General features: G+C 37.2%; 1 protein-coding gene across 1 annotated transcript; it reads right to left on the bottom strand.

Moving 5' to 3' along the window:
• Positions 1-18,921: 18,921 nt before the first annotated feature.
• On the bottom strand, positions 18,922-84,813 carry LOC131067519 (probable pectin methyltransferase QUA3). The gene is made up of 6 exons (XM_058002551.2): positions 83,952-84,813; positions 83,639-83,849; positions 83,283-83,544; positions 82,634-83,011; positions 19,668-19,763; positions 18,922-19,507 (listed from the first exon to the last, which is right to left on the bottom strand). The coding sequence occupies exons 1-6, from the start codon at positions 84,546-84,548 to the stop codon at positions 19,282-19,284; spliced, it is 1,770 nt and encodes a 589-aa protein (XP_057858534.2). The 5' UTR covers positions 84,549-84,813; the 3' UTR covers positions 18,922-19,281.
• Between the last annotated feature and the right edge of the window lie 59,366 nt (positions 84,814-144,179).

Genomic DNA, 144,179 nt, shown 5'->3' on the forward strand with positions numbered 1-144,179 from the left:
GATCTTCCATCTGCACCTAAGCTCACATCCGAAGTGCTTGAAGAATATGACATCATTTAATAACTTTAAAATGCACAAGCAATTTCTTTGGAATTCAGTGTGTAATCATCTTTGCATAAAGATATCATGCAAAAAGCCTTATAAAATATTCAAATAGATTCTAGTACCACTCTATAGTTAATGACTTCTTGGTAGAATTTATTAGTCACAAGAAACATCATCTAATTTCATTCAATGACCTAATTCCAACACAAGTTAGTTAGTAATGAAGTTCACCTTTACACATTGTCATGAGGTATGTTAGTTTGGACAATAAATAGTTTTTGGTTGATAATGGATTTGGTTTGAACCTTTGTAATACGATTGCTTGAAAAATTGAATGTAGATTTGTTGAAATTGTAACAATTTGATCTTGTTAGTAGAAGATTTGACCATGTTATAAGACATTCATTGGGTACTATTGATGATTTCAGTTGTAGGCCCCAAATCCTTAAGGCCCGGTAATCTCCTAAGTGCCAGGGATGTTGAACTTCAAAAGATCACCACAAATCTATTGAAAGATTGAACATTTCTTGAAGACCATGGGGTTTTGTTGAGGTGTTACATTGATGATTGAAAGTGGGACCATTTCTTGAAGACTATGGGATTTTGTTGAAATGTTGGATTGATGATTGAACATTTCTTCACAACAAACTATAACCACTACACAATGTATCCCAATATTGATGTCACAATATACATATGTGCTAGTTTAGATTGATAAGGCTTAACACCTTATTAATAGATAACTTATGATGTAGGTTCTTGGCAACATGTTTACGACAACCCCTTACATTTTACGAACATTTAAACATGGTAGTAGGAACACAAACTAAAGAAACTAAAATGATGTATAAATTGATTGATTTTGAGTGTGTTGACGATGGTGGGGAGAGAAAATCAATAACAAATGGTGTTTTCACTTGGGTGGGCAATATAGTCTTTGAATCTACTCAAATATGCAATAACTAAAGCTAAGGTGATGCTTAATCAACACACCACAAAAGACTAGGCTTTCTAGAATGCACAAACAAGCTATGCTCTATGCACACACTCAAGAAAACCATAGGTAGTTATAGATTATATAATGTGTCTACTTAGTAATCCACACATACACATATGTGTCCTTCAATATTGTAAAAAGATCTCTTATAATAGCTTTGCAAGAATTTTATAGTCATCTAGTTGCCTAACTATTAGAAACGTATCCAAAAACATAGACCATTCATAGGGAGACACTCGATCTACAATAGTTACATTTATCATTCTTATTTGAGATATGCCAACATCATAACAACAGAAAATATTCTACATCCAAAATTAGAATAGTAAACTCTTTGGTTTTGTTGTGTATATTCGACCCAAAAATATTATCCTTTCTCAAACACTAAAAACATAGATTGATATGCTCTCAGTACAAAAGCACTAGGATGTCTAATGACAATACTATGCAAGCCAACCTCGACTGCCATCTTCCTTCCCCCAATGCCCAACAAACACTTATCATTAGTAAATTTGATCTAATGAATAGGTGTAAAAACACATACTTTGAGCATCAATGAGCTATTCACTTAGTGCAAGTGACCCAAAAAAAAAAAAAAAATCGCCTACAAAATAAGATGGAAACTATGTGTGGTAGAGTTGCTTGTGGATAAAGGGGCTTGCAAAACATTAATGCAAGATGGGCGGCACAAATCTTCCCATAAATCGCACCAAATAGCAGTTACTTCCTCTACTATAGTGCCTGAGAGGCACAATAATGGTGTAGTGGGGCGAGTAGGTGGGGATGCTTATTAACAACCTCCTATAGTCCATCATCGACAGCCTTTTGGGCCACAAAAACGACCGCATCATGAAGTTTGGCATTAGGTACATGGTGCGAAAACAAGACAACACTCCTATTATTCATCATCCTCATCGCCTTTATTGCGGGATTGTGGAGCCACATCGCTCCCACCAAAAGAAAAGCAGCAAAGCGTCGGATCAAGTCCAGGCTTGACGCAGAGAAATATCAAAGAAGGAAATCAAAATGCCAAAAACCCTTAACCAATTTTTATTACCTCTTCATCGATGTTTGGGGGTCAAAGTATGTCAACAGTTCATCGACGCCTCATAACTTGCACCAATTTGCCTAAGTTAAATGGATATACCCATTAAGCTTGTGTTATATATGGTCCTTAAGAAATTTTGTACTTGAACGTTCTACTTTGCACGACATTGGTCGTTGGAGGTTCACTAGGAACTACCAACCCGGAGCTCATCAATGGGGACCTGTCTATGCACGCATTAGAAGGGTCTTGACAAATCAGTTTTTTAACATTTAATAATTAAATTTAAAATCAGAATATAACTCTATATTTTGGTTTTTAATTTAATTATTAAATGTTAAAAATTGGCTTGTCAAGATTCTTTTGGTGCCTGCATAGCCAATTCCCATCAATGGTTTGATGGTTTTTGGAACCACCAAAGTTCCCGCTTTGCATAACTTTCTCATTTTTTCCAAATGCTGGCCAAAATTAAACTAGGATTATCCAAAATTTACTCATGCCTATCTCATTCATACAAGTAAATTTGAGTTGTATTAAAATATATGCAAAAATAATATCATGCAAAAAAAAATCATTAAATCTTGCTCAACTAAACTGGAGATCTAAATTAAGGTAAGTTTTCATTTATTTTATTAAACAATAATAATGTCAGCCACAGCGCATGGGAACTTCCCCTTTTGCTCCTTGTCGAGCTCTCTCCCTTCTTCCACGCCAGAATTTTTCCCTACTCATCGACATTGGCGGGGGAATTTTTGGCGATCTTCTAGAGGAAACAATCAAAATAATAGGAGCTTCTCTAGGAATCTTCTTTCCAAGGTTGATAAAAGTTTGAAGTTATCCTCTTCAAGGGATCATTGGGGTATGAGTGGACAAAGCTCTTGGTCAAACAAGGTAGCCACTAGTGCAAATACGATTCCTCTACAGAAAGACAATAGTCATTGGACTAAAAAGGTAGCTTTGGGAGCCAAGAGGGTCTTTTCTCGGGTTAAGAAGCGTCCTCAAAGCATTCAACACGTAAGTGGTTCTCTTGTAAAGTTCAATAATAGTTTTAAGCGAATGCAAGGCCATAGATTCTCCGGACTGTTGTATAAGGGTTTGGGTTCTGTTGAAGGCAGTGATATCCTGGCCAAAGCAAATCCTTCTTCTGATGGCATGGAAGGAATCAGAGAAAAGGATCTGAGTTTGGGTTGGAAGAGATATGGTAATTTTTTGGGGACTTCTCAATCTAAGCAAAAGCTAAATGACACTAAAACTCATCATGTCGCTTTCAGACCACTTCAAGGTGTTAAAAGCAGTGCTCCTCTCTCTCGCTCAAAAGAGTTCAGGGCAAATCTGCCAGCTGCATAATGGAAGAAGAAAGGACTTCGTAGTAAACTTTTTGTTTTGCCTTCAGATGCTATAAACCCTGTTATTGGGTGTCTCAAGGAAAATGCTCTCTTTGCCAAATGGTGCGGCAGCATTGGAGGTGATAAACAAGAAATAATGGAATGGTGGCTACGATCCTTTTCTGGTATGGTTTATGTTCACTCTCTGCAAAATGACTTTTTCTTCATAGAGTGCATAGACTCTAGCTTGAAAAATAGCATTATTCACGGAAGCCCTATTTTTTACCTTGGTTCAACTTTTCATTTCATTAATTGGAAGCCTAGTTTTGATCTGGTTAACCATCGAATCAAAAAATCCCCGATCTGGCTTAGTCTTGTTGGGCTCCCTTCAGAATTTTGGTGTGCAGAGGCCCTTCTGAAGATAGGAGATGCCCTAGGCCATCTGCTTGGCATAGAAGAGGACTTCTTGAATGGTAAACAAGCATATGTTGCCAACATTTATGTAGAAATAGACCTGGATTTGGGTTTTTATGGTGAAGTGGAAATAGTCTCGGAGGTTGGTAGATGGAAACAAAAAGTTAAGAGGTTGACTGAAAGAACCCCGGGAAAATGTATTCTAAGAAATTGGATAATCTTTGGAAATTCAATGAAAGGCTCTATTGGTTCGTTATTCCAGCCAAAGGAGTATCTCCCTCATATAGCGACAGAAGGCATTTTTCCAAAGGATTCTGTCAAGGAAAATTTGAATCAAAATTGGCAAGCTCCCTTGGTCTCTCCCCCTCGGGAAACACAAGATGCTCCTCTGCATGAGAATTCAGTCGATTCTCAAATCATTCTTTCTCTCATTGTCAAGCCGTCCGCTCTTGATACTACTAGGAGGATTCATGGTCTTAGAAAGAAAACTATCTTAAATCGGGGTGCGTTTAACGTTTTCCTACCGAAATCCAGAAAGGCTTCCAAAAAAAGAAAACATGTCAGAAGGTTGAAGGTGGAAGGTAATGATGGTCAAGTGGTTTCAATCAAGGAAAAGGACATAGCTTTATCTAATCTTCTTTTTGAGACAAAGACTCTCAAAGAAGACATCATTCAAGAACTGAATGCTTCCAAATATTTTCCCCTTCATGGTTTGGAGGCTTTGAAAGCAGTCAACTCGCATGATTCCCCTCTGGCCCTAGGTAAGTCTCACATTGATTTGGAAGTCAAAGAATCCCCTGAGAGGGTTTATTATGCGAACTCCCAAGCTAATATTGCTTCTTCTCTTAGAGAGATTCCCATGAAGGCAAAACAAGTTGATCTCTCTTCGGAATCTCCAATCCCCTTTGTTGATTCCCCTAATCTCCAAGCTTCTTTCTTTGACATGAATCTAGACCCTAATACTCATAATCTTCTCAAAGACTGTTTGGAAGATGAGGATGACCCAGACCAAGTTATGGAAACACCCCTTGCAGCTCTGTATTCCAAATTCAAAGGAAAGCCTGATTTTGGCTTTCTTTCTCCAAAGAGAGGCAGCAAATCACTCACTGAGTACTTAGTCCGAGATGGAGAAAATGATGGACAAATCAAGATATCTAATATTCAGAAAGTAAGGAAGGGATCCTCCCTTCCTGAACAAAAATGAAAATTCTAACCTGGAATGTTAGGGGCCTAAATGCCCCTAACAAGAAATGCTTGATCAAAAGAAGAATTATTTTGATCAATGCAGAGATTATAATGCTTCAAGAAACAAAACTTGACTATCAGCAAGTAGAATCATTTGGAGCAGGGCTTGGAAATCAGTACCTTGGTAGTAAGCAGGTGGTTGTGGCAGCTGGAGGTGCATCGGGGGGTTTACTCATAGTTTGGAAACCTTCTATGGTTCAAATAGAGGGGGTAGCTTCCAATAGAAATTGGTTGCTTGCTAAAGTCAAGCATTTGCCTACAAATGTTTCCTTCTTGTTGGTAAATGTCTATGGTCCAGTAAGAATAAGCATCTCTTCATTGGAGGGGATTTCAATGCCATAAGGTGCAAAAGATAAAAGAGGAGGTATTTCCAGGATTGGAAGATCTCAGCAATATTTTAATGATTGGATTGAAAGAAATGGTCTCCTTGAGATTGAATCAGCTGACTGCTCCTTCACTTGGAATAACCAGAGGTAAGGGTTCAGCAATATAGTAGAGAAAATAGATAGATTTTTCTGGTTGGGGGATCTATCATCCTTTCCTCTTTCCTTGGAGTGAAATGTTCTACCCTGCTAAGGCTCTGATCATTACCCGCTTCTCCTTAGCTTCCTGGGTGATTCTAGCTCTCTAAAATTGCCCTTTAAATTTGAGAACATGTGGATGGACCCGAATTTTCTAAACCTTATTTATCAATGGTGGAAGGAAGCTAGCTTTGAAGGCTCCAGACTTTTTTGTTTCATGTCCAAATTGAAATATGTTAAAAGGAAGTTGTTGGAATGGAATATTGTTCACTTAAAAAAAAATTTGCAGTCAAAAAGGAACTGGAATCCCAGCTAGAAAAATTGAATGAAAAAGTTTTCAAGGATGGAATGTCACAAGCACAATTTGTCAAGGAAAAGCAATTGTTGGCGGAGTATGAGGACATCCTCTACAAAGAGGAAATCTTTTAAAAACAAAAATCTAGAGAGAGTTGGCTCCAAGCTGGCGATAAGAATACAAAGTTTTTCCACAATGTCACAAGGCTAAGGAGAAACATAAATAAAATAACCAAATTGGAGGATCAAGGAAATCGTACCATAGAGGACCCACAAGCTATAAGAAATGAAATTGTCCAATTCTTCTCTAAGTTGCTTAATAATGAAGAAGGCTCTGACTTAAGAGAGCAAAGGAAGTTTTTTGCAATGATCCCAAAAGTGATCTCAGATGAACAAAACAGGAAACTTAATGAAGGCACTTCAATGGAGGAGGTGTCGATAGCCCTAAATCAACTTCCCTCTCATAAGGCCCCTCGGCCAGACGGTTTTCCTACTGGCTTTTTCAAGATATGTTGGGAAATCTTAGGGGCAGATCTAGTGGCCGCGCTAGCATCCTCAAGGAAATCAGGGTACATCCTCAAGCAAATTAATAATACTTTTATAGCCCTCATTCTGAAGAAAGAGAAAACAGTAAGATTGGGGGACTTTAGACCAATCTTTCTTTGCAAGACAATTTACAAAATTCTCTCCAAGGTTATGATGAACAAATTGAAATCCCTTGTGGACAGCATTATATCAGAAGAACAAATTGGGTTTGTTCCAGAGCGGTCAATCCTAGATGGGGTAATTGTTTCCCAAGAGGCAATTCACACTCTTCAAAGCACTAACACATTAGGGATGATACTGAAACTAGACATATTTAACACCTATGATAATGTGGACCCGCAATTTTTATGCAAGATCTTGCAAGCCTTTGGTTTCAGCAAGCAATGGATTAATTGGGTCTTTGAATGCATCTCTACTCCAAGATTCTCAATTCTCATAAATGGTAAACCGGAAGGTTTTTTTATCATCCTCTAAGGGTATCTGTCAAGGAGATCCTATTTCTCCTTTATTTTTTATTATTATGGCAAAAACATTGAGAAGAGCCATTAAAGATGAGCATTCCAAAAAGGAATTGGAAGGCATCAAGATCACCACAAACTTTGTAGCCACTCATCAACAATTTGCTAATGATAATCTTCTTTTAAGAGCAACTAAATCTAGGGAAGCAGTTCAATTTTTTGAACTCTTGTATTCTTATGGCAAAGCTTTGGGGCAGGTCATCAATAAGGAAAAATCAGAGATCTATTTCTTCTCCACCCCACTATCCACAAAAAATAGTATTCTGAAAATGTTAAACTGCAAGAAGGGTACTCTGTCTTGCACATATCTAGGTATTCCAATTGATAGAGGTTTGAGGAACTCGAATCTATGGGACCCTTTGAAGATAAAGATGGAACAGAACGTTAACTCATGGAAAGGTAAGTGGCTCTCATGGGTTGGCAGATTGATAATGCTCTAGGCAGTGATTTCAGCTCTTCCAATATATCTCATGTCATTTTTAGCTCTCACTGCAGGGATGAACTCTTTTATCATTCAAAAAATGAGGAATTTCTTCTAGCAGAACTCAGAGGAACGGCATAGAATTGCATGAACTGCTTGGGATAGAATTCGCAATCAGCAGATCCAAAATCAGGCTTTGGGGGCCAAACTAGTATGGAAAATGTCAATGGACCCCAAAGCAAGATGAGTTAGAATGATGCAAACCAAATATATAGCAACTAGGGGAACCTCTAAATTTTGTGAGAGTCAACAATCCTCCAAAAGGATCTAGAACTTGGAACTTTATTCTGAGGTGCAGGAATTTAATCGCGGACTATGTCTCTTGGGATGTTCATGATGGTTCGTCATGCTTATTCTTGGAAGACTCCTGGGGAGGTTATCCAAGTATAGATAGTCTAATTTCTATCAAGACCACAAGGGACTGGCTTCGACAACATTGGAGGATTTATGTGAATGACTATGTAGATATCTCAAAGGAGAACTCCCTTCTTGGATGGAGCTGGAAGAAATTGGAAGGCCTCCCCCTCCCCTTTAATGAACTAGATCCGATTTTTGAGAAAATAAAAGATAGGTAGCTGGTTATCGGAGAGGGAGTAGATTCTCTTATATGGACTCCTTCAAAATTAGGTCAATAAAAAGCCAAGGAAGGTTATAACCTTCTTGCCAATCAAGATTCTTTTGAGGATCTAGGAATTCCCCATAAACTCTTTTGGAGCAGTATGGTTATTCCCAAAGCTGACATCTTTGAATGGCTAGAAACCAAAAAGAAAATCCTCACAGCAGAGAAATTCAGAAAGATGGCATTTGAGGGCTCATCTAGATGTGTACTATGTAAAGCCCGTGAGGAATCAATTGACCACCTTCTTCTTAATTGCCCCTTTTATGCAAAGTGTTGGAGGTGGTTGTACGCTAAACTTGGTTGGATTACGGCTCTTCACAATGACATAGTCTCACTTTTTCAAGGGTGGCCAATAAGACCCAAAAATGGTATTCTGAGTCTCTATGGGAAATCACTCCCTCTTGTCTCGTTTGGGAAATTTGGAAAGAGCAAAATAGGAGACTCTTTGAAAACAGAGCAAGGAAATTAGAATTAGTCCTCTCCTCACTTGAAGCTTTGATTGTTGAGAATATTAATTGCAAAGTAGCTCTCAATGCAAATTTGAAAAAAGACTTCACTGATTGGGATGGTAGAGCTAGGTTTAGATGGAATGGTATAAAAATTCCTCCATTTATACGGAAGAAGAACAATGATAGAGAAAGCACAGTTTGGATTCCTCCCAAAGTTGGCTAGCTAAAACTAAATTTTGAATGTGTTGTTAGAGACCATAAAGGAGTAGTTAAAGGTAAACTGGTTGCACCTATCCCTCCAGATACTAACAACATTGCAGAATTAAAAGATCTCCTGCTAGGTCTCATGGAATGTTCAAAAAGAAGAATTAAGAACCTAGAAATTAAAGGGGATTCTGCAATCACAATCAATGCAATAAGATCAGCAAATTCCCCAAATCGGAGGTTGCAAGCTTTGCTTGAAAAAATCTAAACAACTTTGTCCAGGTTTGAAAAATTCTCTTGTAAGCATATCTACAGGGAAGCTAATACAGATGCAGATGCTCTTTCTAAGGTAGCCTCAAATGGGATTGCTCTCAGTTGGTGGGTTGAAGATTTACACCTTTAATGGTCCCAATGATTCAAATGGAGAGAAATTTTAGCGGTAGTTGTTTCCTTCTCTCCTCAACACCCTTTTGCAGCATGAGTCTCTTGGAACGAATATTTGCTTGATCTTAAAATTCATGTCTAGATATATGATTAAACAAGCATTTATGTCGGCTATCAGTCCTCCTTTTCATTTTAGGTACCTTTCTCATGAAAGGATTCTCAAATTTCAAATTTGAATGAAGAGACCCGTTAAAGCCTCATAACGGTAACCAGAACTCGTAAAAATGCCACCTACAAGGGATTAGCTCGAGTTGTTGAGCTGGATTCTTATGTCACTTCTCTGCCAACTCATAGCTAATTTTGATAAGACACCCACTAAAATAGTCAGAGGAAATTAACCAAGATGATGGATGGTATTTCAAATGGGCAGTTATTGTCAGAAATCATTAAATGGTCTCGAAGTGGCGTATATCAAAGAGGATTGATGAGGTCATTGCAATCTAGCAAATATTTTCAAAGGATGGAAAGGACACCGTATTTGAAGTTTGGAGAACTTGAGTTGGCTTCGTGGCACGGTACTAATGATTTTTGAAAGAAAACCAAACTTTGGAAAATGTATTACCACTACCCTTTCTCCCAGGCTTTGTTATTCAAGGCAATTCTCATAAAGAAGGCAAGTAGGAGAGAGAATGTCGGGCGCAGTTATTTATGAAAGGCATCCTGGAAATGGCATAATTTAGAGTCGGGAATTTATCTTGCAATCTTTCCTCACTTAAGTTGAGCCTTTTCTCATTCCTGGTTGTTGTTAGTTGGCGAGAGAGCTTATTTTTCATTCCTCATTAAAATAATGGTTGATCCCTTTGGTTTTATAGTAAGGGCATTTCCAAACCCTATATCTTACTTTGGAGCGAACACTCCTATCTCTCTTTCCTGCTAGAATCGCCAAGTTTCTTTCAAAGAAATTTTTGACCAAAGGCTTAAAAGACTTCTCCATAATTTGGAATTGATGGTTATCATGACGGTCAAATTAATTTTGGGCCATGGACATTTGAGCAGGAAGGAATACCCTAGGGATAATTCTCACATTTCATCAAGATTTGTGGCTTCGTTGCTTGATAATAAATTCCCAAGGCAGAGGTGATGGCTCTGGCTTCTCATTTGTTCGATGAAGATGTGTTGGTGGGTTTGGATTCAGTCCTTAATTATGCCCTTCATGGAATTGGACTTCCACGGCTATGGGATATGATACTTCTCTCAGTACTGTTGACGTGTCTGAAATCGCATTGCTGCAAACTCCATACGGCCAACACAGAATAGAATAGCCAACTGATTATCCTACTCTCTCTTGAGATAAGGGAGTCTCTAATGTTGTTTTCTAAGTTTGATCAAAGGGGACAACCTCAAGGTTTCTTTTGTCAGGTCTTGACTGCGGAATCTCTCAGTGGCTTGATGTGTTTTTGCTGGAAACACAAGGGGACTTACGATTTGCAACAAGCTAGTCTGCTATGATTCTCGAATTACGAAATAAAATCAAAAGGGAAGGGTTCAGGAAGCCTAAGGACAAGGATGATAACAGCTGATGCAGTGGGTAGACAAATTTCGATAAACCAGTTCTTGTTTCGCCAGAGATACCCTCACAACTGGACAAAAATGGTGCAAGCTCCAAGGGATGAAGGATTTTCAGACCGAAGACACCCGTTTTAGGCACCCAATTCTGGCGCAGCCTAAGACGAACACCCGCAGTTGAACTAAGCACGGTTTGGGTTCAGACTAACCATGCACGGTGACCTACAATCAGCAGACCCCCAATGGTATGAACCAGAAATGCATCAAATACCCCTCCACACTTCATCATTAAAATCTCTGCACTCTAAAATTAACAAGCTGAAAGAAACCATGCAAACAGACCAAAACAAAGACAATAAACACCATATGTCAATGTTCATATATTTGCTTCAGCTACCATTACAATAATTTTTGCAGCATCTCTATGCTATGCCTAAAATCTAACCTATTCTAACTCTAAAATCTAACTATCTAACTGAAATCTCTAACCCTCTAACAATCTCCAATTATCTAACCCTTTACAAAAGAAAAGCCTCTGCCTTTTATAGCTATTACAATTTTGAATCGAAGGCTAGGATGGATTGCATCCAAGGGTCCTGATTTGCCTTCCAAAAGCTGGCAGCTTTAACCCATGCCAAATTAATTCTCAGTTATCCAACCAACAACTATCTCAACTACCTGCCACTATTTGGCTTTAATTCAGGTCTATCCAATCTTCTTGGTGGTTGGGAATAGTTATCCACAAAAATATCTTGTGCGGGACCCATAGGCAATTTACAATAAAGCAGTTTCAGTTTTAAAACTGAATTTCTAGACTTAAATCTAGTTGTGCACTTTCTTGAGAATGCATAAACTTGCGGCATTCAGAGTGTTCTTTGGTCTTTGGTCCCGGTGGTGGACTTCATCTTTGTTCAGCGGCACGGTTCCCAATGTTTGGTTGCTCTCGCGCTCCTGCAACGCGTTCCCACATCTTTTCTTTTTTCAGTCTTCAGCGCCTGGCCTTGAATTGCGATCCTTCCTTGATTTGCGTTTGAGGCCTTCTCCTGGTTCTTCGATGACGCCCTGCGATCAATCAACCAATTTCACTTCATTAAATTAATTTGAAAAATTAATTAATTAATTTAACAAATATTAAATTTAATTATGACGTCGGGCTTGAGAAGCTCTTTGTGAGATGTATCTTGAAAATGCTTCTCCTTTCTGTTTGAATGTGAAATCTGATCCTTGGTCGATTTACTTCTGCGTGATTTTACCTTTGAGTCTTGGGCATTTTGAATGGGTTTACGATGTTTTGAAAACTTCTTAAGCGCGATTCTGGAGGTTTGAAGAGCTCCTGCAAATTCTAAAATCATAACACTCATGCCTTTCTGGTTTTCGGAGCCTGGGAAGGGTTTATCAACTTCGAATTCCCTATATTGCCTCTTTGCGTTGCAGTTTTTGAAGTTTATGGCAAATTTCGGACCTTGGGGAGGTTTTGGCGATTTTGCAAATTTTAAACTCTTTATCTTAACTCTCCCGCAATACTCCCTTTTTAGCAATTTTCGGCACTCACAAGGAAATTGCGAACTTCGGATGTTTCCTGTTTTTTGCCAATTTCAACAAGTTTTTTTGTTTTGCCCTTAGGGTCCGAAATTTGGCCCTCTGGGCAATTTCGCGATTTTAAAGATAAATTCGGACCTTTCCACGCTTTTGGTAAATCAAGGCATTTTCGGACTTTTCAACGTTTTTGTGAACTTAAAGTGTTTTCGGAGTTTTTAACACCTTTGGATTTTCGAAGCTTTAAACATGTTTGCAAATTCATTTAAAAACTTCGTACCCTAGGCCCATGTTTGGAACTTCGCGACTTTAACCTTCTGGCGAATTTCGGAGCGCTTGGGGTTTTTGTTCCAGCTGAAGGGTAATTTTCGGACCCTTGAACACTTCTTGCAACTTAAAGAAAACTTCGGACCATTGGCTATTCTTGCAAATTCGACGAATTTCGGACCCTTAGCCCTTTTTCGCGAATTTCGGAGTTTTCAAGCGTTTTTACAAATTTCTGAGTTTTCGCAATTTCAACCTTCTATCCGAAATTTCGGACTTTGAAACACTTTTGCCAATTTAAGAAGACTTCGGACCATTTGGACGTTTTTGTAATTTATGAAAAACTTCGGACCTTTCAACCCTCTTTGCAAGTTTGTCAAACTTTGAATTTCGGCCCCAGGGTCCAAATTTGGAAGTCTAAGGCGAATTTTGGAGCATTTAAACATTTTTGCGAACTCTATCATTTTCGGACCTAAAGCACCTTTTGGCAACTTAAGCAATTTTCGGACCTTAAGGCACTTTTGGCAACTTAAGTGAATTTTCGGACCTCAAGGCACTTTTGGCAACTTTTTCACTTTTTCACATTTTAGCCCCAGGGTCCGAAATTGGAGGACTTAAGTGATTTTCGGACCTTTGGGGGCTTTTTGCAACTTTTTCACTTTTTCACATTTTAGCCCTAGGGTCTGAATTTGGGCATTTTAACGATTTTAAACGTTTTCCTCAAGAAGTGCGAGCTTGGGCACTTGGGCAAGTTTGTCAAGATCTCGTTGAAGGATCATTTTATGGAATATAACATTTAAGTATAAGTGACATTTCTTATACTTTAAGTTATATTCCATATATACTTTTAGGATGTTTGAGAGTGGTTTCAGACCTCCAGAAGTTATATTGCAAATTCTAGTTTTTGGAGGATTCCTCAGTTTTCAGACTTAGTCAAATTTCAAGATCAGGACATTCCAGACTTAGCCAAATTTTAGGGCCAGGAAATTCCAGACTTAGCCAAATTTTAGGGTCAAGAAATTCCAAACTTAACAAATTTCAGGGTCAGGAAATTCCAGACGACATTTCAGACTCCATCACTCACCAACTTGACCCTTCACATACCCTTCCTCTTCCGCAAAGACAGAAAGGCACAAACCGGGGGGTCCCTGTCCAAGACGGGGATGGGTGTGCGATTCGCACAACAAGTACCAAGAGAAACTATTAATTATTATCCATTCCTTCTCGACCTTAGAGGTCTCGCTCTCATGCAGCATAGGGTCTTTGTAGCAAAGGCATTCAGATATCTTAAATGGAAATTTTTGGGAGATGGATCTGAAAACCAAGACAAAGAGGAAGAATTTAGAGATTTTGCTAGAATAAATTGCTTCCTCAAACCAAAGTTAGAGCATGAAGGTTTGCTTGCAAGAGGAGATGAACGAAATGCACCGCAAGGAAGTCAGGGTTGAGGGCGGATGGGTGTTCGAGGCATAGGAAGGGGTCGGCCACGAGGAAGTGGACGTGCTCAGTCTAGAGGTTAGCTATGCTCCAATCAAGGCTCTTGCCTAGGGTTGGAGCTGGAGTAATGAAATTTTAAAATTTCAAGTTTCCAATGTTGTTTTGAAAAACTTGTTTAGCTTGTATGTTGTATGTAGAAGCTAATCGAAGGTTGTTGGGACATGAGAACTACTTTTTTTTGGTTCATCGTCTCTAAGGATTGTTTCGCGTGTGTTTTCTTTGTTGAACTATCTAATTTCGAGTAGGAGTGTTTAAAATTGTCAATGGCAGGATTGATTAATATCTGCATAATATGAAATCTTTGGTTGTGTCGTTTACCGACCAAAAAAAAATTAGGATTATCCATTAGGCCCTTCTACAAGATGGCTTTATAAAATTGCACATAGCTTGTCCATAAATGGTCCTATCAGCTATTCGAACCATCAAAAACAAAATTAGCATGCCATACAAGATTACCAAGAGGATCAAGAAATGATAAAATGGTTGACTTCCATCGCTTAAAAAATTGCTAGGGCGTGAAAGAAATTGGAAAAAGTCAACGATTGACAAGGAACTAGGAACTTGTCAATGGTTCTCAAAATAGCTGGCAATACTGACAAAGGTTCTTGCAGCTAGGGAAACCTTCAATTGGCTATAACTTGGTCCTTTAAATCCCAATGTTCTCCAAATTTGAATTGCAAATACCCGTTTGGTTGATTAACAAGGTATAAGGCTCCATATATATATATATCATGGTGCTCAAAACAGTTGTTCACAATCTTAGAGACTACTCTTAAAGACTCAAGCTTCAAGACACATGTCAACTCAAGTAGAGAGCTAACAGTCACAATTAGATAGTGGATGGTTATTCACCAACCCAAATAATTGAGCAACTGTCCTTCACTTTTAAGATTTTGTTGAACCTAGAAGGATGTTCTAGGAGGCCGAAGGTGCTCTGTGAGGCCTTTAAAAACAGCAATTTAAGAGAAATATAAACACAAAATTGGGCCATCTATAACCATATCCAATGTATCATAAACTACTAAGGTTTTTTAAAGATTCAATGAGAATCCAAACATAAGCCTAGATGTATGTGACAACAAAATTATATAAGCCATGTGCAAATGTAAAAATGAGATAGAATGCAAATATTAGCTAATATTCAACAATGAGAATACAAAGACATTAAAATGAGACAATTTATTTGATTCATAAAATGAAGAAAATTACACACAATATATAGACTTTGAGAGAGCAAGTTGGAAATGCAAGTTTCTTGAAGGAGTTGAATTAGCCACAAGCGAACAAGTGGCAAATTTTCCAAAGGAATTGAGTTGGACATAAGTAGACAAGTGGTGGACTCAATGCGAAGAGTAGTTAATTCAAGCGAACTTGGCTTGAGAACCAAGTGAGCTCAACTTGATGTGGAGTCCTCATTATTGCAAAATCTACCTAAGTATACTCTATATAAACAACACAATTAAATGATTAAAATTATCACTAATGACAATTTAAAATTGATGTAAAAGACCATTGATTAAATAGATGAGCACTAACTTTCGCATGCAACAAACGACGAAGATACATTTATACCATTTTATATGGATCTTGTTATACATCATGCTTTGTGCAACTTGAAATCTACAAGTGATTCTTTAGATATTATTTGCTCTCAAGCTTGCATAATATATGACATAGTCAAAATATTGGATTACAAGAGTGAGCACTACCCAATCTACTTCTACACTAGGAAAAATAGATATTTTAAAAATTTGATTGAATGTTTGATCTTTCACTATCAAGTTTGTTGTCTATCTAATGGACAACAAAAGTATGATTAGTAAAGAAAATTGAGACTAAAGTATGATCTACATTATATAAAAGCTTGCATATGCATATAAATCACTAAATATTAAGAAACAAACATAATTTATTTTAAATACCTAATTTTAATCACACTATTATAATTATAAAAGTTGTGCAGACTATCATAATATTATTGAGCTAATTGATCCCTAAAAAATCAAATAGCAAATATCTTAAGAGAAACTCCATGATACTCATAAAATTTGATAAACATTAAAATCATGAAAACATATGTTATATAAACTCCTCTTACTAGACTATATACTAGTTAGACTCATGCTTGATACTCCAACACCTACAAATTATAACTTCCATTAATTGATCCCAAAAAAACAATCATGCATTTCTGAAAAGAGGCGATTTAATGACCAATCAGAATAAAACAATATTTACACATTGCATAGATTTGGTTATGTTTGTATTTGATCTCAACTATAAATGAATTTAATGACATCCACAAGACTGAACACCCTAAAAAACCAAGGAATAACAACCTTAAATTTTCATCTTTTGCTAGGTCAACTCCTTTGTAAGTCAGCTCTCTAGAGATAAGACATTAATAAATATTCCAAATTTAAAGAAGACTTGAAACTTTCTTCTAAGCATCATTTTATCTGGAAAAGCTCGCGGATTTCACATGCGATTCACTAGTGGTTTGACATAATGTGCCTCTTTAGTATTGTCTTTGCATTACTTGACCAATTGTATGATCTTGGATTTAAAATTATGCAACCACGTAATTATAAAGGTAAAATGACTTGGACCATACGAACATGGTATACTTAAGCCATTAATATCAAATAAATAACATCATGTGTATTGAGTATATGTCTAATGATATGAAGCATATGTCTAATGATATGAAGAAATGGTTCAAATAATATTTTTTTAAAAAGGACATTGTTTAGTATCTATGATTAATATTAATTGGAGTTCTAGTGATATATGTTCATTTATTTACATAAATATTACATTTAATTCAATTCATGATTATGCATCTAACAATTATCTTATTACAAGTTATAGAGTTCATCGAATATCTAATTTGTCTTGTTCATGAATACTATATCATTCACATACACACAAACATATAGAAAACCAAACCAAAATCATTATAATATAAATCATATAAATATTCACATCATAAACCAATAAATAAAAGTCAAACCATCTATCTCAAAGTGTTAACATTAAATGTAATGTGAGTAACATTATCAAATACACATCAACTATGAGGATCCCACTTGTCTTATTCCTCAACTAGCCATGGACCTAGATCTTGTGGGTGATCATGCCTGACTTCTCAATATTCTTGTAGACTTTGACTCTCATGATGGTGTTCATATCTCATAGTTTGCTATCTCCCTTAAAAAGTTGGCAATGTCTATTATTGTTTCTCTATTATGTAATTGTATTGTTTTCAACTATAAAAATAGTATGGTACCCATTTCATTTCCTAGAGATGGTGTCATGACCACCTTCCCTTGTGCTTTATTTAGCTTTTTCTAAATTCTATCCTCCTTTTGTGCCACATCCCTCTCAGCATATTTTATATGCCGGTTGACATAAGCTACATTCCTCTCTCCATATGATGTATTCGTCTTAATCTAAATGTTATAAACTCAATTGAGACACCCATGTAATCCTATGCAAAGCTGATAGGGTTAAAAAGTAGAGATTAATAATTGAGATGTACAATGATCTTACATCAATGCAATCAATCCTATCCACTCACTTATGCTACATCTATCACATGTGACATACATATGTTATAATATCTTTTCTCAGCCACTTTTAAAGAGAACAAACTTAATTTGCCTTCTTTGATATTGGATCATTTTCCTCACTGACTCCTATCTACTATAACAATACCCATCTTCCATTGATCTCCATTACCTCCTCAATACCTACAACTTATGTTGATTCATCTATTGCTTCTCCCACAATTACTACATCATCTTTCTTGACATCTAGTGGATATTTGGTAGGGGGCATGATACTTATCAATGATATCCATACATACTTGTAACCATTGCATCATCTTTGTAATATCAAAGGTTACCTACTTTGCAATATCCACTTCATGTTTCTAGACTACACTGACTTTTATGAAGATGTTTTCTAGGACTCATTTTCCACTTTTTTGAACTTGTACTTGGAAAGGGATTGACTTGCAAGCATCCTCAAGCTCTCTTAGAGATCCCAAAGCTACACTAGAAATTTCATATCCTAAATCCAAATAGATTGACACCAAGATGCCAATGTTTGACACCTAGATAGTTGGAGACTCCAACTTAGAAAATTGAAAGTTTTACTTCACATGAGGATTAACCACTAAACATAAGGTTGTCCTAATATATTTTCTAATAGTCATTTTGACTTGAGCACAAAATTAAGCTATCTTCATTTTCATTTGGAAGGGTTCAACACATTTTAAGTTTTTTTTAATCCATGCTATTGTTACATGGTTATTGAGGCTCCATGAAGATATATTTTGGAGATCATCCTTCCTTCACTACCATACCTCTACCATGTTTGATTTCTTTAAAATCCATTATTTCTATGATTGAATTCCATCATCCTTCCCTCATTCTTCTCTCACTATTTCCCTTCTTCCTCTTCTATTTCTCTCCCAAACCCCCCTCTTGTGGATTCTAGAAATCCCTAAATATATGAAACTTCTATCCTCAATAATTTGATCTAAATCCTTCATTTTTCATCCATGAAAAGTCAAAATATTAATGAAATGATTATGATTAAGCTCTAACTCTTTAACTTCAAGTATTACACATTAATTTCCACATAAACTAGAAGGATTATTTCATAGAAAAAATTAGTTAATCAAAGGGGGCATTCAATGCCCTGTTGTATGACTCATGGCCGTTTCAGTAAAATTTGAGCTACGTGTTTCAAGTGTCCTTCCTGCTAAATAATATACCAATACCTAGAAGAAAATGTCTTTAAATATACTTCATGGTTCTCTCCTTTAGCTTATAGTCTAAATCCTTCCGAAAACCACAAGACTGCTACTGAAATAATAAAAATATATGTATCTTGATGCACAAGCGCCATTATTAGTCCTAAACTGGTCATTTGCATCCCATCTAAAATAGTAGAGTACCAGTATTTGAAAAGAATGATCTTAGCTTCAAAACTATAGAATGTATGGATGAATGCCTGAAATTTAGGCTTGGATGACATGCTACAAAAGAAATCTGCACTACCTCAAAGTTTGCTATCTAATACTGAAAGATGGCACATCCTTAATATTAAAACGCAAATACACTTCAGTTTTTTCATTAGTTACAGCATATTGAAGCGACCAATTATATGGGCATGAATCCAACCAAGTGACTTGGCACCGCAACTACCATTCAAGATTATCCTTAAAAGGTAGTGCCTACAAAACCAGTGCATTTGCAATGGATCTGCCAAGAGGCCAAATGTTTTCATTAGAAATCATCAAAGCCAGGTCAAAACAAGTATTTACCTAGATGTACTTGATGGAAGTATCCAAAATTGCTTGCTGGCCACCAGCAGTTTTTCTTTGCCATTAGACTCTGGCTCAGTTTGATGTGTTTCTGTACTCCACCGTATTCTACTGGCAATCTTAGCAACCTCCTCCAACACAATTGGAGTATCTCGAATTACAACAGTTCCTTCAGGCCGAAGAATTCTATCCATTTCAATTAGTAAATCAACAAGACTACACCTGTACATGTAAATATAATACACATTAGTACCAGCTGATCTTTACCTCTGAGTTTAAATATCAGTTCAAATTTTCCTCCCATGGAGAAGACGAGAAGATATAATTCTTCCAAATAGGGTTGGTAACAAAACATCTGGGATTTGAAAAAACATAAGCACACCTGTTGCCACCTCTACTCGTATCTCTTATTAAAGACGCAATGCCAACCACATGAATGAAATCATATGTTCGAGGATAAGTAGAGAAAGCCTCACACCTACAAGAGGAAATTTGATTAATTAGCATTTCCACAATAATCTTGGGAGAATCGCATATTTTTACCCACTTGAAACTGCATATATACCAAAACATGCGATAAGATTGTGAAAATATGAAGATGCCCTCACTCCTTAAAACCACTTCCAAACTCTAGGATAACCACATTCTAATAAATTATTTAGAATTTCTTCCATACAAGAAGTCGTTTCAAGGATATGAAGTTTCAACAAATCAAGCATGAAATAAAGCGAAAAATACAATGTGTTGAACATTTGATCCAAAGTAAAATTAATTTTGCACTTATGGAGCATTTATCAAATGTGAGGCATGTATCTTATTTGAGATGCCCTACATCTATAAATTAAAAAATTAGATAAACTCCAAAAATAGGACTTTAGTTCATGATGGTTTGGCTTGCCACAGGTTGACATCCTCATGCAATGTCATATTTCAAATATGAGTAAACTAACTATGCACCCACAGTAACTTTTTCTTCTTCGGATCAACAAAAACAATAAGATTGTCCAAAGCTCGTGTAAGTAGAGTGATATTTGTGAGAGGGAAGAAAGAGCCTCAGTAATAGCAGATTGTTAATTGTTCTCTTTTGGTGTGCTATTGTTTGCTTTTGCAAATATATCAAAATTTGCACAATTAATCACAGTCAGATAGTCCCACACAGTTAAACTATACAGAATAGAACTATGTCATAAATGAGACTTTAAGCCTTAATGATCTATGGAGCAAAGTTGAAAACAAAATGGACCAAGCATCCCTACAAACAATTTAGAGATAGTTGCATTTAATCTCAAACTCAAACAGCTTTAGCAATCATACAATTCTCCGAACATCTAAAACATATGTCCATGATGACTTGTCCACAAATAGTTAGGAGATCTAGCATACATTAAGTGACTTGTATGACAAACAACCATGGTACAAAAACAAACCTAGTATTGCAATTGTATAATCAGAAGTTGTCTAAGAGTGTGGAAATCAGTCCGCGTTAATTTAAAATAAAAATACTAGATCACAGATAGAGAATGATGGGTTTGACAAAGTTGACAACTGGACCATGATAACAATCATCTTGAATGATCTTCCCTCTTTATATAGAAAATTTTTGGAAACAACGCAAGTAACAAAGAAATTTGGCAATTGAAAATATAACAGTGTGTAAGTGATTAATTCAACATACCAACAGCCTATATTCAACATTTGAAAATATGACAGTGTGTAAGTGATTAATTCAACATACCAACAGTCTATCTCCTCAAATAAATGAAACCAGGGCAAATGCCTTTACTACTAACACAAGCAAAAAGATGGTAAAGCCAGAGGCGTAAGAGCTACTGGTAGTTGAAATAATTTGGACAAAGGAAGACATCATGACTACACAGAAATAGGAGGTAATTCAAATTGTGATAATTCACATTCTAGACATATTGGAGAAACCACATATAGAGAACAGAAGTAATGGCCACGGTGTTATATAAGTATTGATGCACAAACCATTAAACTTATCTACATCATGCAGATTTATGTAAGCTGGGAATAATATAAAAAACAACTATCTGTGTAATAAACTACATATGATGAAAAACAACGATATGAAGATAGTTGGAACAACTCACATAGTTTAGCTTTTAATAAAACAGCCTAAGGTACTCTATAATGTATCTAATTATCATGCCAATCCCAACCCCTCCATTGACAAACTAGATACAATCCTAAATTTATCTTCAAGTACAACGAATTTTTCTTCCTAGGGGTTTAATCAGCATGTTAGCAAACAACTCCTCTATAAAACAATAATAATGATAAAAGTCTTCATTTAATGACCAAGAAGTAGATGTCATAGCGATGTACATCAATATGCTTGGTTCTGGCTTGATAGAATGGATTATTCACCATCATGAGCATATTCTGATTGTCACAAAAAAAAATGAGACCAGTGTTGTACGGTCACAATGAAGATCAACCAACATCCTCTGCAACCACATTGGATCAAAACCTATACTAACAGATGCCTTATATTCCGCTTTTGTGGAAGAGAAGGCAAGTCTTTTATAGCTTGCTCTGCTAAGAATTACTCATGAACCAAGAGTAAAGTATATCATGTGACAGATTTATGAGTGGCAATTGAATCATCCCATAGGGACCAATATACACAAACAACATCAAATTTGCGGAGTGCTGATACTGGATACCAAAGGTGAGGGTTCCTTTGACATAAAACTTATTGTACAGCTAGCCAATGTTCTCATAGTTTGGACAAGAAGCAAGAAAGAAAAATCACCACAAAACATAAGTCAGGTAAAGTGGTAGTGGGATAAATAAAAACTACCCACCAACTAATGCTACACTAAATCAGTGACCAGTAACTAATCAATGTAACCTGAGAGTTCTATCCCAACTTCTGTAAGTATACATTACACAAAGTCATCCTGAACTTTACTAGAAGTGCTTTGACATACTTAGTTTGTGATACAAAAATAGCAGTGTTCCACGAGGATGCGTCTCCCCCAAAAAACCAAGCGTTTCTGAGACGGGGACGTTTCTTGGACGGGGAGATGCGTCCAAAATGTCTCTCCACTGCCCCCGCACCGCCGCCACGTCTCTCAGCCACGAAAGAGACGTTTCTTCCATCTCAGTGCGCGGGAGAGACGTCTCTCGGGGGAGAGACGTCTCTCGGAGAAGAGACGCAACGAAGAGACGTCTGGACGTCTCTTGGATGCCTAGACGTCCCTCAATAGGGAAAGAGACGCCCAGGCGTCTCCCATGGCGGAAAGGCAAAAAACATGTTTTTAAAATTTTTTTAAAAAACAATTTTGCATTGGTAAACATAACCCTAAAACACTGATAAGATAATAAAAGAGACATTTAGTCTCATTTCAGTCATTTCCAACAACAAAAAAGGTTAAAACCTCTGATTTGCTCTAGCTTGGAAACCAAGGAGGTGGACTGCAAGTTGAATCAGAAAGCTTGGAAGAGGATTAGAGGAAGCTTCTTCATTCTTGCTTCAAGATTCAAGGTAGGAATTTGCCATTCTTAATTTCTTAAAAAGAATATTTGTTAATGGGTTAAATGTTTTAATTCAAGAACCAAATTGCAGCCATTAGAAAAAAAAAACTTACAAACCGAAATTTTTTTGTTTGTTTGAAGTTGAATATTAATAATCAGCATCATTATTAATGATGCTGATTATTAATATTCAACTTCAAGCAAACAAAAAATTTAAATCTAGTTTGACATACATTTCTAAGTTCTTTGGAAAAAAATTAAAAATAGTTTGCTTGAAAAATTTCTGAGTTTTTTTTTTAACATTGTTTGTTGCAACATCATTATCACTGTCAAAATGAGCTCTAACACCATGAGTGAAGATTCGGATGTTGAGATTCATAGTGAAAATGAATCATCTAATGAACCTAGCACAGAAGAAGTGGGGGCAAGTCAAACTGAAACAAGTTCTATTAGGAGTGGAAATTTCAACTGCCCTTCTAAAATCCTCAAAAATGGACCAAAGGTCCTTTTGATCCAAAATCACCTTTAAAACAATTTGCATCTAAGGTACCAGCACAACCTGGGACAGCTGGGGGCACTAGAAAGTGGAAGTGCAACTTGTGTAATCTTGAATGGTTTGGCAGCATTACTAGAACTAATGTTCACTTCCTTCTTGTTCAAGGCAAAGGTGTAGGAGTATGCCAGAAAGTGAATAAAAAAAACTTGAAGTACAAGGCTGAAATGTTAAAGTTATGGGGCTGCAATGAAGATGAAGTGCCTACGTCATGTACTTTGCCACACAGGAGTAGGGCTTATCAAGTTTCTGCAATTTCTTCTTCTAGTTTGCAATCTCAAAGGCCGCCAATTTCATCCAGTTCAAGGGCAGCAGAGGCTAGGGGTAAACATAAGACGGTTAGTCCATCTTCACAACCATTGGCTGATTTATTTAATATGCAAGCAAAAGATGAGGCAGATGATGCTATTGGCAAACTCTTCTTTGTTGTGGCATTCCATTCCACGTGACCCGCTCTCCTTATTATAAGGAAGTTGTCGCAAAGAAAATAAGGGCAGGACCATCATATGTGCCACCTGGTGAGACTAAATTGAGGACAACAATCTTGGATCAAAACTATTCCAGGATTAATATTTTGATGGAGAAGATGAAGAGAACTTGGGTCTCAAGTGGTTGCAGCATAGTCATGTATGGGTGGACAGACATTAGGCATCATCCACTCATCAATATCATGGTTACATCTACTGGGGGCCCTCATTTCCTTAGGGCTATTGATTGTTTAGGGCATACCAAGGATGCTCATTTTCAGTTCCAAATCCTCAAGGATGCTATAGAGGAGGTTGGGCCACAAAATGTGGTGCAGGTAGTGACAAATGCGGCCCATGTGTGTAAAGTTGCAGGGAAGATGATTGAGGCAGCCTATAGACATATTTGGTGGACTCCTTGTTGTGTGCATGCCATGAATAATGCACTCAAGGACATGGGTAAAATCCACTGGATCAAATCAATTGTTAGTGATGCTAGAGATGTGCAGATGTTTATCTGCAACCATCATACTTCACATGCACTCTTTAGGACCTTCTCCAAGAAGGAATTCCTAAAACCTGTAGAGACTCGGTATGCATCATACTTTATTCTCTTGCAGAGGATGCTTGAGTTGCAAGAGCCATTGCAACTAATGGTTATGACAGCAAAATGGAATAGGTGGCCTAAGTTGAAGACACAACAGGTGTTGAGGGTGAAGGAGGTGGTGAAGAATGATCTCTTTTGGACGGATGCCAAATATATTGTCTCCATCATTGCTCCAGTCTTCATAGTTATTAGATTTGGGGATTCTAATGCACCTTCCCTAGGAGAGGTGTGTGAGTGCATTGATTCTATGCTTGGTCAAATGAAGGTTGTTGTGCGAGAGGACCCTACATTGCAATTCTACAATGAGCATATTCAGCCTATTATTCATTGTAGATGGAAGAAGCTCAACACTCCCTTACACATGGCTGCCTATGTATTGAACCCGAAGTGGTACGTGCCAAGGCCAGGCAAAGTTACACCTATAGAGGATCCTGAGGTGAAAGATGTTTTCATTAATGCAGTTGACAAAATGTATGTTCCTACAGAGGCTAGCCAGATTCGTACTGAGTGGACAAAATTTGCCACTCTATGGGGATATATTCAGAGGCAGCGAAGATAGATCTCGAGATTATGTCACAAGAGGACCCCAAGTTGTGGTGGACTATGCATGTGCCTAAATCTTTGATAACTACTCTAGTCATTCGTTTGCTGTCCCAGGTTTCTAGTTCTTCTGCTGCTAAGAGAAATTGGTCTACTTACAGCTTCATCCACTACGTTAAGAGGAACAGGCTTACTTCTAGGAGGGCAAAGAAGCTTGTAGCGGTACATAGTGCGTTGCATCTCATTGACCGCAACACATCTACGTACAAGGAGAGTCCAGCAGCCAGATGGGATGTAGAACCTGAAGAGCCAACACAAATTGATGATGATGCTACAGAGACATTGTTGGTTGGTATTGGTATAGATGAGCTTGAAAATTTGGGGTCCAGCAGTTTGATTGATGAGGACATTAACGAGTTTGGCAAGGAGCTTAGGGATAATTAGAGTTATTAGACTCTATTTCTAGTGCTATAATTCTATTTACTATTTAGTATTTTGTTTTTCAAGTTTGAAGTTTGAACATTGTTGAATCTTGATAACTTGATCAGTTGATTGTAATTTTGATGAACATTGGATCGTGATTAAGATGATTATGGAAAATTCTTGTTCCAATGCCTATATTTGATATTCTGACATTTGTCATTTCATTACTAGACTCTAGTTATTATGTTATACATTTTTATCTTTTTAAAACTAATTTTTCAAGTACTATATGTATTATGTCAGCACCGCTCCCCTGCCGCCCCCCGCCATCCCCCAGACGTTCCCAAAATTAGGCCCCAAGTACCCCCGTCCCCGAGACTCGTCCCCCAGAGGAAACGTCCCCAAACCCCGTGGAACTTTGAAAAATAGCATTCTCAAGTTGTCAAAATTATACAACTAAAAGTAAATAATAATGTAGGGGGTCGAGATCTATCATTTCAAAAACAAGAAGTTTAGAACTTAACCATTGAATAATATTGACCCACTACCAACAATGTTAACTGATTTTGATGTAGAGATTAGGATTGGAGTAACTTCTTAATCCTAAATCTCAAAGATGTTAATCGATTTTAAAATATTGAGTTCAACGAACCTGCTTAAGTCTATTAAAGGACCTAATTGACAAACAACTTTTTCTAAACAAGAACGTGGAATGCTCGTGTCTGCACCATTTAGACCTCCCAGGCTGACACTCCATTAAGGAAGGCACTTTAAAGTTTCAACGTCCGTTTGATATTCCCTCCATCCTAATTCAGCAACAACTGAGATAACCTACTAAAAGGATACCAAAATACTGTCATCCTGAACTTTTCTAGAAGTGCTTTGACATACTTAGTTTGTGATACAAAAATAGCACTCTCAAGATGTCAAAATTACACAACTAAAAATAATAATAATGTAAGGGGTCAAGATCTATCATTTCAAAAACAAAAAGTTTAGAACTTAAACATTGAATAATATTGACCCACTCCCCACAATGGCAAAATCATCAACACAGACAATTAGAATCACTCTGTCATCACTACTGACTTTGATGTAGCAATTAGGATCAGAGTAACTTCTTAATCCTGAATCTCAGAGATGTTAATCGATTTTAAAATATTGAGTTCAAGGAACCTGCTTAAAATACAAGGACCTAACTGACAAACAACCTTTTCTATGCAAGAACCTGGAATGCATGTGGCTGCACCATTCAGACCTCAACATTGAGGAAGGCACATGCCTGACCTCATCAAATCCCCAACCACATGCCTGACCTCCCAAAAAACCTGGTCATCATGAAGAAGACTTCCCTGTCAGGTCTGAGATCAGACCTAGAAACATATAAAGTTAGTCCTGAAAGACTTAAAAATCAGACTACAAATAAATGCAATCAGACTCAGAAGTTTACATTTTCTGATTTCCAGAATTGAATGGGATGAGATGTAAGGTTAATTCATTCATCCCAGGTCTGATATGAGGTGAAATTATTCAAAATCATTAATTGATGAAGAAGATATACATTCAGAATTAGGTAAATTTCACCAGTATATTGATCAGATTTCAGAACTGAGAACATCATTTTAAAAATAAAACTGAGTCATTTCCAGGTTCGAATGAATATTTGAAAGCATGATTTAAGATAAGTAAGCATTACTCTCATTCATTCTATGGAGTTTTGATTCAAAGTATGTTGTTTTCCAGGATTGATGCAAGAAAGATGAACATCCAGGGAGGAAAGAAGATGCAAATGCAAAGGGCAATTAAGGATGAAAATCAGACCAAACATCACCATTTCCAGACCTGAAACGTCAACTTTTCCAGATTTAAATGTTTGATGCAAGGAATACAAAGATGAGGAAGCAGCTGTGACGTCAAAGGTTACCAGGACTAATCTAGAAGAATACTACTTCATCAGCAATCACAAGAATGCATGGGAAGTTAGCATCAAAATCATCAACATCAAGGAGAGAACAAGAAAAATCCCCAAGCATGAAGGAGACTTTACAACACGTCCAAGAACCTCAACATCAAGACTCAACAATATGAAGACTTCAAGTTGACAAGGAAGAACAAGATTCACATTCCAAGAGTGGCAAGGTATATGATCGTGTTCAAGGTGTTCAAGCTCGAGGCATTAATCTACAACGGAGGAAGATATTTCACAATCTTGAATTTCCCCCGGAAATCCAAGAATCATTGCTCGTACAAGGGAGTAATCCAGGAAAGGGAATTTCAAGATCAAAGAAGGTCAAGGACAGTCAAGATAAAGGATTCCAAGCTTGGGAAGTGAAACACATCATAAGGAGAATCCCCAAAGTATGAAGAAGGATTAGCGGAGGTGATCAAATCAGACAAGATGATGCAATTTAAGAATATCTCCTACCTTCATCACATTCATCATTGAGCTTGGAAATGTTGAGTATCAAGAGATATGCCTCAATCACCTACAACTTGCGATGAGTTACAAGATGAGTAGGCTGAGATGATGCCTAGTCATCTTCAACCTAATCACGTCAATCCAAGTCAAGGCATCCAAATTCAATGCACCTGACTCATCCAACAAGGAGGATAACTACCACGTGAAGGCATAAAGTTTGATGTACCTAATCTCATCATTCATTGGTCGGAAATCAAGGAAGGGCATGTGTCCTATTCATTGTAATTTTATCATTGGTCAAGCATTAAATGTTAGGTAATGGGTGTAACAAACCCTAATTAGGGTTTTATCTTCAATCTTGGCCATCGATGTGGATTTGATCCTGGCCATTCAATTGTATTGAGAGCACTATATAAGGCTCCATTCTCTCATCTGTAAATGTCAATAGTTCAGTAGTAGATCAAGAGCAGTAGTTAATAGTTTGAAGTAGAAGTACAGTAGGAGGCGAAGGCATAAATTGTTGCCAAGCTTGTAAATAAACATCCTTTTCATTGCATTCATGGTGGAATGTGTTGTTTCTTCTACATATTGCAAGGTTTCTTGTTGTATCCTCATGTTAGATGAAGTTCATTGATTGCGATGGAGTAATGTGCAGATGTTGATAATTCCTTGTTCATACTATTTGTAGTTGGATGATTTTCAATTGCGGTGCATAGTAAGCCTGAACATTAAAATGTGCTAAGTTCAATTATGGATGAGTTTGTTGAAGTTGGGTCTTTGTATTGGGTATTTGAGTGAAGGAGTCATGATATGAAAACCTTTCATTTCCTTGGAAGATCGCATCGGTTTTGTGTACTTGTTGGTAGCATGGTGAAGCAAAGCTCGGTTGAAGGAATGTGTCCATCCAAACATGATCCATTATTGTCATTAATCTTAGGAGTAGATTAGATCTTTCTAAACCCTTCGTCTCTTTTATCCTTTTTTTTCGAAGTCAAGTAAATTTCCACGTTCCAGCAACATTCAAGCATTCAAGTTCAACATAAGTCCCTGTAATGGACAGCCCTGTCCTCTAATTTCTGACAAATCTGCTGTAAGTAAAGTTCCTGAAAAGCGTGCCAATTTCAATAGGGTCTGTTTGAATTTTTGGGGTAATTTCTGTTGTTTAGTTGTTCCTGTTGCGTTTGGTGTTCATTTTGTTTGCCATTTAACTTTCAACACAATAATACCAATGACTAGTACAATATTCTCTACGAAATTTGCACAACATCTACCAATTGAACAATAACCAAATCTGTTCTTCTATCAATGGATTCAATGACACACATACTCCAAACATTCTTATATCAGTTTGACATTAATGTGTTCTTCCCAATACATACAACGTCATCATATAAATTTACTACGACTCAAGAAAGAGTTCCATACAATGAACCTGTGTGTTCAGAGTGTTGTAGACGCCGCATTCCTTGTCACAAGTCGAACCCAGCATGTATTAAAACAATCTGCCACCCCTATTGACTTCCACATTCGGCTTCCAGTGTTGTCTCAGACTGACAGCAGCTTGCACTAAACTATCAACCCCATATATTCACTGCAGTCGCTACAATCTTGTATCAAGGAAGAATCCACTGTTGTACCTGTACGTGGCGGCCAGAATGTCTAACGTCGGCTAGAGAGAACAGCAGGCGGCTGCAAATTGTAGAGCTCGAAATGCTCACACCCTATCCACAGTGAAGTCCACGCCTCTGCCAAAGGAGAACTACACCATGGCTATGGTTTTTACTTTCGCCCAGCCCAGTTACCAATCACGCACCCAGTCACTTCTACTTCCTACGCCCAGCAGAGGGGTTAGCTATGCCCAGCTGTGTAATTGCTACGACCAGCAGAATAAGGGAAAAAGGCTGCTTAATCGTTATGAATCAATTTAAATTGTCAATCCAAGTTGGAGATTCTGTGCACGCTCTGTTCATCAACACTACTTCCAGGACCAGAAAAAACGACCAGAAATCCAATGGCAATAATACCCAGCGCTGTAAGTAAAGGAAGACTCCACGACTCCCTTTCCAGCCAATAGCTATGCCACTTAAACCATACACTAAATTCTTTCTTCCTGCTCTCTGTTTATTTATCAACTTAAATTTTAAACCTGAAGCCTGATGGGTTACCTAGCAATGTGTTGTGACTTCATTCATCCATATGCTAATCAAACTACCACCTTCACATTCTCAGTCCTTGCTTCTAATGTCATTCTTTATTTCAATCCAGATTTCTCAGATTTGATCTTTCACAAACGTGAGAAATGTTGCCAATGAGGATTAACGTCCCCAATAGCCAAAAGATTTCCAGATTTCTCCAAAAACTCAATTTCACAATTTTCAAGAAGACAATTCCCAAGATGTCTGAATCCTCATTAAATGCTCTTATTTATTACTTTCTTTGGCACACATCCCAAGGCACCAGCAATGTGGGATAAATGAAAGTTAGAATAAAATATTTTTATCCCTTATGTCTCCCAAATGAAAGGGACACTTTTAATTTTCATTTTTCTGACTATAGTCCCAGCATCAAATAATTCACTAAGTTAAATATTTACTTTTAACTTAGGAACTTTTAATAATTTAGCCAAATAAATCATTAACTCCATAAAATGGCAATCCAACTGAAAATAAATGAACCCAAAGAAGTCGGCATAATAAATACATCAAAATTACACCGCCACTGCGCTCCTGGTGACTTACTATAAATAGTAAGTGTCTGGAAAAATCCATCAAATCACCTCCAGTTGGCCAGAAACTGAAAACACCTAGGCCAATTTCCTCACTAGTCCCTAAAGTGTCCTAGTTATCCCTCAAGACCATGGAAAAATGGGCTAACGACATAACGCCAAATAACTGCTAAAAAGAGGACATAACAGTTTGCCCCCTTTGAAATTGCTTGTCCTTAAGCAATCTCATCTTTGGATGATGTAAGATCTGTTCACTCTCCAAGTAGCATCCTCTACTGGCAAATTCCTCCACTTCACCAGATATTCCCTGATGACCCGTCTCCGTAAGGTGCGCTCTCTAGTCTCCAAAATGGCCTCAGGAACCAAAATAAGTTTCCCTTCATCATCAAGAGGAGGCAACTCTGTTGAAGGTACAATATTATGGCCCAACGCCTTCTTGAGGCATGATACATGAAAAACATTGTGTACCTTACTGTTTGTCGGCAACTCAAGCTCATAAGCCACTTCTCCAACCCTTCTGATAACTCTGAATGGGCCGTAATAACATGGCTTCAACTTTTCTGCACCACTCCTCTTAAGAGTGGACTGACGGTAGGGCTGCAACATGAGGTAAACCATGTCACCCACCTCAAAAGATCTCTCTATTCTATGCTGATCTGCATATTGTTTTTGCTGATTTTGAGCCTTCCGAATATTTTCCTTTTGTTATCTCATGATATCCTAACTCTCCTGTAAGAGAACCTTAGCCTTCGGTACTCGGTTGTTCCCAAAAAGCAAATCCAAGAAGCTCAGAGCCTCATAACCATATAGGGCCATGAAAGGTGGCATCTGAATGGTCATATGATAAGTGGTGTTGTAACAATACTCGCCTAAATGCAACCACTTAACCCACGCCTTTTGCTGCCCTGCGATATAATTGCGGAGGTATCCTTCCACCCACTTATTCACAATCTCTGTTTGTTTGTCTGTCTACGGGTGATAAATGGTGCTCGAAGTGAGCTCTGTCCCACACAACCTGAAGAGAACCTGCCAAAAATTACTCATAAACCTGCTGTCCCGGTCACTCACAATACTCTATGGCAATCCCTGCAACCTAAATACCTCTCTCAAAAACAATTCGGTTGTCTACACTGTTGTATAGGTGGATGAAATAGCGAAAAAATGAGCAAACTTCGTCAACCGATCCACCACCACAAATATTCAATCCCTACCTTGGACCTTAGGTAGGCCTGTAATGAAATCCATCAACACACTGTCCCACTTCCTCTTAGGAATGGGTAGGGGCTCATGCTTATTCTGTTGACACATTGGGCACTCCCTCACATATTGTAAGATTTCTATCTTGAGCCCTTTCCAAGTAAAACGCTCTCACCTGCTTGTAAGTTTTAAAGAAACCTGGATGTCCTGCTAATGGTAAGTCATGGAAGGCTCTCAAAATCTTCTGCTTCATAGCAGAACTTGGCACTAAATAAATTCTCTACTTATATCTGATCAAATCATTTTCCACTGTATATTTGTCATCCTAGATAGTGCCATCAATGATACCAATAGCCCACTTGTCTTTCGCGTACTCTGTTGAAATCAATTCCCTCCAATCATCCTCCAACACTACCAAAGCACACAAATGTGGTCTCCTGGATAAGGCATCCGCAACTATGGTTTGCTTGCCTTTGACGAAGACTAAATCAAAGTCATAAGCCTTCAGTTTTCTGACCCATTTCTGCTACCTGTCATTCAAATCCTTTTGCCCAAGGAAATGCCTCAAACTGTTATGATCTGTCTTGATGGTAAACTTGCTGCCCACCAGATACTGTCTGAATTTCGCCAAGGCATGCATAATCGCTAACATTTCCTTGTCATAAATGATGTAACTCTTCTCAAGTCCCCTCAATTTTCTGCTCTCAAAAGCGATGGGGTGTCTATCCTGCATCAAAACCGCACCAAGGCCCTCACCCGAAGCATCACAATGCAACTCAAAAGGCCTGCTAAAATCTGGAATAGCCAGCACTGGACATGTGCTCATCTCTTCTCAAGTCCCCTCAATTTTATGCTCTCAAAAGCGATGGGGTGTCTATCCTGCATCAAAACCGCACCAAGGCCCTCACCCGAAGCATCACAATGCAACTCAAAAGGCCTGCTGAAATCTAGAATAGCCAGCACTGGACATGTGCTCATCAACTCCTTGAACCTATCAAAACATTGTTGAGCGTTGTTTGTCCAATCAAATCCATCTTTCCTAGTCAAATTTGTAAGGAATGCAGTAGTCTGAGAAAAACCCCTCACAAAGCGGCAGTAAAATCCACACAACCCAAGGAATCCCTTCAGCTGAGAAACATTCTTCGGCGGCGGCCAATTTATAATAGACTTGACCTTATTTGGATCCACACGAACTCCCTCAACACTAATGATGTGTCCCAAGTACAACAACTCTGTCATCCCAAAAGCACATTTAGACATCTTCGCATATAGGGATTCACGCTCAAGGATGCTCAAAACAATATCTATGTGTTTCAAATGCTCCTCCCAAGTCTTACTGTAAATCAATATGTCATCAAAGAACATCAACACGAACCTCCTCAACTGTTCCTTGAATGTCCTGTTCATACAAAACTGGAAGGTAGCTGGCACATTCGTCAATCCAAAGGGCATGACCAAGAACTCGAAGTGTCCATAGTGACACCTGAAAGCTGTCTTCTACACGTCATCCTCCCTCACCCGAATATGATGATAACCTGATCTCAAATCTATTTTGAAGAAGTAACAAGCACCGTGCAGCTCATCTATAAGTTCATCAATACATGGAATCGGATATCTACTTTTTATTGTTTTCTTGTTTAATTCCTTGAAAATCAATGCACATCCTGAAAGTTTTGTCATTCTTTTTAACCAACACCACTGAAGAGCAAACGGACTCTTACTAGGTCTGATGTGCCCCATCTCAAGAAACTCTTTGATAGCCTTCTCGATCTCATCCTTATACCTTTTTGGATGCTTGTAGGGTGTAGTGATGACTGGTTTGGCACCCTCCTCTAACTCTATAACATGCTCAATGCCCCATCAGGAGGTCTACCTGGAGGAATATCACCAAACACTTTGGAATGTTTGGTCAGCAATGACTGAACCTGATGTAGGACCATCCCCGATTCATAGCAATCTTGCATCAACCAAAAACATTTTCCTTTCTGTTTTGTTTTTTGTTTGCAGTTTCAGTTTTTCTTTCTGTGTGTCCCGATTTTGGCTCACCGGATCCTATGGAGTTGGATTCTTCTTGAAGACTTGATCATCTTTCTTGCTTCCATACCGCATCGCATTTGGTTCATTTTCCGGCAAGATATCGCTACCGGATTCCTTGATAGTTTCCTGTTACCAATTGAAAGTCCTTTGTTACCGGTTGCCTGGACCTATTTTGGTGATCTACCGAAACCCCTTCTGAAGCTTGCGGAGCCTTGGGCGTTGATTCTGATGTTCCTTGGCGTGTGGCTGACCTTTTCCCGCGATCTACTATTCATCCTTTGAATTTTCCAGAGGAATCTCTTGGCAGACGCTAACCTTGTTTATTTTGCACGTTAGGTCTTGTTCTTCGGGTTTTGATCCCTTTTGGGTCGACTAGACCCTTTGAATCGATATTTATAATTGTAATTGTGCATTAGAATGTAATTAATCAGAGAATCAAGTAGCTAGATTGTGCGTAGAAGATAGATTTCACGATTCAAGGTCTCGGTTGTGACCTATTATGTATGATCTACCAGGCCTGTGAGCCGGTGTGTTGTAACCCAGTTGTTACCGGTTGGATGTAATCAATTTTCATGCAATAAAACAATTTTTTATGCATTGCCTCCATCATATCCTTGTGTTTCCGTTGTGTTTACTCTTGCTGACCGGTCCAGATTGATCTCTTTGAGGTCCCTCCTCACCGGTGACTGCTTCAGAACCTGTGGAGGATAATCCTGCTTATGTTGTCTTGTTCCCTCTGGCATCACTAAAATCTCTGCTCCCCACTGCACCTGATCAAGACGAATCAACCTCTCCATTCGTCTAAGTGATATTGTTCTAAGACCACCATCTGACAACCCACGAAGTACCACTTTCTGGCCCTGCTACTCAAATCTCATTTCAACTTTCTCCAAATTAAAGGTAAACTCAACCAGTGAAGTCATCCAAGCCATGCCTAGAATGACATCATAGTCTCCCATATCCACAACATAGAAATCATCAACCAGCTCATAATCTCCAATCCTCATGTGCAAATTAGAAATTTTCTGCGTACATAGGATTTTATGCCCACTAGCCACTATCACTCCAAATCCATCATGCTCCTTTGTCTACAATCCCCTTTTCGCCACAACCTAAGCATCAATAAAATTATGCGTAGCACTGGTGTCAATCAATGAAATCACTCGTTGCCCCTGAATCACACCACGCATCTTAAAGGTGTTAGATTTTTGAGTACTTGACAAGCGTGCAATCACCCTGTCATCACTGCTATTCCCACCAGAAGTTGATTTATTATCGTTGTCCCTTGTAGATGATGAACTATTTGAACTCTCTGAAGTTGTCTCCTCAGCTGAAAAGTACTCAATCTGCTTAGCCTTAGCCTTAAGGGGACATTTGTGTGAAGGATCCCAAGGCTCCCTAAAATGGAAACATAATTTCTTCCTTCTGAGTTCATTCAGCTGATCATTATCAAGTTTCTTATTACCTTCATGTGGCTAATGTGAATCCTTATGATATGTTTTCTTATCTTTGTCCTTTTTGTAGTGAGAGTCCTTAGATTTAAATTTGCTCTTGTAAGAAGAAGGTGCTAAATCTTTTGCCTTTTTGATGGCCTCCTGCAATGTCAAAGGATTATGACCCTTGACCCAACCCTATAAAGCATCTGATAGACCATCCATTCTGAAATATCAGTCACTAGCACTGCTAACCGCTGAAATTTTGAAATATACACATCAACTGACCACCACTTTTAAGTTGTGCTAATTCCTTGAATGTAACTCAGGATCCTTTGTGTCGAACCTCTCAATCAACCATTCTGTGAACTCAACATAAGAAGTAATCTGCCCATGTCCCATAGTAACCATACCGTGGTGCCACCACTCATGAGCAACTCCATCAAGGTGTATAGCAGCATATTTAATAGCTTCCTCCTCAGTCATAGGATTCAGCTGTAGATAAGTATCCATCTTTTGGACCCAAGCTCGTGTTGTAGTCTTACCGGAAGCATCAAAATAAGGTAGAGACAACTTCCCCGCTTTCTTCCTTAACTCATAATTTTGGTTCCTGTCACCCGCACGAGGTATGTGTCTCATCCTCACATCAATATAGTCCCGAAGAGTTATAGCTGCTTGAAAATTTGGACCACCACTCTCCCCAATCTCTCTGAAACTGATCCTGTAAGCCTACAATCTGCGGTTCAATTGTTGGCTGAACTGGAACTCTAGGTGTAAAGGTGGGTATAAGAGGTCTAGAACTCGTTGTCCTAGTGGGCTGCGCTACATGTCCAAAATTATCTGCCATCTGTCCTCCTCTGTTTCTATTACCCCCACCATTATTAACTCCATTATTGTTCCCGGGTTTACCATTATTACCCCCTGGCTGATTATTAGCACCTCCTGGAGGATTATTTCCAGCCATGCCACCTCCTAGATTATTAACGTTTAAACCCATCTGACGTGCTATCATCTGCATCAATAAATCCAACTGTGATTCTGTTGTTGAGCCCTTTGTTCTGCTAGTTGCTGACCCTGTACTAGTGTGTCCAAAAGCTGTAAAAACCTCTCTTCACCTGGGTCTCTTCTCTCACCCATATTTTCAACTAGCTGTTCACCTGTATTACCGTGATCTAATGGATAAACCGGAATCTCTGGATCTCCTTGTTCTGTTGTACCTGTATTCAATAAAGCTCTTCTCCTAGTATTGTAATGATGTGTAAAAGGTTGCTGCCAAGGCCCTGACATATCACTAAACAATCATGTTTTCAAGAGAACCCCCTCAGGATGGCAGGATTTTAAGCTCTGATACCATTGTAATGGACAGCCCTTTCCTCTAATTTCTGACAAATCTGTTTGAATTTTGGGGGTGATTTATGTTGTTTAGTTGTTCCTGTTGCGTTTGGTGTTCATTTTGTTCGCCATTTAACTTTCAACACAATAATACCAATGACTGGTACAATATTCTCTACGAAATTTGCACAACATCTACCAATTGAACAATAACCAAATTTGTTCTTCTATCAATGGATTCAATGACACACATACTCCGAAGTCCAAACATTCTTATCTCAGTTTGACATTAATGGGTTCTTCCCAATACATGCAACATCATCATATAAATCTACCACGACTCAAGAAAGAGTTCAATAAAATGAACCTGTGTGTTCAGAGTGCTGTAGACGTTGCATTCCTTGTCACAAATCAAAACCAACATGTATTAACACAGTCCGCCACCCCTATTGACTTCCATGTTCAGCTTCCAGTGTTGTCTCAGACTGACAGCAGCTTGCTCTACACTATCGACCCCATATATTCATTGCAGTCGCTACAATCTCGTATCAAGGAAGAATCCACTGTTGTACCTGTATGTGGTGGCCAGAATGTCTAACGCCCGCTAGAGAGAACAGAAGGCGGCTGCAAATTGTAGAGCTCAAAATGCTCACGCCCTATCCACAGTGAAGTCCACATCTCTGCTAAAGGAGAACTACACCATGGCTATGGTTTTTACTTTCACCCAACCCAGTTACCAATCATGCACCCAGTCAGTTCTACTTCCTACGCCCAGCAGAGGGGTTAGCTACGCTCTGAAGAGGGGTTAGCTACGCCCAGCTGTGTAATTGCTACAACCAGCAGAATAAGGGAAAACGGTTGCTTAATTGTTATGCATCAATTTAAATTGTCAATCCAAGCTGGAGATTTTGTGCACGCCCTGTTCATCAACACTACTTCCAGGACCAGAAAAAACGACCAGAAATCCAATGGCAATAATACCCAGTGTTGTAAGTAAAGGAAGACTCCACGACTCCCTTTCCAGCCAATAGCTATGCCACTTAAACCATACACTAAATTCTTTCTTCCTGCTCTCTGTTTATTTATCAACTTAAATTTTAAAGTTGAAGCCTGACGACCTGGCAATGTGTTGTGACTTCATTCATCCATATGCTAATCAAACTACCAGCTTCACATTCTCAGTCCTTGCTTCTAATGTCATTCTTTATTTCAATCCAGATTTCTCAGATTTGATCTTTCACAAATGTGAGAAATGTTGCCAATGAGGGTTAATGTCCCCAATAGCCAAAAGATTTCCAGATTTCTCCAGAAACTCAATTTCACAATTTTCAAGAACACAATTCCCAAGATGTCTGAATACTCATTAAATGCTCTTATTTATTAATTTCTTTGGCACGCATCCCAAGGCACCAGCAATGTGGGATAAATGAAAGTTAGAATAAAATATTATTATCCCAGATGTCTCCCAAATGAAAGGGACACTTTTAATTTTCTTTTTTCTGACTAGTCCCAGCATTAAATAATTCACTAAGTTAAATATTTACTTTTAACTTAGGAACTTCTAATAATTTAGCCAAATAAGTCATTAACTCCATAAAATGGCAATCCAATTGGAAATAAATTAACCCAAAGAAGTCGGCATAATAAATACATCAATATTTCCACCGCCACTACTCTCCTGGTGACTTTCTATAAATAGTAAGTGCTTGGAAAAATCCATCAAATCACCTCCGATCGGTCGGAAACTGAAAACGCCTAGGCCAATTTCCTCACTAGTTCCTAAAATGTCCTGGTGAGCCCTCGGGACCATGGAAAAATGGGCTAACGACATAATGCCAGATAACTGCTAAAAAGGGAACATTACAATCCCCCTTGTGATTTTAGCAAATCACATCACAATCACTAAGTCTATCCATGTATAAGGTCAAGACCTAGCTATCGGAACCTTGGAGTCATCTTGGTTGATCACATAATTCAGCATCCGAAAGGTCTTTGTTCAAGAGAGGATAAGATACTTAGTATTTTATTTTGTGTGAAGGTGTCATAAAAACACATCAACAATAGGGGGTCGAGATCTCTCGTTTCAAAAACAAAACAAATTTAGAACTTCACCATTGAATAATATTGACCCACTCCCAACAATGGCAAGATCATCAATGCGGGCAATTAGAATCACTCTGCTAGCACCATCGATTTTGATGTAGATTAAGATCAGAGTAACTTATTAATCCTAAATATCCAAGATGTGAATCGATTTTTATAAATTGAGTTTAATGAACCTGCTTAAGTCCATACAAGGACCTAATTGACAAACAACTTTTTCTAGGCAAGAACCCGGAATCCTTGTGGCAACACCATTTAGACCTTTGAGGCCGATATTGCACATATGGAAGTCTTTGTTGTCATTGATGTCAAACATTTGTCAATCCTATATGAACTGGTTGTTGTTAGTGATCCGGATTTGTATATGTTCAACTAATGCATGATATATCTGGTTATTGGTCCAGATGTTTGTTTCTATGATACCATGTCACAGAATTGATTGAGGATTCACATTGTGCTAATGAGATGATATGAGATGATGTAAGGTGATGATTTACTGTGTTTCTGGAAGCCTGGTGTTTCCTATCTGGTCTGGAATTAATTCTATTCTCTTTTGTGTTTTCTCTGGTGATACTTATTGGGGTCCAAAATGAGTGTTTGTACCGGATATATCTCTAATGATCATGTTGTCTATTTGGATTGCTTTGCTCATCATGTCTATGTTGCAGAGCAACATGTTGTGGTTCTTTTGGGTGAACCGTTTTCTTTAAGTCCAAGATAAGACAGTATGCATTTAACAGATCAAATGTTGTACCGATTTGTGCATATTGGTCCGAGCGGTTGTGCGTAAAGGTTTTTTATGTTGATTGGAAGGTGTGTTGGCTTGGTGTGAACCCTCACACATTTCTTATACCTTTCGGATGATGTATTTTTGGATCAATGCTATGTATACATTTCATATTCTTTTGGCCGACCTAGCGAAGTTTACTTCGGATCCGATTGATATGTATTAAGTGAATTGATTGTGTTAGAGATATAGGATAGATGGTGTGAAAGTGGTGTGCAAGTGGTGGATGTGAAAGTAGTGTCATAAAGGAAGTGCGAAGATTCAGAGATGCATTGAGCAGAGAGAAGAATATGTGAAGCTATTTTGTGGACTCAAGGATGCCATGGAATTGCAGCTGTCCATTTTTCTCAGATTATTGACTGATGCAAAAAAGATTGAGCAGAGTGTAGTCAATAACTTTGATATGCAATGAATTTATGTGTTGACTGTGAATAACAGACTAGAATTCTATCTACTATTATTCATGCATTGAACTCTTCTTTTATTGGTTTAAAGAAACTGTACAAGGATATTTGGCCTGGCAATGTTTGACAGGTATTTCTATTTTCATTTGCTTTCTAGAAATTTTTGTTAAGGGGAGTTGCAATTTTTGCTCTATATGGTTTTTGGCTTAAGGAGTTACCCTTTGTCATTGTTGCCAAAGGGGGAGAAATATTGATAGGGGGAGAAACAAAGGAAATATGTTGTAGAAGTTTTTGTTTTGCCCTCAATGACAAAAAGGGGGATTGTTGCACATATGGATGTCTTTGTTGTCATTGATGTCAAACCTTTGTCAATCCTATATGAACCGGTTGTTGTTGGTGATCCAAATTTGTATATGTTTAGTTAAAGCATGGTGTATCTAGTTATTGGACCGGATGTCTATTTCTATGATACTATGTTACAGAACTAATTGACGATTCATGTTGTGCTAATGAGATGATATGAGATGATGTAAGGTGATGATTTAATGTGTTTCCAAAAGCCCGGTGTTTCCTATCTGGTCCGGAAGTAATTATGTTCTCTTTTGTGTCTGCTCTAGTGAAACTTATTGTGGTCTGGAATGAATGTTTGTCCCGGATATATCTCTGATGATCATCTTGTCTATTTGGATTGCTTTGCTCATCATGACTATGTTGCAAATAAGACAGTATGCATTTAACAAGTCAAGTGTTGTACCGATTTGTACATATTGGTCTGAACAATTGTGTGTAAAGGCTTTTTAAGTTGATTGGAAGGTGTGTTGACTTGGTGTGAACCCTCACGCGTTTCTTATACCTTCTGGATGATGTATTTTGTATACAATTCAATCTACTATTCCTATTGTTTTGTAAGAGTTGTTTTGTATCTTGCCCTAAAGAAGAGGTCTTTAGTTGAGCAAGTCCTCTTTTGTATCTTGCCTGAGGTTGTGCAACTCACTTAGCAAGTCTGGAGCAGTGAGCTCTTTTGGTAGGAAGCCTTGTTCATTGTAAAACAGTTATTATACAAATTGTGAATATGAATTTCACTGTGGTTTTTCCCAGTTTGGGTTTTCCAAGTAGAAATCTTGGTGATCATATGAAAGTGTTTTGATGATTAAGTTGTTTACTTTCATGCATATGTATTGGCATAATTGTTGTTGTTTAAATAACTTAATATGGTCAAGTTTTGTGAATGCTAATTCACCCCCCCCCCCCCTCTCAGCTTCCAGTGTTCAACAACTGGCACTCCATTGAGGAAGGCACTATTAAGTTTTAGCGTCTATTTGATATTCCCTCCACCCTAATTCAGCAACAATTGAGATAACCTACCAAAAGGATACCATCTTTGAAATGTGGGCTCAAGTTTCTTCAAAGTGTACCCCTTCCTACTATGCATATCCTTTAGCCACAAGTTTTATACTTGTCTAACAAACCATCTGATTTATATTTGACCTTGTAAACCCATTTACAATCAATGGGCTTCTTCCCTTGGGGTAATTGGGAGTCTAAATTGACACAACTACAAGTAATGGAAGGCTAGTCTAAACAATCAAGTAAATTCAAATAACTTATGCAAGGTGGCGTACAGGTAAAATTTGCTATTATTTATGTTGCTTTACATGTATTTGAACCTTAACACATATGATGAGGCCAAGGGATAAACTGTAAAAATAAGATTTACATATTCTTTGAATTAAACTCTAACTAATACCATTTTGGCCTCTGTTATTGGCTCCCCCTATGAATTTTAGGTATTGTAAAGTTGGAAACTGCATAGTTCACAATTTCTACTTTGTATTGTACTCATTTTAGTGACCAAAACTTATACCATGTTTAGGTGTCATTTTAGAATGTTTCCTCAGCCTTTTTCCCACTAATACAAATGCCAAGCAACCCCTTTTCCATTCCTCACAAAATTCCAATAACCTTGTGGTCCTTCTTCAATACGAAGTATTGGCATCTCCACATTTGCGGTAGCATCTTTAATTGTTAGATCATATAACCATTACAATATCTAGCTTCCCTAGGATTTCTACAGCTCTCTTTTGTGCCACTTCTAATTCTATTGAATCCTTTTTCCTATTCATCCTTCCTTTCTATCTATTGAAGGCATAAATCACCAATAAATATTCAACACTCTCTCTTCTAGCTTTAGCTTTTCTAATATTCATTTGCAGCTTCTTCTCCGCAATTTTGCTTCTAGTTGAATCTCTTCTTGAAGCTTGAAGCAACGCCTCTTTGCCACCTTAAGTTGTTGAGTCAGACTCATGAGTATTGCTTCTATAGCTCTTCCCCTCTATAGATTATGTCCCCATTGCTGCTTTAATTTTTCCAATATAGGTTTTCTCTATAGCTTCTTTATATTTTTTGTAGCTTAGAACTCTTTTACAATCAGCATAATAACTACTTCCTAGAAACTATGTTGTAGCCCCTTGGCAACTTTATTAATTCCATTCCCTTTCACTTTCATTCACCTATCATTGCACACATTGTAGCAATCCTTTAGGATTCTTACAGCTTATGTAATATTTATTTCTTAGCTAGCATAAAGTACACAAGGCTAGAAGCATACACCATTTTCTTTTCCATATTGGTTGCTACAGGATTGAAATATATCAAACAAGAGCCTGACTAACATAGGCTCACAAGCAGCCCCAACCTTTTCCTCTTTCCCAGCTATAGGCTCAAGCTACATTTCTCTCTATCCACTCATTGGACTTCCACTCACAAGCACCATGACATTCAATAGACTGGTGGTGAATTTGTTCTAAATTTGAGGTCCTTATGACATTAGGGCAAGGTCACAACTATCTAGCCTTTACCACAATCATTGAGGCATGTATTGTTTTTGATCTTTCCAATCTACATTTATGAGGAATCTGAACAATTTTGGATTTTGACCCAAGGATGCTACCACAAGTCTATCATTACCAATCTGTTTTGGACCAAAGAACTTTGATGTCTATTGTACCTGACTATGCAACTCCATTCTTAGTTTCTACTTTATCAAACAACAATTCAAAGACATTTCTTCTACCTTTTCTCTTTTTTCACACAGTTTCCTGTCTATAATTTAGCTTCTCTTCAGTCTCAAATTATTTCTTTTCTATAAAGCAAAAATCAAGTACTAGAGTAGGCTCTTCTCAGCTTACTTGCTTGTTCTTTTATTTTCAAAAGACTATAATCCAAAATCTTCACTTAACTAGTAAACTCTAAAGTGGGTAAATAGATTCATCCTTTCATTTTGGTGAACTACTCATTTTCCTGCCTCTTTATATGCTTTACCTAACTCTTAAACAACATTCAACCCCCCTCATCAAACACAAAAAAACATCCTTTCCACACTTGAACCTTTCTTTCCACTTCTCTCCCTTGTCCTCCCCTTGTTCATGAGCCTTGCTCACTTTAGTTCCTTTCTAGCCATAGTACTGTTGACGTGTATTTCATACACAATCATACACAGAATAAAATACCGACAGGCATCTTATCCTCTCTTGAGAAAATAGTCTCTAACTGCTGAAGATCTGCAAAAAGGATCAGTTAGATGGACTCCAAGGTTCTTTTAGTGGGGTCTCCACGTGTGGACAAGCTTTTTTAGTGGTATGATGTGATTTGCTGTTTCCTTCAAGGCGTCTTACGGATTCAAAAGCTCGAAGATTTTACTAATCTAAAAGGAACTTTCAAAATATGGCAAAAGGACAGGGTTTAAGGAAGTCTAATCTAGTCTAACCCTATGAACGACTTAGCATGAATGAGATTTGGCAAGACTCAACCAATTTCAATTTTGCCATAAGATAACAACTCAACTGAAATTAGTGCGATCTTCTAAGGTAATAATGGTGTTCAATGCATCAAAGACCAAGGACACTACTACGAAGGTACATATCCTAGATGCGAAAATGCTTGAAGGTTAAGGACTCAAAGTGTTTTCCAGTCGACCACGCAAGGCGTTCCTACAATCAGCAAGAAGCTAGTGGTTTGGATTGCGAATCCTACCAAATATCAAATCTCACACTTAGTCTTTCAAATTAACAAACTACTTTGATTGAGCGTGATTCAAGTACATCCAACAACCATGAAGATAACTCAAGAAATTTGCAACAAAACACCATAACTTCAATATTTTATTGATTTCCAAGTCATCACATACAACAATTGCTTGAACTTCTCTCTTCAAGACTCAATCTTGCTACAAAAATAAAAATTGCTTCTAACTCTAATCTCTCTATTTCACTCTTATCTGACTATTCGACTATTAACTATTTATTACCAAATGAAATGAAAAATGGGGGTATAAATAGCATCCCCAGTTACAATGAAAGGTCCAGATTGAAAGTAAATCAATGGACAAGATCATGACACCTAAACCCTAATTAGGGTTTGTTACAAATGACCTCCTTTTTACTGAACAATATTAAATACATAGCCAAATATTAAATTTGGCACAAAAATCTAGGAGGTATCAACCAATGAGAAACAAGATGTCATGTCATCTGTAACAACCTTTCATCTAGAATCTTATTCCCTTTCCAATTCTCTTTCTTAGCATATGCAATGAATTTTGTCACGATTCCTTCGATTTCTGTGCTTGGAATCTCGGGAAGATTCTTGATACTCTCTTCTAAGTGGATAACCTGATCAAATGCATCTAGAAGAGCTGTGTCCCAAGTAGGTTCAAGTTCCTTTGTTCTATCAATCAGGAGCATGGTGGCATACATCTGATCATACTGCTCATCTGTAACATCTGCGTCCTTGCGAAAGATGATCTTGATTCTATCCTCAAATTCTTGTAAATCCACATCTGTCTCGACCTCAATCCCTCTGCCAAGGATGGTACGAAGTACCTCAAATACTCTGTCCTGGATCGGATTGATCACCTCCTCAACTTGACTACATCTAACACTGATGTCCTCAAAGAGAACACTCTTTATATGGAGTAAGGTTGACCACTGAAACAAACTGTGAGAATCACCTTCTAAGATCCTCTCTTGTGCTAAAATTCTTCTGGATGTGTGTCTTATAACTTTCAAGACAGGGATTACAACGTCCTTGGTATGGGCAAATGCAGCTACTGTTGCCATCAATCTGTGAATAATCTCAAGAACTTGGATAGCCTGATGGGTGATCTTCGACATCCTTGTAACAAACTCAATGGCCACCGTGTGAGATCTATCCATCCAACCACATGTACGCTGGACCAGGTTCCTGAATCTTTCTGCTTCATTGATTGATTGAAGGGGCAATGCCTGCAATGGTGATCTAACTGGATCCTGACGTCCCAAAGGTTCATTGATGTGACTGAAATATGTCCTCCATGCACCGACCTCTCTCTCAAGCTTTCTATTCTTTTCCACTTCTTCTCTAAGCTTGTCTTTCAATGCCTCAAACGTGTCGGTGGCATCATCTAAAGTCTGCTCTGCTGTGGATGGTCCTAACTCAATAGTCTGTATATGATAGTCTTCTGCTCGGATCTCACCCTCATATTTGTCTGCTGCCGGTGTAGCTATCTGCAGTTTTCTAGATCCAGTCTCATCTCGAATCACCTTGGACATCTTTGTAGCCTTCTTCTTTTCTGTTGTCATATGTGAACGTCCCACGAGGCTCTCTAAATCAATTGCACTGTCCTCGTCCTCAATTACGATCACCTTAGTCAATCTTTCCTTCAACCAATCTGGGATATTTGATCTTGTCTCTTGAACTTGAATCTCTTTATGTACTATTTCTTCTTGTCTGGGAGGAGATGTTACTTCATTATCATTATCTAAATCATAGTCTTGGAGAGATCCATCGGATGAAACATGCTGTGCCTGTCCTTCCTCCTGTCTGTCATTCTGTACCATCGATCCCATGGACTCTTCCACTCGAACTGTTCTATCCTCTGGCCTGGAAGAAGTACCAGGTGCTTGATCTTTGTTGGCACCTTGCTTTTTCTTGGAAGACTCTTTCTTTTCTGATCTTTCCTTTCTCTTCGAACCTCTCGAATGGAGATTGCCCTCACTGGCACATCGAAGGTTACCTTCACTTGAATTCCTAGGATTAGGATTGCCTTCACTAACACTGGCTCCACCTTCGGCTGGCTTTTCTTCCAAAGTAAAAGACATGGCTATGCCCTGTTCTCTCAACTTCTGATGCTGGACGTCTACCCATCTGCGAGTACAAGACAAGACTGGTGCCATCAAATCATCTAAATCCACGGCCTCGGGCTCATTCCAATTCAAACTTATTGTTTTGCTTTCTCTATCATATGAAGATTGGATGTGCCTGCCGTTGTCCTGAGCTTGGTCGGCTACTCTGTAAATCTTACATTTCCTGATGAAATCCAAAGGCAATCTAGAATGTATCTTTCGTTTCACTTCGAGATCATCTAGGAGATTCATCATAAAATCTTCAATTTGGTACTCATGTCTGAATCTTCTGCCGACCGTCTCCTCTAAATGTCCATGTGGATCAAAACTATTCCTCCAAGCAAAAGATGAAAAAGGATACAAGGCTAACTCCTTCTCTGCGTCATCCATGGCTAAGACATTAGGACATACCTCAACTGAATTACCCAAAATAATAGGTACCTGAACTCCATTCTGATGTCTGTGTCTGAATGCCTTCACATATGCTGCCAACTGCCTTGTTACTTCAAGTAACACAATTCTATCTGTCGGGTACCTCGGCAACATGTATGGAGGTAAAGGACATCCATGGACTCTAATGTAGGTGAACTTGGGAAACTGAATGAACCAAGCACCGTACCTCTTGATGAATTCCTGGGCATCCTGAGATAATCTGTTGTGAATCCCTCCTTGCAACGTCCTTGTGATGTTCATCGTGAAAGTATCATTGATTAACTTGTAGTTCTTCCCTGGTGGATGATGCAAGTAGGTATAGGATTCACAAACTCTGACCTCGCCGGGTCCTCTTCCAATCACTCCTCTGTGAGGTAGTCCTACGTACTCAACGCTCCTGATTAAGGCATAGATGACGTATGAACTCATGTGGAAGGACTTAGTAGCCCCGAGTCTTCTCAACTGTACGTCCAAGCAATGGCTAATTATCCTAGCCCAATGTATTGTACCCTTTCCTTGAACAATCACCTGGATGAAATAAAACATCCATTTCTCAAAATAGAAGGCATGAGGTGCTCCTGTAACTCTGTTGAGCATGGTAATCAAATCTCTGTACTCCTCTTGGAAATCAATCCTGTGTGGTGTGTTCGGTACTTTGCTCAGACGGGGACGACTCTTGAGTAGCCAGTTCTTGTTGATTATGCTTAGGCAAGCATCTGGATCATCATCGTACACTGATCTGGCTCCTTCAATGCTCTTGTATATCATGTCCCTGTGCTCTGGAAGATGGAAGGCTTCACTTATGGCTTCCTCTGAAAGGTACGCCAAAGTGTTTCCTTCGTTGGACACAATTGTCCTGGACTGTGGATTGTAATGACGGGCACACTCGATCATTAACTCGTGGCACTGAATGGCTGGAGGAAATCCGGCCGCCTTAATGATGCCACTCTCTATTATTCTCCGGGCGACAGGTGATGGCTTGCCGATGTAAGGGACCTCCCGGAACTTCTTCGTACTAAAGTTCCCCAAGTTGGTATCTCCAATGTTGCCCCACTTGGACACGATCTTGGTCTCCACTTCTTCGGTCTTCTGATCTTCTTTCATGAGAGCCGAGCGACTGGTGGATGCTCCCGCCTTTGGGGTCGCCATACCTACACAACATTTCATTATAAGAAATAGATTTTGCAATAAATAACATAAATAAGAGAGATAAATTTTAGGAAACCTCATGATAAGTCTCTAGAGTTATCATTTCCTAAAATACAACGATTGAGCTAAGAGATTTAAAATTCAAAATTCAAAATTTGAAATATGACGGTGAATGAATAAAACAATAACAATTAAATCGCCATACCTCGATAGAGAGCTAACTCTAGAATGCAAAAACAAAATTAGCCTAGGCAAAATTGAGGTATAAGATAATCTTCAATATGATCTCCTCCAAATTGACTTCACCACCTCTGGAGAGAATGTGATCTTCAATTATCGCCTTGGACGTGGTTTCAAATGGATCTTCAAATTCGCCTTGGTGTGGTCTTCAAATGTAATTCGCACTCTATATTAGCGCCACCTTTGGTTTGAAATCGCACCACCTTTTGATAACTAAGCGCGCCACCCTTGGATGAATGAAACTCGCACCACCTTTGAAGTGTCTACGCCACCTTGGATAATATTCGCACTATATTCGCCCCTTTCAATTCGCATGAAGGAAGGTAAAATAATGATGTAGAAAATGATAATTCCACTCCCCTTATATAGCGCTTGCAATCGATTTATCCCTTAGGCCGACTTGGAGATAAAAAAACACTTTTAAAAATAATTTTAAATGATTTGCAATAAAATAAGAAGGCCGACCTCCTTAAACGAGCGCTTGAAATCGATTTTTTATTAATTAAATAATTAACTATTAATGCCTTGCGTTTTTTAATTGAGAATTTCGATTTTAAATAAAGGCAAAAAATAATTAATAAGAGATAACGCCATATTAAATGCCAAATAAAAAAAATGGATTTTCAATTTTTAAATCGATTTAGCATTCAAGGAAATTTGAATTGTTTAATTTGGCGCCAAAAATATGAAAATAAAGGGACGTACCTCATCGCTCTGGTCCCTTGGAGAGGGACAGGAGCGATTCACCATCTTTGGCATGATTCTTGCGTTTTCAACGTTCAACTTCTTCATCTCCATGTTGATTTTGCGATGTTTGTTGGGTCCTTCAAATTTGAATTTCATTCCTGTGCGAGCAAGTGCATCTTATGACCATTATCGCCCTGGTCCCTTGGAGAGGGACAGGAGCGATCTCCATGTTTTCGCGTTCATCTTGCGTCTTTGACCTTCGAACTTCCATTGTAGGGCGAACAACACTTATGCTCATTCCTTTCGCGCTTATTCCATTTGTCTTCATTATGTGTTTGGACGTATTAAAGGGATCATCGCCCTTGTCCCTTGGAGAGGGACAGGAGCGATCCACGTTTTCTCCTTGATCTTGGCGACTTTAAACTTCGATCTCCTTTGCAATGTCCTTCATTCGTCGTCCTTCGCACCTCCTAACCTTGCTTCGCTTTGATCTTGAAGGAACGTGAGTGTTTTTGATAGTATCGCCTTGGTCCTTGTCCAAAGGACAGGAGCGATATGGGGCTTTTACACTATTTGGCGATGTTTAGACGTTCAAACCCTTGTAAATTATCTTCAAACGATGTCTTGGAGCATATGTTATCTTAGGACGTCTTGACTTAGCTTGATCTTGAAGCAAAACAAGGAATCCAAAGCAAATCGCCCTGGTCCCTTGGAGAGGGACAGGAGCGATATGGTCCCTAGGTCCATTTTGGTGATTATTTAACGTTCAAAACTCTTGTTTATCATCTTTTTATCATACCATTGACCCTCTAAAACCTTGTCCTTACGTAAATCTTGCTCAAAATGATCAATACATCTAACATCGCTCTGGTCCCTTCCTGAGGGACAGGAGCAAAGTTCAACATTGTGAGCTTGTTCTTGTTTTTACCAACTTGCAATTATCTTCATTGCGTGAAATGACGTCCTTTCGATCCTCTTGGTAACTTAACACTTGCTTGTCCTTTTGAATTTTATGCCATTATGGAGATATCGCTCTGGTCCCTTGGAGAGGGACAGGAGCGATATGGGTCTTAGAGTGCACATTCCTTCCATGTGATGACCTTTACAACCTTGCGCTTGATGGAAATGCCCTAAAATGTCTTCGCCACCCTTCGTCTTGACTTGGATCGGTTTAAACACGAACAAGAAGCAATACAACCATTGTATCGCCCTAGTCCCTTGGAGAGGGACAGGAGCGATATTCATCATGTGGCCTTCATTTCACTTTGTCACCTCCCAAATTTATATTCAACGGACTCGTCCTTCTTCACTCTATTCGTCCATGCCTTGACATCATTTGTAACTTTGCAAGAAAAGCAATTATATCAAAAATCGCTCTGGTCCCTTCCTGAGGGACAGGAGCGAACTAGGCATTTAACACTGTTATGGACGTCCCAAAAATCTTCAATTTATATTCAATGTGTTCATCTCATGTTCTCCTTTGTTTTTGAACGTAAACTTGCCTTGACCTTTGTCTGGATTTTGCATAATGAAGGAAATCGCTCTGGTCCCTGGGAGAGGGACGAGAGCTACAAGGTACCTCGCCCTGGTCCCTTGGAGAGGGACAGGAGCGATTTGGTCAATATAGGTCATTCTCCTTCGTTTTTGCATATCAAATTATATTCATTTGGCAAAGCATCTTCCCTTGGACGTCCTCAAATCATTAAGTTTTCGAAATCTTGCAAGGACAAGCCGAAATTTGAATTGTAGCTCCGGTCCTTCACTGAGGGACAGGAGCGATTTTCCTCCTGGAGGCATTTCTGTGCTCATAAAAATCTTCAATTTATATTCAATGGAAAGATATCGCCGTTCTCCATCACTTCAAACGTAAAATTTATCTGGACTCTGCAGGGATGATGAGATATTTGAAAATGAGCTCCCGTCCTTCACTGAGGGACAGGAGCGATTTTGCTCCTATAGGCCAAAATAACAAGATTTTTCACATTTTAACACTTCACGAGGCGAAAACAAATCAATTCCAATGCCCGGGATCAAGATTCAAAAAAGTCAAAATTTGGTCAAAATATTCAATCAGACAAAAATTCACATTGGCGATCAACACTTAGACAAATTTAAGCTCTGCATCAACATTCCAATTGAAAATTAGACCATTTTGGCAAAATCATTGCATTCAAAATTTGCATCCCAGAAAAGGAAGCTCAAAAGCTCTCAAAAACAACTGGATTTTGGCTTGAAAAGGCAAAATTTAAAACCCTCAGGCTTGGCCCTAAATCCAGACAACTAACTAACTAACAAAACCCTAAAAAACGAAAGCGAAAACGAGCGAAAACAAGCAAAAAGAGGGGGTCCCCATTTGCGATGGGGCGATGTGTGAAATGGTCACAACAAGTACCCATCTTAATATCTTGATGTGCTCTCCAACTTCTCTTCCCTTACTCCTCTACTCAGTAACTTGATGGATGTTCCTCCCTTGATCTCCACTTCATTTCATGAATTTGATCATGAGGCTTTCCTAGCCCAAATTGAGTTCACCAAATGTGAGATGCTTGCTAATCAATTGGAGGTCCTTCAACACATAAGTCACCAACTCACGGAATGCTCATGAGTTTTTTTCAAAAAAGTAGTTGCTCACAAGTAAACTTACTACTCACCTAGCAAAGTTCCCAATAAGTATTATGCTTGACTTGCCATGAGTACTCAAAAAGCCAGAGCATAAAACTCACCATACACAATTTAGACACATCAACAAAAGAAAAGCATTCATTCAACATGCAAAAAACATAGTTTTACAGCATTTTTCAACTCTAGCCCACGATTCAAGGTCGCACACCCATTGAGCATCTTCGAGTGATTTGGAATTAGTTTATTGCAAATTTGAAGCAATTCAAGTTGTTGAAATCAATAGCTAGAATTGGATTATTTAAATTAACATTTATTAACATATTGTAATAATTTAATGTAACCTGTGGCCATATGAGATTGGTCCTACTTGGGCACATGTAGCGTGTAATGGCATGATAGGTCAAGACATATTCATGTAACTTGCAATGTAATCTGAACTTATTGTATTGTTTGGTACCAAGGTTGCTATAGCCGACTAACACAAAATAAATTAGTTGTATCGCCTATATAATCAAGACAATGTAATTCATTTCATACAATAATTCTTTAGCGGATCATCTATCCTTTAATATGCGAGTTACCTCTGCACATTACCAGCAAGCTAGCGAATCATCCTCAGCAAAGTACATCTGCTAGTTAAGATAGCGATCCACCTCATGTCTCTAATCAGCAACATTAGCATGTAAACTAGTGTTTCCTTCAAGCGAATTCTGCCAATTCATCTTCCAGACTAACCGAACATTATACATGACTACTGTCACAACCCTCCTTCATCACTTTTGGATTTAAATTACAATTTTATTTTGTCTTTGAATAAGCTATTTAAATGATTGACTAAATGTTATAAAAAAAATGAAAAATAATAACACACACACACACACATGGAAAATATACATTATTTTTATTTATTTATTTTCCACATCCAATTATGGCACATGTTGTAGGAAGAATAAGAAGCTTCTAGAGGATTCTCCACCATCTTGCATGTAACTCCTCCACTAAGTCTAATCAATTTGCCTGAAGTCCAAAATTGGGAAAGAATCTCCTTTTTAATTAAATTTTCTAGATAGTGGAATGGAGGAAATTTTCTTATAAAATTATATGCAAGTTTCAAAGAAGGTAGTTGATTATGTTTTGAAGGAAATTTCCCAAGTTTTAGAAATAGATCTTTTTGGTAGTCTCATTTTCATTGCAGGAATTTTAAGTTGTTGTTTGAAGGATTTCTCTCAAGTTGCAAGGAAAGATCATAAGGGTAGCTAGTAGATTCAACATCAAGCTCGATAAACCAGGTTCTCTCCTTGTTGTTTATCTTTACATTTACTTATGAGGAATTCGTATTATCAATAGTTATAGGTCTTCCTTTATATAAAGAAATTCTTTTATTTGATTTTAAATCTTTTACTTCAGGATAAATAGTACTGATGATGCTTTCATATAGTGCATGTAAAATATAGTTATTTAAATTATTTTATTTCCCTCAAGAAAATATGCACATGATCTTGCTTTTGTTTTTCTTCCAAAAATTTTAGCAAAAGAAAATCATATTCCTTTATTTGTTTAAAATCTTTTTTTCTCAAATCAAAATTCTTCCTGTGTGATTTGAATCTTTATTCCTCCCTCTGATTCATTTCTTTGGTCCTTCGAATGGAAATCTGAATCTCATTCTTTAATCTCTCTGTGATTATTTTTAAAATCTCTCTGTGATTATTTAAAATCTCTCTGTGATTTTTAGTTAAATAAATTTCTCTGTGAATATTAGTTAAATGAGTTGAATAAAATTTCTACGTGAATATTAGTTAAATGAGTTGAATAAAAAATTTCTCTGTGAATATTAGCTGAATCTCTGTGAATATCAATCGACCAAACTCTCTCCCTGTGAAATCTGAAAATAAATAATCTTCCTATAAATAACTCTCTATCCCCCTCTCTGGACATTGGTTGAGAAATAAAATATAATTCCTCTGTGTTAGCTTGTATTTCTCAGTTTAAACACCTACCTACTTCTCGATAATCTGTGCATCGCCGGAGCAAATTACTTCTCTGGTTATTTTTATTTCTCTGTTATATTTCGTCCCTGGGATTAATATGATATTCTCTCTTACATTAATATTTTCTTAAGTTTACATACCTGTTTATGTATTCTCCTTTTATACAATTTATTGTTCTGGAATGAACTATAGAAAAAAAAAACATACATATATATATATATAAGGTATTAATAGTTTATGCGAAGTAATTAATAATTATATTGCACGATATAATGCCTGTGCGTACCGGCTCGCAGGTGGAGGACGGAGTTAATACTCCGCAGGGAGTGGTACCATAACAGTACCCCCCACTAGCCTGCAGTCACTGCTGCGGCAATGGCCACAAGGTAGTGGAGGGGACCCGTGGGGTCCCACTCCCATTAACCCTTATTAATGCCGATCAAACATAATTCGAAGGGCAATGTTAATTTTTTTTTAAAAAGAAATTCTTTTTTTTATATATGTTTAAAATTTTAGTTATTTAAATTCCTTCTTTTATGTATATATATAAATTTTAGTTAATAAATTTTTTAACTTAGGTAATTATTAGATTTATAACAAAGTTTTAACAAATTTATATTAAATGATACTTAGATCCTCTTAAGATCCACTTAACAATTAATCCATATTAAATGACTTGAAGCTAAATTCTATGTTGGGATTAGTGGTTTTATAAGCGATATTCTCGCATGTAACTTACCCTACCTTCGCTTCATGCAAATGTCTTTACATTGATTTCAATTATTGGTGTTCCCATCTTCATGCAAATTATACGTTTAATTGTTAGTATGCAAGTTACCTAGTTGTCATTATTATGCAAGTTATATTCAAGTTTTGAATGATAAATAATTCTAGTTATGGTTTTTATCCCATGTCATTCATCAAGTAGTTGTTTCAATTAATTGAGCTTTGCAATGTCTAAATATACGCGTTCAATTCATAATTATTTTCCAAACATGATGTTTATCATAAGTTAGAAAAATTTTAAAAAAGGAAGTTGGAAAACCAAAACCAAAATCAAGTAGCGTTCGGTATATACAGTGCCTCTGGGTCACGCTTACGAGTAATGTCGTCATGTTGAACTACTGCACTTAATGCCTAATAAAGCTACATCAACGACGTCTGTGGCATCGTCCCTATAAATCGTCGGGGAGTAATAAGGGACACTTGGAAGTTAAAATCCAAGGGGCGGGTAATCCCCCTTGGATCGACAATTTAATAAGATAACTCTAAACGATCTTTCATTCGCTGAGTTAAACTATAGTAAACCCCTACAGGGATGGTGACTGAAATGCTTTTATGAAATTGATTTAATCTCGAAAATTATTGTCAATTGACAATTGGTCATGGGTGACGCTTATGATAAGAATTTAGGATCTAGTGTTTTAGGCCACAAGCAATAGGCCATCTTGAGCCTTTGCTTAAGCGCTACCACTGTGGGTAGCAACCGCAGAGAAACTGTCTGGGACATTGACCCTAGAAAGGGTTGCGTACCCACTAAACAGTTTACATCAAACCATAGAGTAGAAAATAGAACTACATACTTTACACCTTGATCCCGTGCCGTAGCGGGTATGTAGGCAGTCTTGGGACGGAGTTGTCCCTCGTACTCAGGCGTTCGTGGGTGGGGTCTAGGCTTGGTAAAAGAAAGATTGAGTAAGAATCCTAATTTGAAAGATAAGATAATTAAATTTGAAAAAGTAATTCAATGCATACTCGGAAGGAATCCCGTATGGATTCGTTTGATTTCCCGAGGCTTTAAGCCAAATTCCGAGGCGGAATTCAAGCTTGTATTATGTTATTTAATTACACCTAAGGACGGCGACCTCGGTGCACTTCTGTTAGAAGAGTGTAGTACTTAGTGAGTGGCTCAGGACCCCAATGGTCCCGATGAGTCTAAGTCTCTGGCCCGAGCACCTCCTATCCCGATTGGATAGATGCCTACCCCGTATGAGTAGATGTCTATGCTGTATTGGATAGATGAAATCTTATGCCTACCCCGTATGGGTAGATGCCTATCCCGTATTGGATAGATGAAATCTTATGTCCCGTATGGACAAATGCCTAACCCGTATGGTTAGATGCTCATCCCGGATGGATGAATTCCTAATCCAAATGGATGGATGCCCAGAGTATGCGATTGAATCAAACACAATGAATAAATTAAACAAAACAAAAAAAAATAATGGTCAATTTTGTTGAGTTAATTATGGTGGGTTACTACATGTGGTATCAGAGCAAAGGTTCAAATCTAGGCCTTGTGCTCACTTCAATTTATACAACTAAGGGAATGTTTTGCAATGGTAGAAATTAAATTTTAAAATCCTAAACCAAGAACTAACTACATAATTTAACTTTCAGGTAAAAACCTAGAATGGCTAGAGGAAGAGGAAGAGGAAGAGGAAGGGGTAATGGAAGACGTACTAGGAGTCAAAGGGAAGAAAACCATGAGAAAAACCATGAAGAAAACCATGAGGAAGACCATGAAGAGGATCGACACAACCCAGGAAATAACGAAGATGGGATCAAAGCTATAATCGACCTTCTAACCGAACAAAGAGATAAAATCAACTTCTTGGAACAATCAATGCAGGACCTTAGAGAAAGGCAGAATGACTTTGAAAATAGAAGTGGTACCGAAAATGGAAATCTTGGTAGCAATCAAGGGAATATGATGGGTAATAGAAAGGAAAATAACATATTGGAACTCTCCAAGGACTTAAAGAAAATCACCCCTCCTAAGTTCGATGGGAGGCAAATTGGTGAAGGAGCTGAGAATTGGTTAAATGAAATGGAAAAGTATTTTGAACTAAGAGATTTTAGCGAAACAACCAAGGCTTTATGAGGTTCCTATCAACTCACAGGGGAGGCAGCTAATTGGTGGACCAACACCAAGGAGCAAAATGGGTATAGCAAGGATACGGTCACATGGGATCAATTTATTCACCACTTCCGAGAGAGGTGGCTCCCTCAATTGTTCTTTGATGAGAAGGTGACAGAATTCCATAATCTACGTCAAGGGCCCCTATCCGTTCAACAATATTGGGATAAGTTCGCCAAGTTGCTTAAATATGTACCTATGTACCAGAAAGATGAAGAAGGCCAAGCAAGGAAGTTCATTTTGGGGCTAAATACCAACATAGGGGCAGAGGTTGACATGCATGGACCCAAAAACATGAACGAAGTACTTGAAAAGTCCCTAAGGCAAGAGAGGAAGATTCAAACACTAGCAGGGCCGAACTATAATGGGAACCACTCATTTAAAAGGAAGCAGGAATTCAATGGGAACACTAATTTCAACAAAGGTCAAAGGAATAATTCTTCCGAAAGAAGGCCACCTCCTAATCAATATCAGAGGAATGGAAATAATAATAATAATAACAGGGGCAATAATAACAGAGGCGACTATAACAGGAATGACCAGCAGAACAGGGTAACTACTCCAACCAGGGCCAATGAAACAAGGAATGATCCCCCTAGGAATCAAGGTAGGAGGGGTCCTCCAGGTGGATGCTTCATGTGTGGGGGAAACCATTTTGCTAGAGAGTGTCCCAGGATGCAAGGACAGATTAGGACCAATCAACCCCAACGAGGGCCCCAACAAAGAATTCATGCAGCAATTGGGAACCGAAGAGGAAGATACCAGAATGTTCCCGTGGAAACTACAGGTACACTATTTGAACAACCAATTTCAATTCTAATTGACACTGGATCATCTGAATGTTTCATCTCACCTGAATTAGTAAGCAAATATGCATTAAAAGTTAATCAAATGGAGTCATCATGGACGGTTCAATATGGGGATAAGGCAACTAGGGAAGTAACTAAGTGTTTGCCGAGGGCAAGGGTACAATTTCCTGAGTTTGAAACAAGGGTAGATCTCTATGTGGCACCCCTAGGATTATATGATGTAATTATTGGAATGAGTTGGTTAACGGACCATCAAGCTAATGTAGATTGCTATAACAAAGTTGTTGAATGTTTGGATGATGGGGGGAAAAGGTCATCCAAAGAAAGTTTAAACCCATTAATATAGAAACCATATCAGCCATGCAATTAAAGAAGGAAAGAAGAAGAGGAGGCCAAATCTATGGTTGAAATTGATGAAGGGAAAGAGGAAAATACACCAACCTTTGAAAATACCCCTTTCTTAAAAGAATTCAAGGATGTTTTTCCAGAAGAATTACCCGGCTTACCCCCTAAGAGGAAGTTTGACTTTTCTATCGAAGTGCTACTGGGAGTTGAACCAGTATCAAGGGCACCTTACCGAATGAACACAATTGAATTGTAAGAGCTCAAAATGCAATTAGAGGAACTCTTAGCTAAGGGATTAATAAGGCCAAGTGTATCACCATGGGGAGCGCCAGTCTTATTTGTTAAGAAGAAGGATGGAACCTTAAGACTATGCATCGACTATAGGATGTTGAACAAGGTCACAATAAAGAATAGGTATCCCTTACCTCGCATAGAGGATCTTTTTGACCAAATGAAAGGAGCAGCAGTTTTCTCAAAGATAGACCTCCGGTCAGGGTACCATCAACTCAAAATTAAGGAGGAAGACATTCCGAAAACAGCTTTCAAGACTAGATATGGGCATTATGAATTCACAATAGTTCCTTTTGGTGTAACCAACGCCCCAGCTGCATTTATGAACCTAATGAATGGTGTACTCCATGACTACTTGGATAAATTTGTTTTGGTATTTCTGGATGACATATTGATTTACTCTAAGAATGAGGAGGAACATTTAGTGCACCTACAAATTGTTTTGCAAAGGTTGAGAGAACATAAGTTATATGGGAAATTGTCTAAATGTGCCTTCTTCGAGGAAAAGATTCACTACCTTGGGCATATAATATCAAAGGAAGGAATAGCAGTTGATCCAGATAAAATAAAGGCAATAGTAGAATGGCCAATCCCTAAAAACATTTCAGAGGTAAGAAGCTTTATGGGGCTAGCAGGTAACTATAGGAGGTTTGTAGAAGGATTCTCTAAGATAGCAAACCCCATCACCTCATTACAAAGGAAGGGTAAAAGGTTTATGTGGACAGAACAAAGTGATAAGGCATTCCAAATTTTGAAGGGGAAAGTAACTTCAGCACCCATTCTAAAGGTACCAGATCCGAATGGACACTTCACAGTCATAACAGATGCTTTGAGTAGGAGGAGACACTTGATGACTATAGCAACATTCCAAACTTCTTTCAAAAGGCAAGTGATGGATGAGCAAGGTCACGACCCATGGTATGAGCAAGTCAAATCGACATTAGATCACGATCCAACCAATCCTAAGATTGGAGGGTATACATTAGACAAAGATGGGTTGCTCAGATTCAATAATAGAATCTATATTCCTAATTCAAGAGACTTAAGGGAAGTAACCTTGTCAGAGGCTCACAATGCCCCTTATTCAGGGCATCCAGGAGTTAACAAGCTTTATGCAGATTTAAAGAAGTTATACTTTTGGCAAGGGATGAAGAATGACATTGTCAAGTATGTGGCTAAATGTTTGGAGTGTCAAAGAGTAAAGGCAGAACATAGACATCCAGCTGGATTGTTACAATTGCACGATGTACCTCAACACAAGTGGCAAGTTATTAGCATGGATTTTGTGCAAGGGTTACCCATGTCACCTTCTAGGCATGATGCAATAATGGTGGTAATTGACAAACTCATTAAGGTGGCACACTTTATACCAGGGAATCTGACGGATGATGCACCTACCTTGGCCAGGTGCTTTGTTAAGGAAATATTTAGGTTGCATGGAATACCGAAGAAAATCATATCAGATAGAGATGCTAGATTATCTTCAAGGTTTTGGACCACTCTTCAATCAGCTCTAGGAACTCAACTAAATTTTAGCACTGCATACCATCCTGAAACTGACGGTCAGACAGAAAGGACAAATCAGATTATGGAAGACCTACTTCGCATGTATTGCATGGACCAACAGAAGAAATGGGAAGAGTACCTACCTCTGGTAGAGTTTGCTTACAATAATGCATATCAAACATCTTTGGGAATTGCATTGTATGGTAGACCGTGTCGAACACCTTTGAGTTGGGATAGTCTTGAAGATAGAGTAATTATTGGACCAGATATGTTGAAAGAGATGCAGAGGAAAACTAAGGAAATTAGGCAAAGATTGAAGGAAGCCTCAGATAGGCAAAAAAGTTATGCAGACAAAAACAGGACACCAAGGGAGTTTGAGGTGGGAGAGAAAGTCTTCCTAAGGGTTAGGCCACACAAGAGTTCCATAAGATTTGGGAAAAAGACTAAGCTTGCACCTCGTTATGTTGGACCCTTTGAAATATTGGGAAGGATTAATCCAGTTGCATACCGGTTGGCCTTACCTCCCCAGTTGAGCCGAATCCATGATGTCTTCCATGTATCTCTTCTTAAAAAGTATGTACCTGATGAGAAACACATTTTCAATTGGGATGCTTTACAGGTCCAGGAAATGAGAGGAAAAATGATAGAGCCATTCAAAATCTTGGAGAGGCGCCAGTGCCAGTTGCGCAAGAGAGAGGTTGATCAATGCAAGGTACAATGCGACCAGTATGATGAAAAGAATGCCACGTGGGGAGATACTAAGGAAATGCAGCAATTGTTTCTTTTTTTGTTTTAATCATGAGCTATAGACTCTTTTGGATGCGTTCAATAAGTGCATCGGGACAATGCACAAATTAAGGGGGGCGGGATGTCACAACCCTCTTTTATCACTTTTGGATTTAAATTACAATTTTATTTTATCTATGGATAAGCTATTTAAATGATTGAATAAATGTTATAAAAAGAATGAAAAATAATAACACACACACACACACATGGAAAATATACATTATTTTTATTTATTTATTTTCCACATCCAATTATGGCACATGTTGTAGGAAGAATAAGAAGCTTCTAGAGGATTCTCCACCATCTTGCATGTAACTCCTCCATTAAGTCTAATCAATTTGCATGAAGTCCAAAATTGGGAAAGAATCTCCTTTTTAATTAAATTTTCTAGATAGTGGAATGGAGGGAATTTTCTTATAAAATTATATGCAAGTTTCAAAGAAGGGAGTTGATTATGTTTTGAAGAAAATTTCCCAAGTTTTAGAAATAGATCTTTTTGGTAGTCTCATTTTCATTCCAGGAATTTTAAGTTGTTGTTTGAAGGATTTCTCTCAAGTTGAAAGGAAAGATCATAAGGGTAGCTAGTGGATTCAACATCAAGCTCGATAAACCAGGTTCTCTCCTCGTTTATCTTTACATTTACTTATGAGGAATTCGTATTATCAATAGTTATAGATCTTCCTTTATATAAAGAAATTCTTTTATTTGATTTTAAATCTTTTATTTGAGGATAAATAGTAATGATGATGCTTTCATATAGTGCATGTAAAATATAGCTATTTAAATTATTTTATTTCCCTCAAGAAAATATGCACATGATCTTGCTTTTGTTTTTCTTCCAAAAATTTTAACAAAAGAAAATCATATTCCTTTATTTGTTTAAAATCTCTTTTTCTGAAATCAAAATTCTTCCTGTGTGATTTGAATCTTTATTCCTCCCTCTAATTCATTTCTCTGGTCCTTCGAATGGAAATCTGAATCTCATTCTTTAATCTCTCTGTGATTATTTTAAATCTCTCTGTGATTTTTAGTTAAATAAATTTCTTTGTGAATATTAGTTAAATGAGTTGAATAAAATTTCTACGTGAATATTAGTTAAATGAGTTGAATAAAAAATTTCTCTGTGAATATTAGCTGAATCTCTATGAATATCAGTCGAACAAACTCTCTCCCTGTGAAATCTGAAAATAAATAATCTTCCTGTAAATAACTCTCTATCCCCCTCTCTGGACATTGGTTGAGAAATAAAATATAATTCCTCTGTGTTAGCTTGTATTTCTCAGTTTAAACACCTACCTACTTCTCGATAATCTGTGCATCGCTGGAGCAAATTACTTCTCTGGTTATTTTTATTTCTCTGTTATATTTCGTCCCTGGGATTAATATGATATTCTCTCTTACATTAATATTTTCTTAAGTTTACATACATGTTTATGTATTCTCCTTTTATACAATTTATTATTCTGGAAAATTAATAAAAAAAAATATATATATATATTAATAGTCTATGCGAAGTAATTAATAATTATATTGCACGATATAATGCTTGTGCGTACCGGCTCGCAGGTGGACGACGGAGTTAATACTCCGCAGGGAGTGGTACCGTAACGGTACCCCCCACTAGCCTGCGGTCACTGCTGCGGTCACTACTGCAGTAGTGGCCGCAGGGTAGTGGAGGGGACCCGTGGGGTCCCACTCCCATTAACCCTTATTAATGCCGATCAAACATAATTCGAAGGGCAATGTTAATTTTTTTTTAAAAAGAAATTCTTTTTTTTATATATGTTTAAAATTTTAGTTATTTAAATTCCTTCTTTTATGTATATATATAAATTTTAGTTAATAAATTTTTTAACTTAGGTAATTATTAGATTTATAACAAAGTTTTAACAAATTTATATTAAATGATACTTAGATCCTCTTAAGATCCACTTAACAATTAATCCATATTAAATGACTTGAAGCTAAATTCTATGTTGGGATTAGTGGTTTTATAAGCGATATTCTCGCATGTAACTTACCCTACCTTCGCTTCATGCAAATGTCTTTACATTGATTTCAATTATTGGTGTTCCCATCTTCATGCAAATTATACGTTTAATTGTTAGTATGCAAGTTACCTAGCTGTCATTATTATGCAAGTTATATTCAAGTTTTGAATGATAAATAATTCTAGTTATGGTTTTTATCCCATGTCATTCATCAAGTAGTTGTTTCAATTAATTGAGCTTTGCAATGTCTAAATATACGCGTTCAATTCATAATTATTTTCCAAACATGATGTTTATCATAAGTTAGAAAAATTTTAAAAAAGGAAGTTGGAAAACCAAAACCAAAATCAAGTAGTGTTCGGTATATACAGTGCCTCTGGGTCACGCTTACGAGTAATGTCGTCATGTTGAACTACTGCACTTAATGCCTAATAAAGCTACATCAACGACGTCTGTGGCATCGTCCCTATAAATCGTCGGGGAGTAATAAGGGACACTTGGAAGTTAAAATCCAAGGGGCAGGTAATCCCCCTGGGATCGATAATTTAATAAGATAACTCTAAAACGATCTTTCATCCGCTGAGTTAAAGTATAGTAAACCCCTATAGGGATGGTGAGTGAAATGCTTTTATGAAATTGATTTAATCTCGAAAATTATTGTCAATTGACAATTGGTCATGGGTGACGCTTATGATAAGAATTTAGGATCTAGTGTTTTAGGCCACAAGCAATAGGCCATCTTAAGCCTTTGCTTAAGCCCTACCACTGTGGGTAGCAACCGCAGAGAAACTGTCTGAGACATTGACCCTAGAAAGGGTTGCGTACCCACTAAACAGTTTACATCAAACCATAGAGTAGAAAATAGAACTACATACTTTACGCCTTGATCCCGTGCCGAAGCGGGTATGTAGGGAGTCTTGGGACGGAGTTGTCCCTCGTACTCAGGCGTTCGTGGGTGGGATCTAGGCTTGGTAAAAGAAAGATTGAGTAAGAATCCTAATTTGAAAGATAAGATAATTAAATTTGAAAAAGTAATTCAATGCATACTCGGAAGAAATCTCGTATGGATTCGCTTGACTTCCCGAGGCTTTAAGCCAAATTCCAAGGCGGAATTCAAGCTTGTATTATGTTATTTAATTACTCCTAAGGACGGCGACCTCGGTGCACTTCTGTTAGAAGAGTGTAGTACTTAGTGAGTGGCTCAGGACCCGAATGGTCCCGATGAGTCTAAGTCTCTGGCCAGAGCACCTCCTATCCCGATTGGATAGATGCCTACCCCGTATGGGTAGATGCCTATCCCGTATTGGATAGATGAAATCTTATGCCTACCCCGTATGGGTAGATGCCTATCCCGTATTGGATAGATGAAATCTTATGTTCCGTATGGACAAATGCCTAACCCATATGGTTAGATGCTCATCCCGGATGGATTAATGCCTAATCCAAATGGATGGATGCCCAGAGTATGCGATTGAATCAAACACAATGAATAAATTAAACCAAAAAAAAAAAGAATGGTCAATTTTGTTGAGTTAATTATGGTGGGTTACTACAACTGCATAAACATCATTCAAGGACAGCGAATACATTTCAGTGTTGTTGAATGAAGTTACAGTGACAGTGACCTGCATTTGAAGGATTATCAAGTTGTAACACTTCAAATAAGTCTGCTCTAGCATAAGAATACTGTAATTGGGCTACTGTGATTGACCTAATTGAGATAATTATTGTTGGGTTTTTCACCTCCAGTAGGGAGGTTTTCCGAAGGTATTTGTGTGTCATGTGTTGATTTTGTGGTTGTTTATCTTGCATCTTGATTTTTTGTTCCTTAATGCTTATCTGATTACTAAAAACTAACATGGTATCAGAGCTTTAGGTTCATTCTAAGTAATCAAATTATTAGTTGTCCTTCACTTTCAGTTTGCTGCTTTAGTTTTGCAAGATGGTTACAGGTCTGAAAGTAGAGGACAGACTTGAAGGTGCCCTAAATTTTACATCATGGAAGGTCTGTGTCCTTGCTCTCGAAGAATTAGAGCTGTTACAGTTTGTGGAAGATAAGGATCTGACTGAGCCTTTGGATCTGGATGAGCTAAAGCAATTCAAGAAGTCTACCGTGAATCAGAAAGTTCAACAGCAATGTTTATTTGACAAATTGAAGGCATTGATGGGACGATAGCAAGAATAAGATTTCAGATGTGTTGCATAACTTTCTTCCTTAGGATTGTAACAATCACCCTAGTTCGAGCCTTGTTCTTGTGTTAAGAATTTGTTCTAATCCAGTTTGAATTATTGAAGTTAGTTATGCCCTACTCTCTATTTTGAGTATGTTTATCTCTCAACCTATTTGATGTGGTTTGCTATGAATGTGTAATGATCCGAATTGATGCATTGATCTAAATACATCCTTGGCACTTAAGACTTCAGCATCTGTATTCAAATATAAATCTAGGAGTATTGTGATGGATATAACAGCAAGCACAAATAGGAGGATGAATAAATTTATAGGAGAGTCGGAACATGGAACCTTAGTCATTGGTGTGGTAGGCATGTAAAGGTAAGATGTCTTAGTCATCCTATTTAGTATCTATGCCCAGAGTTGACCTTACTATCTTCATATTATGATCTGATCCTTTATGATACTTGTTGCATAGTTCTGATGCACCATATTCTATCTAAGTCTTGAAATGCTCAATAGTCTTGTTGCTCTGGAATTATATACTCTTATGATGTGTCTCTTGATTTGCATCAAATCTTTTAACATCGTATGGACTGTATTTTCTGTTCTATGAGTGTTTTATGTTTGGATAAGGTTGTCATGTAGGGTTGTGACTGTGTAACACTTGGTTCTCTTCAGCTCTTCATAAAAGGCTCTCATGTTCTTTGTTATACTTTTATTATAACCTTGCTCTGCTCCTCTTGTGTAGAGGATTGTCTTTAGCTCTAATACATTTTCTGTCATGGCTTTCACCATCCTCACATAATACTCATTGTGACATTATCTCTTCAATTTGAGCATACTACCTATTACATCCTTTGAAGTAAGTATTCTCTTGATGATGAAACGTAAGATGAATGAGGTATCTAACTTATTGAAGTTGGCTTTTGATCATACGCTTGTGCTCAACTACAATGTGTATCCTTTTGAGTGGTTGATACTCATATCTGATTTTACGCATTGGCTAGAAAGACAATTTGGCTTATATACCTTGCTTATGGATTTTGTAAAATGTTTTTTGAAGTCATACACTTGCCTTGGCTTTCTGATATAGCTAACTCTCTGTTATTCAACTATGGAAAACAATTTTACATTTAAAGAATGTTGTGTAGCTTTACACTATGGTTGAAGTTGATCATAGACTGGCAATATCCTTTTTGAGCAATCTTGGCATATGTTGTCAATGGTGGAAGTCTAGAGATAAGTTACTTTACATGTTAATTCATTCTATTGGGATATTTAATCATGTTGATGATTCTCTTCAAGAGATTCTTGAATTACCATGCCTTCAAGCTTAAGAGGGAGCTTGGTTTCTTCACTTGAAGGTATGCCTTGATCATAATGATTTGTGCTATGCGTCCATTTCGTAAAAGTGAAGTAAGGAAAAGATTGACATTTCTCATCCTTGATTTATGGTTGCCTTCCTTGATTGATTCTTATATTATGCAATCTTCATGAAACCTGATTACCACAATTTTATATTAAGAATCAAGAGGGAGTTCCATATGGAAGTTTTTGAAAATATGAAGCTAGATGTGTAGCTCATAGTTAGAAGGAAACATTTGCTCTTGCTGCTAGATATGCTAATATTAGAACCATTATAGCTAATGTTGTAGGCTGGAAGTTAGATATAAAGACTGTTTTCTTAATGTTGTCTATATTGAATAGCTAGAAGGTTATGAGAATCAAGATAGAGAATCTCATGTGTGCAGATTAAAGAAAAGCTCTTTACGGCCTCAAGCAAGCTTCTTGAGCTTGGTATGAGAAGATTGACAAGTATTTGATTAGTTTAGGATCTTGCAAGAATAATGTTGATTCTAATCTTCACTTTAAAAGTATTCAATAGTGAACTGCTAATTTTGTTTCTTATATATATGATTTATTTCTATCTGGTGAAGATAGTCTCATCATTGGGTATAAGAAAGAATTAGCTACTGAATTTGAAATAAGGATCTAGGTCTAATGCATTACTTTCTAGGATTAGAAGTGTGGCAAAGACCTAATGAAATTATTTTAAGTCAAGGAAAATATACTATTGATATATTGAAAAGATTTGGTATGATGGATTGTAAACCTATGTCTACTCCTATGGAAACTAACTTGAAGAAGTTGAGTATTTCTGCAGCTAACTCTGATTTTGCAGATCTTTCAAAGTACAGGCAGTTCATTGGATCCTTGATATATCTAGTCAACACTAGGCCATATATTTGCTATGCAATGAATGCACTTAGCCAATTCATGAACTAGCCAAAGCATGTTCACTAGGTGGCAGCCAAACACATCCTGAGATACTTGCGTGGAACTGTTGGCTATGGACTGAAGTATTCAATCAACACAGTAACCAATTTGGAAGGCTACTCTGATTCTGATTGGGCCGAAAGTGCTACTGACAGGAAAAGCACTTCAGGAATCTGTTTCAACTTGGGTTTCGCTATGATCTCTTGGGCCAATAGGAAACGGTCCTCAGTTGCGTTGAGTACTACAGAAGTTGAATACATTGCTTCAAGTGTGGCAACTAAAGAAGCAGTTTGGCTTCGCAAGCTTCTTGCTGGATTGTTTGAACAACCTTGGGAATCCACTGTTATTTATTGTGATAATCAGAGTTGTATTAAAATGTCTAATAATCCCGTGTTTCATGACAAGTCAAAACACGTGGAAACTCATTATCACTATGTTCGTGATATGGCAGAAAGAGGTGCCATCCAGCTGAAATATATCAACACTGTTGAACAGGTTTCAGATGTTCTCACCAAGCCTCTAGCTCGAGTGAAGTTTGAGTACTTCAGAGAGAAGCTTGGAATCATGGAGAACATAGCATTGATTGAGAGGGAGTATCAATCTTAGTGATGCAATTTAGATTGCATCTTCCACCCTCTGCGAGCAATGCAAGGTGGAGTCACCCTCTGCGATCAATGCAAGATGGAGTCACCCTCTGCGGGCAATGCAAGATGACATTGTATCCTTCTCTAGGAGAAGGCTGAGGTGTAAGACCTCTTCCACCCTCTACGGCCAATGCAAGGTAGAGCCACCCTCTGCGGGCAATGCAAGGTGGATCCATCCTCTGCGGGCAATGCAAGATGGACATCATGAAATGAGTTCATGATATTTATGTGTTTTGTTGCAGGTATACTCTATGGAGCTTATACATTCATCCTTGCAGGCAATGCAAGATGAAGGTCGTGAATGGATCATGACAAGTGGTAGATATCCTCTCTAGCTAAGAGGGAGTGTTGAAATCAATAGCTAGAATCGGATTATTTAAATTAACATTATAAATAACATATTGTAATAATTTAATGTAACTTGTGGCCATATGAGATTGGTCCTACTTGGGCACATGTAGCGTGTAATGGCATGATAGGTCAAGACCTATTCATGTAACTTGCAATGTAATCCGAACTTATTGTATTGTTTGGTACCAAGGTTGCTATAGCCGACTAAGACAAAATAAATTAGTTGTATCGCCTATATAATCAAGACAATGTAATTCATTTCATACAATCATTCTTTAGCGGATCATCTATCCTTTAATATGCGAGTTACCTCTGCACATTACCAGCAAGCTAGCGAATCATCCTCAGCAAAGTATATCTGCTAGTTAAGATAGCGATCCACCTCATGTCTCTAATCAGCAACATTAGCATGTGAACTAGTGTTTCATTCAAGCGAATTCTGGCAATTCATCTTCCAGACTAAGCGAACATTATACATGACTGCATAAACATCATTCAGGGACAGCGAACACCTTTCAGTGCTGTTGAATGAAGTTACAGTTACAGTTACAGCTATAGTGACAGCGACCTGCATTTGAAGGATTATCAAGTTGTAACACTTCAGATAAGTCTGCCCTAGCATAAGAATACTGTAATTGGGCTACTGTGATTGATCTAATTGAGATAATTATTGCTGGGTTTTTCACCTCCAGGAGGGAGATTTTCCCAGGGTATTTGTGTGTCATGTGTTGATTTTGTGGTTGTTTATCTTGCATCTTGATTTTCTGTTCCTTAATAAATCTGATTACTAAAAACTAACACAAGTTTCTAGGTTACTTCTTTCTTTCTTTCTTCCAAATATATAAATTGTTTCTAGCATCTTCTATTAGATTCATAAACACATTTTGCATGCATTTTAATTTTTATTCAATAAAGCAATTGTTATTGCTTATTTATGGTCATTTTTAGGAAAGAAATTGTTGGGCTTTTTTCTAAATATAAAACTTATGCTTTATTTTTCAAATTATAGCTTTGTTTGTAGTGCTTTAATTTGTATTTAAGCATGCTATAGATTTTGCAAATGCAAACACAATCTAGAAAGATTAAAAAAAAAGCAATGGCAAAAGTTTAGATGCATCATTCTTCCAAATGGGTAAAGAGATGGAAGGAACCACACCCTCATTTTTTGGTAGTTTCAAATAATGAGATGGTTTTCCTAAAGTCAATTGATGCCTCTAACACGGGGTTCTTCCCATAGTGTGTTGGTTAAGTGATGATGTTGTTGTTGTGGCCACCAAGGTTCAAACCCCCACTGCTCTATTGTGATCGTAAGCTTGTGCTTTTGCTGATCCAATGTGCTCATAAGTTTGAGCCTCGTCTTTAATAAAGGAGATTTGATCACCCATTTGTGAACTCACTGGTTCATAGCTCCAGGTAAAAAGCATTTCACATGGGGCCAAAGGGCATGTTGTGCCAATATCACCAGTCGCATTAAAAACGTTTACCATGCACTCTAAAAAAAAATTGATTCCTCACAAAATAAAGAATTCAAACACTTTGAGCCCAATGCCAAAGGAGATTGTCTTAGAGATGGGCATCAAGAATGTGATGCAAATTGTTACTAGCCCTGCAACAACATATGTGGTGATTGGGAGAATGCTTCAAGAGAGACATTCATCATGCTTTGAATACCTTGTGTGACCCATTGTCTTGACCTTCTTTTGGAGGGTGCAAGCAAATTTGATTGTGTGAATCCCTATGGAAGATGACAAGTACATAACAAGATACATTTATAATCACCCTTGGGATTCTTAGCTTGATGAGAGATCACACCAAGGGGAAAGAGCTTGTGTGAGCAAGTGTCACGAAGCAATCAAAAATGTTACTAAAAATGCAACGACATACATGGCAACAAGGAGAATGCTTCAAGAGAGACATCCATCAATCTTTTGCACGCCTTGTGTGACCCAATGTCTTAACCTTCTTTTGGAGGGCATAGGCAAATTTGATTGGGTGAGTCCTTTTGTGGAAGATGGCAAGTACATAACCAAATACATTCATAAGCACCAGTGGGTTCTTAGCTTGATGAGAGATCACACCAAGGGGAAACAACTTCTATGAGCAAGTGTCACAAGGCTTGAATGTGATGTTCCCATATTGTCAGATAATAGTAATCTCTAAATATGATTATGCATCAATTGTCTAATTATGAATTTATTGTTCATTTGAATTAAATATTTGAATGCACATCTTAATAATAAACAAATTATTGTATTACATATTTCATTAAATAACATCTTTTAAAAATTCTTGTTAATATTTCAAGATCATTAATTGACAAATACCAGAAAAGAAATGATTATCACAGAAACCATAAACAAATATTAAGGGAAATAATTGAATAATCATTCAGCATATTCAAATAATGGCAGACCAGATCTGACGTATCTGACACATGTCAGATATGTCTACCCTTTAGGCATCAATTAAATACAGCGATCATATTATTATTAACATTTTGTTAAATTATATGCTTAGTCATACGTTTACATGATTAAGGGAATATAACAGTTTGATGAGCAACAAATAACTAAATAGAGATTAGTAAACAGACACGTCCTTTTCCAATGGGTATAACCACCGCTTAGAGACACGATTTTTCAGAGATTATGGAGGGTATAAGAGATTCATTGCCATGCATCTAAGAAGGCATCGAATGCTGAAGGAAAAAGAAGGTAGTCACCAACATTTATTGGTAAGGGCTGATCACCATCAATCAGATGAAATCAAAACTGTTATTAAGTTACAGGCAGTAACATCCTTGTTCTCGGTGGTATGCATGGGGATGTGCTTAATACGTATGCTTAATATATGAAGCCCGATAGCATTCTTATGCAGAATTTAATGGTGATATAAATTTAGATAATAATAATAATATAATAATTATTATTATATATATATATTAAAATATAAATCAGATAGAATCCTTAAGTTATATCAGAAAGAAGCTTATGTTTCTCTCTTATCACTAATTGGATTCAAGTTAAGATAGTTTTGTCTCCTAATCAATTAAATCATAAGCATGTTGAGATGGAATAATTATGGTTAAAACAGGCATAATCATAGTAGGGGACATTACATTGAAACTAACTTCCTTGCATTCCAAAGCACTTCTAGTTTATTGACACTATCGAAGAAAATGGTTTTGAGTCAAGCATGGCTAGACTTGACATATTCAAAGATGGTTGATGGGAGAGAGACACAAAGATGGTTTTTATTGTGTCTCTGTAAGAAAAGCCAAGGAGATCATCAAAGTAACTTCAAACTTCAATTTAAAATTCAAATTAAATCCTTTTTTTTCAATCTTTCAAAGTTTTTTTTTTCAATCTTTTAAAGTATTTACTTTAATTCTAATTTTGTAACTTTCAATTGTTTCCAAGGTTCAAAGCTTTTGGTGTGGGTTTTGCACTTGCTTGATGGAGAGTACAAGTCAATGAGATACATTTATGAGGCTATGGATAGAGCCAAAGAGGCCATCCAAAACTATTACAAGGGTAATAAAGACAAATTTGATCCCATTTGCAAGATCATCAATCGGAGGTGGAACAATCATCTCCACCAACCCATTCTCATGCAGTAGGGTATTACTTCAACCCAACTTTTTCTTCTCCAATTGCTTCGTAGATGTTAATGGGGAGGTTATAGAAGGCTTCTCAACATGCATGGAGAGAGTGACACCCAAGTTGAGGTGAGATACCTCACCATTTCAAAGTTGTAGAATTACAAACAAGCTAGGGGGAGGCTCTTTGTCTCACCACTAGCTATTCAAAGAAGATCCACCAAGACATCAAGTAACAAATATTGAAGTCTTTACTGATATCTAGCAAGTTACAAATTACAATTGTTAATTTTGTTTACTTACAAACTTTTGAATAGCTTATTTGCAGGTTCTTAGTGGGAAGTTTGGGATGGAAATACCCCAAAGTTTCAAAAGCTAGACTTCTGAATTTTGTCTCAACCTTGTAGCGCTTCTAGATGTGAAAGCACTTGGAGTTTGTTTGCACAATAAGTTGGCTCAACAATGCCTCAATAAACTAGTTTTTATGCAATACAACCTTCAACTTCACACAAGGTGGACACATTTGTACAAGAGCTTATAAACTTGGATGAGATTAATCCCTATGACTACACTATGCAAGATGAGGAGACCCCCATGTTCACAAAGGACGATATTGCTAATTTAAAGAGGCGAGCTATGGAGAGTATCTGCAACAAGAGCAAGACAGTCTGGATTAAATGACAGTATGGCAAATGATGTCCAACACGATGTAAAAGAGGAGTCAATGCCATCTATAATTAGGGTGGAGCTGCGAACCTTTAAGCCTAGCAAGGAGCCACAACCAAGTGCAACAAATAGACCCTTCCCCTCTCCCAAATTTTTCACTAGAATAGAGAAAAGGAGATTTAAATGATTGCGATTTGTAGCTTGCATCCATATGCAATTTTAGATGATGATTTTCAAAAACAAAGATCATGAATTCATAATAGTTATCAGCTACTTGTATTTGTATGATGATGAGATTTTGTACTCAATTTGAATTCACGAATAGAAAGTACTTCCCCAACATTTTACAAATCCATTTGAAATATTTTGTAACTATTTTTTAATACATTTTTTTTTTCTTTTTTCCTTTTTGTTTTCAGTATTTTTTTTAGTTGTCAAGCTTATCTTGTGTCAAAAAAGATTTTGGTCTACCAAGTTTGAGTGAGAAAACTATGCTACGACATACCATTTTTCTCTAGTTAATGATTTTCATAGTGTGCTCCTTTCCCATCCTAAGCATCTGGATATCCTATAGAGTATTAGCCACATTGTCCATACCAATGCTTCCATTTCTCTTGAGACATCTCAACCTACAATCACTTCCACCTTCTCTTCATTGGCCTTCTTTCTTCTTCTTGCACTCCTCTTACCACACCACCACCACCTCTCTCCTTCCCAACCCTGGTTTTTTATGTGTATGCCCAATATGACTGCTCACATGTATAATTCTTTCTCCACTACTACGTCTAAGATTCTCTTCCCTGACCCTCAAATTGTTACTTCTTTTGACCCTTCCACTATATATTTCTTATTGCGACCTATACCTCTAAACTTGCCTCTCAATGTGTTCCTTTGTCTCCTTCTCAACCTCTCTCCTTCACTTAACCTATATCCTAGCTATTTTTCTCTCGACGCCCTTACCATTCCACTTATTGCTATGTTCATGCCTCTAGCCCTCCTACTCATAATATGCATTCTCAAGCGTATGATATACCTACCACCTATGTTTCTCTTCCTAGCTTTTCTCCTCCCCAACCACCTCTTGTCATTATATCTAGAATTTGCTCCTTGGTAGGACACTAATACAAATATTTGTCTTTATTACCAAACAATTGGCTGTAATGTCCCTTTCTAGAATATTACTTATTTTCTTTTAATCTGATAACTCAGGATAATAATTGCAATATAAATTATAAATATAAATTAGTTCACAATTGTAATTTTGGTAATATAAATTGGCTTGAAGAATAAAACAATCTAGCACTTATCCTTTATTCTGTTATTCTATCTTCTTCAAACTGTGATGATTTCCTCTTGTATGTCTACTTTGAAAGTGCTTTCAGGTCTGCCTGAATCAGAGGTTTTCATCCCTATTTCAGCAATGCCAATTAAGGGTTTTTGTCCTTAAGTGTATTAATCATGAGGGGTTTCATCCTCAAACTGTAAGTGTAATGGTTTGTACTCCTCCAAGAAGTAATAAATACATATATAATAACTTTTCCATTGATGATTCCTCTCTTTGTTTGATCCTCCTTTTATACCTTAAATCCTTCAACAGTCATAACCATTCGAGCACCTCTTGACCTTTAATTAAATAATTATTATTCATTCTTTGTTTTGAGAAATCACAGCTATACAAGTAATTGCTGCATATCTAATTCCTAGCATTTGTAATTGATTTTGTTAATATTTTAAAACCTGCTGGAATTGATGATAATTTTTTTTAATTGAGAATGTTTTGGCAAGAGCATGACAGTCTGCCCTTGCCAAGATTGCTTCTCCTCATGCAATGCCATCTTTAGCTTGTCAAAATGAATCATTTTTGCCAATACCAGGATCTTTGGAAATTTGTAATCCCTAGATCCTCCTTGTCATGTAATCAGCTTCTGCTACAACACTCATGCCATTAGGAAATGGAAATTCTACACCGAGTGATTTTTCTCTCATTGTCTTGGTTATGTCCAACTCTGTACTACAATGATGTCTTTGAAGAGTTGTTAATGTACTTGCTAGACTGCCAATACAGTCCTTTAATATCATTAGGTTGATACCATCATCTAAAGTGTGAGAATAATTTATTGTCCAATATTCCTCGGGCTTACGTACTGGTATTTTCCAATAACTCTCAACAACAAAACGAAGAGTTGGTAACAGCAGGTTTGTAATTTAAGACAAGTTTAATCTCATCCTCTGAGAGAAGAAATAAAAAGACATCTTACAGTCCTGCAATTCTTCCTTCCAACTCCACCTTACAATCATCGAACAAAAGACCACTTTCAATCATCTTCTCTTGTAATTCCTTATTTATATAGTTGCATTCCTTCACATTATTTTCCAACTCATCTTTATCTTGAATGCATAACTTCTCATGGTTCTAACTCAATACACTTAATCGAATAAGTTCATTTCTTAGAGCTGCAATGGTGGTTTTCATGGTTCCCTTACTTTGTATGATTAAATCTGATTTACTTTCCCTAAATTCCCTTGGTGTCACTATGCCTCCTATTTTAGCCTCATGATATTGATTAATTGTGATTGGATTAGTGTTAAGTATGACTTCCATTTGATTTTTATTAGCCCATATATTTACCATTTGATTTTTATTAACCCAAACAACCTTGTTGGTGAATCTTAGATCAGCTATTGATTGTGTAAGAACCAATGTGATGTTTCCTACCAATGCTTGTCTTCCACTCCACTTAGTCAAAATGTAAAACATGGGAGAATTATATTTATGCACTATAAATGGTATTATCTGCTTTAAAATAGTGATGAATACAAATTCCTCTTCTCCTTTCGTTAGATAAAAAGATTTTCACTCTGCAAATGTTTCCTTTCAAAGGTAGGTGGTAGGCATACGTTCTTACTATAATCCCATAAACTAACTTCCCTTTTCTGTATGAAGTATGAACTTACATGCACTAGTGTGAATTTTGTGAGGGAACACTACAAAGGTTCCATTCAATGAATACCATAATAAGAAGATGAGAGATATTGTATCATGGCCATTTACAATAGCAGCTAGGGATCTTTCACAAGTTATTCCTTGATTACAAAAATCCATTCTTATGCGCCATGCTCTCTCAGGTGGTTGTGCTAGGTGTTTGTTAAAAAACAATATGCTCTACTTAACCCAAGTACTATACAAATTCTGCTCATTCATATATATAGCATTATATTTTGACCTTGAAAAAGGACAAGAAAGATTGGCTTGATCATATTGAATGAGATCGTTCATTGCCATGATCTTCTGCTTTCTCATTTCAGTTTCACCAAAGATCTTGGACAATGAATACAAACTCTTGATTGTCATTGCTGACATCCAAAATGAAAGAAAAATGTTGCATCTTCCATCATGTTGAAATATGGGAGTGTTGTGAATACCAAGATCCTACTCCTTTGTGCAAAGCTGATTTTGTATTTGAGTAAAGGGATCTAGGCATCCTTCACTGCAGGTTATATCTATTAGCATCAAGCTCCCAGGGGTGACTATCTATTTTCACTTCAAGTGTTGTGGGACGACAACATGATGAAAGCATCCATAGTTCTTCAATGTCTATGTTGGTCTTTCCAAGAGGTAAACCAAAGTCTCCTTCTCATGACTACAAACTAACCCATCAACAATTCAAACTCCCTAGTTCCAAGAGGTAAACCAAAAGTCTCTTTCTCATGACTACAAACTAACCCATCAACAAACCCATTAGTCTTGGAACTAGGGAGTTTGAATGTCTCCAGGTTAAATTCAATGTAGTCAGTATGTATCAGCATGGAGTTTTCTTGATAAACACGCAATTCCTTCTCATGGGGGTCAATCTGAGACAAATCATTCCTCACAATAGCATAGCTAATATTCTGCACATCATCATTATGCGGTTCAATCCTTTTCATCCCTTGCAATTCAGTTTTACATGGATCAATTACTTCCACACCTGAAAATTGGATGGATGTTACTTGGACATCATTTGCAGTTATTGACACTTCTTCAACACACAATATTGGCTCTTCTTCTTCTTTGGTTTTAGCAACTTCTTGTGATTCTGATTCTAACTTCTCTTCTGCTGTAATTAATGATTCTCTTGGATCTTGCTCCTTGATATCCTTAGCCATTGTTCTTATGTATTCACTCTTTTGTTGGAAAACTGGTACCCAGGTGCCTCCAAGTACTTGTCAAAGGGAACACAAGTTTTTGCATGATCTGACAAACTTTTATATCAGTTAATAATCTTAGGGGCCTCAAGTTTGTACAATAATTCTTACATAATATCGATGTTTTGTTCCTTTTGTAGACCTTCAAGGCTTTGACTGGAATGTATCCAACATTTTAGCTTTACCCTGCAGCCTGGCAGGATCAAAGCTCTGATACCATTTGTAATGGCCCTTTCTAGAGCATTTCTTATTTTATTTTAATATGATAATCCTGACTCAATAATAATTGCAATATAAATCATTAATATTAAGTTATTCAGAATTGTAATTTTGGTAATATAATTTAGCTTGAAAACAAAAAAAAAATATAACACTTACCCTTTATTCTGCTATTCTATCTTCTTCAAACTGTGATGATTTCCTCCTGTATGTCTATTTTGAAAGTACATTCAGATCTGCCAGAATCAGAGATTTTTGTCCCCAACTCAGCAATAGCAATTGAGGGTTTTTGTCCTTAATTGTATAAACATGAGGGATTTTGTCATCAGACTGTAAGTGTAATGGTTAATACTCCTCCAAGAAGTAATAAATAAATATATAATAACTTTTCCACAGATGATTCCTCCCTTTGTTTGAACCTAACTTTTATATCTTAAATCCTTCAACAGTCATGACTCATAACCATTCGGCACCTCTTGACCATTGGTTAACTGATTACTATTTGTTCTTTGTTTTGAGAAATCGCAGCCTGCATATCTGATTGTGGATTGCCAGCCTTCTTAACTACTGCCTAGTATTTGTAATTGATTTCGTTAATATTTTGAAACCTGCTGGAATTGAGGATCAATTTATTTAATGGGAAATGTTTAGGCGGGGGCATGACATTGGCAGATGTATTAGTGACGAGCTTTAATATGTTTGGTTCTAGCATGATAGACTAGATTATTCACCATTTTGAGAAATCCTTGATTATCACAAAGGAGTGAAATCAATGTACCATGACCAAATTGAAGATTGACCAAGATCTGTCACAACAATATCACTTCACAACTTGTATTAGTAGGTGCCTTATATTTTGCTTCAATGGAAGGAAAGATAATTGTATGCTATAACTTGCTTTGCGATGAAATAACTCATGATCCAAGAACAAAGATATATCTAGTTGTCAAACAAAGAGTATCAATTGACCCAGCCCAGTCAAAGTCAATATACCCAAATGGCAATAAATTGACAAAGTGTAGATAAAGAATACCAAAGTTGAGTGTTCCTTTGATATATTGAAAAAACATTTTGTAACTTGCGAATGTTGTTCTTGAGACTTTGACATAATCTAGAAAGGCAATTTGCTAACAAACACAAGTCCGACCAACTGACCATAAGATAAACTTGTTGTAAAACAAGGTAAAGAAAGTTTGCAATCTGAATTTAAACTCAAAGATATTGCAAATCTAATACTAAAGATTAACCATTAACACAGTGATTGTAGAATCAAAACAAGAACAAGAAAACCATTGCACATGAAACACCAGATTTATGTGGAGAAACCCTTTTGAAAAAAAACTCCACCACAGAAAGAGAGGCAAGTATATTACTAATCCAATGAAGAATACAACAGCAATACACTTCTCTGTAGAACCTTTGTAAAATCAGGCAGCACTCTGTTACCCTGCAAACCAAACAAGACTAAATGAAGAACACTACCTCAAGGCACCATTTTATAGAAGTTTGTGAGGAAGAATACCACTATGGTATCACCAAACAATAGGCAGCAAAACCACCTATAAAAACTCACACCCACCTCCCAAAATAGCCTCTTACAGCTGTCATAAACCATCTCTCATGCATGTGCACCTATGTAAGGATTCTGTCATGAAATATTGTCATAGATATTGTCATAGCAATAATGACTGTCATAAGCATCATATGTTCTCTTACAACTCCTAACGAGTGTTCAAGCACCTCAAAATAGAATATTCCAAGAGGGATCACCTAGCTATTTTGTCCTTTTCCTAGAGGACAAACGATAAATGTAACTTTGCCTTTACATGGTCTCTTTCACCATTGTTGGTTAAACAGTTTAACCTCTTATGGGTAAATTACAAATAACATCAGGAAAATAATAAATTAAAGAATTTACAAGGTCAATGGCACCTGAATCCTAACAAAACTTCCCATTAGTTGAAGATACAATAATGCATTGATCGGTCATTAATCAATGTATGTTGATAGTTTGATCCCAAATTCCATAGGTGTAGATGATGTATTATACTCATACATTTTAACCTTCCATTATAGATTTGGCATATTTAGTTTGAGATGCAAATATTGCATTCTTAAGTCACCAAAATTCTACATGCAAACAATTATGGAAGAGCCCAAAATTGCTCATTTCAAAAGTATTGCAAGGATCAGATTTCACCTTTTGAATTGACTTCTCTATGCCTCCAATGATGGCAAGATCATTAACATAGAGTTTGACAGCCGATATCTTGATGTCATACTAGTCATTTTTATACAGATATTCAGATCAGAACAGCTTCTCTTGAATCATAAATCCTGGATGTGTTGAACATTCTTTATATATCAAGCTCTACAGGCCTACTTAAGTTTGCACAAGATTTAACCAACCTGCAAACCAAATGTTCTTTTCTTGGAACCCGAAACCGCTGTGTCTACACCATGTAGACCTCCTCTACTAAATCGTTGTTCACAAAGGCATTTTTTATTTTCATTTGGTAGGCCCTCCATTCGGCCTACCAGCAAAAGAAATTACCATATTTGTAGTAGAAGCAAACATGTCCTAATTATCCACCCCTTCATGATGCACATATCCTTTTGCAACAAGCATAGCTTTCTACTTGTCTAAAAAACCATATAATTTACATTTAATTGTGTATAACCATTTGGAATCAATAGGCTTCTTCCCCTGGTGTAATTTAAACAACACCCAAATCTTATTTTGTGTCTAAGGCCTAAAAAAAATTTCTTCATGGCATCCTCCCATTCAGCTTTGCCCTTGGCCTCATCATAACATGCAAGGTTCAAAAATCTGCACAACAACAAACATAAAGAGCAAAATTTACTTGCTCATCACTTTTCACAAGATGATTTTTCCCAATCACGTAGACCAGCCTTCCATTAATATTGGGTTCATCCTCCTAAACATCTTTCATCATGGTATAATAACACCTTGGTCTTTGTTGTTGGCTTTCATGTGAAGTCTAGGCATCACCCTGCTCTTCGCCAAATCCCTCCTAGAGGTAGACCCTTCTAATATTCCTAGCTCCAAGCCTTGTTGCATAATAAGTAGTAGCATTTCCCATACGATATCATTTGTAGATTTAATATCATCTAAGAAAAAAGACAACTTCCATCTACAACCACATCTCTATTAAATCATGATTTTCTTTCTAGACGCATTAGCATTAGGTAACCTGTATGCCTTGGGCAGCTCACTGTAGCCAACAAACATATATGGCTTACTCTTTGCATCTAATTTCCTTCAATTTTGCTCAAGAATTAGTGCAAAAGCAACACAACCAAAAATGCACTCGTCACTATCATAGTCTCCTTCGTGACCGTGCTTCCAGTTGAGGATGTAAACAATTGTATTCAAAGCATTTGCCTAGTACCAATATGGCGCATTCCAGGTTGCACATCATACACCTTGCCATCTCCATAACTGTGATATTCCCCCATTCCACAACTCCATTTTGCTGTGTGGAGTGTACAGAGTAGTATATTATCTGTATATATCATCATTTTTGGAGAATTACTTGAATTTGGAGGCAAACTCTCCTTCATTATCTAACCTCACTCACTTAATAGGTCAAACTCCATTTTGCTGTGTGGAGTGTACAGGGTAGTATACTGTCTGTATATGTGCTATATACCATTATTCTTGGAGAGTTACTTGAATTTGGAGGTAAACTACCCTCAATTATCTAACCTCTCTGACTCAATAGTTCCAACTCCATTTTGTGGTGTGAAGTGTACAGAGTAGCATACTGTCTGTATATACCATTATAGTTGGAGAGCTACTTGAATTCGGAGGCAAACTCTCCTCCATTATTTAACCTCACTGACATAATAGGTCTATCTACTTGCTTTCCAACCAGGGCTTTGAATTCAAAGAGATGAGAGAAACATTCAGAATTCTGTTTCAAAAGTAAACCTACATCTTCCTCAGAAATTCAACAACAATCAAAAAGAAATTGTTGACTCCAAACTCAGTGTCTGTCTTCATTGGGTCACACAAATAAGTGTGAACCAAGTCCAAGGCTGCTTTGGCCCTCCATGCTTTATCGTATCAAATGGGTGTTGACCATTCACCATATTAGTCTTGCTTAATACAGGCCGACCCCAATAATTCAAGTGCCCATACCCTTCATAACCAAAGTATACTAGTGTTTTCCACCACTGCCATGTAACAAATTATTATGCGCAGTCTGATATATAATTTTCATCATAGGATATATTATTCGAGGTTCATAAGTTAAGAGATTGTTATAGACAATCATGTAGCTACAATAAGTTGAGGGATTAGCAGAGTGAAAAGAGGGTATAACTATCCTGCAATGTTCGAATAAAGTATCCTGATACAAGCATTTCATTGCAGAAATTTTTATACAGTATCACAGCAATGGAGGATTCATGAGATTGATTTTTATATGACTATTCAGCAAGTTTTTTTGGCTTTTAACAAGAAGAAAAGTTGGGTTTTTAACTGCTAGTGAGGATGTGAATGATTTGCAGCCTGCATGAAGCACCAGAAAAGAAAAGCATGTAGAGGCATCAATTTATTGAGGTATTGCAGCTATAAGGAGGCATTTTTCGTTATTTAAGAGGCATAGTGTGGATTCTTTCTTCCAAACATCCGGAAAGAAGATTTTAAGATGTTTAATAGCAAATAGTTCTGTGAGAAGACCTGGAAGAACATGGCAACTGGTGGAAAGTTTCGAATCAAGTTAGATATAGGAAATACAAAGTATTCTGAAAAGCTACAATTGGCTTTAAAGAAAGTGCCCTACAACTACTTCCCCTCACCTACAACTAAAATTCCCTTGCAACCGCTCTATCTATCTGTAGTTAGACCCTATACTTCCATTTATCAACAGTGGCATCAATTCATTCCCCATTTCCTTCATAGTCAAATCTTGCTTATTTATGATGGTTTGTCACAAGCTAACTGTCAACTGTCTAGATGTAGGCATTCATGACCCTACTGATAATTTTAATACTTTGCTACCCAGATTATCATCCTGTTGGGTTGACTCAACTACCACCCCACGATATGGCACAGCCTACTTCCCCACCCATCTGAAATACTTTCCACAATGTGACTTGCAGAGAGGAAAACTCCGAAAACTTCTTGTAATGTGACTGATGCACAGAAGCAATCTCATTATTCTGAGAATGTACCACAATGCGACTTACACAAGGAGGCAATCTCAATATTCTGAGAACATCCTGCAATGCAAATTACAGGGACACAATCTCAATATTCTGAGAACAACCTGTAATACATTTACACACAGACGCAATCTCATTATTCCTAGGAACATCCCAAGAGTTCCAAAGTAAGAAAAAATCCCTTTTCTTATCCCTACTGCCATTCTCCAACTTACACATGGGAACAAACACACATTTGCAATATGCAAACAGCAAGAAGAACATTTGTAATAACACAGAACAGATAAAACTGTCACAGATTTGTCAGTCATCCTTCCCTACCAGGCTGCATTACCTTGAATTTGATTGGCACTTCATTTTTTGGTCTAAAATAAGGTTCCCCTAACTCTGGTTTTTTTCCTTTGTTTATCTAGTTTCCTCAGTCCCCTTTTTCCACCAATTTAGCTCTCTAGACAGACAGACTACACTTCCTTTCTACCGCTTCTTGACTTAATCTAGGTCTCTCTTGCTCCTCTTCTCATGGTGAATAACTTTTAATAAATTTGGTATGGTGCTATCAGCGCAACCCTTCATTGATTAATTTATGTCAATCATTTCTTCTTGGAAAGTCCCCCTGCCCAAAATCTGATTTGTTCCTTCCATTTATTACCAGGCAGCTTTAAAGCCTTCCCAATTTCCTTCATAGAAATCTGATTCAATTCCCATGGCTCATTCTTAGGCTAAACACCAACCATCCGGATTTAGGCATTCATGCCCCTCCCAAGAATTTGAATACGTCACCACCCAGATTATTGGCCTGTTGGATCAACTAAACTACAACCCCATTGAACGGAACAGCCCCCTTCAACTTTGTTTGGTATTAATTTTGTTCCTGTTATCTGCACAAAAACCCAAAAGACCAAGACACCTTGTTTCGTAAAATGTCATGACTATAAACTTAAAATCTTAAAAATAAACCGGTGTAGCATTAAACATAACATTACACAAGATTAGGCTATTCAAAATCTGTCACAGATGATTTCATGACCATAATAGTTTATCGAGGTTTATACAATGTGATTCTATTAAAAAATTTAAATGTTCATTCCAAAAGCAGAAGACAAAACAAAAATCACAACAGCGAGTGTGCTAACATGGATCCCAAGGGGTGCCAACTATGGGGCACTACAGCCTATCTACTGAACTTACTCAAAAAATCAATGCAAACCTTGTACTTTATGGAAACAAGTGGATCTCATCATGAATGAAGTGAGTTTCTCCATCGATTCAGTTGCTTGTGACAATATCATATAGGATTAGACTATTTTAAAGTAATAGGTAATTACATTTAGAATTTAACAGCTCTCGACTTAACACTTCCATTTGAGATATTATTAGGTAATAATGAATCAAAGTTGACAAGAATTTTGACTCGACGAGTAAAATCAACATCTAAGGAAGAAAACTAGTAAATGGTAAATCAGTTGTTTTCAAACAAAAAAGGAAAGATGTAGCATCAGTCAACTATAGAACTCATTAATACAGAATGCTCACTAATGATGAAGTTCAAAAAGTTACGACAAACTTTAAGGATTATAGACTTACCAGTCATGATATACTCCAATTAGACCTCTGTCATAAATCACAGGAAGTGTATTTGATCTATAAGCAGGAACAACATTCATCACCCAAACAGGATCTGAAATAATGGCTGCTGCAAAACCCCCAAACCCTGCATTCATATCCATAATGTTGCGCACATTGGGTGATCCTAACTTCAGATTCAACACCTTTTTGTAGTACGAAACCCTTCGTCTCCATCTTCGTGTGTCAGCTTTAAATATATCCTCAAAGTTCTTTATCTGTACACTGCGTTGAGGAGGTTCATTCAACCTGCTTGGCCACTTTGGAGTTTTGTCCACGGAGATTTCTCCATTTTTCAATGATGGAAACCGATTGATGCAATCTTTCAATGGTATGTACCTGATAAGGGATTGAAATAATGGCTTTAACAACTATATCAGAGTCTTAACTGATATATTTTCACAGTCCATGTATGTCCATTATATATATTAAAAACACCCACAGACAAACACACACATTGAAGTCTTAACTCACATGTGTGTGTGTGTGCAGTCTGTTTATGTCCGTCATATATATAATAACACCCAAGATATATGGACGCATGCACACAGATATATAGACACATACACACATTAACTAAAGGTAACTATTTTTCTGTGCAATTAAGTACCATGCAACATCAGGATCATCGTGTTCATCACAAAAAGGAGGTACAGGACCCCTTTGTAAAGCCGTGCATGAGTCATTGGAAGGTTTCTTCCAAATTGCAGTATTGCCATCCACAGTAACCAACTCATAGCATAATTTGTGCGCAAATTCCTGAAGGTCACCCCATTCTTTCTCTTGTTTAGGCCACTGTACAGGAGGTCCAGAGATCACAAAGTAGCCTCCAGGCCGCAACAATCGATCTATCTCAATCATGTAGGAACCGTCTGTTTGATGGACAGAAAAGTTAATCGACATGTAGAAACCTGGTATTCTGGGAAAAATAAATAAAAAATGTGCTTAGAGATGTAGAAAGAGTACTGTAAGCAGCAAAAGGAATTAAACATCGGGAGCAATGGGCGAGCTCAAATGAACGAGAAGGAAAGGGCAATCGGCGGGTTCCCAGCATTGCAATGAATGCAGGTACGCCTCTCTCCAACACAAATTGTATTTGTGACTTGTGCGAATCTCTGGGAGCAAATGACATGGTTAATATGTCTTCCTTGAGCAAATATCCCCCAAAGCTAGCAACCTGAACATGCCACGTTAGATTTTCCCAGTTCATTTATGTTATTTAAAGAGAATAAAAGAAAAGAAAAGGAAAAGAAAGGAAACGAAAGGAAAGAAAGCCCACCCCACAACCAACATCCAAGGCCGTCCTGATGGTTCCGCCACTAATGGGGATGTATTGCTTGAGCTTGTGAATATACTGTATTGCTCCGTCGGGAAACATGGTGCCTCCGCCAGGAAATATGAAGTGAGGCCCATCCTCTTTCATCCAACCCTGGTGCCCCTTTCGATCTGCAATCTTATTATGAGGAATATTGGCGTGCCAGATCTTAAGGAGACTGTGCGGCCAATGCAAAGGTATTTTGTAGTGGGGAGGAGGAGGGATGAGGCAACGGAGCTTCTCCTGGGGAGGAGGGCAGTGGCGTTCTCTGTACAGGTTCCTCTCGCGACTCAGCTCACTGCTGCGACGTGGATCTTCGCAGGGGATGTGGTCGGCGAATTCCAGAGGACAAGGAGCAATCAATTCATCGCCGCTCCCCCTCTGCCGGTGATCATTCATATCTATCAATGTCAATGCCCGCTTCCCCGATTCCGCCAGAGAGTCCCCCGCCGGCGTCATTACACACACCACAAACATCAACACTGCCAAAAATAAAAGCGCAGTCACCACGTCCAGCAACTTCCATTGCCTCACCTGCCGATGGTGATCATCACTGCCCATTTCCTTTATTCACTCTCAACTCTCACTCTCACTCTCACCCTCACTCCCAACTGAACACCTACCCAAATAACCAGCAAGGGGTTTTCTTCCAAGTTCTAAGCGTCACGTTTCCGCGAAAATTGTGTCTTCTTTTACAGTCTGTCGAAGTTGATTGTGACTGAAAGAGTAGTTTTGAATGCCTTCAACATGCTTAGATTTCTACGTTAGTTTTGAATGCCTTCAACATGCTTCGATTTTTAACGTAGAAATCGCCATCACTACATCTGCTGATCAATATGAATCACTCCACCAAATGTCCCCTTTTCTTCAAAAATAGAAACTAGGTATCAAACATGTTTTTTTAATGAATGAAAGATTTTATGACATTTAGGAGACCAATCAGTCTATGGAACCAAGGATTCACATCTTTAAACTATCTACATATTTCTTTCACGCCTAATCTCTTATCATGTATCTTGATTAGAAAACTAGCAGTCTTGTTGATTTTATCCTCATCATATTAATTGTCAACCTTCAAGATGATCTCATACTGAACATGAATATCATCATACGATGTGCACTTAATAATAAAGTGACATTCTATTTCGATTGCACCCATCCTATTGAACAAGCAAATTCTCTCTTCCCATACCTCTTTGGGCCTTTTCCACCTACATGTTTCGCACCTGAGATGATGTGAACCGGTCCTCAATTGTGGCACTAATAGCCTTGCTTTCCCTCTAATAACTGCCACTAAATATGCTTTCTCTCTGTGTTCCCAAGTTAGGTTAAACTCTTTGATGTAATACGCATTTTTACGTCCAATGTGGTTAGTCCACGTAGTAGTCTAAAACTTTGCTATGACAAACTTTTTCACTTCCTCATTGGTATTAGGACATTCGTGCAACTTGATGTTCCACTTGTTCAACCACTTATTGTTTTGTTTTCATCCAAGTTTTCTTCCTACGTTCAAGACCTTCTTTCATTGCAATTTTGGGCCACCATTGGTTATCCATGTTTTCAACCTTCTTTAGATAACTTATTAACCAAGTTATCCCTGACGCCTCCAACGGAAAAGTGTTTGCTTCCACTAAAAGGATTTCATATGGTACTAATGTTTTAACTTTGAGATTGCTTGTGATTAGGTGTTTTTTAATTCTCTCTAACTGTCTTCATCCACAATTAGACATGTTGCCTCCCCAAACTTTGCAACCATAAAGAACAACTGGCATGACCAGCAAACTGAAAAGAGTTTTCTTGGTTTTCCAGTCCCACAATTCAGCTTTTATGCATCTATTTTAGAGTAGATATGATGCTTTACATCCTCCCTACAGCCTTTTCGCTCTACAAGTCTCCCAACCTGAGCTTATAGTGGAAGTCAATTCCAAGATATTTGTACTCTTTCACAATTTCCAGCGGACTGCCTTTAAAAAGGAAGGTAATTTGTTTTTCTTTCCTCTTTAAAAAGAAAATCATGATTTTGGTTTTGGTAATGTTCACATGCATCCCTACCTCCTGACAAAAGTGCTCAAAAGCCCTTAAATGATCTCTTAATCCATGATCTATTTTTGAAATTAGGATAAGATCATCAGCGAATAACAATAATTTCACCACATAGCTTGCTAGTTGGACACCTTCTACATCTATTTTGTTTAACCATGTTTCTAATTTATTAATGTATAAACCAAACAAAGTGGGGGATAGAGGGCATCCCTACTTAACACCAAAGTCACTACCGAAACATTTGGACATTCATTCACTAGTTCTAATTTTAGCTCTAACTTTCTCATATAGTCTATGCATTGTTGCCCTGTACATGTCAAGGATACCCAATTCTTCCATTTTGTTTCATAGTTTGTCTCTAGGCACTGTGTCAAAGGCTTTCTTAAAGTCCACAAAACGACAATAAGCTTCTTCCCCTTGATTGTCACATATCTTCTCTATAAAATGTTGAAGAGTGATGCAATGATCAATGGTGGAATGTCTAGGCCTGAAACCTGCTTGACCTTTTGCTATGTTTCCTTCACCTTCTTCCCAACTGTTGATTCTACATTCCACCATGCTCCCAATAAGTTTGCCTAGAAGGGGGTTGACCATAATAGTGTGGTAGTTTGATGGGTTATTGATATCCCCACTTTTAAAAAGGGGAATAACCACACTAGTCGTCCAATCCACAAAGAAACCATCTCGAATAGCACTATTAAAGATCCCCTTTATGTGAGGAGCGAGAAGCTCAACTCCCCACTTAAAAAATTCAGCATGAAGCTCTTCAATATCACTAGCCTGAAGTACCAATTGCTAAATTCTTTATTCCTTGTTTGATATCATCCACCATGAATAGCTCCACCAATGTGTTTACTATGGGAGGAAGGTTTTTCTCGTGTGTTCACTCGTAAAGAAGCTTTGCATATTCAAGCCATTGAGCATTTGTAATACTATTCTTGGCTTGTTTTCTCCTTTGTTGTATTTCCTTCCAAAAATCTTTGGGATTGTGTTTTCCTGGATAGATTAATTCCTTCCTTCTTGCATTTACATATTCTTCCTTTTTTTCTTGAATAAATTTTGCATACTCCTTGTTTTCTTTGCTCAGATCTTTCCCCTTTAAAGATCTCTTGGTTGCCTTACATTCTTCATCATACCACGAGTTTGCCAGAAAAGTATTTGCGACTCTCCTCTTACTACAAGTCATTTTACATGCACTCAAAGCCTTGTGAATTATAAGGATCAACAAACTACTATGAACATGGCCCCTCTCCTTATTGACCCTTTCATCAGCCAAAATATTATTTATTTCATGAAATTGTTGCTTAAGAACAGCACTGAAGACTGAAGATGTCCTTGTTTTCCTAATTTATGAGGATTTTGCCTTTGGTAACTATTTTCTTTTGCATGCAAGGAACTTGTTTCTTGTGTGGGTTGCTTGGGGCAAAGTCGAACTTAAAAAAAAAAGAGGCATGTGATTGGATTTCATTTCTAACGAGCATTCTCCGATGTCAAACTCCAACAATCTAGATGTAAGGTTTTGAGAGCAAATAACGTAATCTACCACACTCTGACCATTATAGGTTTTGCAAGTGATACCCCCTAAATTTGGCCAACCTCTCATACTGTTGCAAATAACCATGGTAGGCAAACTACACATCCCCAATAATTCTGCCCCAAAGTGCAAGACATCCCCATTACTATCTCATGAGGCTCTTTCCCAAGATTGACCCCCACCTTCTTCCAACCACAAAGGATTATTTTCTCCTTTTTCACCACTACTCAATTGTAAAGATTGGTTATTAGTTGTCCAAGCATTGAAGTCACCTATTAGCATTATTTCTGCTGAGGTGAAGAATAGGGAGATATCTTTTTTTAAAGATGCATACAGGTTTTAATTGTCTAAGTTCCCTCTCTTGTAAAACTTAGAGTTCTTAGGAGCGAAATAACAAGCAACCAACCTAAAAATTGTCTCATTCAATGTTATTTGTAGTCAAATGTATTGTTTATTTGGGTCCTCTTTTTCAACTTTTACGATCCATGCCACTTCTTATAAGCATTGTGATTCCATCGTGTCCTTTACCTACTCCATTTCATTTGTTCCAAACTAAAAACTTCTTGTAACCTTTATAAACCCAAGACCTTGCAACTATCATGCTCATGAGTTTCAACAAAAATGATAGTGTCTTTCCCCTTTGTTATGGGCCCCACCCCAAGACCTCTTCTCCAAGGATAGCCTCTATAGTTTCAACTCACTACACTTAAGCAATGTCTTGGGGGCCCTATTTCCTATTTCTTATTCAAGAAACGCTTCCTAATTTGAGCTTTCCCATCCTTCAACCATGCCCACTTTCCCTCATTTCTTGTTGTCTTTTACTTTTTCCCACTCCTTCCTTTGTTCCTTCTATTGGTAAAAAGTTAGATATTCATTTAGATAGAATTGTGAACCTCTAAGTAGCCTTCTATTTCTAAGAATCATATTCTTATCCTCTATGTTTCTTAGGGTAACTCTAATATGCCTCTATTCCTCCATCTATCTGTTGGAAATGTGCCTCTAATTCACTTGACCTTTGTTCATACTGATTGGGTTAACTATGGCCGATGAAACAGTGTGAAGAAAATCTGTGAGCTCTATCGGTATAACCTTTGCCGATGAACTCGACATATCGGAGTAGGTATCGACCATCGGGAGTGGTTTCGGTCTGCTATACCAATACCCGATGAGTTTGTCTTCCTATGTATTGAAGTGTAATGGAGCTCAGAGAAGCAGGTTTGAAGTCATCCCGATGACCCGACGAAGTCGTCTTCGATCATCGGGGTAGCATCGACTATCGGGTGGATTTGTTCGACGTTACGTCGATACCCGATGAAGTTGCCTTAGGCGATCGGGTTGACATCGGCTATCGGGAGAGCCGAATTATTGTTATACCGATGATCGATGAGATCGCCTTCGGTGATTGGGGATTGATCGGATATCGAAGGGACTTGTGGAAAGCTATGTCGATCATCCAATGGATCCTCCTTGATCAACTTCTGTGATATCGGAGATCGGGGAAACTATGGAAGCGGACTAGCGATGACCTGATGGAATCGTCTTAGGGTCATCGGGAGATCAGGTCTACCTGTTGAAGGCTATCCCGATGAGCCGATGGAGCCAACCTGTCTGGAGCCGCATTAGTGGAGTCGTCTACTAGTTCATCGGGAGATCAGAGCAACACATTTGTGGTCTTTCTGATGGCCAATGGAGTAGAGACCGACTACGGGCGTGCGCTCGAACCGAAGTCCAAAAGGTGAACACTTGGACACTGGAGATGGTCTTGTCGGTTTATATGAATACGAACTGACCCGACTTCCTAGTGCATGTGGGATATTGTTTTCTCACGAATGCAGACCGATGCAGACAATTAGATGTCTAATTGATTGGTGCAAACTGACAGTTGAATGGTCAACATGGAAAATGTATATGAAGCCAAGAGGAAACTCAAATATAGTGCAGTTCTGTTGATAAGTCGTAACCGATTCCGGGAGCCGATTATAGTGTCCAATTCATAAGAATCAGAGAACGAATACCTGTAGTTTCAGACTGAAACTTTATTGTAAATTCATTTACTGGAAATAAAGTGTTCAACTGTTGGTGGTGGGTTTTTCCCGAAAGGGTTTTCCCACGTATTTCTGGGTGTTCTGTCTTTGTGTTGATTCTATTTGTTTTGTCTATGTTATTCTTAATGTTCTGTAAAAGTTTTAAACTGCATTCTTGTATTATCTTCCCTGTTAATTGACATTAGGAACGTGTTTCCGCACTATGCTTTCCTCGCACTATCTTCTTTCTTATCCTATTTTCTTGTTGAATACCCCCTATCCACTCCACCTTATCTCTGAGAAAGTCCCTTGTTAGAATGTCGGTTCTCTCTTTTTCTCTAAAGTATTTCACTCCTTTGATAATGATATTTGCAGTCTTGCCTCGCTTATATTTTTCTTCCCTTATTTGTATTTTAATTTCCTACTCAATGATTCATTTTTGTTTGTTTACTAATATGTTTACAACTTGGGACCAAGATTTAGCCTCTTCTATCTACTCCCTTAGTCTAGACTCTTTAGTTTCCATGTCAGCTAAGGCTAATTGAATTTCCTTTACTTGTGTTTTGTTCTCTCCTTTTATCAATTGTAATCCCTTCTTCCTATTTGATTTCCATTGTTCCAATTCCTATTTTATGACATCCAACTCTTGTTGTCCTATTTCCATTTTGATTTGTATGTTTGGGATTCTCTCTCTCTCTCTCTCTCTCTCTCTCTCTCTCTCTCTCTCTCTCTCTCTCTCTCTCTCTCTCTCTCTCTCTCTCTCTCTCTCTCTCTCTCGCTTGTATATTCTATTACTTCATACACTTTGTTCTCTTCTTCCCAATTTCTTGTTTCTAGAGTCTCGAGCCTCTTTTTTACATCCATGAGCTACTCCACGTATAACTCAAAAAACCACAATAGTGGTGTTGATCTTGGACTATAAATTTTTTTTTGCCTTGTTTATCTTCCATCCTGCTATCTTTTTTTGATGTGCATACTTCTTCTTGGAACATATTTGATTTGGGGTTCTCATTAGTTTATGCTTCTTCATGTAACCCCTCATTTTCGTTCTCTTTTTGCACCAATTGCTCCACACTAGTTTGGCAAGTTTTGCCAGAGATATTGTTCACTCTCAGCAAAATCATTGCAAATAGTTTCTTATGTGTTTCCCTTAGTTTTCGAATCTATCTACATCTTAAAATTTCTTTGTGTACGTTAGGAAATAGGAAATCATCACAAAACAAACATAAACGTAATAGCTCAATCACAAATGCATTCATTGCAATGATCTATCCTAAACAACACTCAATCGAGACATGAAATAAAAACATTCAAAATTAAAGACATATGCAAACCAATAACAGATTTGAATGCTCCTTCATGCGGCTCCATTGTTCTTCTTTCCTCCTCAAATGGTTTGGTTGTGGATCTCACCTACAAGTGCACACACGCAATTGAAAGCAAATAGACGAGATTTTTGATCAAGAGTACTATAAGCATAAATTCGATAGTCTGATTACCAATTATTAATTAAGGGATTTAATTGAAGAAATTCATCCAATTTATAGACAAATTGGAGAGATGGATCAAATTAGCATGATTCAATTCAAATGGAAATTGCAAATCAATTATGTCAATTATGACAAATTATGACAAATTATGCACTTTCTATGCAAAATTTGTTGATTGATAATTTATGACAAATTATGACAAACTTCTATGTCAAAAATTGATTGATTGACAAATTATGACACATTTCTATGTCATTTCCATGGATTTAGGAGAGAAATAGGAGGAAATTGAAATTAGGAATTTAGAAAATTAGAAAATTAGAAATGAGGAATTAAGAAATTAGAAAATTAAGAAATTGATGGAAATTAGAAATTAGGTAAATTAATTAATAATTTGTCATTTATTAATTAATTCACAAAGAAGAATAATTAGCCAATTAAATGAACATTTAATTGTAATGAGAAGACTTAGGATAAATAAATAATTTATTAATCCTAAAGGAAGAAATGACACACAAGGTTAAATGATAAAATCACGAAACCCTAGAAGACGAATTAGCAATGCGAGAATGACAATTAGGTCTTGACAAAGGATAATTGATTTGATCATGATTTGATTTTGGATTGATAAATGACCAATGTGATAAATGATTTGATTGAGAAAATGCGCCAATTGACGAGGAACAATGACTAATTGATCCAAATTGACACGATTGAGAAAGACGACAATCGATGACAAATTCATCGCAAAATGACAAGATTGACAAGAGGACAAGAATCGATGACAAAATAGTTTGCAAAACGACAATATTGAAAATGACCACGATCAATGACGAATTGATCGCAAAATGACAAGATCGAACATGACAACGACCGATGACAAATCAATCGTTAATCGACAAGATTGAAGGATTGATAATAAATCGACAAGATTGATAAGAGGACAACGATCGATGACAAATCGATCGCAAGATTGACAGGAGGACAAAACCCTAATTAGGATTGACGATGTCCAATATGATGACAAATAAGCACGCATATTGATGCAATAGGATAAGATCGATTAAAATCATGACTGGATAGTGTTGTTGACAAGACCAAATTCAAAAGCGAGACGAATGAAGAATGTAGAAGAATGACTCAATGTTCGCAAATGATAAAAACCAAGTACGAATCATAGGAGAAATGTTAATGCGACGCAAAAACCTAAAATGAGGCAATGCGCAAATGTTAAAGTATGACTCCGCAAGCGTTGACCATTTTTAGGTGTCTACACTTTGTACTATTTTGCATTTACCAATATCAATCTTTCATCTATGTTGCTTACTTTTTTATGGAGAAAATCTGCCACGACAGATTCCCAAGACCTTATTAAACCTTCTAAAGATGCCATAGGTTGAGGTGCTTTAGGTCGAGTTGTAGAATGATTCCATCCCTCTTGGTAAAGAAGGTTTAACATTAAGCCCATCAACTAAGCTTGAATATTACTGTTGACCCCTACCCCTACCATTACCCTGAGATAATATAAAAAATTGTTTCTTGCTGAAAAATGAGACCCCTTCATATTGGGCTCCTAACAAACTACTGCTAAGTTTCCCTATGACTCACCAAGGTTGATCCCCATACTTTTTTGTGTATTGTTGCTATATTGACTTGTACCAATATTGTTTTACCCCATTTTGGAAAAAAAATGCAAAATAGATAAGTGGAGATAAAAGAAAAGAAACAGTGGGACCGATTTTGGCACACCTGGACCCGACAAACATGTTGAGAGTTGAAAAACACCTTTATATTCTTGCCTGCAATTCCCTCGGTCCCTCTCTATTGCTACGTCATTTCCCTAGGTCCCTTTTTGCTACACTGTTGCCTTTTGTCGTGCAAATCTCTGCTATCGTGCCTCGGGTCCCTTTTTGAACTTGTAAGTATAATCAACAAATTTGGCAAGCAATTGTGTCTCTTATTTCAGTCATTTTTAGTAAGAAATTAAAATAGAAATCCACTCTTCTTGGGCTACATCTTTCTCATAATATAATCTCAAAATATTTTCATCAATGTATCCTTTTATATATTTAGATGCTCAGATGTAAATCTATCTTCTCCAACACCTTTCCTCTAATGGAGATGATTATGCATGGTTTATTATCTCATATTATTTTGCAGCAAGCATCTCTTCTTAAAGCTTTGAAAGAGTATCAAAGTGGTAATCAAGAGCTACAATCACATTTCTCCAGAGTGTAGTCTTAGCTAGCAGTCATTGCTAATGATCACAATGGGTCTCTACTTACTATGTTCAAGATTATTATGGATGATCATGTTCTTTTTACTCTTGGAGAAAAGTAAACCCTTTTCTTATTGTAAGTTGGTTTGTGAAATTTGGTTCTTCGCAAAAAATCTTTGGTTTACAGTTGGTCTATTTTGCTTATCTATGTAATGTGTCTTAGTTCTCAACTTGAGTTGTGTCTCCCCATCTTTTTGGCTTGGTTAAGCCTCCTTCATTTTTTATTATATATATATATATATATATATATATATATATATATATATATATATATATATATATATATATATATATATATATATATATATATATATATATATATATATATATATATATATATATATATATATATATATATATATATATATATATATATATATATATATATATATATATATATGCATTTTTCCAAAAAATAAAAAACATTATGGACATGGATCGCCATTAAATTTCTTGTCCCAAGTAGGCCAATAGAAAAATATGGATAAGTTAACGTGTTGAGAAATTATATTTTTATATTTTTTATATAATTTTGTAATATAATTTTTGTAATACATAGATTATTATTTGCAAAAAGAATAAAAAAAATATATCCTACATATTTGTTTAAAGCGAAATGAAGAAAAGACTTTTAACAAATTCAATTTTGAGGATGGACAGGTTAAAATGTTGGGGAATTGTATTTTTACATTTTTAATATAATTTTTTGAAATACATAGATTATTATTTGAAAAAAATAAATTATATTACATATTTGCTTAAAGCAAAATGGAGGAAAGATTTTTAACAAATTCAATTTTGAAGATTCTTCAATAGATGATTCTTTGTGTTTTTATGTAATGAGCCTAAAAAAGCTTTTTGCTTGTTCATTTATTTAGTACCTACAAATTAAAATAAGAAGTTAGTGGACTACAGGCATGTTAATGGGTTGAAAGGGGTTGATCCTTCTAGAAAGGTCAATGAAGTAGTGGTGTGGTAAAAAATGTATCAAGGTGGATTAAAATCAATTTCGATGGAGCATCAAAAGGCAATTTCAAACCATCTAGTGCAAGATGTATTACAAGGAATGAGTATGGTATAATTTTAGCTATTGGTGCGCAAAAACTAAAGGATGGCACAAACAACAAGGCAAAAGTGCAAGTAGCACTCCTTACAATTATACTTGACATACGACTATCAGTTTCAAAACTACATTTAGAAGGAGATTCTTAGATAATAGTTAATGCAATCTCTTTGGGAGAGGCTCATGGAAGCTCAACAAATTTATCAAGTTGATTAATAAGAAGCTCCACAATTTCCAAGATTTAAAATATCACATATCAAGAGGGAAGATAATATGATAGCGGATAGGGCTTCAAACTAGGGTTGTAATTTGAATGGATATGATAGAATTGATTGGTTGAGACGAAGATTTGTGTCAGGTGTTGTTTGACACAAGGGAAGAGGACATTGGATGTGCGGGGTAGGAAAGGATGGTTTGATATTGGCTTGCAAGTGATTTGACCCTGTTGTTACTATGTTGGTCGAGGACATTGTCGTTACAAAAAATCGTTGAGCCTTCCAATCAGTAATGCCAATTGTAGTGTGGTTTTGATGGGTGGAATAGTCAAAACAGACAAGTCCTCCTAAAGTATTTATACATGTTCATGTAACGTGGCATTCAATTGTTGTGTCTGTTTTGGATTAGCATAGGGGTGGTTGAGAGAAGGTAGAGGGTAGAGCAACTCCAAGATGGAGGTAAACTTTTTCCTTGGAATGTCGAAACAATAGGTTGTGTTCAAGAGAGTAATAAAAAAGGAAAGGAGATGAACATATTCAAGATTGATGACCCATAATTTATGCGTATGCTGGGCATGCGTTTTGGTGAAGCTTACATGAAATCCACATTCAAATTTCACACAAATTCGGATGTAGCTTCCATTTTGTGGCATGGTGTTTAGAACTAGGAATGAAGGAAGATGTGAAGTAGGTTATGAGGGAGTGTGTAAGGGAGGAGTGGAAAAAAGGGTTGAATACTTTCTCAGCTATGGCTTGGACAAGGGAAGGCTTCATCACCAAGAGTAGAGAATGGGTTCATGTTGTTGGGTTTGAACCTCCTTTGAGACCATTTTTGGTATGGGGAGCAAATGATGATTGTGAGGCTTGAAGAGTGGAAGGTCAAGATGGATGGAGTCATATCAAAGAGATTTTAAGAAACAAAGAAGTTGCACTTCAAGATCAGGATACCGGAAAAAAATAAGAAGAATAAGAAGGAAACGATCTTCAAAAAGGAAGATTATTGGTTGAGCAGAGGGTGGTTAAAGGGAGAATCTTTGAACCAATAAAAGATTGTGTTGTTTTTTCAGTTGGTTGTTGTTTATGGTTGCTTATATATGGATTAGTATTCATAGTTGAAATATGGTTATTATGCATTGTAATTGGGTGGGATTGGGAATCATGGATGGCTAGATTTTGGATTAGATATGGTCATTCTAGTCTATTTGGATGCTAGGGAAGTTTGGTGTGGTATGGATATGCTAAATTTTGTAAACTAAATATGTAATCTTTATTATTATTAATACATAAAAATCTTTCACTGATAAAAAAAAAGTTAGCGGACTATAGCATAAATGCACGTCTACTTTTATACAAAAGGTACAAATTGTAGATAACTAGAAGTATGTGTTGAGCAAATAGATTATAGGTGACATAAAACAATATTGTTAGCATTGGAAAATTACTCAATATAGTAATATGCAATTGTCAAGCAACAATTTAAATGTCTTAAAGTAATATTATTCATTCTATATAATTTCTTATTTCTACATTATTTTAAAAAAATGCAAAAAATACATGGAAACTAAATTATTCATAAAATAAATAAATAAATACTTTGACAAAATAGAGAATATATTAGACAATGAAATGTAAAATTATAATATTGATGGGGTGAACAAATTGAAACATTGTGTGAGGGTAAATAATCTTTTGTACTTAAAATACTATGTAAGAATATATTGAGTGTGGAGATTGCATAAATATGTCCAATTTGGGAGTTGTGGAGAACCTTTTTAAGATAAATAGTATGACATGTAAGTATTGTCCTTATGGAGCATGTGAATTGGGAAATTGGTCTTCATGATAGTTCATAACTAAATCTATGACCATAAATGGTGCAAGAGTAAGAGCAATTACTTCCTATTTTGATATTTTTTAACATTGATTTTTGCAAAAGGAATATGGTGTCTAGTTTGAAACCAATAATATTGTTTCTTGTTTTGGTAACTATTTATAATTTCTTTTTCTTTTTAAATAATGGAGGCATGATATTTTATTTTCTAGGTAGTATTGTGTTGCTATAATCAAATTTAAACACTATTTTGTTAAAAAAAAATAATGCATTCAACAAATTTAGATGAATGTTGGAATATGCATGCATAGGTGATAAAAAATGTATAAATGCGTATAAATAGATGAATAATATAAGACAAAAAATGAACCTTGCTTAATACAAGATTGTACTATATAAAAATGCGTAAATGTATGAAATCATTATTTCAAAGTTATCACCAAATTAAATAAACACTATTTAAAATATTTGTAATTTATAATTTACGAATAAAACTAAACTAAATAGTTTTAGTTAAAAGATTTAGTATTTAATATCTTTACTAAAAGAAAAAAAACTAAATATTTAGATAAAAATTGTGTTGATATTATAATTTCAAACTTGAAAATGAGTTGTTGAGACACTAATAATTATAGAAAAATATTTTTAAGAACATATTTAATATATTTAAATATTAAAAAAACTATTATTAAAAACCACAGAAAAAGAGAATATAAAACCATAAACTAGTCAAACCATATTTATCACTTATGTTACTCTCTGAGAAGATAATACTCAGATGGTAATGCTCAGAACCCAAACAAGTAAGTTATAACTGGAAAAAAACCATAGATTAATTAAGAACAACCCAAAAACATATTAAATAGGTAATTTTTTAAGGGTTCATTTGCTCACAAGAACACATGATTATCTTTTGGGTTAAGGGTTAGGTATGATATATCTTTTTCAAGAAATTTAGAAAGTACTCCTAATTATTGTATGCCTGGTTAGCTGACCAAAATGAACTAGGTTATGTTTGTGATATTGACTCCTCATGTACACTTCTTTGTTCCACAAAGCAATCAAAGATCCTCAAGAAAGAAGAAAACAGATTTAAAAATTTCCTATTGTAATAGAGGTTTAAGGTGTCATGACAACTTTACTAGTTGTTCTTTCCATGAGTGTATTAAAATAGAACAAAGATGAGAGCATTGATCATGTCAAATAATTTATGTCATAAATAATGATATTGCATTGCATTAATTCTCAAATGTTTTACAAGAACAAAATATATCAATTCCACCCTTGCCCATAATAAAGAATGGTCTCTCGGCTTATGCATGTGATTGAACCTATTTATTACGGAAACTAGTGACCTCTTCCAAATGCAAATTAACCTAGATGCCTCCATTCCCATTCTACATAAAAGAGAAAATACAACAATATGTAGGCTTTTCATTGCTAAAAACATTAGGTGGAAGAGATTGAAGATCCAAATGAAGGAGAAAAACCTGTAAAAGAGGGAGATGAAAATCTAGAAAACGCTCTTCTTAGAAAATTGAGGAGTGAGGAGGCTATGGCTACTTTCACCTTCCCCCAGGTTAACAATGTTTATTCTTGCCCTTGATGCCTTTTGATCTCACAAGTTTCACAAAGGAAAAAAAAAATGTGGATCTCTTTTTTGATGAAGATGAATCTGCAAAGTTGTATTTATATAAACATCTAAGGATTGTTTGATAAGAACCACAATCATTTGGAGGTTAGGGTTCATACTTAGTCTAGATGCAATGAACTGATTGTATGGGCCATAAGCTTTAGCATTCATAAGGGAAGGAATTCCCAATCATACAAATTCATACATTTTATAAATGTAAATATATTAAGTGGATCGATTTTTAATAATTGAGTTAATTAAAGATATAAAATTTCACATTTCATAATGATAGTTTGAATAATTTTTTATTAGATCATGTATTTTTTTTTCATAAACAATTTGTCTTCTCTTGTTTTTCTATCCTAATGATGGATCATAAAGTATATGTTGACCATTTCTATGTCAACCTAACTTCATCAGGCTTGAGAAATATTTCGCATAACGTGCATGTTATGCGCACTGTATTGGCGGCAAAACAGAGGAGTTTCTTTTGCCTTGTTACTCTTTTCAAGCTCCAAGTTTTATATTTGAGTTGACCAGGTCGGCCAGTCAGCTCACTTAAGTTTCTACCGGTTAAAGGGTCCCTTCTTCATGGTGGTATCGACCCCTTTCAACCGCTACCAACTGATGGGGTTTCCTTATTGCTTTGTCGCATCGAACATGAACACTTTCACTTTTGTTCCCTGTTCCGATCTTCCATTTTCATGTGACAACATGATAAGTGATGGTGAGAGGGGATGGGGTTGTTTGCGAGGGTTTCATTTTGCTATATCATGTGGTCAAGAGTTTTCGACTTTTGTACCTTTTTAACAGTTGTTCTATTTTCACCTAATGTCGCGATGGGCGATAGTTAGGGCGATATGAAGGTTCTAGGTCCACCAAATTTGGTCATGGGAAATAAAACTAAAAGAAAGTGACAAGCTTCCCTGCCATCTTGCAAGGGATTTTGAGGAATTAGTTTGGCCATGCGGGGTGGAAAACACATTGTGCGGGTGATGCTCCCCGCCATCCTATAGGGAAAAAGCGGTCAATCAAAGGGTGTTGCGGGGTAAATTGTGGGCTGGTCGGATAGTCATCCTGCCACCTTGAAACAGTTTTCAAGGGTGTAGTGGGACTGTGCAAGGTAACCAAAGCAAAGAGAATATAGTCTCCCTGCCATCCCACACCAGGGGCAAGGTCGCTCAGCAGTCAAACATAGTAGAAAGGAGCGTGGGCCCGAGTTGCCCCATTAATCATTATCGGTCATCGAATCTTCATAAAGGCCTGATCCGATGACCATGTTTTAAACCTAAGTTGAGCCTTTTGAAGGCTACGTGGTTGGATCTCATGCGTTGATTTTTTGCACATTCTAGATGATCCAAGGGCCAAAATTCAAACTCGCGGGCAGATAAAATTTAAATCCCTTTGTAGGGTAGTTGGTGACTAAGTGATCGAGCCCTGTATTTTGTTTAGTCGACGATCAGATCTAACTAGAATCGATTCACCCACTCTCAGGAGCCACGCCATTACTCCAAACATGACCCATGTGGTCGATTTTGGAAGCTACTTGGAGCTCATTCATTGCATTGAATACTTATGGGTTTGAAGGCCTTTTCAGACACCATCCCAATGTAGATTTTTCTCCTGATTTTCAGGAGCTGATTGTCCCTCCCATGCTTCTGCAGGCATTTTTCGGATTTTTTCCTCCATCGCCCATGCTCATTCAATGCGAAATGGAGACTTCTTTGGTTTGTAGATGCCACAGTGATGCCTTGCGCATAAATATTTCCCCTCATATGTGGATTTTGCTTTTCCCCGTGCTACAAAGGACATTCTTAGAGGCTTTAATGAATGCAGATCAAATTAGCTTGTCAATCTGATCCCTTCCCTCTCTGATATTTTGTAACCTAACCCTATGTATGTTAGGGTTTCTTAACTGTAACCATCTGAGTTATGCCTGAAATAGAAAGGCAAATCTGTAATATTTGTACGAGATCTTTTTTTTTTTTCTCTTGCAGAGAATTCTTGTTTGTTCAATTTAAATAAATATGTGTATTTCTCTTACCTCTTTGTTTGAATGCCTCTCTTTCTTATTTCCTTTTACATAAGTGGTTGTGTTGATTCCCTCTTTGGGTGACATCTGAGAACTATTTATGTTCCTCTTGGCATTCTTTAGAACTCCAACCTTCGCTCATCTATAGGGAGTTGAATTAGGTAGAATATTGTGCATACTTGGGGTAGTTTTATTAGTGTTTTGTGCAGTCATAGGCAAGGAGATCACATTTCAGTCTAGGTACAAACTTCTTTCCCATCTTTCAAGCAACCCTTCTCTCTCTCCCTTTTCCCTATTGAATCAATAGATTAGTTTTATCAGTGTTGGGTTGGTCCAACAATTTGCATTTGGATTGAAAAGGAAGTCAGCCTTCTTCGAAGATTCAACCTCAACAATGCAAGGTCCCACACTTGGAGGTTGATTCAATGTTTCACAAGGTTGATGATCAAGTCTAATCATCGTAGGGTGCAAAATTTTGTGACAACCATTTTTGGCATGCCCAGTGGGACACCCTTTCAACATATTTGCTAGGGATTCAATGCTTCTCCTAACATTTCAACCTTTAGAGGCAAGCAATACAATACTTGGTGACTCTGCGGACAAATTCAGACCCTTGGTGATGTCTAGCTACCATTTTTATGCCAAGAATTCAAACCAGAGCATCTTCTAGAGGTAATTTTCAATATTCTGAGCTTTCAAGTTCTAATTCTAGAAGAAAAAGGGGTAGACATTCTTTATCACCTACGAGGGGAACTCAAGGAGAAGTATCTACATCCCTAAGGTCTCATTCTATCCCTCCTATTATCAGACCTTCTCAGTCTAGAGGCCCTGCTATTCACATTAATAGACCGTTATTTCTTATGGCAGTCCCTAGGGCACACACCTTTGGCACCTTTAATGGTGGTAGCCCTTTGGTTTTAACCCAAAGAAATGATATCCTAGTGGCAGCCTTAAAGGCTATCCCATTTTTTACTGGAGAGACCTATGTCACCCCTGAAGAACACATCCAAGATGTGTCAAGTATCCGCATTGTATTTGATGTGAGAATATAATGTTGCAGTAAGGGTCCTAGCCTTTTCATTGAAGGAAAAGGCCCTACAATGGTACCAACTCCATCCACAACTGAGATGACTTAGGAGAGAAGTTGTGCAAACACTTTGAATATAGGAGTGACAATCTGTCACTTATAGAAAAACTATCAACCATTAAAAGAGCACCCCATGAGTTCATGGGAGATTTCAACTATAGGCTCCAGAAGACCTGGGATAGGATCCCAACGTTGGTCAAGCCATCTTCCAATGGTGCATTCTTATATTTCCTCAGGGCTTTTGATTTTGACATTGCTACTATGGTATAGTCAATGGGAGGAGATAATTTAATAGGGGCTTATGACATTGCCATAAAGGTAGAAAATTGTTTCATACAGGAAAGGATGTTAGGTCCTAGACATTCAATTCCCTTGTTCCCAAAGGCTCTTGCACAAAAACCTACTTTGGCACCTATACCAGTGACATCTACAAGCCAATTGCTCACACACGCACCTTCTCCATTATCTTTAGAGATTAAGGAGTTGCAGACCTTGATGTAGGCCTCTCTTGAGGCCTCGATGCAAAAAATGATCAACCCCTTACAACAACAGTTGTAGGGGTTTTGAAATAATTTGGTCCCAGTCAAGAGATGGTTGTCGCAAGCTAGCTAGCCCTACCAACTACAAAATCAGAGCTTTCAGTAGCAGAGGCCCAACTTTCAAGGGCAGAATTAAAGGAGCAATGCTAGGCCCCTGAATAGTCTGAACCCCATGGCTGCAGGCACTTCAAAGGCATTGGTACCAACACAGGACAATCTTTCTCAAGAGCAAGAATGGTGGAATCAATGAAATCAGCCTCATAATAAAATTGCTTGCCAAAATGAAGATTTCTCTCAGGCTTTAATGGAACAGGGTGATCCAACAACATCAGGGCAACAATAATTTGTTGATTGCTCTAACCATCTGCAGGTAGATTCTTCTTTCATGAATTGGTAGGAGGTTGACTTTTGTGCTATTAATCAAATTAGCAGTGACCCTGTGGCCAACAAACTAGATCCAAGAGGAGGGTTATGGGAAGTGATACAACTTCTACCACAACAAGCCAAGCTTCTCAGGCTACTATACAAACGTCATCTTCAAAGACTCCTTATAAGGTGGCTGCTCCAAATATGGAACAAGATTTGACTCAAAAGGTTACACGAGGGGAGAAACCAAAGGTTCCGACAATATCAAAGCTTGATATTGTTGCTACAAAGGCTCCTGCTAGGGTTGTTGTCCCCTTTAGCATTATTGAACAAATGAAAAGGGTCAGCTTCAATGTCTCTATGTGGGATGCACTTTCTATCCCATCTTAGAGAGACCTACTCCAGGATGCCTTGATGGACATCAATGTTGCAGAGATGACAACAAAAGGAGGTTGCAACTCTCCAACTCCTACAAGCTTGATCCAACTTGTGGAGACAAAAATCTCAAGAAAAATCAGTAAGCCTCCCCCCTTCTATCTCTCTTTAATCATAGGGAATTTCCTTGTTCATAATTGCATGGTAGATAGTGGGGCTAGTAGCTCAGTTATGCCCAAGATAGTGGCTGGCCGCCTAGACATCAAATATGAGCTTGTGAGAAGAGGAGTTGTGCAACTTCATGGCAGAACAATTCAGGTTGTAGGAGTCATAAAGGATCTAAATTTAGCCTTGCATGCCTGCGTCGAGTTGTAGTGTTTTGAAACACATTTTAGCTATTTATCTCTCTACTCACTTCGCCATTTGTTTGTCAAGGGAATTCACTGCGAGGATATGGAGTTATCTATCTTCTGATTGGTCTCACATGTTGTTCAGAATACGGTATGGTACAAAGGTGACCATTACAGCAGAGCCTATTAATTTAGGCCATATTGAACCCTACATCCCAAGCCCCATAGAGATGAATTGCTCATTCCATAAGCATAACGAGGATGTGTTAATTAGAGAGTTTGGAACTCAATTGGAAGAAGTTCTTGATTGCCTGCTTGATGAGTGGGCAAATGCTTTTCAATTTTACCCAATTGATGAGGTCAATGGTACAGGCCTTGGCACCTTTTGTATCCATGATGAAGACGCCCCTATCCCTAATCTCACCAAGGAACGCGAGGACTTGTAGGAGGATGCTAATCTGAATAGAGAAGAGAAAAAAGTAGAGAGACAATTTAAATATTTTAGATCTTCTTGTGAGGTGTCTCATAAACCTAAGATTTGTGTTGATGAGCTAGATATCAACACATGTGATTATGATGTATGTTCTCCCTAGTCCTTGAATGTAATGATGTTGAATATGAGGCCTTCATTCAGTGTGAAGATGTTTCTTTTGACATTAGGGACAACGTGTCTGAGCTTGAATGTTTTACTTGGGACCAACATACCAAGTTTGATGAGGTTGAGCAACAACATGTTGACCATGCAAATATTCTTCTGGTTGCTCAATTTGACAGTGTACTTGAGCTTCAAAATTTCCTATTTGATACATCTGAGGAGCCCCCTCATATGAATGAAGACAAGGAGATGGTATACTTGTCACCTCATATGAGTTTGAGGTCTTTTCTTTTGGTTTCAATCCATATTTGGAGCAGGAAGAAGCGTTAAATTTGATTCTGACCTGCTCTCCATGCATCTTCCCTTTGCTGTTGAGCATGCATTTGATGTGTCTCCATGTGTTTCAATTGCTTATCTTTTGTGGATTCCCTGCATCAGCAAAGTAAATGGTGAGTTCTCTAGTTTACACCACATCAACAACATGTATGCTCTGATGTATACATACATGATTCTTCAATTTTTACAGATGGCTGGTGACTTTAACCATGAACTGAGGGAGATTAGGTCCTTCAGGAGGATCATCTTTGACAAAGGCAGAGGCTTTCTTGTCTCTCAGTTTCAATAATGTAAATGTTAGTTTGATTTTTTCCCTTTTTTTTAAATAAGTGCACAAGCACAGGCTATTCTCCAGAATGACAAAATTTTGATATTTTGCATGCGACTAGGGTAGAAATTCTAGTTATCTCTTCAAGTATTGACTCTATTCCCAATGAATACCTTAAGGCATCTAGTCTCACCCTAAGTAGGCTTAGGGCCCCCACTAAGTTGCCAATATGTTGACTATTTCTGTGTCAACTTAACTTCATCAAGTTTGAGAAATATTTCACATAACGTGCATGTTATGTGCATTATATTGGCGACAAAAGAGAGGAGTTTATTTTGCCTTGTTACTCTTTTCAGGCTCCAAGTTCTATTTTTAAGTGGACCGGGTCAGCCAGTCAACTGACTTAAATTTCTACTGGCTGAAAGGTCCCTTCTTCATGGCAAGATCAACCCCTTTCACCTACTACCGACTGGCATTGTTCGCTTATCGCTTTGTCGCATCAAACAAGAACACTTCCACTTTTGTTTCCTATTCTGATCTTTCATTTTCACATGACAACGCAATAAGTGACGGTGAGAGGGGATGAGGTTGTTGTCGAGGGTTTCATTTTGCTATATTGTGTGGTCGAGAGTTTTCGGCTTTTGTTCCTTTTTGAGAACTGTTTTATTTTTACTTGATGTCGCGATGGGTGATAGTCAGGGTGATATGAAGGTTCTAGGTCCACCAAATTTGGCTACGGGATAGAAAAGGGATGCAACTATTTTGGCTCCAAAACGACAACATGGTGTGCATAACATGCAAGTTAGTCATAGGTTTTACACTATATATTTTGCAAACAACGACTTCGATTGACTAACATGTCACTAACACGGTGTCTGATTTGGTCGTTTTGGAGCCAGAATAGCCACAACCATAAAAAAGTAAGAGAAAGTGAACAACCTTCCCCTCCATCCCGCAAGGGATTTTGAGGAAGCAATTTGGTTGTGCAAGAAAGAAAACACACGGTGCGGGTGATCCTCCCCATCATCTCGCAGGGCAAAAGAAGTCAATCAAAGGGTGTCATGAGGTAAATCGTGGGCTAGTAGGATAGTCATCCTGCCACCCCGCAGCGGTTTTCAAGGGTACAGCGGGACTGTGCAAGGTAACCAAAGCAAAGAGAATACAGTCTCCCTGCCATCCCACACCAAGGGTAGAGCTACTCGATGGTCAAACACAATAGAAAGGAGCTTGGACCTGGGGTGCCATGTCAGTCATTGTCGGTTGTCGGATCTTCATAAAGGCTCAATCCGATGACCATGTTTTAAACCTAAGTTGAGCCTTTTGAAGGCTATGCAGTTGAATCCCACGCATTGATTTTGTGTGCGATCTGGAGGATCCAAGGGCCATAATTCAAACTCGTGGGCAATAAAATTTAAATCTCTTTGCAGGGTAGTTGGCGACTAAGCAGTCGAGGCTCATATTTTGTTCAGTCAGTGGCCAGATCTAATTAGAATCGATTCACCCACTCTCAGAGGCTACACCATTTCTCTAGACATGACCCTTGTGGCCGATTTCGGATGCCACCTATGATTCATTCATTGTAGTGAAGACTTATGGGTCTAAAGGCCTTTTCAGGCACCATCCCAATGCAGACTTTTCTCCTAATTTTCAGGAGATGATTGTTCCTCCCATGCCTCTACAGGTATTTTCTAGATGTTTTCCTCCATTGCTCATGCTCATTCAATGTATAATGGAGACTTCTTCAACCCGCAGATGCCACAATGATGCCTTATGTGTAGAGCTTTCCCCTCATATGTGGATTTTGCTTTTCCCCATGTTGCAAAGGACATTTTCAGAGGCTTTAATGAATGCAAATGAGATCAACTTGTTGATCTGATCCCTTCCCTCTCTGATATTTTGTAACCTAACCCTATGTGGGTTAGGCTTTATTAACTGCAACCATCTAAGTTATGCCTAAACTATAAAGGCAAATCTGTAACATTTGTATGGGATCTTCTCTTCTTTTCTCTAGCAGAATTCTTATTTTTTTGCAACTGTAAATGTTGCCTTGCCTTCCATTAAAAAAGTTAGTCTTCTTGCCTTTGTTTAATTTAAACAAATGTGTTTATTTGTTTTACCTCTTTGTTTGAATGCATCTCTTTCTTGTTTCCTTTTGCATAAGTGATTGTGTTGATTCCGTCTTTAGGTGACATCTAAGACCTATTTTTGTTCATCTTGCCATTCTTTAGAACTCCAACCTTCGCTCATTTATAGGGAGTTGAATTAGGTAGAATATTGTGAATACCTGGGGTAGTTTTATTAGTGTTTTGTGTAGTCATAGGCAGGGAGATCACATTTCAGACTAGGTGCAAACCTCTTTCCCTTCTTTCATGCAACCCTTCTCTCTCTCCCTTTTCCCTGTCAATCAATAGATTAGTTTTACCAGTGTTGGGTTGGTCCAACACTCTGTATTTGGATTGAAAAGGAAGTCGGATTTCTCTAGAGATTCAACCTCAACAATGCAAGGTCCCACACTTGGAGGTTGATTCAATGTTTCACATGGTTGATGATCAAGTATGATCATCGCAGGGTGCAAACTTTCGTGACAACAATATAATCATAAACACCGATAAATAATAAATTTACATAATCTAATCTAAACATATTCAAACTAACATTAAAATATTTTTTAAAAAACTAATAAACACAACATAGTAGATATTGAATATCCAATAACCATCAAACCTAATCCCTAAACCTTCCCTTTTTGTTTGCAGTTCTATAAATCTCCACTATGTTATGCATGTTGGATGTTAACTTATGTGTGAGATCATAAAGTTGTTATAGTGGATGTTTACATAGAAAAAGCTAAAAGATAATGTAAAATCTAAGCCAAAACCAAATTGAAATAAATATTTTAAGAAAAAATTACACCAAACGATGGAAGCTCACATACTAGACACCCAATAAAATATGATATTTTTTCACAGGTTATATAGGTTTGAAATAACCTTCATTCATTATACTTTTATAAAATTTTGGGCACATCTTTTGAAATAGAAGTGACAAGCATTTGAATATTTTTGAAAGTTTAAATTTTGGTATAGTTATGATGGTACTGTATAGATAGACAAAAAGATAAGTGTTGCTTAAGAGAAAAAGTGTGTGCCAACTCAACCTAAAATTTGTTTGGAAAATAATCAAAGGCATACATGGTATCCATTCTCCCACATTATGAAATTTGATAAGTATTTCTTAGTATTACATACATGTGTATTTCATGGGCAATGCCATATCAATCATTTCATTGCTATTGCATTCCCAATTTGTGACAATTGTCGCAATTGCTTGCACTTGTCCAAAGATATGCAAGCTCAATTTCAAAAGCATGCTTTTGAACTCAAAAATAGAAAACCATATGAGAAAATATCAAATTATATTTTCAATATAGTTTGTCAGAGCATTTTTTTTTTAATAGAATCATCTTTTTGATGTTTGTAATTAACATACATTTTTGGGATTGAAATTCTTGTCAAACAAATGCATGCACTCTTATAAATTATTTGTTATGAATTCATCAGCCATTGGTATTTGTTAATTGTGAATCTAAGAGAGACTCCTACGATAGCATAAATTTTAAGGTTTGGAAGATTTCTTCAATTTTTAGAAAGAATTTTATGTCTGTAAAATACAAACATGGTCGTTTGTTGTAGGTAGGCATGTCTATAAATGATATTGAGTTGATGTTAGAAGGCCAAGGTCCACAGAATATTTTTTCAACCTTAACATCATTTTCACACTAGGACATTCATATGTGACAGGCTAGCATGTGGAACCTTAGGCAAGATTACCACCAAGTGGATTAGCATACTTCATGCTCACACATAACATCATGGCAATATAAGTTGTTACATTTAGAGATGAATATTAATAAAAACTTTCCCAAGTTAATAAATATGAATACATATGAAACTCAATCTGTCTTTTATGTATTTGTCTTTAGGGTTCTATTTCATTGTATTAAAAGCCACTGAAAGTATTAATCATTGGTGACCTTTTGATAGTTTCAATTGACAACAAATTGAACATATTAGAGGAGTGTAATGGTCATTTAGGTGCAAAAAAACACCAGATTATTCATAATTCTCAAACAAAAAAATGGTACATGTTTAGGGAAAATCACTTGTAGACAAATTGGAACTTGATTACATCCAACATCTTCTAGACTTGGGACTTTCTAAAGATTTTACCAAGTCTGCATCTACTTGATCCTTGTTTCAGAAGTGTGTCAAGATCTAGTGGTGCAACTTTGGAATGACAAATTATTGTAGCTAATACTAATTATCCAATAGGAAGATTGCTATAGTTGTTACTATTTATCCAATTAATTATAATATAAATTTTATATCCATAGGACATGGTAAGAGAATTGAGTTCAAAGATTCAAAACTAAAAAATATGCAATGGAAAAACTTCTTGCAAGAGAGAATGCTACCATTAAAGTCATTTAGAAACCTCGTCTCTCAGGTTTCTTTAGGTTGCCAAGCAGTATTTCCATGATATTTATAGAGATGTACAATATTCATAAGATCCAGTTGATGAGTTCTTGATCTTAATTAAATATTTCTACACCAAGTTGTAAATACCAATGGCAACACATTTAGAATATATAATTATTATCAAGTTTGAAAATTCAATTTCTTTAATGATTTCTAATAATGCAAGTTATTTTTACTTTTTCTTTTTATCGTTTTCTTTGTTTAGACAATTTTGATTTCCAATATCACATCACTTGCAAAAGGTAAAATAGTAAATAAAAGATAATCAAATAGTAAAAAATAGCAATTAGTAAGTTACATATTGTATTCTTCTATGTGTTGTGTTGTGTGGTGTTGCACTTTGTATTTATCTTTTTTCTATTCTTCTTATTTATAGATAGTTTTAGGCAATGAAGCATAAATTCATTGATATGCTAGAAAATTTGCATTCAGAGCAAATTGAATCCAAGAAGACTGCTAGTAAACAAAATCTACCATTCAAATCAAATCTTATCAACTAACTCTATAGAGGAGTGCGAGCAACAACAAAAAATCTACCAATCTACCAATAATGATAGTGTGCATTTATTTTACATTAATTCACAAGAAATCAATATGTGACTAAAATTTCATACAACATATAGCCTATAACTAGATATATGAGGTCAAGCCTAACAAACATAAGTTAATAGAGACAAAAGGATACAATTTGGATTGGTCTTATCACAAGTAAGAATAATTTATTTTTAAGAATAAGTAATTTGTTTATCTTTATTTTCAAATTTTTATTTAAATTATTTTTTAAATAAAATATTAAGTAATTTTTATGAAGTCTTATTTTTCAAATGAAACAATAAACAAAACCTCTCTTGTATATCAACAAAAAAATTATTAGTTGTTTTCAATTGTTTGACCTTATTCTACTTATCTCTCAAACCAAATTTACCTATACTTTCCCTCTCAAACCAAAAGGCTTTGTTGTCCAACATCCATCTACACTTTTCTTAAATTAAATTCAACATGATTATGCATTTTCTCTTCCAAAGGTCTTGAATATGTCCTAATATTTTTAACTTATTTATAGCAGACAAAGATTTCTCATGCCATAAGGCCAGGGATTGAACTTGCCTTAAGAAATTATTATTAGACCCTATTTGAAGCCCTTGATTTTTTTTATCATTATTTTTTTGGACATGTCTATTTGTCTTGTTTGTAATGAAGGTGTGTTGATTGTTTTAGGGTGCCTAAGATACATTTTATTTTTTATAAATTGAACTAGTGTTGTGCCTTGCACCCATGCCCTATTTTGGCTTGTCAAAAAGGGGATCCTTTTTTTATTTTTTATTTTGTCTTCTTCTTCTTGCTTGGTTTTATTCTTCTTTTATTTTCCCTTTTTATTTCTATTTGTTAAGCATTTGGGTTTCTTATCTTGTCATGATAGTAGAATCATCCCCGATACCTCAATACCTTCCTTTTTTCCTTCTTTGCGTGCCTAGTAATTAATTGAGATTTTGGAGTCAAACATATTAACACGATTCTAAATAATCCTCTAAATCCCTAATGGTTAGATTGTGCTAATGAATTACCTAATTACACCTTCAAAGATTGTCATGATGGAACATCGTTTGTGTAAGGACATCCATAATACAAAATACACATATTTAAACATAAATTAATTCAACATACTCAAAATATATAAATAAATACATGTTATTAGATTTAAACATAATCTCTAAATACATAAGCCCAATGAGTAGGCAAACATAAGGAAAGTATTCCCTTTACATGAATACCATAAGGTGTAATACATCAAAGTACATAAGTACATAACTGAAACAATCTTGATAGGTATCCTTGATTTGTGACCTCCGCACAAGAACACCACAAGTGATAACATCAACAGAGTGTTACCACCCAACCTCAAAGCACTAGTATGCTTCTCCATAATCCTTCTAATGAAGATAATGAAGAATACCCAACCTTGCATGGGGATACCTAGCAATTTGAAACTGGTAGGAGTGATGAAATCTGGTGCAACATGATATACTCACATTTTAGATGCTAATGTAATGATATCATGATATGGTAAAGAGTAAGAGAAAAACATAAAATAGAAAACATATACTATTAATCAAAAACTTTGGCCAAAGAATCTTTCAAGTTGACTATCGACAGGTAAATTTAGAGTAGAAACTTACCCTTCTTCGTTGCTTCGTATATGACACATGTCCAACATTGACTAAAATATCAAGCATATAAAAGATTTCAAAATCACACATAACCACATAAAGCATCAATCTATATATAACTACTTGAAGATAAAGCATAATTCAATCACACAAGGATCCATGGAATTTTACATAGCTATAAATACACGAGTCAAAAATAAATGTCAATATGTGATGATTATGGATATTCAATGCCTTACCAATTACATCCAAGAATTAAACTATGATATTCATCATCATGTTACAATCATCATAGTTTTGTAATATCAATACCTCTCACAGCGTAAAATATCCATTATTGGTAGGAGAACATTTTATCCTTCTAACCAAGAGTCAAATTCATTAAGGTGGCATAATTTAAATTCATTCAAATTTCATGCTTACTCATGTGTCTACTTCAGCACACCCAATATTGATAATGCATCTCTTAAAACAATTCAAAGAATAGTAACAACTTTTGCAAAAGAATAAAAGAACATAATTATAAATAATTGCCCAAGTATAATCATGAATAACAATAAGATATGAGGACTAAAGACCTTTGATGTGAAAGAAAATATAGAAATCTTCACATCATGTATATTTATTTGTAGTGATAAGATAAAATATTTTGATATTTTAGTCCTTATGGTTTCTAATGATTAGTATGAACACCTTGTTATACTATAACATTATAACAAAAGGTTGACTTATCAACAATGATAAATTAACCAGATAGTTGTCTCTCTCACAAAGATGCTCTTGATATAAGAAATTTATTTACTTAAAAGAGTAGACTTCATAGAATGTTTCTTTATTGACCCCAATCATCTTACTATCTTAAAATATCAATAACTCGAGTATAGATTTTCATATATAATTACTTTAGTTGGTATATGTTTAATCTAAAAGTGTGTAAATTGAAAAGCGATCTAATTTTGAATTCTTCATAACTTATAATGATCAATGCGTTATTACAAAAAAGATAGCATGAACTCATCTATGTATCTGTTGATTACCGTGTTTGTATGGACAATGGTAGGAGATCCATAAACGAATCTCCTCTGTTGAAAAGCAAAGAAATATCTACTCCAAGGTTCCAGAAGGCTAGGTCTTAGCCATGCAAGAGAGATCAGTAAGAACATATGTGATTGTAAACAAGGGGCATGCTAGTGTCAACTCTTCAAAACTGGATCGTGATACTCTTTCTCTTAAATGTTAAAAAAACTCTTTTTTTTTGTATTTTTTGTATTTAAATATGCAACAAGAAACTAAAAATAACAAATCTACTATAACACTCCTACACTAATCACTAACAAAAAAATACATTGCAAAAGATGATGGTTAAGAAAATAACTCAAAAACTAAATCCACCAAACAATGTTAATCAAAAGATCACTCACAACATTTGATGGTTAAACCACATTTGCATAAATCAGATTAATACAATTCATACAAACATGATGCAATCATATGAGGACTAAAATGAGGAATAAATTATTGATATTCATCAAATTGTGAAGCCGTACTCATGCACTCATACAAGACAAAATTCTTAATACGCTCTCCAAAGATTTCATGTAGCTAAGTTATCTTTGTGGATGAATTATTAATTTAATAACACCACCAACTAATAACTTGTTTGAATCATCAACAGAAATGGAGATATTGAAACATGAACATGCCTCATCCACACTTTAGAAATTCAATAGAAAAATAACAACAAAATTGTATAAATATCTCTTAAGAATGTATGTATTAATCATCCAACCCATTTTACAATCAATATAAGGGTTTATATAGAGTTAACAAGTGCAAATTTGAAAACTCAAAATCAGGGTTTCTATGTGAAATTTAGGCCCAAATTTTATTGAAAACAACAAGAAAATATCCTAAAAATTCTCCAAAACTAAAGATGCAACTACCTAAACTTCATTCAAGAATTAGACAACTGATTTGGGCAGCCAAATCTAAAAAAAAATGTAGCTTCTTCCACCATTTTGAGCTCTTAACTATTGTTCTGTTTCCCATGGGTTTGCATGAAAAAACGTAGGTTTTCATTTTCTTTTATTTGCTACACTTTGACTAAGGGTTGTTGTACCTTATTGGATCTGGGAAACAAAAAAAAATGATCCCCTTATCATATTCATTTGACCTCTACAAAAACTAGAGCTAACTGGTAATGTGATCCAAAAACATTATTTTTATTCCAACTGGTTGTCTTTTACTTATGCACAATTGTATTTTATCAAAGTTTGAAGCATAATTTTCTTTATAAATCACTAGTTTCTCTAGAAAATATTGATTGAAACCTTCCACCATATTATACAATTCGTTTATGTAAGGTATTTTTGTATACTTCAATTTAATTACCAAGTTTTTGACAAAAGTACAAGACTTTTTCTTTCTGTCTTCAAACGGTGGAAGCTTAGCCTTCATTATTTCTAGATGTTGTTTTGTTGCCATCATTTCCCAATTATTTATGGAGATCAATCTTTAAGCATCTTATCTTTGAAATTTTGTATGATGAATTGAGCATTGTCCAGTTCCAACTTATCATTGGGAAGAGTGCCCCAAAGACCCTTAATAAACTCCTTAGCATGAGATAGTAATGAGTTGGTGGTTTTAATTTTCTCTATATTTCATTTTCCTTCTTTTGTCCCCACACAACAATCTTTGTTGCCTGAATCTATTCTGCCATAGTGTCACTATCTGAATCTTCTAATTAAACCCATTTATCATGTAGTAGTTGCTTTGTATTTTTTACTAATTAGAGTGTAGGAAGATAATCATCCCATAGGAAAATTGATTCATCTATACTATTTCCTTTTTTCTCTCTCCCAATAATAATCCACGGAGAATAGTCAGCTGAATTTGCAGATAGTCATAATTAACCAAGACTTGTTAAATGACTTCCTCTTTGAGTTTCTTGATCTGAACTCTCCATCCCAATGCTACAACAATGAAAGAATCTCCCACTGAGCTAATCCTTGACAATCCTTGCATCAATGTAGCCTATACACTGGTTGAAGGAGAAATTGCATTAATAGGCCCAAGGATTTGACAAATATACTTCTTCAATTTTACATTATGAGCTTTTAACTCCTCTTTAGTTTCTTCTTCTTTATTCATTCTTTTGAAGGTTCTATCTACTGCTTGGTACAAAGAATGCCTTTCTCCTTCTTTATTATGCTATCCCAAGTCCACTTTTCAAATTTGTTAATCCTCAAGCCCCATTTCATTCTCAGGTCAATAAGGGGAACAACTATTTGGGCCTTTTGACACATTTTCTTGAGGGAGATCTTCATCAACCCCTACTTCTTCAATCACATATGTTTCCTTTTCTAGCTTTGTCCTTTTTTCAAATTCAACCACTATATCAGTTTCTATTTGGATTATATCTTGGGGAAATTATTCTCTCTGTTACATGTTCTTGTGGCATCTGTATCGAAGATGATGGATAAGGATCTTCTCCTTGAAGGGCAATGGTTTCTTGCACAGTTGGAGTGTGATGTGATTGATAATTTGTTTTTGTTTTTTAAATTGGAACCTCAAGCTTTGTTATTTTCATCCTCTATAATTGAGGTCGAAGGTCTTCCTCGTCGTCTTCTTCTAACCAATCTTTAATATTTCTTATAGGAGTGTGTCCTTTGGGACCCTTCCTTAATCTTCTATATACCATTCTATCTTCTTCTGGAATTTCTTTGAGCTTCTCCTTTGCCTTAGATAACCTAGTTCTCTAACGGATGGAAGATGAAGAAGGTGTTGCAGGGGTAGTAGGAGTTTATTTTCTCTTTCTAGATTGAGAAGCATTGGAAGAAGGTAATTCTTGAGTTCCTTTCTTTTTTTTTATTTGTTTATGCACCTTTGATGGAACTTTCTCTAAATAGGGCCTTTTGTGTCCAATAGTGTTCTTAGAAAGAGGTAGTTGCCTTCTTGATGAAGTGGGAACCTTTTTACCCTTCAAAGGACTTGCTCCATCTTGTTGCGATTGAGTTTCTAATTGGGGTATAGGCAACATGTCATAGGTGGTGCAAGAGCACCTAAAAGGCTCATGAAAATCCAATGTGTTTTTCTTTTGTGTTTTCATGTTTTTTGTGATGCAATAAGGTCTCAAGGACCATATTCCTAAATCTGGAGACTTTTGGAGTCATTTTGTAAGGCCTTAGTGCCTATTGATTGCATGTACTCAAATAGGTTGTGATGCTCTGCAAAAAGGGCAAGTGTTAGATCAAAAACTTGTGGTAGTATAACACACAAACAACAAGAAACAAGTGTTGAGGTTAGTGTTACTAACCAAAGATCAACCTAAGCAGACATATCAAAAGAGACACCAAGAACAAAGTAAAACATTTAACTACGAATGTAAATGCAAGAAGACATCTCCAAATGCTTTCTACCATACTCTTGGCTCCTCCTCCTTTGTTCCTCTCCTCTCTAAGTTCCAAACTAGTGTAGCTCTCAGCAACTTTTTGCACTATGGATGCTTATGGAGGTTTGAGATTGAAGTATTTGCTCTAAATGTGAATAAAAAGCTAATACTATGCTATTGATACTAAAATGATTTATTTTAACCAAAATGACAATATATGAGTTGATTATGCTAAAATGCTCTCTAAAATTCACTATAGCTTAAATGCATACAAGTTTTCAAGATTTGGATTATGAAGAAATGGGCTCTATTTATAGGAAAAATGGAGCAATGGATGGTTGAGATTGAGTAATTTCAACAAGGGTCGGGATTGAATGATTTGAGATCCATGTGAGGGCTTTCAACCTAATCCCAGGATGACAAGTGTCAATGTGAGATAGGTTGAGAGGAGAGGGAATAAGCATTAAATGTTTGACATGACCTGAGAATTAACTTGGGGGTTAGAGTCAAGGTTAGTTGAATGAATAAATTATTTATTCAAAGAATAAAGCTTTTATCCAATGGATAAACTCTTGTGCAAAGGCAAAAGGGATAACCATGGTTAAAGCAATAAATGATTGAGGAGACACATGAGTGCAAGTTGAAATAACCATAAATGGTTATGTAAGAGCCATTAATGGTCATGTAAGAGCCATTAGTGGTTTTGGAAGACTTTGGAGGTTAAATTGTTGAACACACAAAGCATTAAATGCTTTTCAAAGACTTTGAAGTTTTTAAGAAGTGACTCCATGTTGCTTAGGAATGTGACAATAATTAGGGGACGGATTAGGTTAATTAGGAAGGGGTTAAAAGAATCTAGAAGGGGATTAGATTTGCAAGTGGGTTTGGTGGGTGAGGGAAAATAGAATTTTTAAATAAATTAATCTATTTCAATAAATGTGTGCAAGTTGCATTTGTAGGAAAATGCAAGTGGGGGGGATAAATGATTTAAATAAATGTTTGATTTTAATTTATTTAAGAGAGGAATAGGGGATTAAATGAAATAAATATGATTTATTCATTTAATTGATTTGAATTTAGTTTAATGAATTAATGAAAATAAATTGAATAATTTATTTAATTAATAGGAGAATGTTTGGAGATGAATTAATTAAATATTAATTTAATTAACTGATGGCTAGTGGATTTTTAATTAAATAAATAGCAAATATTCATTTAATTAAAATGGACAGATTTATGTGACTACGTTTGTCCCTCTTTGAGACGGTGCGGTTTATCGTGTTGTTTCAAAGAAAGAAAAATAGGTGTGAAGAAATGCCCCATAAAATGTAAATTTAATGGGTGGTATGCCCCCTCGAGAGATGGGCCGATTTTTTTGAAAAATCGAGCGATCTCGCGAAAAGGAATGAAAATTGACAGGGTGGTAGAAGAGAATAAGTTAGCAACGCGGGTGAAAAATAGAAGAAATCAGAGGTAAAATGGAGAAATGGGAGGCTCGAGAAGTGTACGGGGACCACGACGGTGAGCGGGGGAAAGTTACGGTGACTGCGAAGGGTTTAAATGGGGAGAAAGTGGTGAAAACGGGATCATTTGTTACCGCGACCAGTATGAAACCAGAGCTCTGATAGTGACTTTTGAGAGGAGCGAGCAACAGTCAGGATGCCGGTACCTATTGCAGAACACCGTTTCGAGCGAGTCCGTCGATTCTAGTGGCTAGACGATTACGGACCAGCAGTACGCAAATTTAAAATTTTGGATTTCATGCATTTTTTATATGTTTTTTGCTGAGTCCAAGTTGAGTCGGAAGAATAGCGTTGAAACTATGTTTTGGCGCTTTTGTCCAATGAATTAGCGCTATTGTGCTGCAATGGCGCTATTGTGGTGTTGTTTGAGCGCTTTTGAAAATACTAGCGCTATTGTAGGCATGTTTAGGCGCTTTTGTTTTTTAGCGTTTTTGAGGGGTCAATTGAGCGTTGTTGTCTTTAAGTAGCGCTATTGCATAGGTCTTGTAGTGCGTTTTTAGTTTTAGCGCTTTTGCATAACTGATTAAGCACTTTTGTTAGGGTTTAGAGCTATTGTAGAGAAGTAGCGCTTTTGTTTGCAAGATAATAGATGCCCCAGTTTGTGTGAAAACAAAATCTCCCGATGCCAAGGATGGATGGATAGGGATGTGAAGTGGGAGTTGTTTTGAACCATAGCAGCCCGATGAGACTTAGGTCATTAGGATAAATGTCTGTTGAAGTCTAGGTGTGCCATGATTGCTTACCTGTTGAGACCCGAAGATACTTGATCAAAGTATCTGTTGATAGTCTAGGTTTAAACTTAGGAAAGTTTAAAAACAAAACAACTGATGATGATTGATTGATGCTCGTGTGCAGGAGGATCTATGCGTGTTACAGTTATGCGAGAGACATTCAGTGACACAGGGGTTGCGAGATCGGCTGACAGAGGCCGAGATTGATTGTATTGCAGCGACTGGGTTATACGATGTGATGCATATGCCCTTGATTCAGATGAATCACAGGTTGATTATAGCTTTAGTAGAGCGCTGGCACAGTGAGACGTGCACATTTCACCTTGCACAGGGGGAGATGACAGTGACTTTGGAGGATGTGTGGCGTATCCTTCATATTCCCATTCGGGGTGAGCTAGTCACCTATGATAGAGCATGGGGGACTGTAGCAGTTCAGTGAGTCTTTGATGAGGACGTGTTTATTGATGATGGCTCGATCGCCTGGGAGGATATCGCTGCATTATACGAGCCTCTACCAGTAGTTTTGGCAGGCATTGTGGGAGGACTATTGTGCCTAGATAGGCGATCACATGGTCTGGCCGTTGGTTGGGGGCAGGTGATCGAGATGATGATGATGGAGGGGACTCGATTTGCCTAGGGACTGTGCATGCTGGCACACTTATATCAGGAGCTGCATGAAGTGGTATACCGCGGGAGGGGCTCATTGGCAGTGGGAGTGACATTGCTACACATTTGGGCATGGGAGCACTTACCAGTGACCCGACCGGTGAGTTTGAGATTTCGGGCAGTCGACCAACCCTATATGTTTATGTACAGTGGTATGATGAGTTAGCCCCACCTGGGGAAGTTAGAGTGGTGGCGGCGGACATTGGATGATTTGAATTCCATGATCTAGAGACTGTATTTGGAGTGTGAGCTGTGGGAGGATGATGCAGAGGCACTACCGTATGTTTTTATGACCTGATTCCTCATTGGGAGGACATCTTATCATGTAGAGAGACAGGTGTCAGGCAGGGTTCTGAGGCAGTTTGGACGACAATAGGGATTGCCGAGAGGATCAGGAGAGTATGTGAGAGTGGTTCGAGAGAGGTATGCATGGGGGCCAGTACTTCCATATGATCAGGCATTAGTGGAGTTCCGGACGCTTCAGGCGAGGCCATGGGATATACGGCTGAGGGTGGTGGATGATGGGGTGTCAGATGAGTATACATAATATATGGCAGCTCATCTGATTCTACGGATATCTGATCTAGCAGAGCCAGTTCCAGCTTTTGAGGATGAGAGGGGACGGAGATGGAGGAGGGGAGGAGGTCAGGGACGGATAACAGGTGGAGGAGGGAGAGGAGATGGTGGGGGTGGAGGAGGAGATGGTGGAGGTGGGGGATGTGGAGGAGGAGAGGGTGGAGGTGGTGGGTTAGGTGGCTTAGGTGGTCGGGTCCAGCGGAGAGGGAGAGGCGGATTGCCACTACGGGTATCACAGGGGTCGTTGGTGCCGGGAGGAGTTAGATTAGGTGGCCGTGGTATGGAGAGGGAGATCCTGATGGACAAAGGGGAGGGAGCTACTGGAGAGGCACCTATGGAGACAGGGGAGGGAGCGACAGGGGGTGGTGATCCTCGGGAGCATATGCTAGCACATTTGCATACTCGACTGAGAGTAGCTGAGACACAGGTGGAGGATCTGGAGGCAGAGGTTGCAGCGAGAGATGTGCAGCTATTTGCACAAGATCGAGTCAGAGCTGACTGTAGTGCTGCAGGAGAGAGATCAGGTTGTTGACAGGGTGGTCCAGTTGCAGGAGAGAGTGAGGGTTTTGGAGGGAGTACAGGGACAAGGGCCATCTGTGGAGGCATTGGTGAGGGAGGTATGAAGAGCAGGTGGAGAGGTTGATTATTGGCAGGGCCTATATGAGTAGGTGGTACCATCCAGTCACGAGCACTGAGTTATTCACAGATGCAACAAGCCAGATCAAAGCAATCCTAGAGGATGCAGAGCAGTGGGGGTGTGATGGGTCCTCTACGGAGATATAGGTCAGGGGGTGCAGGAGCTAGTGGGGGTTTGATGGGGCCTCCACGGAGAGACAGATCGGATGGTGCGAGGACTAGTGGGGGAGCAGGTGGCGATGGTGGTGCAGCATCTGGTCAAAGTGGCATCTGAGAGAGCATTGTGCATATATGTATTTTATTTTTGGACTGTATTTTGGATGGCTCTTGGTAGCCGATTTTTTGTAGACTTCATTGTAGTCTGATACATGAGATGATATATATGAGGAGATCCCATATTTTGATTATATGCATATTGTGATGTATGGATGTTATGCAGGATTAGTGATTTTATGAGTTTATACTTAGATGGATACGTGTATATGTATGCATTTATGAGATGATTCCTATATGCATGTTTTATGATGATTTATGATGTTGGATACTGACATATGAATGCAGGTTTATACATGTGTGCATGTTTTGTTTGATGTATTGCTTTATGTATGCAATGCCATGATGATGATGTATTTTTATGATGATATGGACAGGATCTATGTGCTTTCATGTTATATATAATGATGAGATAATGATATGCAATGATGTTAATGCAAAGAATGAATGCTTTATGTATGGATATGCATCTGGATGTTTTTAGATGAATGTAATATGGATAAACAAAATGTAAAGTACAAATGTTTATATGATGATGTCTAAATGAATGCATATGTATAATGGATATATATAAAATGGTATGAACCAATGTTTGGAGACAAATGGTTTGATGATTTTAAATGCCTATATATGATTAAGTAAAAATGATAATGTGATGATAATGCAACTTATGGTTTAATAACTGCACCTTAATGCAATTAAAAAAGGATATTGAATGCAATTTAAATGAATCCTAAAATGAGCATAATAAGATACTTAAAATGGATGAATGAATGCACCTTTCAACTAATGAATAGATAAATGAATATATGCAATGATAAATGATAAAGGATGATAAAAGATGATAAAATGATAATTGATAACTGACACTAAATGAATGCATAGTAAAATGGTTAATATAATCAAGGACAATTTGATCATATGAATCTAATCATCATGATTTATGCAATGATGCAAATGATTAATGAAGACTAATGTCAATAAATTAAATGAACTATTTTAATTAAAAATGACATGAATGTACTTAATGCAAAATGCAACTAAATGTAATGATGATATGACCAGGATGAATGCAAGGTTTTTGAGTCTTTGCATGATGCATTGATGATGTATCAGAGTACTCAGTCATGATTGTATCCAAGACCAGCTCAATTCTTACATAACTGTCCATATTAACCTTGTTTATATTTGCATACAAATCATACATATGAATGAGTGAATGGATGGGTGATATGCAACGGAATGCAATATATAAATAGATGAGATGAAATGATGATCCATAGTGCTCTATTTTCATCATTGAGCTTTAAAATGTTGTAAGAAAATACAAGCATCTTGACATAATGATTCAAGATGACCAGAGTAGTTCTTACATGGATTTTGATATAGCAAGTTAATACAAACGACTTGATATAATGGGTCAAGTCGACCAGAGTATTGCTTGCGGAACAGACAAGGATCATCTTCGTTCATGCATGACTTGGATCGTCCTCCTTGATCTTGGATTGATCATATCCTGAGACAAGTTCATACCTTAATAAGAGACAAAAACCTTTATCCAAATTGGATGAGGAGGAACCAAAGAAGGAGCATTGTTCTTGCAAGCAAATAGTGTGTACATAAAGAATAAAGAATATGGATCCTTGGTAATGGTTCATGCTCATATGGTCAAGGTATACACTGTAGTCAGCAAGCCGTAGTGATCTAGGACTGCATTTTGCATAAGATTACGTAGCTTAGTGAACTTCCCACGTATACACCATTAGTACATGCCCTAGAACTTCATCGGAATAATGTGCCGAAGATACACAAACAATGCTGTAAGATCCTGATATAGATAATCAAATGAATTACTCACAAATCAACCAAGTATTTGATAGCTTAACACATAATTTTCTTGTCAAATAAAACGTCATTTTGTCTTTGTTTTGGTAAGGAAGGATTCATCCTTTTTGAAGACAGTTTGATTGTTGATGTTGATTTTTTGGTCGATTGGAGAAGTGATCATCGTTTTGAGTATTGTTCAATGTTTGTTATGTATCGGCTCGGATGAGCATGCTCAATGTGTTGCCATGTTTTTGTTTTGATTTTTGATGCTTTCTGATGTTTTTGGAGTTTGTGATGATTGTTTTGAATGTTTTTGGATTTTGTATGACAGTTTTTGAATGTTTTTGGTATTTTGATGATTGTTTTGAATGAAGAATTTAATGAATCACAAAACAATGTACTTCCATCAAACTAGATTAAGGGCATTGCCCCCAGTTTAGACATGACTATGAAAAAGCGGGATGCAAGACGCATGAAGTACTTTCTTGATTGCAGATTAATAACAAGCCATGGTGTGGACGGATGGATATGGATGCAGTGAATGTGATCACAACAAGTCTGAAAGACAATGGAGCGATAGCCTTTACGAGTGGTGCCTGTTTGCCAGGTTTTCACCATCGCACTTACCCAAGGTGCCACCGGAGTGGTTGTTCACCATTTGGAAGCATGATTTTTCTTTACTCTTTTTGGTGTTTTTGTATTTTCTTCATGACATTTTATCTGGATGTTTTTGGTATTTTTGCCAGTATATATGGGAGCCTGATGCTCTGTACAGCTTTTTAGGTATAAAATTGTTTGAGGTGCATGTTGTTGATCGGATCTACTAGCGGTTCTCCTTCTGACGTAGCCAACTGATATGCCTTAGACCCAAATACAACAGTGACAACATATGGACCCAGCCAATTTGATTCAAACTTTCGTTGATGTTCTCAGTTGGGTTGGTTGCAAGGATTTTCTCGAAGAACAAGATCACCTACCTTGAATGTACAAGGCTTAACTCGATGATTATAACTTCTGCTCATGCGCTGTTGATAGGCTTTGAGGTGATTGTATGCAACTTGTCGCTTCTCATCAAGTAGCTCTAAGTCCCAAAGATGGGATACTCTGTATGCTTCATCATCGATGAGATTGTGCAAGGAAACCTGTAGTGATGGGATCTCGACCTCAATAGGTAAAATAGCTTCTGCACCATAGACCAATGAGTAGGGAGTTGCGCCTGTAGGGGTTAGAATGCTAGTTCGATATGCCCATAGTGCTGGATTCAATTGAACGTGCCAATCACGACCAGCATCATTGATTGTCTTCTTTAGGATCCTTAATATGTTTTTATTCGATGCTTCGGCTTGACCATTTCCTTGTGGGTAATAGGGAGTGGAAAAGCGATGTTGGATGTGAAATTTCTCACAAAGTTCACGGACATCTTGATTCTTGAAAGGAAGCCCATTATCTGTGATAATGGACATGGGTACACCATACCGGTAGATGATGTAATTGAGGATGAATGAGGCGATCTGCTTGTCGGTAACTTGGGTAAGTGGAACACTTCGATCCACTTTGTGAAATATTCGGTAGCGGTAATAATGAATTTGTGGCCATTGGATGAAGATGGATGGATTTACCCACAAGGTCAAGGCCCCATTGACAAAAAGGCCATGGTGTCATGATTGGTTGCAATTCCTGTGCTGGTGCATGTATCAGGTCTCCATGAACTTGGCATTTCTTGCACTTCCTAACAAAGTAGTAGGAGTCTTTTTCCATAGATGGCCAATAGTATCCATTGCACAAGAGTTTCTTGGCTAGTGACAGACCGCTTGCATGGGTTCCACAGATTCCTTCATGTACCTCTTCCAAGGCCTTTGTTATCTCATCTTGTTCTAGACATCAAAGGAGAGTACCATCAAGACTGCGTCGGTATAGGGTTTTAGCAATAATGGTATATCGAGTAGTTTGGTGAACGAAGGTTTTACGTTGGTTATTTGATTGGTTAGGAGGAAGGGTGTGATCGCGGAGATAGGTATAGAACTCACCATACCATGGGGATTCAGAACCGATAAGGCAACATATCATCTCGGATTTGGGGATATCATAAGCGGGAATCCAAAGTTGTTCTACCAAGAACTCGTAGCGTGCTGAATTCTGCGGAAGATCTAGGAGAGATGCGATAGTAGCCATAGCGTCAGCAGCTCGATTCTAATCTCGTGGTATCTGTTCAAAGGTGATAGTAGTAAATGATGCCTTTAATTGTCCACCATGTTTTTGTATGGCATGAGTTTGTCATACTTGGTCTGATATTCATCTGTTGCTTGTCGAATAACTAGTTGGGAGTCGCCATATACTTGTAGTTCTTGTAATTTCCATTGTACGGCTAGCCTGAGTCCTGTGATCAAGGCCTCATACTCTGCTATGTTGTTGGTGCATGGAAATGTGAGCCTGTAAGACTTCGGGATGCTGTCACCTTGAGGTGTGATAAATAGAATGCCTGCCCCCGAGCCATGCCTAGTGTATGAACCATCAAAGTATAGTTTCCATGGTTGTGTTGTTGTGAGCATGAATATCTCTTCATCTAGAAAATTGGAAATGAGAGGATGATCGCCTACGAGTGGTGCCTTGGCCAACTAATCTGCAATAACTTGTCCTTTGATAGCCTTATGGTCCACATACTCGATGTCAAATTCACTTAGAATCATCACCCATTTGGCCAAGCGGCCTGTCAATGCTGCTTTGCTGAGTAAATACTCGAGTGGATCGATCTTTGCAATGAGTTGTACCTTGTGTGTCAAGAGATAGTGCCTCAGTTTAGTGGCTGCCAAGATTACTGCTAGGCAAGCTCGCTCAATAGGGGTGTAATTGAGTTCATAGCCAACCAGTGTGCGAGAGATGTAGTAAACAACACACTCTTTCCCTTTTGCATTATGTTGTGCCAATAGTACACCCAATGCTGTACTTGTTGCTGATATATAGAGTAACAGAGGTCTACTTGGATCTGGTGGGATCAACAATGGCGTATTCATGAGATAATCTTTAAGCATCTGGAATGCTTGATGGCATCTTGCATCCCATTGAAAGCGGATGTTTTTGTGTAGCAGATGCGTAAAGCGGTGACATTTATCTGCCAGTTGTGCAATGAATCTGTGGATGGATTGTAGCCAGCCTTGTAATGTCCTTAGCTGACTGATGTTCTTTGGAGGTGGCATGTCCATGATTGCTTTTACCTTTGCTGGGTCGACCTCAATACCTTTGCTTGAGATAATGTATCCTAGAAGCTTCCCGGAGGTTACTCCAAAGACACATTTCTTTGGGTTGAGTCGAACATGGTATTGTTCCAGTCTATCAAAGACTTTATCTAATATGTTGAGATGCCCTTCTCTGGTGAGTGATTTTGCTAGTAAATCATCTACATAATCTTCCATCATAGTATGCATCATGTCATGGAAGATGATGGTCATTGCTCATTGATAGGTCGCTCCTGCATTCTTTAGACTGAAAGGCATTACATTCTAGCAATATGTGCCCCATGGACATGTGAAGGCTGTCTTATGTTGATCCTCTGGTGCGATCTTTATTTGATTGTATCCTGCAAAGCCATCCATGAGTGAAAGCATGGCATGTCCTGCTGTTAGGTCCACTATGATGTCAATGTTTGGTAGGGGAAGTCATCCTTAGGACATGCTTTATTCAGATCTCTAAAGTCAGTACAAATGTGGATGCCCCGTTTTGGTTTGCCGATAGGAACAATGTTGGAGATCCAATTTGCATAATCAATTGGTCTAATGAAACCAACATCTAGGAGTTTCTTGAGTTCTGTTTTGACTAGTACTGCAATCTGAGGATGCATCTTGCGATGCTTCTGCTTGATAGGTTTGGTTCCTTCCGCTACTATGAGGTGATGCATGACTAAATCTGGATCAAGACCAGGCATGTCTGCATATGACCATGCAAAGTTAATCTGGCGCTTCTAGAAGAATTCGACAAACTTGGGCTGTTCCTCTGAAGTTAAAAGAGATGCCAGATGTATGAGGTGAGGAGTTTCAGGAGTCCCCACATTGTATTCTTTGGTTTCTTCAATGAGAATCATTGATTGTTCCCGCTATGCACTACAGGGAAGGATGTCAAACCTTTCATCCTCAGGTGCCTCAGAGAGGTTTTCACCGTTGGATACGCTCTTTCTTTTTACTTTTGTTGAATCAAACAATGCCACGATGTGGTTTTCACTGGAAGATCCATGTTTTATTGTTATATTTTTGTAGCTGAAAGGTTTGGCATCCACCCCAAAATATGCTGCGCTATTAAGTTCAATGGCAAATCCAGCTTTGTGATCCCCGCTTGATATGTTATCCCGTAATTCCAAAAAGTCAATGATCGCCTCATCGTTTTGGAAAAGGTCAAGACATGGGGGTTTAGGTTGGTTCCATTCGATGAGTTCAAGATGAATAATGGACATTACTTCATCGATTAGGTTAAGTTTGTTAGATGTGTCAGTGAGGGTTAAGACGTTATGTTGAAGGTCATTGATGGTACTCTCCCTGTCAGAATCAAGCATAGGATGTGATGTAGGATCTGTGGAAGAAGTTTCCAGCTCAGGAACCCAAGATGTCTTTATCTGTGCTTCTCCGTAAACAAGGATGTCTTTGCGAGGTGGAGGTATTGATGTGTCTTCCTCATTTGAAGTATTAAGCTGAATGGAATCAAATTCCCATTCATGTGAGTCGGTCTCTGAATCACTTTCCAGCATCCGATTACTATACCATACTGGGATGTCCTTTGTGTTAAACACTGCAGGTGTGATCGGTTGATGTGCCTTTGTAGATGAAATGTTTGGTGCTGCAGGAAGGATAATGGGGATCAATGAATCCGATATGGGGAGTATCGGTAATGTTGACTCAACTGCTTCTGCTGGAACTGCTGGTGTTGTAGATACTGCTGCGGGCTTTGATACAGTTGCTGCTGCTAATGGTGCTATTGATGTCATTGCTGCTGTTGATGGGATTACTGGTTTGATTGGTGGGATGATTGGCATTGTAGATGGTTGTGTTGGGATTTTGAGCCTCGGTGGGGCAGTTGTGATGGTGTTTGATGCTGCTTTGATAATAAAAGGTGTCCTCTTTGCAATAGGCTGATATAGTGGTTTGCTGGGTTTTCCTTTGAATCTGAGCTTATGAAAGATCTCCTTTTCAAAGCCTAGGCCTGTATTATCTTTGGGCTTTAATTCCGGCAGCAGTGGTTCATGTCTTCCTTGTTTGCAAGGTCCTAAAACACTCTGACCATCATAACCCATTCTTTGCATAATGAGGAGGCCTTTGCCATACTGATCCGTGGGAAGTGTAGCTTGCGGCATATCAGTGGTGATGGGATCTTTATAGATCCATTCTGCTAAGTCCTCATCTTTGGTTTCTTCTTCTTGACTCTTCCCAAGGATGAAAGGTGTCAAAGCACATGCTGGCATGATCAGTGGTTGCTGAAGTAACTGTTGCGGTTTGCCATGTGTTCTAGGAGAAGTGGGCATTTGTCCCACACAAAAGAGTTGACTTAAGTTGTATTCCCTAGGACCTTCCTCTGCTATTTTCATCTTAAGCTTTTCTTGCTTGGGTATAGGGGTGTTTGAATTGGTAAGAGAGGCTGGACTTATATTTGACAATATGCAAAGGGGTTTGCATCGCCCAAGATTGTAATCTCTACACCATTATGTGGGAATTTGATACATTGATGTTAAGTGGATGGAACGACTTGCATGGCGTGTATCCAAGGTCTTCCTAACAATAGATTGTATGGCAGAGGAAGGTCCAGAACCTGACAGATGATGTGCTTCACCATAGGGCCCACTCGGATTGGTAGTACCACAGCTCCTTTGGATGAACGCTCTGCATCGTCATAGGCTTTGATTATGATCTTCTTATGGGGATCCACTGATTCTATTGCATATCCCAAAGCGGTGACCAACTGTAGTGTACAAATATTTAAGCCTGCTCCATTGTCAATCAAGACTCGCTTGATCCTATGTTGGTTGATAAAGCCTTCAATGTTTGTTGTTTTTGTTTTTGGGTCATGCCCTTCGATTTCAATTTCACCTCGGTCAATAAGATCCTGAATAAGATCTTTCAATCTATGACAATTACTTGTCTTGTGTCCTCTCCCTTGATGGAAATCACAATGTTTAGTATCCCTCCACCATGCAGGTTTGACTTGAGGGTCATAGTTTGATGTTTTAGGTAGAGTTACCAAATTTTGAGAAACCAGTTGTCGCAACACTGTTTCGATGGGTTCCCCTAAGGGAGTGTATGTTCGCTTTTGTTTTTGTTTACGAGGTCGGGGTTCATCGTGAGATGTGATGCGGCCTTGATTTGAAGGAACAACTGTGTTAGTCTGAGGTGATGGATTCTGTCCTGCAAATCGAACTACAGGTTGTGCACTTTTGATAGTTCTGGCATCCACAACCCCATCGTTGACGATATTTTTGTTTTTGTTCCAGAAGCTTGGTTTGTCACTATTGAAGCGTGGATGAGGACCATCCTTTGGTTCATTATAGATTTTGATAAGTCCTTTCTTGATGAGAGCTCGCTCACATTTTAAGCCCTTGGTGATCATGTCATTAAAAGAGTTTGTGTCTTTGACATCCAGGTGAAATTTCATTTCTTCATTTAAGTTGGAAATAAATATTTCCACTAGTTCTTGTTCAGGTAACTGAAGAGAAAGTCTGCTAGACATTTGACACCATCATTGCAGGAATACTGAGAATAGTTCACCTGGTTTTTATTTAGTGTTACATAGATCAACCATGGTGATATCATGTTCAATGTTATGAGAGTAATGTGCCAAGAACTTCTAAACTAGCTCTTCAAAGGTTAGTCGGGAAAACCATGATGTGGTTGTTCCTCCCAAGCTTTGGGGAAAAAGTCGCATTAGGTATGTGTCCTCATATGCCACTTCAAGGCAAGCTGAATGAAATTCTTTGACATGATCGCGAGGATCTCCCTTTCCTCTATATTTTTCGAATTTGGGTGTTTTGAATCCTCGTGGAAAAGGTGACATATAAAGATTCCTATCAAAGGGATAGGGATAGATGTCATTGAGTGAGAATTGGTTAGTTTTTACACCACTATGAAGTTGTTGGGCTAGATTTTCAACTTGTTGCCGCAACATCTCTATTTCATTTGGAGGAGGAGGTGGTGGGTTACCTCGAGGAATGTTATATCTGATGGGATCTCTACCTCTTTCTTCTTCATGGTGACTTTGTTGTTCTGATGCTTGTCTTAATTGGGCAAGAATAAAGTCAGAGGGGAGCTTGTCTCCTTCTTGAGCGAGTTTTAAAAAGTGAGCATCCGCATTGCTCCTGAGTATTTCGTCAAAAATTTTGTTAAAGAGAGGGTTATGCTGGGCCCTTTCTATTGTTGCAGGAGTAGGAGTACTTGGGTTTTCGTCATTCACATTTCCTCCAAGTGCTTCTTGAAATTCATTGATATTTTCCTCTTCTTCTTCTTCAATTTCCATTTCTCATTGCCTTGACTGTGATCGGGTATAAGCCATTTTTTTTACAAGTTTTTGTTGAAGTTGGATGAAAATGATGATGAGTTGTTGATGAAATGAAAGATTGATGGTTGGTGAATTGTGTTGTATGTGGATCTCTAGCACTTAAAGGTAGATGTGACCAAAATTATTTCTTTGAATTGCTTGTTTGTTTTTGATAAGGTTTGATGTGATAAGGTGTAGAGAAATCCGAGATGCTTTACAGACTTAACTACCTAGTAATGAGAGGATTCACTCATACTCTAGTTTTAACCTGCGTAGATATGTCTCTTAGGATGAGCTTATCCTAGATGTAGAAACAATCTAAAAAGTGATGGGATGTGTTTGATTCAAGCAATATCCAAAAGAGAACTTAGGACAAGAACCTCTTAATGTTTTGAGAGTTGGAATGGATTGATGATGAAGGGATGATGTATGAAATGAGATAATGGATGAAATGTTTTAACTTCAATAAAATCTTTGTGTCACAAATGGAACAAATTGTACTTCTTCCCTTTCGGGCATTGGTGGCATTTCTCGAGCTATGTTGTATGTGATACAAACGTTTGGGAAGAAGTTGGGATTGATCTTGCCTCCTTGGTTTTTGTGATAACTCAAAGCTCTATATTGCATAAAAGCTCTGCGGTTCAATGACTTTGGATCAAATTCGTTTGATTTGCCTTGAAGGTAGAGAAGCATGTGACGTAGAAAAACTCTATGAGAGACAAAGATTTGTCTATTAAGATAGAAGAATTTCCTCCTTTTGATCAAAGCCTTTGAACTCAATGGTCTTCTTTTCAAGTTGATGTTTTGATGAAGATTCTTCTTTCGCAAGATGTGAAGAATGGTCATAAAGTTTGATACTTTCTTTATTTTTGATCTTTTGGTTGTTTTTGAAAGATGTTTGGTTGGATGAATACTTGTTTTGGAATTGATTTTTGATTCTTCTTTGACAAGAAAACAAAGCAAGCACACAAACACAAGAATGTTGCCTTAAAGGCACAAATGAGTATGGGTCCAGACCAACCCAATCCTTGGACTTTTTATGACCCTTTCCTTTAAGTGTATTTTAGGTGCTTTTCTTTCCAAAGCCTAAAGTCGGCTCAATTTGTACTTGGTCTTTGACTCAAAACAAAAATACTTGAAACACTTTGTATCCCTAAGGTCAAATGGCCAGTTGTGATAAATTCAGCCCACATCTTGATATTTCTTCGACTTTGGTACTACATACCTTATGAATCTCGCCAGGGTAGGTAAGGATGTGATATACTAAGTCTTGCGCGAGTATAACAAATAGATGATCCCTATGATGGGGGAGTCACCACTTTTATCAAGCCACAAGTGACTTTTCAAAAAGCTATGTTTCTACTCAAGGAAATATGTATGGTGAGTATCTTGGGAGCAAAACCATCTATGCTCTTGCACTGAATTATATCTCAAATGTTCTCAATCAATAAAACGGGTGGGCTACTACTTAAAGGTGTTTAGTAATGTTTGATGTTTTTGGACATAAGTTCATTCTGTAGTGACTCACTTAAGAGCCTTGTAACTTGTGGTGGGGCCCATTTGTCCTTTCGGCAAGTTACACTGTAGGAACAACTATACCCAAGGCTACAACTTTCGCTCTCACCTGATTTCTATAGCGGCTCGAAGGATTTACCGCGCGAGGTCGTTGCCAAGAGTGATGTGTCTCTTGGCAGGCCTCTCTTAAAAATATAAACTTTGAGTGTTACTAACACTTTTCTCTTGCACCTAGGACCATGAAAGCCAAGGGAGATGATAGTGTGTGTTAGAAGTAGGACCACTCGACCAACTTTTTGCACTAGTGTGCCAAACACGAAATGCACTTGTTCTTTTTAATTTTCCATCACAATGTGTTTTAACTATTTGGAGATGTTGCTCCAACAATCATGGTGTTCTTTTTAACTTCAAAATGCAAAGTTTTGAGTAAACTAGAATTTTGAAAATCCTGGTCAACTTAATTTAAAGCGCGTATGCATGAAGGAAAATCGCTTTGCAAAAATTTGAAACAAGTTGATTGTGAGTTTTATTTGCACCAAAATTGAAGTGTGGATTGTAAATTTTTGCTCAAGTTTGATGCTAGAAATAAATTTGTCTTGTTGATTTTAAGCACCAAATGAAAAATTGAGCCTAAACTTGCAATAAACAGAGTTGTTTTGTTCAATTTTAGAGCACCAAATACACAATTTGATACTAAGCTTGCAAGAAAGAAAATTTTGTTTTGTTCAATTTTAAAACACCAAAAATACGTTGTTTTTTTTTTTTTTTTTTTTTTTCAAGGAAGTTGGCTTTAGACCTGCACAAGAAACAAATAGTTAGTAAAAACCGAACCTATGGTGGGCTTCTACAAGCCTAAGAATTTTCACTTTTTCGGTTACAAGGTCTTTTTTACAACGTTCTGTTACAATAGCGCTACTCTGTATTTAAACAGAAGCGCTATTTAACACAAACACGCTAATACAGACACAACAGCGCTAAAAGTAAAACTTTGACAACGAAAGCAATAGCGCTAAAACATGCTCAAAAGTGCCAAAATAATTTCAAAAGCACTGAAACAAGGTCAATAGTGCTAAACTTGGTACAATAGCGCTATTGTAAGAACAATAGCGCCAGAACAACAAGTTGCAATAGCGCTACAATGTGATCAAAAGTGCTAAAGCGCAACCTGTGTGTCAAGTTCAACATTCAAACATGTTAGTTATCAAAAAAAATTGTTTGTTTAAGTGTTTGGATTCATGTCGGGTTCACCAAATGATGCTTTGCAAAAAGGGCAAGTGTTAGATCAAAAACCTGTGGTAGTATAACACACAAACAACAAGAAACAAGTGTTAAGGTTAGTGTTACTCAACCAAAAATCAACCTAAGCAGGCATATCAAAAGAGACACCAAGAACAAAGTAAAACATTTAACTACGAATGTAAATGCAAGAAGACATCTCCAAATGCCTTCTACCACACTCTTGGCTCCTTCTCCTTTGTTCCTCTCCTCTCCAAGTTCCAAACTAATGTAGCTCTCAGCAGTTTTTTGTACTATGGATGCTTATGGAGGTTTGAGATTGAAGTATTTGCTCTAAATGTGAATAAAAAGCTAATACTATGCTCTTGATACTAAAATGATTTATTTTAACCAAAATGACAATATATGAGTTGATTATGCTAAAATGCTCTCTAAAATTCAGTATAGCTTAAATGCATACAAGTTTTCAGGATCTGGATTATGAAGAAATGGGCTCTATTTATAGGAAAAATGGAGCAATGGATGGTTGAGATTGAGTAATCTCAACAAGGGTCAGGATTGAATGATTTGAGATCCATGTGAGGGCTTTCAACCCAATCCCAGGATGACAAGTGTCAATGTGAGGTAGGTTGAGAGGAGAGGGAATAAGCATTAAATGTTTGACATAACTTGAGAGTTAACTTGGGGGTTAGGGTCAAGGTTAGTTGAATGAATAAATTATTTATTCAAAGAATAAAGCTTTTATCCAATGTATAAACTCTTCTACAAAGGCAAAAGGGATAACCATGGTCAAAGCAATAAATGCTTGAGGAGACACATGAGTGCAAGTTGAAATAATCATAAATGGTTATGTAAGAGCCATTAATGGTCATGTAAGAGCCATTAGTGGTTTTGGAAGACTTTGGAGGTTAAATTGTTGAACACACAAAGCATTAAATGTTTTTCAAAGACTTTGAAGTCTTTGAGAAGTGACTCCATGTTGCTTAGGAATGTGACAATAATTAGGGGATGGATTAGGTTAATTAGGAAGGGGTTAGAAGAATCTAGAAGGGGATTAGATTTGCAAGTGGGTTTGGTGGGTGAGGGAAAATAGGATCTAAAAAAAAAAAAATTAATTTATTTCAATAAATGTGTGCAAGTTGCATTTGTAGGAAAATGCAAGTGGGGGGATAAATGATTTAAATAAATGTTTGATTTTAATTTATTTAAGAGAAGAATAGGGGATTAAATGAAATAAATATGATTTATTCATTTAATTGATTTGAATTTAGTTTAATGAATTAATGAAAATAAATTGAATAATTTATTTAATTAATAGGAGAATGTTTGAAGATGAATTAATTAAATATTAATTTAATTAACTGATGGCTAGTGGATTTTTAATTAAATAAATAGCAAATATTCATTTAATAAAAATGGACAGATTTATGTGACTACAGGTTGTCTTGGTCAACATGGGTCAAAACCTCCCAAAGTGTAGTATGAGGGTACCTATCATGTATTTGATGTTCATGTATCTTGTTTGACATGTTTTCAAGGTTCCTATGGGTCATTTATGCCATTTTTGTAATTTGAGCAATTTTGCAAAAGTTGCTTGACAACTTTTCAACGTTGTCAATCCACTTTACACCCAAGTGGTGGCTGTAAGGCTAACCAATTCAAATGGTGGTTATAGCCATTGGGTTTGGAGTATATATGGACCCCTCGAGGGCTGGAGAGGGGTTTCTTGATGACATTGTACAAAGATCTCAAGTTTGGAAGCAATTTAATGAACTTTTCTCTGCAATTTCCTACAAAATACATTATTTTTTGATTCATATCTCTCTCATTTGAATGAATTAGCACACAAGGATGGACTTTATGGAAATTCACATGTGTTATCTTTCATTTGGCATCGGTTTGTCTTGATTACATAGAGTTTTGTGCATTCTACAATCGAATCTGTGCAAACTAGTCTGAAACCCCAAGTTTTGAGGGTTTTGTCAAGAATAATGCATATCTAGTCATTACACTAACTAATTGACTCAATAACTGGTGGGATGGTGGGTATGAGGATTCTACAGGTGGGTTTTAAACCATTTTTGTAGGGAAGGAGTTCAAGTGGTGGTTTGAGCCATTGAAGGCTTAATATCTCTATGTATTAAGTCGATTTGACAAGGTTAAGAAACACTTTGAGGGTTTGGGTACCCAAACAATCAAAGAGGTCATAAATCATGGGAAAAATATTCATATTTGACATGAAATTACCTTTAAAATTGGTTGTGCAAATTGGTGGAGTGTCTAAGAGGTGGCCATAGTGCATTTGGAGACCTAATAGGGCTCTTGGAGGGGTATAGCAGTCAAGTTTTGAACACTTCGTTACAAAACACCCCATATTGATTTTGAAGATGGAGATCCCTACCTATAGTGGGAAGATTAATGTTGAAGAACTTGTGGATTGGATAGAAACCTTGAATAATTATTTTGAGTACAAGGAAGTGGCTGAGGAAAGGAAGGTGAAGTTTGCTAATACCAAACTAAAGGGTGCTTCTTTGACATGGTGGAACTATACTCAGGGTGAAAGGGTGAAGATGAGATAGACCATGATTCACTCTTGGGACAAGATGGTGTCCGAGATCAAAGCCCAATTCATTCCTATTGATTATGAAGTACAACTTTATAGGAGAATGCAAAACTTAAAACAAAAGGATTTGGATGTGGCTTCCTACATAGAGGAATTCCACAAATTGAGTTTGAGATCAGGGCACCGTGAAGATGAAAAGGAGAAGGTTGCTAAGTACTTTAATGGACTCATAATCAACATTAAAGATGAGATGAGTCTAATGACTCCTTAAACAGTAGATGAATGCTTTCAAATGGCTTTGAGGGTGGAGGATAATTTGAGAAGGAAAGAAGAACAGTATGGTAGGGGAAGAGGAGGCAAGAACTTTAGAGGAAGAGGAAATTTTGGGGGAAGAGGTCAGTCTCAAAAACCCCAAGGTGACTCTAGCCAATAAGAACAAAGAGTTGACTCAGGTTCAAGAGGAGGCTTTAGAGGAAGGAGACCGAATGGAAGGGGTAGGTTTGGAGGACCAGGAAGAGGTCCTAGTGTCTTCACAGGGAGATTCTTCAATTGCAACCAAATAGGGCACACTGCAAGCAAGTGTCCTGAGAAAGCCTCAAACTCTCATGGAGGAGAGAGAAGGAACAAGTTGATTCAAGAAGATTATTGTCAAAGTGTCAATTCCCCAATTGGAAATGTAGGCCCGACCCATGATGGAGAAAGTTTGATGATGAGGAGAAGCATGTTGAAGGTGCCTCAAGTGGAAGAACCCCCTCAGAGGAAGACATTATTCAGAATCACATGCAAAGCCTATGGTAAGATATGTAAGGTAATAGTTGATTTAGGTTCCATTAAGAATTTGGTTTCCATAGAGATGGTAGATAAATTGAAATTCAAAATATTACCTCATGCTAACCCCTACAAGGTGTCATGGTTGAATAAAGGGCAACAAGTCTTAGTGGATGAACAATCTTGGGTAGAGTTTGAGATAGGGAAGTATATGGATAGGATATTATGTGATGTAATCCCCATGGAAGCTTGTCATTTATTGTTAGGGAATCCATGGCAATATGATGTGCAATCCCAACATGATGGGAAAACAAACTCCTTTCTCATAACCAAAAATGGAAGAAAATACAAGATGGATCCTTTACCGGATTAGAGTGTGGATAAACACATTGGGTCAAGCGTCATGTTGGTGAGTGGGAAAGAATTTTTAGACATCCTAAAGGAGGAAGGAATCCCCTGGTATGCTCTGATTTTGAAGCCCAAAAATAGTCCTGATGTGCATAGCCACGGTGAGGAAGAAGTTCCCAAGGAGGTGCAATAGTTGTTGGAAAAATACAAGGGTATCATGGTGGAGGAGATGCCTAATACATTGCCACCTATTAGGGACATAAGCCATCAAATTGATTTCATACCAGGATCTACATTGCCAAACAAACCTGCCTACAACATGACCCCATCTCAGAATGAGGAGATTGCCAAGAAAGTACAAGAATTATTGGATAAGATTTGGTGAGAAAAAGTCTTAGTCCATGTGTTGTCCCAACAGTCCTAGCACCTAAAATGATGGTAAATGGAGACTTTGTACATATTCTAGAGCAATCAATAGGATTACTATAAGATATAGGTTCCCTATGCCTAAAATTGAAGACCCAATGGATTGTTTGGGAGGGGCTTGTTATTATTCCAAGATTGATCTCAAGAGTGGGTACCATCAAATCAAGATAAGACAAGGATATGAATGGAAGACTACCTTCAAGACAAATGAAGGTCTCTATGAGTGGTCGATGATTCCATTTGGGCTATCCAATGCCCCAAGCACATTTATGCATCTCATGAATGAGGTATTGAAAGACTTCATTGGTAAATTTGTTGTGGTTTATCTTGATGATATACTTGTGTTTAGCAGAACAAAGGAGGAGAATTTGGAGCACTTGAACCTGGTTTTGAAGAAGTTGCATGATGAAAAGTTGACTATCAACATGGAGAGAATGTCTTCATAAAGGAGGAAGTTGTCTACCTTGGCTTTGCAATCTCAAAAGGGAGTTTGAAGATGGATCCTGTAATACCCTAAAACTGGTCACCTAAACCATGGGCCCCTAATTTTGACAACATCACCAAGGTCCTAACCAAAGGCAATTAAATCAACTTTGAGCACACAATTAATTAATTCTTCAATCATTAAATGTTACATGTCAAGTGAATTATTCTATATTAATTAAATATTTATTTAATTAATTAAATCATTCCAAGAAAATCATTTTGATCAATTATCCTATTAAATTTATTAAATATCCTAGCATATTTAATTAATTAATAAATTTGTCATTTAATCATTAAAAAGGAATTAATTTATTAAAAAAGAGGAATTAATATGCAAAGCAAGAGTTAAATTGAAAATAAAATAAAAGAATTGAATTGAAATATAAATCAAACTTGAGGTATTATTTCTTCTTCTAAATTGAGATAACTTGAAATCAGAAAAGCAATTAAAGGAATTTAATCAGTCTCTAAAATTGGAACTCAAGGCTTTTGAGAAAAGAAGTTCAGTTGCATTGAAAAGACTCTTTTCTTGAATAAATCAAAGAATTGCATAGAATTACCTATTTTCATCTCAAGTGCATGGAATTAATTAATTTTTGTCTCCAATGCAAACTCAAACTTATAATCTGAATGCATTTCAATCAAACTATAATGGAATCTATCTCAAGGTTAACTGAATATGATCTCTCAATTATTTCAATTATCTTAAATTGTGCTTTTTCTTGATCTCTCTTGTGATTCTCTATAAATTCAGCCTTCATCTCTCATTCAAAACACCCTAGAGATTTATTGTTATTATACAAGTTTTGCTCTGGAGTCATTGAAGATATTGTGCTTGCCTTTTGAGATTATTGCATCTTAGTTTAATTTATTTTTGCATATTTATTTCAATTATGATTGCTTGAATTCATATAGCTTACTATTCATCCATCTAGCATAAGCTTGCATCCATTTAGCTTAATATCATGCTCATATAGATTAAATCCTTCGTCTTGGTGTAGTTTAGTCGCTGGTATTGCTTATACAAATATGAAAGCAAGTCTATACTCGCATCTTTTAGAAGGCAATTGGTCGATTTGTTATTGTTTTATTATTCAAGCTTATATCTGTCTAACCATACATGTAATGATTTAATTGAAGTGTTGTGTCTTACAGCTTACAGATACTTATTCCACTTTTTCACACACACATTTTTGGCGCCCACCGTGGGGCAGAAAACTACATCTCTCGACCTCGAAGACTAACTTTTTCTTATTTTTCATATTTTTATTTTTTTTTGGATTTTCGTCCATATAGTTGCTGCGAAATATAGTACGCGTTTTCCCACACTACCGAACAACAAACTGCAGATATCATGCAATCTCGTACAAATTATCATACGACTCAATGAGAATCATCGTACGATATTCTGCGTTTCTAGATTAAAAGCAGATTTCATTCTTCAGGTTTTCTTATTCAATTTTTATCATACTAACGCTGACCCTGGCTTGTTGTTCGTCTGTTTGAGGAGTTTTCACAGCCTAATCAGGTTTTTGTAGAACGCTTGTCGAAGAATATGCTTGTCAAACAAAGACAATATGACTACTGATTCGTTGTCTTTGCAGGTTGCCTGAGGAGATTCAAGCAAAAATTGTATATTCATTAAATTCATTTTTAGGCACCTAACTTGCTATCTGGTTAATGAACAAATCTATCTTTCGTGTTTTAAGAAAATTTTGAGAGGTAGGAGAGTATGCTCTTGTCTGCATAGACAATCAGAAATCCAGACCCTTGAGGCTTTTTCTAGGTTTGAGATTTGTATAACTCTAGCGGGCCTACCCTCCCGAGGAGCCTATAAGGCCAAATCCATTAGGGCCGGTGAGAGGGGAACGACCCAAGTGGGAACATCTAAATGCCAAGTACTCCAACCCACTATAAAATAAACGTGATTTGATAAAAATAAAGTCAACGACAATGCTCGGGAATAACTCTCCTCTGTACCTTTGGGTATATCAAACCTTGGTTTTCAAAGCTGGGAGACCTCTTAATTGAGTTTATACCTTGACGTGCCGAACAGATACCTTACTATATCCAATCAAGAATAGAAGCTACCCGATTCACCTCCGAAAGGGGGGATAATCTTTGTGCAAGAGAGATAGTAACTCTCCCAATATACTTGCCATTTCATGCCCCCATTAGCATTCGGAGTCGACTAATACGACATTGAGAATCCATTGTGTGAGACTCAACGGTCGTATTCTGATTAGCTATTGGGTATGTACTTGAGTCTGCAAGCAAAGGTTTTCTTCTTGCACCAATTTCCGTAGGGTTAGCGTGCTGTGATTGAAGTCATTATACATATTACGTGTTTACTGAGTTTTCGTCCCTGAAATTGAAACTGAAATACCAAAACTAGAGAAAACAATAAACAACTCAGTGATCAAAATTGTGTCCGTGCCAAAAACTAGTCTATCTTAGTCAAAACTCTGTTTGCATCAAAAACTAGTCTATCTTAGTCAAAACTCTGTCCGTGTCGCAAACTAGTCTATCTCAACTGTCCAAAAACTCAGTGCATCTCAAACTTGGTCGTCGTCAGCCATTAAAAACTCAGTCTGTCAAATTTTTTGTCTTTGTCCAGTAAGTTGTCGTACGAGTCTTCTGATTTATCGCTCTATTACATAATTGTTGTTGTACAAAATTTCATCAGGTCTTATAGTTTGTCATCTGGGTCCTTATTTTGTGTCATACGAAATCTGATAAAGTGTCATCCTACTTAGGGAATTATCGTCTGAGTCATGATTCTGTGTCTATGAAAAACCATTAGATTCATCAGTTTGTCATCTGAGGTATACCCATCTATCATGCGAACATAGGTAGCAATTTGTATGAAATTTTATTTCTATCATCCTGAAGCTATTAAACTGTCGTGTGGCCCTATAAAACCTGTCGTACAAATCTCTGATTTTTGTCAGTCTAGAACAGTCAAAATTTGCCTAGAACAGTCTACAACGAGCATAAAACTAGTTATCATCATTCTGAGGATAAACAAATCTAAACAGTGCACTTCTGCTGTGGTGTTGCATGATTTTGTCGATCATCTTTCAGCTAGTTTAATCAACCATTTATCAAATTTAAGTTACTTAGATAACATCTTACATAGGATAGATCATTCCTGAAATCAGACCGAGTCTTAGTCACTTCTCTTAAATCAAATTTAAGTCACTTAGATAACATCTTACACAGGATAGATCGTTCCTAAAACCAGACTGAGTTTTAGTCACTTCTCTTAAATCAAACTAGGTAACTTAGATAAATGTCTTACACAAGATAGATCTTTCCTGAAACCAGACTCAATCTTAGTTACTTCTCTCAATCGACACGTTAAATGAACAACTAGCTCCAAATTTGATCTTGACTTCTGCATCACAAAATAACTTTAGGTCACATCGGTCAATAAAAATGCCTATTCAAACCAGAAGTTCTCGTAAGAAATCTGCCGAGGGCAAAGGACAATCCTTTTCATATCAAGATAATCCATTTTACGTAAAGGATCCTCTCACTGATAAACCTTCATCGTCAGATATGCCAGTTTATGACCAACCCTTGTCTCCCACCATATCTGGAACAAAACAAGAAAGACAAGCTGCTAAACACAAAACTTATGACGATCTCAGTATCCTAGCTACTGACAGTGATTCCTCATCAAGTGAATTTGAAGCCTCTGAACCTCCATAAATTGATATACAGAAATGTCAAAAAGATAAAGATTTCCAAAAAATGATGAAGGTTATCATGGCTAGAGAAAAAGAAGACTATTTTCTAGAGCTAGCAAAGCAAGGAGCTAAACTTCCTACTGGTTATAACATTGAGACCCTCATCACTAAAGAGGAAGAGACACCATTAGCAATGGTAAACAAATAATTACAAGCGTTACGAACTGAGATCACATAACTGAAAAACAACGATAAATCATCAAAACAATATTCTCTGGACACAATATGCCCATTTCCATTTGATAAAAAAATTTACATGCCTCCATTTCCTTCACAAGTGGAGATCTCAAAATTTGACAAATATGATGGCAACTCGGATCCCCAAAACCATATCAGAGAATTTTGTGCTTTATGTATGGAGTTCATGCATGACCAAACATATCTCATGCACCTTTTCTCGAGAAGTTTAGGGGGGCAATCTATGGAATGGTTCTCAACCCTACCTATGGGAATAAAAACTTTTGAAGAATTAATCCAACTATTTCTACAACAATACTCCTATAAAATTCATCCCCTAGGCACTATGATAGAGCTTTGCAATATCAAACAGAAAAAAGGAGAGCCCTTTCTCACTTTTCTCCAACGATGGAGAAAGATGTTCTCTAGCTATTCACGGCCTATTCCAGATTCTGAGAAGATGGATATCTTCATCAACAACTTAATCCCTGAATTGAAATACAATATCCAAATGCAAGTATATCCCTCATTCAACAAAATGGTAGGCAGTTCCTTCAGAATGGAAGATGTTCTTATAAAGAAAGGAGATATCTCACTTTGGAAAGAAACACAACAAGCTTCTAACTCCAAAGAAAAGAACAAATATTGGAAATATGGCAAAGACAACAACAAAAATGTTGTTAATGATGGAATGGTAGACATTGTTAAAGCAAAATCAAAATCCACAATATTTAACTTGGCTAGTGGAACGCAAGCACTCAAAGCAATTGAAACTGCAGCAGAAAACCCTCTGAAAAAAGTAAAAGAGTGGTTTAAAGAGAAACCTTGGCTTTCGAAACCTAAACATGACTTCACTCCTCTGGAAGAATCATACGAATCCACTTTCAAAACTTTATTGGCAAATGATTTGATAACCTTACCAGACAATTCTAGGCCATATGATCCGGAAGTTAAACCAAAATGGTGGAGAGAAAATGAATATTGTGAATACCATCGAAACAAAGGTCATAACACAAACAATTGCATGAAGCTCAAGCATGAGATTCAAGATCTCATTGACGCTGGCAAAATTGTTGTTGGAAATCACACAACAAATGTTGATCACAAAGCTTTCAAAGATCCCTTACCTGTTTATGAACAATGTGATTCTTCAAAGTCAAAATGAAGTGCCAAAGTTAATTACACCTATACCAGCAATGACAATGTGATTAACATGATTGTGTCTTCCCAACTTGAATATTGCAATGTGATTATAATCAAAGATAAACAAAACGAATCACAAAATGCAAATGCTATGACCCACACTCAAAAGAAAGTCACTCTCCAAGGAGCTAGTTCTTCATCTCCTACTCAAACAACATCAAACCTACCAACTTCTTTGAATAGACAAACACATACAAACATTGCTAAATCCAAACAACTAGCTTCATCATTCTCTCCTCGCTATAGCATTGTCGAACAAGTGAAAATAACGAATGCTCAAATCTCCATCTTTGAATTGCTCAAAATCTCTTCTGCTCATAAAGAGATCCTAGACAAAGCATTATTCACAACTAATATCCCAAAATATTTAGATATCGATCGGTTTCAATCTATGGTGGGTCACCTGACTTCACCTCATTATCTTACTTTCTCTGAAGAAGATGACAACTCATTGAATCACCCACATAACCACCCATTGCACATTGAAGCTATGATCCATAAATACCAAGTTAAATGTGTTTTGATAGATGGAGGCGTTGGGTTGAATATTTGTACCTACAATCTGCTTACACAACTGGGCTTTTCTGAAAATGTCATTGATCCGGCTAAGAAAATAACAATCAAAGCCTATGATGAAGAAGAAAGAACCTCTAAAGGTCTGGTACTATTACCAATCATAGTAGGACCTATAGAAAGGGATGTTATTTTCCATGTGCTTGATCTTCCTCTGTCATACAAAATCTTACTGGGCAGGCCATGGATTCATGAAATGAAGGCAGTTCCATCTACATATCATCAGTGCTTAAAATTTCCTTATGACGGGGTTGAAGTCAATATTCCTGTTGATACTAAATCCCCCTGTAATGCATTGACAAAGAATGCTGATACCTTTGTGCCTCATAATAGAGCAACCTCTACAGTTGAGAGTTCAGAAAACTTGAGGAAGAACTTAGAAAAGAAATTGAAAATCACAGATACTGGCATGGATGGATACAAGATAGAACCAATACTTTCACTCATTTCTCTTCCTCCATCACCAAGACAGTCAGAAAAACCATCAGAGGTTATGAAGCCACAAACTTCCACTCCAAATGTCATATATGATGGTCTCTTTGTACAATCCTCTATTTCCCTTGCAGATGAAATAGAAGAGGATGTTGTTCTCAAATAGATTTTCAAAGAAGACAGTGAAAACAAATATGTAAGACATTGTGAGATTTCCCCGACACAATATGGTCCAGGATATAAAATGATTCAACGCATGGGATATTCATGTACTAGACCTCTGGGAAAAAATCAAGAAGGTATTATTGAACCTATTCACCTACAAACTAAGTCTACAAATGACAAAGCTGGACTGAGATACAATCCAGGAAAGACATCAGATCAGAAACATACTTCCCATCATTAGTCTAAGTGGAGGAAGAAGATATTACCTTCAACATCACATGAAGTAAACACTCAATAGACTCAAGAAGAGTATGAAAAAGAACAAAAAGAAATGGCAATCAAGAGAGAGGAAACAACTGGTAATCAAGTTCCAATGGTATTAGCTACAACATTACAAGGAATAGAAGTCCCAGAGGATATGAGAGAAGAGGTAGAAAGAATCAAAGAATTATTTGCATCACTGAAAATCCCAGTTACATACACTGGTAGACAACAAGTAGATGATTCAGAAACTGACTCGATTGAGTATGAATGGGGTCTAGATCATCTCTCAGATACATCTAGTACAAAAACTCTAGAAGAGTACAATGGTATCACAAATGACACACAAGAGCTGATACACTTAAAACTACAAACGAAGATAGAAGAAATTAGACTAAAAAGACAGGCAGACTATGAACAAAAGCTGAAAGAAGGAAGGACAGAAGAAAATTCTTCACCTACTATGTCTCTCTCTAATATGACAGAACAAATCAGGTATGGAACTACACAAGAAGAATTGGAAGCTACATAAACAGAACCAGTCATTAGTCCAGAAGAAGCTGAATGGAGTAGAAGACATAAATTCATAGAACCATCAAGGTTATGTCAACAGGTATGTCAGATACAAGTGATAAATGAACCAAATCACGAAGGAACTTGCAACGTCAAAGATGTAGGTATTGACAATATACATACATTCACTCAATCACTTGAAGAAGAGTCAGAAACTTCATCTTATGACTCTGATGACTCCGACAATAATCCTATTGATGATAATACCTATTCAACATGAAACTCTGACTCCTTTGTCACGGATGTCGGGAATCTATCTACTGATCTTGTTACTATCAAACCACAATATGTAGTTCAGTATGGCGTAGAAAATTGTGCTACGAGTAGGTCTATTGGATTTGGTCAACTAAATATTAACGTGCACTTCAGTGATTATGTTGTAACTATTCCTGGTCTCGATACATTTACGCAAGGTAGTCTTCTAGAACTCAACTTGTCGGTCTGGAGTTATGATGATAATACCGTGAACTCTCTCAAGCTTGTCCAAACTTTATCCTTGGTACATCCTGAACTAATTGACTATAGTATCCAAAACCAACCTATGAATGTACCTATCTTTGCTAATGACTATATGTTAGCCTACTACCTTAATGCAGTTGAACCAATGAACACTTCCACCAATGAACAAAGTGAGAACATTACTGAAACAGATATCAAGTATCTTAGTCGCAAAAATAAAAAAAAGAAAAATAAAAGATCTGACAGCGAAAACCACATCGTGGCGGTGTCAGAATCAAAAATAGAAAAAATAAAGGACGTACCTAAGGGTGAAAACCTCTCTGAGGCACCTGAAGGTGAGATACTTGATATACTGCCAAGTC

Source organism: Cryptomeria japonica, chromosome 10 (assembly GCF_030272615.1).
Source record: "Cryptomeria japonica chromosome 10, Sugi_1.0, whole genome shotgun sequence".
NCBI classification, from domain to species: Eukaryota; Viridiplantae; Streptophyta; class Pinopsida; order Cupressales; family Cupressaceae; genus Cryptomeria; species Cryptomeria japonica.

What these genes read in the sequence shown, in the direction of transcription:
- LOC131067519 (XM_058002551.2), bottom strand. Translation starts at nt 84,548, where the DNA reads ATGGGCAGTGATGATCACCATCGGCAGGTGAGGCAATGGAAGTTGCTG. An exon ending in CCTTGGATGTTGGTTGTGGG is followed by an intron (nt 83,850 to 83,951) that starts GTGGGCTTTCTT and finishes TGGCATGTTCAG; the next exon opens with GTTGCTAGCTTTGGGGGATA. An exon ending in ATTGGAGTATATCATGACTG is followed by an intron (nt 19,764 to 82,633) that starts GTAAGTCTATAA and finishes TTCCTCTTGTAG; the next exon opens with GTGTGAGGCTTTCTCTACTT.